The sequence below is a fragment of the Gopherus flavomarginatus genome, chromosome 6 (genome assembly GCF_025201925.1).
Source record: "Gopherus flavomarginatus isolate rGopFla2 chromosome 6, rGopFla2.mat.asm, whole genome shotgun sequence".
NCBI lineage: Eukaryota > Metazoa > Chordata > Testudines > Testudinidae > Gopherus > Gopherus flavomarginatus.
Genome location: NC_066622.1, coordinates 45,547,210 through 45,691,388, shown reverse-complemented (window position 1 = coordinate 45,691,388; position 144,179 = coordinate 45,547,210). Strand labels below are relative to the sequence as shown.

Below are 144,179 nucleotides of genomic sequence, written 5' to 3'. Positions count from 1 at the left end.
GGCCAAACAGGAAATGAAATTCAAAAGTTCGCGAGGCTTTTCCTGTATACCTGACCAGTGCATCCGAGTTCAGACTGCTGTCCAGAGTGGTCACACTACGCATTTAAACTGATTTTAGCAGCGTTAAACTGATTTAATGCTGTACCCGTCCACACTACGAGGCCCTTTATATCGATATAAAGGGCTCTTTAAATCGGTTTCTGTACTCCTCCCCAACGAGAGGAGTAGTGCTAAAATCGGTATTACCATATCGGATTAGGGTTAGTGTGGCCGCAAATCGACGGTATTGGCCTCCGGGCGGTATCCCACAGTGCACCACTGTGACCGCTCTGGAAAGCAATCTGAACTCGGATGCACTGGCCAAGTATACAGGAAAAGCCCCCCGAACTTTTGAATTTCATTTCCTGTTTGCCCAGCATGGAGCTCTGATCAGCACGGGTGGCGATGCAGTCCCAAATCCAAGAAGAGCTCCAGCATGGACCGTACGGGAGATACTGGATCTGATCGCTGTATGGGGAGACAAATCTGTTCTATCAGAGCTCCGTTACAGAAGACGAAATGCCAAAGCATTTGAAAAAAAATCTCCAGGCTATGATACAGAGTCCACAGCCCAGTGCTGCGTGACAAGCGTAACGGAAAGCCAAAGAATCAAATGGATGCTCATGGAGGGAGGGAGGGGGTACTGAGGACTCCAGCTATCCCACAGTCCACAGCAGTCTCCGAAAAGCATTTGCATTCTTGGCTGAGCTCCCAATGCCTGTAGGGTCAAACACATTGTCCGGGGTGGTTCAGGGTATAGCTTGTCAATTTACCCCCTCCTCCCACCATGAAAGAAAAGGGAAAAAAATCGTTTCTTGACTTTTTTATGTCACCCTATATCTACTGAATGCTGCTGGTAGACGCGATGCTGCAGCAGTAAAGAGCAGTATCCGTTCCTCTTCCCTCCCCGGTGGCAGACGGTACAATATGCTTGCTATCTGCTGAGTGTCCTGGCTGGCCTCAGGTGAGGCCGGCCGGGGGCACCTGGGTGAAAATAGGAATGACTCCCGGTCATTCCCAGTAGATGGTACAGAATGGCTGGTAACCATCTTCATCATAACAACTGGAGGCTGAGCTCCATCAGCCCCCTCCCTTTCATGTGTAAAGAAAAGATTCTGTACTGCCTGGACTATCATAGCAGCGGGATGCTGGGCTCCTCTCTCCCACATCGCTTAATGTCCTGCCTGGACTAATAGCAGTTGGAGGCTGCCTCCTCCTCATTTTATCTCACTAATAAGTCAGTGTTTCTTATTCCTGCATTCTTTATTACATCATCACACAAATGTGGGGGACACTGCCACGGTAGCCCAGGAAGGTTGGGGGAGGAGGGAAGCAATGGGTGGGGTTATTGCAGGGGCATCCCCCATGAATGGCATGCAGCTCATCATTTCTGCGGGATCTGACACGGAGCAGCTGTGCTCTCTGGTTCTCTGATACACTGGTTCTCTAGTACACTTGCCCCATATTCTAGGCAGGACTGACTCTATTTTTAGATACCATAAAGGAAAGATTGACTCAGGGAGTCATTCCCATTTTTGTCTTTGCGCCCCCAGCTGACCTCAGCCAGTGGCACCCATAACAGCAGCAGACGGCACAGAACGACAGATAACTGTCATCTCAAATGGTGCAGCAGACAGTACAGAAAGACTGATAACCATCTCTGCTGTCATGCAAAGGCAAATGAATGCTGCTGTGTAGCACTGCAGTATCGCCTCTGTCAGCGGCATCCAGTACACATATGGTGACAGTAAAAAAAAGCTGAACGGGCTCCATGATTGCCGTGCTATGGCATCTGCCAAGGAAATCCAGGGAAAAAGGGCGTGAAATGATTGTCTGCCGTTGCTTTTTCGGAGAAAGAAATGACTGACAACATTTACCCAGAACCACCCGCGACAATGATTTTTGCCCCATCAGGCACTGGGATCTCAACCCAGAATTTCAAGGGGTGGGGGAGACTGCGGGAACTATGGGATAGCTACGGAATAGCTACCCACAGTGCAACGCTCCAGAAATCGACGCTAGCCTCGGACCATGGACGCACACCGCCGAATTAATGTGCTTAGTGTGGCCGCGTGCACTCGACTTTATACAATCTGTTTTACAAAATCGGTTTATGTAAAATCGGAATAATCCCGTAGTGTAGACATACCCTTAGTTTACTTCTGACACAATGCCATGCTGTTGTATCAGATACAGACTGGCTACAGAGCTTACTTCTGAGGGAGATATGCATCAGATGTGTTCATCTAAAGATTCTTTAGTGCTCTGCTAGGTGTGGCTGAGGATAGTTTAAATAAGTATTTTACACACAGCTCTACCCAGTGGCCAAATAGTACTATATATTTTAGCATTCCAATCTACTTGAAGAGTTGTAGAACTCCTAGTCATGAGCCTGATTGGCCCATGCTTTTAAAATACATACACTTCATAAACTTACCTTAAATTCATTCCTGACACTGGCACCAGAACCCTTTCCCTTGGGGCAAGAGGAGAAGGTGCCACTAAACAAAGAAGGTGCCACTCTGATCCCACCAGAGTGAATGTGGAGCGACTCCACTGAAGACAATGGTGTAAATCCAATGCAAGTGAGAGCAGAAACAAGTCAAATATTTTTAAGGGAGGCATTTGGCTCTAAAGGGACTATAGCTCCCCAAATATGCAACCTGTTCCTTATGGCCCATACGGGCATAGGGAGCACTGTGGCTCATGTTCCACTAAAACTATTAAAAGACAGAACCTATTTTCAGCATTTCTCATTGTGCATGTGAAGGCGGCAGTAGAGAACTACTATGATCCTTTAAGGTTAGGGAAGTTAGATAAATGCTAGTGAAAAAACATTTAATTACAGAAGTATTAGCAGTGCTGCTACCATGCACAGTGCAGTGTTTGTAGATCTCTATCTAGAGATGGTGTCTGCTGCTGAGAGCAAGGTCTTGTGGATTATGACTCCTGCAATGTATTTATAGATTCTAAGGCCAGAAGCAACCAGTGTGATTATCTATTCTAGTCTGCCCCCTGCATAATATGGGCCATAAAAATTCTCTGAATTACCTTCTGTTTGAACTAGAGCAGATCTTTTAGAAGACCATCCAATTCTGATTTAAAAATTGCCAGTGATGGAGAATCCACCACAACCCTTGGTAAATTGTACCAGTGGTTAATCTGTTAAAAATAAGCACTTTATTTCTGGTCCAAATTTATCTAGCTTCAACTTCCAGTCATTGGATCTTATTATATCTTTGTCTACTAAATTAAATAGCCCAATAGCAAATATTTGTTCCCCAAGTAGGCACTTCTAGATTGAGATCAAGTCACTGCAATGTTTATTTTACATCTTTTTAGCTTTTTAATCAAGATGTCATGCACTATGAAGTCTAATGCTTTACAGAAGTCTAAGGCCTGGTCTACACTAGTCTGTTATTTCAGAATGAGCCAAGTTAATTCGAAAAAAAAAAGGTTCCATCCACATGACCAAACTGTTTTTTTTTATTTAAAGGACTCTTTAATCCGATTTCTGTACTCCACCTCAGCAAGTGGAGTAGCGCTTAAATGGAGATCACAATCCTGGGTTAAAGGTATTGTGGATGCAATTCGATGTTATTGGTATCCAGGAGCTATCCCAGAATGCTCCCTTGTGACCGCTCTAGACAACACTCTGAACTCCAATGCACTAGCCAGGTGGACAGAAAAAGCCGCAGAACTTTTGAATATCATTTCCTGTTTGGTCATCATCAGCACAGTCCTCCATCACAGGTGACCATGCAGAGTCCACCATCGCAGGAGATCACGCAGTCCTGAATTCGCAGATGAGCTCCAGTATGGTCCGAACGGGAGGTACTGAATCTCACTGCATGTTGGGGAGACGAGTCTGTTATGGTAGAACTACGTTCCAAAAAAATGAATGCAAATATGTATGCTAAAGTCTCCAGGGCCATGACGGAAAGAGGCTACTCCAGGGACACAGAGCAGTGTTGTACAAAAATCAAGGAGCTCAGGCAAGTGTACCAAAAAGTCAGGGAGGCGAATGGGTGCTCTGGGTCACAGCTCCATACATTCTGCTTCTACCATGAGCTGCATGCAATTACGGGGGGTGACACCACCACTACCCCACCATTGTCCGTGGACACCTACAAGGGGGGAGCTGCATGGAGCGAGGAAGAAGAGTCATTGGAGGATGAAGAGGAGGAGGAGGAGGACACAGTGCACAGGTGGCAAGTGGGGAATCCTTTCCACCCCCCTAGCCAGGAACTGTTCTTAACGCTGGAGCCAATAGCTTCCCCCTACTCCCAAGGCGGGCTTCTGGATCATGACCCTGGAGAAGGTACTTCTGGTGAGTGAGAGCCTGATCGGAACCACACGGTGGGGGGCGGGGGGAAACCCAGCCGCGCTGGACTGTTTGTGTTTAGTTTAAAGGGCTCATCTCTGCTCAGAGCCTCACTGGAGCCACGCGGGGGTGGAGGAGTGTTGTGTGAAGCGATCATCCCAGAAAGCCTGCAGGCCCTCCTTTTATATGGCAAACTCACCAGGCATTGCTTGCTATGGGAAAGGGGGCCCAGCAGTTTGAAAGCATTGAAATGAATGTAGAAGAAGCAGAACCCAGCGTGCCCCTAGGCTGCCTGCAAGCTGAATTCTGTTGACCGGCCATGTGTGATGGCTTACTTACATCAAAGTGTCCTCTTTGTTCTCTGAAATGTATCTTTTAAAATATTACCCTCCCTTTTTCTCCTCCCGCAGGCACAAATGTTCCAACACAGCCCCTATCTACTCCGTCCCAGAGGCTGGTCCTGATTAGAAGATGGAAAAAATGAACTTGGGATGACATGTTCTCTGAGCTCATGCAGTCCTCCTGCACTTATATGGCCCAGCTGAATGCATGGAAGCAAACAATTGCAGAGTCCCGTAAAGCATTACAAGAACATGAAGAGAAGAGGGACGCACACGATGAGAGCAGGCAGGATGCTATGGTCAAGCTCATGGGGGAGCAAACTGACATGCTCCGCTGTATGGTGGATCTAATGCGGAAAAGGCAGCAAGACCACGTGCATCTGACGAAGTGGGTATTCACCCACGAAAGCTCATGCTCCAAAACTTCTGTTAGTCTATAAGGTGCCACAGGACTCTTTGCTGCTTTAGCAAGACCATAGACTGCCTCTGCAGCCCCTGTATAACCACCCTCCCTCCTCCCCAAGTTCCATAGCTTCTTCACCCAGACACCCAAGAACACGAGGGGGGAGGCAACGGAGACCCACACACTCAACCCCAGAGGATTTCCCAAGCAGCAGAAAGCTAGCATATGCGAACTTTTGATTTGGTTTCTGGACTTGTCCTTCCTTTCTCCTCCATCCCCCTAGCCCAACCACACCCTTCCCCCCTTCTACCTTTGGATTTCTGTCAATGTGTTGAGCAACAAATAATAAAGAACAGTTTTTAAACAATTTTGACTTTATTTCCTTTCATATATATAGGGGGCAGGTAACTTCAAGAGAAACAAACACAGCTGTCACATCGTACCCTGGCCAGTCATGAAACTGGCTTTCAGTGCTTCTCTGATGCTCAGCATGCCCTGCTGTGCTCTTCTAATAACCCTGTTGTCTGGCTGTGCGAAACTGGCTGCAAGGCCAGTTGCCTCAACCTCCCACCCCGCCACAAATGTCTCCCCGTTGCTCTCACAGATATTGTGGAGCACACAACAAGCAGCAATTACAATTGGAATATTGGTTGTGCTGAGATCTAACCGAGTCAGTAACTGCACCAGCATGCTTTCAAATGTTCAAAAGCACATTCTACCACCATTCTGCACTTGCTCAGCCTATAGTTGAACTGCTCCTTACTACTGTCCAGGGTGCCTATGTGCTGCTTCATGAGCCATGGCATTAACGGGTAGGCTTGGTCCCCAAGGATAACTATAGGCATTTCAACATCCCCAAAAGTAATTTTCTGGTCTGAGAAGTAAGTCCCTTCCTGCAGCTGTTCAAACAGATCAGAGTTCCTGAAGATGTAAGCATCATGCACCTTTCCCGGCCATCCCACATTGATGTCGGTGAAATGTCCCTTGTGGTCCACCAGTGCTTGCAGCACCATGGAGAAGTACCCCTTGTGGTTTATATACTGGCTGCCCCGGTGTGCCGGGGCCAAGATAGGGATATGTGTTCTGTCTATTGCCCCACTGCAGTTAGGGAATCCCAGGGCATTAAAGCCATTCACAATAGTCTGCACATTTCCCAAAGTCACTATCCTTGATAGCAGCTGGTCAATGATTGCGTTGGCTACTTGCAGCACAGCAGCCCTTACAGTAGATTCGCCCATTCCGAACTGATTCCTGACTGACCAGTAGCTGTTGGGCGTTGCAAGCTTCCACAGTGCAATGGCCACTCGCTTCTCAACTGTGAAGGCTGCTCTCATTTTGGTGTCTTTGCGCTTCAGGGCAGGGAACAGCAAGTCACAAAGTTCCATGAAAGTGGCCCTACGCATACGCAAGTTTCACAGCCAGTGGGAATCATCCCAGACCTGCAACACTATGCTTTCCCACCAGTCTGTTCTTGTTTCCTGGGCCCAGAATCGGCGTTCCACGGCATGAACCTGGCCCAACGCCATCATGATCTCCCAATTGCCACATGCCATACTTCTATGAACGTCTGTGTCCATGTCCTCATCAGTATAGTAATCACACTGTTGTTGTTTCCTCGCCCAGGTTTGCAGGTATTGCACATACTGCTGGATAATGTGTGCGGTTTTACAATGGTCAAAACTGCAGCGGAGATCTGAGCGGGCTCCATGCTTGCTGTGCTATGGTGCCTGCAAGTGTAATCCTGGAAAAAGAGTGCAAAACGTAGGAGACCTGTTCGGTTCAAGATGACCGATAAAAGGCAGTAAATGGTTGTCTTCTGTAGCTTTAACGGAGTTGGGAAGCTCGGTAGAGCTGCAAGAGAGGGAGAGCAGAGTTTGTGGTGGAAGCGTGAGCAGAGTTTGTGGCAGAAGCTGTGTGGCTCAGGTCACGATGGCCAAAAAACGGCATGGAATTGTTGCTGTCTGTAGCTTCCACGGGAGCCCAGGACTGACAACATGGAAAAAGCGATGGAAGCTGTGTGGCTCAGTTCACAATGGCCGAAAAATGGTGGGGAATTGTTGCCTTCTGTAGCTTGCATGCGAGCCCAGGACAGACAGCATGGAAAAATTAGCTAGCGATGCAAAAGCAGGAGAGCAGAGTTTGCGGAGCAAGCTGTGCTGCTCGGTTCACGGTAGCCGAAAAAAGGTGGGAAATGGTTAGATAAAAGAGTAGATAGAAAGATGAGAGGACATGCGAAGTGGATTGATAGTACCAGGAGACAAGTGGGGCACGCACTGCACCGTCTGCTGGCAGTATGGCGTCTGCCGTAGCTTTCACAGATGGAGGAGCGAGTGACAGCACACATCCAGAAACACTCATGAGAATGTTTTTGCCCCATCATGCACTGGGAGCTTAACCCACAATTCCAGTGGGCAGCAGGGACTGCGGGAAAGCTTCCCACAGTGCACCACTCTGACATTCGATGCTAGCCTTGGTACTGTGGATGCACTCCGCCGAATTCACGCGCTTTAGTGGGTACACACAACACCTAATGTGTAAAATCGCTTCCGAAAATTCAAATAGAATCAGTTCGAATTAATTTCATACTGTAGACGTACCCTGAGTGTATTACATCGACACTATTTTCTTTTATCAACCAAATTTGTAATTTCATTAAAAAAAGGTATTTTGAAAATATTTTCCCTTATAATGTGTTATAGCAGTTAAGAATGGCTGGGAGACCTACCCTTAATTCACAGAGTAAGCCTTTCCAGAGTCAGTCACAATGTTCTCACAGATGAAGGTTCCCCCACCTCTTTGGTCCTATATGGACTAAAATAGTAATCTCACATTACTAATCCAAAAAGCAGTAACAGTCAAACAGGATGGAACTGGTGAGTTCTCATGGCAAGGGAAACTCAAGATCAGACTACAAAATAGATTACATGACAGGACAGTATATTCATCACCATTCCAAGAATACTAGGGAGAGTGGGCCAAACAAATACCTACTTCTACTAATTTCAATACACAAATTCAGCCAATGGCAGTGCTCGGCCCAGAACATTTACCTTATCAAATATATCATCAGCATCAATCCAGTATGTATGTTTCATTAAAAATGGTGCAGCCATTTCCTGTGGCCCGCCAAGTGGCCTGTGCCCCTCCCCCCGGCCTACCTCCAGGCCAGGGGTGGGCAAACTACACCGGCAGGATTGCCCCCTCGAGCCCCACACTGCTCCATGAAGCGGTTGGCATCATGTCCCCGCGGCCGGTGGATGGTGGGGGAGAAGCAGAGGGCTCTGTATGTTACCCTGGCTTCTAGGCACCGCCCCCTATCCTGCAGCTCTCATTGGCCAGGAATGGGGAACCACGGCCAATGGGAGCTTCGGGGGAGGTACCACTGGAAGTCTGGAAATACAAAGCAGTGGTTCTCAACCTTTTTGGGTTTAGGACCCTTTTTTCAATGTTTAGGGCCTGTCACAACCAGTAAATAGTCTGGAGGTGGAGGCCCTGGGGTGGTTTCAGTCAGGTCCTGTCCCCCCGAGGGAGTTGGGCCGTGCCCAGAACTTCCCCCACAGTGGCAGCTCCTGTGCCGTGGGGCCGGCTGGGCTTGGCTCTTCACTCTGAGCATTACAACCTCCAGGGTTGCAGCATTGCTCAGGTTTGGTCTCTCCCTCAGACTGGACCAGATTTGTGAGAGTGGAGTTGTGACCTGGCTCATGGGGTTGCAGTGCCATTCCCTCAAATTTGGCCTGCCTGGACTCTTGTCGTCCTGACGGCTGGGCTAAACCTCAGTGGCACTGGGCCCCCAGAGGTTGCAGTGCCTGGAGCAGGGAGGTGAGCCCAGCCAGCCCTGTGGGACAGGAGTCACAGGAGCTGCCACACCACCCTTTGAAACATTCTGGAAACCCAATTTTGGGTCCCGACCTACAGGTTGAGAAACCCGAGGTTACAGCTTGCCAGAACTACTGACTTTATTGTGAGGGCTGGTGAATTGAAACCTGACCCACATAACTTGAGCCAGGGAGAGTAATGCAGAAATAATCTATTATTCCTAGAAACTAGGGGCAATCACTGTCCTTCTGCCAAACTACACTCCAGTCCAGAGCCTATTAACTGCAGATTCCTTCCCCTGCTCCACCTTCCATTGTCAGGGCAACACTCCCCTGCGTTGACGTCAAAGCTGCCTTTTGTTTGCTTGAACAGTTTTTCCCTTCTGCTGGATTGTTGGGCTGAGGCACACAGACAGCTGTGCAGCAAACTCTAATTTGGACTGTATTTCCAAACACATCCCAGTGCTTGGGAGAAGTCTCCTTCCCACCCCAAGAATTTCAAGATTTCCTATTGAAAATTTGACATGTCTCTCCACTTGTATAAATGATCTCCCACTCGCTCTTTGCAACTTTAATCAACCCTTTACCACCCCCTCCTGGATTCTTGCCCTGTATCTTACCTAGTGTTCATTTGTCTTGAATTATTAAGATGGCAAGATCTGCAGGGCAGGAATGATCTCTCTTTCCTGGCATGTGACATACAGCACAAACCTATTGCTATGTCAGGGATACTAAGAGAGAAAAAACCCTGCCCATTTGGGGATGGATCTCCACATGTGCCAGTGTAACACTCAGTGATGCTGGAGAAGTGCAGGAGGGAGAAGATTAGGTGGTATTATGACACTTTTCCAACTCCTTCAACCTGATGCAGCCAGGGGCCAAAATGGTTTAGGAGACTAAACTTGGTAGGACTCCTGTGCCACACAGGATCTCAACTGAGCACATTGTGCTTCACTCTTTCCTGTCTTGCTGCTCCCATACTCACCTCCCCTGGAATGTTTCTTACATTAGGGGAGATAGGGGAATGGGCTGGGCTGGCTATATCAACTTAGGATAACCTCAGTTTCTGCCTTAACTAGGGCACTTGGGATCTGGCCCTTTAAGTTTAGGTTAGTGCAGGCAGAATAAGGCTGTAGACACACATTGCAAGCTGGAATCAAACCATCCATTGCAACTTCTAACTTTTGTCTTTAAATGCCCAAGGCTCACAAAGGAATCAGAATGAAGTGCAATGACAGCATCATATACGCATGTAGGGATTGACAGGATAACTAGCTGTTGAGAGCTCTCTCAGTTTGAGACGCCTACAGTCACTGGCTGTTGGAATTAGAATCTGCCTACATTTGGAATATTCCACTCTCAGGTGTACCACAATGACTCTTCTACTCTTGCAGTGGGATACAAGGCTCTGGGTTCCATTCTCCAGATATAGGAGTATATAAGACAGAAGCTGGGGGTGACTTTACCCTTCTTAGGAATCTGAAATTAATATATGGCTTCATAGAGAATGATTCCCAAGGGCAGGGCTACTTTTGTTTGAACACTTCCGTGAAGGCCCTGCTTACTTTGTAAAACTGTAACTGGATGGAATGCAGAACAATTATCTCCATACTGAGACATGGGGTCATCACTACTAGTGGAGTTTTTGCGCTATTAGCAGTTACCAAGTCAGAGAAGAATACACTCCTTCTGGCTGGCAAATAGCCCTTTCCTCTATCTTCTCTGCTGCCAGAGTGGCAGAACACCATAACCTCACTCTAGGCCAAAGTCTACTCCAATTCCCAGTAACATGTAATCTGCAAGTGAGAGTAGGACTGCCAGTACTTAAACTCACAGCTTGGTCACCACACTTAAATAGAGAAAGCTGAACTTCCTGGAAAACTAAACCAGGTCACTACTTATACTTGGGCAGTGTGAGGAAATCTTTACTCAAGAACATGCTCTTCTGAGGCTGGAAAACAAAAAGTACTCAATGAAGATTCTGAATATAATGCTACTGCCTGCTCATGTTCTTCAGTCAAAATACAAGCAAACTCACAAAAGAAGCAGCAGGGCATGTTGTTCATTTTCCAGCTCTTACCTTAAGATCCTTCCAGTGTTCTCAGATAAGTATTCAGTGTACTCCCTCCTGCTCTGTTAAGTTAGACTTCAACACATCAGAAAGGACAGTCCATTTTGCCAACTCTCTTATAATGAATTCTGACATAGGAAGAACTGAACTACCCTGAGCCCTGGCTTCAGGATGCAAAATTTACAAGAACACCTGGGCTGTGTCTATAGTGACAATTGTTGGGAAATCTCCAGCTATAGCCTATGCTCTGATAGCAATAGTGGGCATGTTATGCAGACAGGGTTTAGGAGATTTTATCATGTTTCATTTATTCCAAGGCAAGGAAGGATGATTGTGCTCATCTAGTCTGATGTCCTGTATCGCACAGGCTGTAGAATTTCCTCATAATAACTCCTAGAGTAGATCTTTTAGAAAAACATCCAGTCTTGTTTTAAAAATTGTTAGTGATAAAGAATCCACCATAAGCCTTGTAAATTGTTCCAATGGTTAATTAATCTAATTGTTAAAAATGTGTGCCTTATTTACAGCCTGAATTTGCCAGGCTTCTCAAAGAAGGTCTGGATAACATGATGGCAAAAACACCAGGGGCTTGCCTGTACTAGTGTTTCCACTGTTGGGAGATTCCACAAAACTGTCAGTGTAAACAACACGTGTAGGCCCCACCCAGGTTCTTTCTGCAATACAAAGCCATCAGACAGCCATGCCTACATGCTTTTCTCTGCAATCATAAGAGGCTGAAATATCTTTATATATATAATACAATATATATAGTAAAAATGAAAGCTGAGATTCTCACTTAATCACATGAGTCCAGGAGTTGGGGCTTTAAGAAAAATACCAAAAAGCAACAGCAACTCCAACAGGCACCTCATCACTCACTGCTACAGAATGATGCTCTGTGTCAATGCTAGGTACTTGCACATGCTGTGTCAACAGAGATAGTGGTGTAGGAAGGCGTTCTTTGCTGACCATACATAGAAGCCATTATTACCTGCTGAGAGGTGTGTGTGTGTGTCTGGCAACAGCCTGGCTCAGTTTGCATGCCTGCACTCCTGGTATCTTACCAAATACAGTCCCTTGTGGAACCTGACCCTCTTTCTCCAGTTCCACTCATCATGGTATATCCAGATTATGCAGGATGATGACTCTGTTAATAAACTTCCTGTCCTAAAGTGTGTGCCTTTGTGTGCATTATCATTTTGGGGTGTGTAAACGGCTATTTCCTATTAAAAAGTATAGCAGAAAATTTTCAGCTAACTCCTGTTAGTTCCCATAGGGTGACCAACAATCTTTATTGCCTTCCACAACATGAGATCAATGAACGAGTCTGTTGTGTACTGGCTCCCGGGGGGCTGGTTCTCGACTTAAAATCAATGGGGACAAATAGGAGCCTTTACTTCTGTGTCTCTGTTGTGCTTGCACTGGGGCATCTGGCTACAGAAATGTAAGAAAGCAGCGCTCCTGTGAGAGGATGTGAGTCAAGGAACCTGCACTGTTTCAGGGGGAAGTATGACTCAGTGTATGTAGTGCTAGCCTTGTTCTCCAAGGCCTTGCAGGAGGTGATAAGATTGTGTAATCCCCAAGACAGCTCACTGAACATCTTAATTCTGCTGATCCTCTTAGGGGAGGGGTGCCTCTACTGCGTACTGAATGATAGCTGATTTCTTAGAACAAACTACCACAGCTCCTGGTGAGCTCATCAAGTGGGAGGCAGGATGCTGGGCTGCCTGCCATGCTGCCAGATGAACAAGGAGCAGCAGAAGCACTGAATTTATCAAGAGCTCTGCAATGATTTGGCAGAAGCCTCTTGTTTAGTCTACTTGCTCCTTCGTTGCACAGGGGACACAAGTGCAAAGGCCATAGTGAAAAGCAGACGGAAGCGGGGCTAAGGGGAAAGAGCAGAGAGACTGCTGAGGGAGTGGGGGAGAAAGGGAAAAGTGAGGGAACAAGAGACTATTCAAGGGGGCAAAGCATGAAAGGGATGAAAAGGAAAAACAGGGAGCAAGGGACATCCAGAGTGGCTGGGAGCGCAGGGAGAAGAGGGGAACTGGGTAGCGGGGAAAGAGATGGGAAGCACTGAAGGGGGTTTGTGGAAGAAGAAAATATTAGAGGGAGCAAGAGAAACTCTGGATGGAAGCAAGGAGGGGATGAGGAGAGGCCGAAAGAGTGGGGGTGAGGGGGAAATGAAGGAAATATCTGAGGGTTTTGGAGGGTGGAGGGAAAATAGAAACAGAAATTGTCTGCTGAGGACAGGCAGAGAAAGAGCAGGAAGGGAACAAGCAGCTGCCTGAGGGAGAGCCCCTCTTCATTCTCAGCACAGCCCTAAAGCCAGGGAGGGAGCTTGGGTTTCTAGGTACTTCATGCCTGTTCACCACAAAGGTGGGCACTGGGGGAATCTCCCATGGTATTATTAGCATCAGGAAGATTCCCTATCTAGTGCCAGAGACAGTTCTCTGGGCTTGTGCTGCATTTGTGCAGTGCCTACCACAGCAGGATCCTGGCCCATGATTGGGGCTCCTGGATGCTACAGTATCACTAATCTTACTACTACTAACTGGTGCAAGAAGCTCTCAGATATCTTCAGAAGCTCAAAACTGGCAGACCATGTTTCCATCATTAAAAACAAAACAAGCACCAACCAACTATCTCCCTCCACAAACTATTCTCCTCTGAGCCAAGACCAGGTCAGGAAAGTTCCTGACCCAAAGGAATCTGAACAATGTCTGAGCAATTGAAAAGAGAGATTGGTTGTGAAACTTGTCCAGTGCTCCCTGCCCCTGAACACGGTAATATTCCTGTGCTGGTGAGAATGCAAGTATGTTTCTGCTATAACTGGGTGCTTTCCCAGCAGCTGCCCCGAACCTGTCACTAGCACTTTTATAGAGGCACCTTTTATTCTCTTTCCTAGCTCATCTGTCTTAAAACCCACAGGAAAACCCATGATACAGTGGCAGGTGGGAAAATTCAGACCTTGCTGTATGGAAAGTTAGCTTTTAATAGGTACATTTTCTAGAGAGGTCTTCCCGGAGAGCATGGCTTTGCTACAGATTTTCAAAGAGTGGTGTGCACAAGTAGTCTTTAGCTCAAGCTGTAGAAAGCTTGTGCTTTTTGGAACTGGAGGGCTGAGTTCTTAGCCCCACTTGCCGTGGAGTTCTGAGAGCTTGTGATATGCCACTGAGCAGCTGTCGCGAAGACCGATGTCTGCAGATTTGCTACACTGTTTATGCCTTGAGATGGGAGATGAATCTTCAGTTTCTGTGTTCTTTGGAAACACACTCTAACTCTATACTGAGGGCTGGTTTTAATGCTAAACTGGCTGGCTCTCTAGAGACCTGGGTTCTAGTCCTGTTTCTGCCACTAGTCTGCTGTATGACCTCAGGCAAATAGCTTCACTTCTTAGGGCTATGGGGAGCAAACCTCCAAGCCTGGGGAGACAGGTTCAAACTATTATGTTACAAATAGCAGCAGTGGATAGTTAACTGGAGTGATGGCTCCAGCTAACCACTGGTGTTCAGACCCACCTGTCCCCCTGGGTCTGAGATCAGATAGCTAGTCTGTGCTGCAATGTCCACATTGCTATTTTTAGCACTAGTCTGTCTACTTGACTCCCAGCTGCAGAGTAGACATATCCCAACTGCCTTGTTTCCCCTCCTACCATTTCTTTGTCTTGCCTATTTAGAATGTAACAGCTTTGGGCACAGTATGTGTCTATGGAGCATGGAACCCCAGTCTCTGTAGGGTACTCTAGGTGCCCCTCTAATAGCAGTCATAATAAAAATTCTCTGCCTGGTATTTCTAAGATTCATTTCATGGCAGTATGAAAGAGGGTCTTCTGGACTAGCATTATGGGGTCATGCTTTCTATGAAAGAGAATACTGTAGCAGGGTTTTAGTCTCAGCAGGGAGCAACTGATTCCAGAATTTCTATTAACAAAAAAACGAAAAAAGTTGGTTTTAATCCACATACCCATCCACCTCTGAAAAATGAGAAATGATAACTCGTTCATAACTCTATAGGCATTTCAATTGGCTGGAATTCTTTGCTCGGCTTTGTGAACAGTGTCACTGGTTTAGTGGTATGGTGAGGGCGTGTATGCATGTCTAGCTCTAGCTAACTGGCAAAAGAGCAAGCAGAGGTCAGAGACTGTTACTCAGCAATAAGGAGCAGCAACATGTTATTATCATAGGCAACATGTTAGATCACAGACCTGCAGGGAAATCTTACCTGGTATGCTATTTTGGACAGGCACTGTCATGCTGCCCCCTACCTCCCCCTCCCCTTCCCATGATGATGGCATATGGACGAAGCTGCCTCTGGAGCGGTGTGTAGGGATGGGTGGGTTTTTCTGAGTTAGCTGTGTTCTGTGCATTTGACTAAGCTGCCAGCACCTCTTCACCACACAGGATGTCTCAGCTCTTCTGCACTGCTCTGGTTTTCCCTTTGCAGAAGTGTTTATAGGAACACATCAAATGGAAGGGTGTTTATTTTTCTGGTTACTGTTTTTTCAAGCTGCTGCTTGGCCAGAGCCGATTCCAGGAATCGAGGCAGCCGAAGACAGAAACTTGAAAGGCTCCTCAACACCACAGTCAGTGCTGTGTCAGGGTCCCAACGAAGTGCATCAAGAGCAAGAATTCACGCAGACCCAGAGGAGGCTGCACGTAATAGGCGGGCTGAGCCATACAGTCAAAGAACAACCAGAGCCTGAAACCAAGCCCAGTCTGACGTGGCACCTTCTCAGCTGCTCAGCGGAACCCAAGTACAGCAGCAACAGCAGATGTTTGTGGCGGTCAACGTCGTAATGCAAATGCCACTGGCTGGGCCATACACACATCCCCAGAACACAGGGAAGCGCAGAGTTTGCTATTGCCCCAGCCCATATAACCTGCTCTCTGGTAATGGGCCATACAGAAGGAGAAAGGGGTATCCATGCAGCTGGTTCTCTGTGTTCTGGGGAAGGGTTTCCAGGGCACAGAGAACATTTGTATGGTGCAGCTTTACACCATCAGGTTTGGGGACTGCTGAAAGTAGAGCCTTAATCTGAATGTCTGCAAGTTCCCATGTTGACATTGTATGTGTGTGTGTGTGTGCGCGCGTGGAAGGGGCAGGGAGCGAGGTATTAAGCATATGAAATTAAACCAGAGTGGGTTTTCTCCCTCCTGAACATGGACTTTCCCATCAACTAATCCCAGAGTGAATGATATGGCAATACCTCCTGAGCTCTTCTTCTGCAGACCAGTTACACCAAGGAAGGCAGCAATGAGAGTATCCACAGATGGTCCTTGTCCTAGCAATCTTTCCTAAATCTGAACCTTAGAGTCCAGAAAATTAGATACTAGCATGAATTTCCCTAAGCTTAATTACCAGCTTAGATTTGATAGGCTGCCACCACCCAAAAATATAGTGTTTTGGGGCACTCTGACCTCCCCACCTTCCCTGGGGACCCCAAGAACCCAGATCCCTTGGGTTCTTAAAATAAGGAGAAATAAACCGTTCCCCCACCTCTCCCTCTCCCAGAATTTCCCTCCCTGGGCTATTCTGAGATACTGATCTACCCTCTTAAATCACCTTACAGAGAAGCATCTCCCTTCCCTTCCTCAAAGAGGCAAACAGATTCAAGGAAAACAGAGAGAGATTTTATCACTCCCTAGCTCCCCCACCCGTCCTGGTGAGTTATCCCAATCCCCTGGGATAAAACAAGGGAAACAGAGAAAAACCAATCAATCAGGTTCTCTAAAAAGAAATCTTTTAATAAAAGAAAGGAAAAAGTAAAGAATTATCTCTGTAACTTTAAGATGTAAATATTACAGGGTCTTATAGCTTACAGACACCAGAAAGAGACTTTCCCACCAGTACCAATACAAATCAAAATATTCCCAGCAACTACACATATAAAAGTTAACCAGCCAGATCCACAATTGCAAATTAAAAAGCCTAAACCGCCTGTTTTACTTACTCTATGAAAAGAAACTTAGAGAGCCTGTAGTAATGTCTGGTCTCTCTCAGACCCTCCGAGAGAAGAACAAAGAACAAAGAACTCACACCCAAACTTCCCTCCACCCAGTTTTGAAAGTATTTTGTCTCTTGATTGGTCCGCTGGTCAGGTGTTTCAGGTCACTGTTTGTTAACCCTTTTATAGGTGAAAGAGACATTAACCCTTAGCTATTTGTTTATGACACGCCCCTCAAATTGCAGACAGTGGGGAACCTCACTGGCGGCGATTTCTTCCTAGAACTTTAAAATAAACAGATTAATACACCTGCACCTTTACATATACCACTAAGTATATAACTAACAGACTTTTACACTTTAAGAACACTTTTTAACTACTGATTTTGAGAAACTTTCATGAGAGAGTGCATCAGCTACTTTGCTAGAAGCTTCTGAAATGTGTTGAATTTTAAAATCAAAATTTTGGAGAGCTAAACTCCATCGAAGAAGTTTTTTGTTGTTTCCCTTGGCAGTATGAAGCCACTTTAGCGCAGCATGGTCGGTCTGTAGCTGGAACCGCCATCCCCAAACGTATGGGCATAGCTTTTCCAGGGCGTACACAATGGCGTAGCATTCCTTTTCACTGACTGACCAGTGGCTTTTTCTCTCAGACAGTTTCTTGCTGAGAAACACGACAGGATGGAAGTTGTGACCCAGTACCCCTTGGTTAAGTCTATTGTAGATATGAATTGGGCACGTTCCAACTTTTTCACTAGTTCATCGGTGCGTGGCATTGGATAGTTGTCTGGACGAGTTACCGCATTTAGCTTATGGTGGTCAACGCAAAAGCGTATTTCCCCATCTGGTTTGGGTACCAGAACCACTGGAGATGCCCATGCACTGGTAGATGGGCGGATTATACCCATCTGTAGCATGTTCTGGATCTCCCGTTCTATAGCAGCTTGGGCATGAGGAGACACTCGGTAGGGTGGGGTTCTGATTGGGTGAGCATTACCTGTGTCAATGGAGTGGTATGCCTGTTCAGTCCATCCTGGGGTGGCTGAGAACAATGGAGCGAAGCTAGTGCACGGTTTCCTGATTTGTTGCCGCTCCAGATGTTTTAGGGTGGTTGAGAGGTTCATCTCTTCCACGCCACCGTCTTTTTTTCCTTTGTAGTAAACACCGTTAGGCCACTTAGCGTCATCTTCTCCATCAAAATATTCCCAGCAACTACACATATAAAAGTTAACCAGCCAGATCCACAATTGAAAATAGAGTTAAAACAATTAAAAAGCCTAAACTGCCTGTTTTACTTACTCTATGAAAAGAAACTGAGAGAGCCTGTAGTAATGTCTGGTCTCTCTCAGACCCTCCGAGAGAAGAACAAAGAACAAAGAACTCACACCCAAACTTCCCTCCACCCAGTTTTGAAAGTATTTTGTCTCCTGATTGGTCCTCTGGTCAGGTGTTTCAGGTCACTGTTTGTTAACCCTTTTATAGTGAAAGAGACATTAACCCTTAGCTATTTGTTTATGACAGTCCCTCATTCCACACCACAGCTAACCAAGACAGGGCATCTGCCATAGTTTGCCCCAGAGCAATTTCCAGCCCATCAGTCCCCCAGCTGGCCTGAATGCCCTAGGCTTAGATGTCTGGAAAGCCACACACTTCAGCAGGGCTATCTCAGGCTTTCCTGTCCTTGGCTCTTCTTGACCTTCCATTAGAGACTAGCCTTCCCAGCAGAAGACACAATTTTTTGTACTGCCATCCACCACCACAGTATCTGAGTGCCAGATTCTTCTGTCCATCAGGATTTGTTGTAGACTCTCTACCATAGGAAAAATGTCCTCATACCCCAGCTACTAGACCTGTTCCTGCCAGACTCTGTTCCAGGAACTAAGGAATCTATTGCTCTAGCTTTAACTTCCTCAATGATCACTCACTTTAAAGCTTTCTCTGCTACTGCTCTGTATTGAAGCTAAAAGGAGCAGCAAATCCTTTTTTTGTATGAAACCATCCCATACAATTTTTTCTGTGTTTCCACTTTTCTGCTATGTCAGTGGCTTTCAACCTTTTTTCATTTTCGGACCCCTAAAAATGTTGAATGTGGTGCAGACCCCTTTGGAAATCTTACACATAGTCTGCAGAACCCCAAGGGTCCAGGGACCACAGGTTGAAAACCATTATGCTATGTCATTTTCTCCTTGCTTACAGTTTTCCTTGGCTGCTTCTCTGGTTTTTGCAGATGCTATATTAATGGCCACCTGGGGCACTCTTTTTCCTAGACCCAGTTGGATTCTTTGCAGCCATTAAACTCATAGCACATCAGGGACAGTGTGGGGGTCTGGACTGCAGATCCCTCACGTGGCTTCTCAATTAGAACACTGGGCCAGCCTGAAGAGACAGCTCTTCTATCCCTCACTCTGAACTGAGCAGCCGTTCAGAGAGCACCTCCCAAATGGCATAGTAATTATTTGCATTTCTATAGTGCTTTCCCCCTGAGGACCTTCTAGACATTAATAAAGCCTCACAGTCTCCCTTGTAAGGTAGTTCTGTATCATTATGCCCATTTTACAAATGGGAAAACTGAAGCAATGGGTGGTGCTGTGATTTGCCCAAGGTCACACAGGAAGTCTGTGGAACAGCCAGGAAACAAACCCAGGCCACATGACTCCCCAAACCATCCACCTATCTATGGGCCAATTTCAGACCTGATAGAAGTGACTACAACTTCATTTGATTCAATGGAGTTTGCAGTGAGTCACTCACTCACACACCTAGGGTGACCAGACGTCCCGATTTTATCGGAACTGTCCTGGTATTTGCTTATTTGTCCCGCGTCCCGACATACCTTCGGTGGGGACACAAATTGTCCCAATATTTTGCCCCCTCTGCCCTGACTCCGCCCCCTCTTTCCCCCATTGGATCCCTCCCCAAATTCCCGCCCTGGCCTTGCACTCTCAGCCCCGTCCCTTCACTGCCCCATTGGATCCCTCCCCAAATCCCTGCCCGAGCCCCTCTTCCCCACGCACACCGCATTCCTCCTCCTCCTCCCCTCTAGGCTTGCGCTGATCAGCTGTATGGCAGTGCAAGCGCTGGAGGGAGGGAGGAGGTGGAGACGGAGCAGAAGCATGCTGGTGCCGGGCGGGCCGGATGTGGAGCTCCGGCGGCCATTTTTTTCCTCTTTTTTTTTTTGCTCTGCTCCCGCGTCTCAATATTTCACCTGTGTGATCTGGTCACCCTACTCACACCAGGTCTGGATTTGGCCCTAATAGCCTGGTATGAAGTAGGATTAATATCTTTTGTGTCCTCAAGTAGCATTAATGTTTGAATACTCCCCTCTCCAGTATCCCCAGGGTGTGGTCACAACGGAACTGTCTGTTATAGGAATCCACCTCTTGAAGTAGTCACATTTCAATGGCCCCTTGCTCCACCTGTTCTGCGTTGCAAGGCACCATCTCTCTTCAAACACAGACTTTGTGGAATAGTTGGCTAGTAGATCATGTGGATTGGCTGAACAGCTGATGGTACTTCAATTTGCTGAACAAAGAAAAAAGAATCGGACCTGGTGGAACTCTACTGAACTCCCTGGAGTTACACCAGAGATGAATTGAGTCCATGATGTTACATTATAGTCTGAAAATGCTAATTGCTCCCAAATTCCAGGCTCATGGGAGAGAGCCCTGTGCATTTTTTGAGGACCCTGAGAGCAGCTACGTCATCCCTTTTGATGCAGAGTTTTATACGTGCATTAGTGAGGGAGAAGGATTCAGAGTTGCTTGTTTTTTCTGTGCAAGCAGTTCCTGACGGCAGAGAACGCTCAGAAGCTCAGTTACTTCCAGGAACAATGAGCTAAACTCAGCTGCTCTTCCCAGCACCAGCTGAGGGGGCGGCAGGCAATGGAACAAAGTGTTGTTCTTGGAAGGCAAAGGAAAATAAGGCGTTGGCAGGGCTGTATGAGCACTCCTTCCCTGCCAGCTCTGCAACTCCGTGCTGTAAAGCTGGGCTTGTTCTTTTTATCAAATAACTTCCTGGACCATTGTAAGCAGCTCACAAGCAGAAAGAGGCTGAATTCATCAAACCACCAAAGATTAGATAATTGGGTAAGTGATCATTCCCCCCGTCCCATTCCCCACTCCATCGCATGACCTGTTCAGTTACAGTGTGACCTACTATATTTTTTAAACTTGTCCCAGAAATAAACACAGAACCCTCCAACATCACCCAGCCTCTGGAAGCTATTTGGGGCTATTTTATCAACATGCAATATGAAGATTCCAAAAGCTGACTGGATATTGGGATCATTCCCAGCAGAGCTGTCCGTGGAGGGAGTTTACAATAACCCAGTGGAAATATCTATAGGAAGGACATCTTCATTTTTAAAGGCAATAATCTGGTTCATAGGTGAAGTATGCTGAGAGTGACACAAAGCAAGTGACTGCCCACGGAACAATTCAGAGCAGAGACAAATAGCAGAGCTCAGCATAAGAGTGGGAGAGACACAAAGGGAAAATAAAAATCAGATTGAGTCTACTTTACTCTTCCGGGAGCTGGCTCTGAAACTCAGGGGGGTGGTAATGAGCCGAGAAAAAAGGGAGCTTTGTTGGAGAGGCTAGTGTCTGGGCAGCTTGCCAGGATGATGCATTACATAGCCTTTCACCTTAAAGCCCTGGTTCAACCCCAGCCTTGGCTAGCAGTGACTGCAAGTCATTATTGTCTGAAAGTTATTAGCCAATGTGAACCGAGTTAGTAGATCTCAACGGGGTTCCTAGTGGACCAGTGTCCTTCTTGGGAGTTTCAGCAGAGAGGCTAATGACTGAATGGTCCGTAATATATGGTCAGGGCCAAGACAATTTGCTACCGAGGGAGGTGTAGGAGAAGCTTACATTACTGTTTGCTATGATGTAAAGTAGCTGGTCAGTCGGCAAATTAGAAGACTTCAGGTTCCAGGGCTATTGGTCCACCACAAGTCACATAAAACATTTCCTTAGCTCCAAGGGAGCAGGATATAAATGAGTCTGGTCATGAGGCTTCTGCAAAGTTCTCTGCACCACCAGGTCCTAGTCTCTCAGTTTCACAGCTTGAGAGGAATTTATTGTTATTACCTTTAACTGGCTTCAGCATTGCTTTGTTGCAAAAAGGAGGACAGCACTTAGGGTGACCAGACAGCAAATGTGAAAAATCAGGAAGGGGAGGGGGGTAATAGGATCCTATATAAGGAAAAGACCCAAAAATCAGGACTGTCAATATAAAATTGGGACATCTGGTCACCCTAACAGCACCAGAGATAGCAACATTTCCAGCAGAGTGAGCAATGCCAAGTCAACAGCAAACCACTGGGTTAGTTTGCATGTAAATGAACATTTTCAACTTACCCAAGTTACAATTTCAGAGTTCTCAAACGCCACCCAAAGTTTTAATTTTCTGCTGCTCCTTAGAGAGTTCTATTCCCCATTGACCTGAGGCCTTATTCAGTATTGCCATCTTAAAACTGGAATCAGGAACCGTAGAAGCCAGAAGAGACTTTTTGCAGTTGCTCAGATTGCCATTGGACAAATCTTCACCTAGTGTAAATGCTGAGGTATGTCAGGTGAGGATCTGGGCCATTAGCTTTAATTAGAGATGGACCCAAGCAACAAAATTTAAATTTGGATAAGGATCTCAAGCACCTCCATAACCTGGGATCTAGGGTTTTGATTTGGGGTCATGTCTATATTTAGTATACTGTACTGCAACCGAAGCACCAAAAATAGATTCGTTTCTGAGCATTTAATCAAGGATCTATTCCTAGAATCACAGAGAGCTGAAATTAAGGCAGCAGAATTCATGGTAATCAGCCTGATGAGTGAAGAAGGAAACTCACATCAGTTTAAACTGCAAACATGGTCAGCTAAACATATTTCAGTTTCAGCCAGATGTAGCTGCACCATGGCCCAAAGATCTAGAATTGCATGAAACACTTGTGAGCTATCAGAACAGTAAACTCAGGAGGCTGCAGTTAACGCACAAGGAATTACTGAGCGTGGTCTAATTCCAAGAGGACTAACTGTACTTGGCAAATTTTCAGTCAGTTTGAAGAACACTGATCCCCCCAGGCTCAGAGGCTATGTGGTCACTTTGTCCCATAACTCCTTCCAGGTTTACTGGAACACTCCACGTACGGATTGTACTGTAAACTGGCAGGCACAGCATGTCCTTTTAATGTTATGTCATGGTAGTCAGTCACATTTTGAGTATTTATAGCTAATGCTCAGGCTTTCCCATCTGTGTGGGTCTCCTGAGATCCCAGGCCCTCTACGTCATGATGCAGTTTCGATGGACAGATCTTCATTTCCTCTCCTAAACCTCTAGGTAACTATGGTGCCGACAGACCAGCCACCAGTTCATGCCACGGCCCCCAAGCCTCACTGAACTAGGGTGACCAGATGTCCTGATTTTAAAGGGACAGTCCTGATTTTTGGGTCTTTTTTTTATATAGACTCTTATTACCCCCCAAGCCCCATTCCGATTTTTCACACTTGCTGTCTGGTTACCCTACACGGAACACTGAGAAAAGCATAGCTAGAAACCAGTCTGGCTCACCTGTGTGCTAGCATTGCTCGCATAGATGTTAATTTGTTAAGAATGTGTTGAGTGTTTAGCTTTGATGAAATGCTTGTAGGATGCTGCATGTATTGATCTGCATGGTATGAAGTTATATGGAGTGTTTGCTTTGTAAAGCTCTGTAATTGTGTAACTCACCAAACAGGAAAGAAGTGTTAACTAATGTAAAGTGCTGGTCCTGCACGCAAGAAGGCCAACTGAAACCCAAGGAGCCATAGTGAAACATCAAAGGACAACAGGAGTGAAGATTGCCCTATGTGAAGAACTGGGACTGTTCTTAATGTGGTCTTTGAATGCTGGGTGGGAAGTGTTGGCCTGGGAGGATGATCTGCATTGGGGGATGGGAGACTGGCCTTGAGGAAAGAGACCTGAGCACGTAACATGAGAACCCAGGAAGGAGTTAGAGGCCAGGTGACACTTCTGCCCGGGAAGCTGAAAAAAAGCTGGGAGAGGAGACGCTGCGGGGGAGAAGGAGTTTTCAGAAGGTGGCTGGGGAATGGAGGGAAGCGCAGATGGATCTCTGATTCCCCAGTGGGGCTGTGGTGCCCCAGGGACCCCAAGATGGACCTAATTGGGGAGGATCCTGTTGTCCGTGCCTGCAAGACCTGTCTTGGACTGTGTTCCTGTCATCTAAATAGACCTTCTGCTTTACTGGCTGGATGAGAGTCACGATGAATAGCAGGAAGCCAGGGGTGTAGGGCCTTGTGTCCCCCCACACTCTGAGACACCCTCCCACCCCGCACACCCATGAAGAGGAGGCAGGCACCAATACTTGCTGCATCTGTGAGAGCCCTGGGGGAAGGGAATAAAAGTCCCTGACCAGACGGAACCGTATCACTGTGGAATTTGGAGAAGGCAATATTTCTAAGCATAAGCAAGGGATCCCCAAGCCACTCAGCTTGGGTTAGCCATAAGGGACATATAAAGTTTGCATATTACAGCAGCTTCTATTGCCTTTTGAAACCTAAGACTGTAACCCATTTGTATGTGTATATATATTTACCTGCTTTAACCTTGTAATTAACTCTCATTTCTTTTTCCTAGTTAACAAATCTTTAGTTGGTTTATTAGAGGATTGGCTACAGGTGCTGTCTCTGCGGAGAGAGATAAGGTACAACTGACCTGGGGTAAGTGACTGGGAGTAACCTGAATATTGTTGTGATTTTTGGTGTAAGGGACCATCTATCACAAAGGCAAGTTTGCGTAGGTGACTAGATAGACCTGAGTGCTGAAAGGGACTGTCTGTGACTCCATGTTAATAGCTGTTGTAGTGTTTGAGGAGTTCACATTTGATACTTCATTGGTGAAACCTAAATGTAGAATGCACAACCAATTTGGTGTTTGTGTCCTGTTTCTTAACAGTCTGTGCTGAGCTTGGCACTCATGGTCATAAGTCACTCTAGTTAGCTTGACAGTAGCATTATTGTAATGCTTTTTCTAGCCCAATGTGTTCAGTGTTGGATGAAGTGATCTCTGCGAACATGTACAGAGCAAAAATTCTCTCCTGAGACTTGACATTGTGCTATAGCATTAAATATAGCTGTACGGATGCTGTGGATCTGACTGGAGCTCAGGCTCTGAAGCCCAGGGTAGGGGTGGCATCCCTCACCATAGGCTTCAGAACCCAAGCTCTGCCTGAGCCGCAATTTTAAAGCGTTGTCTACACAGCTATTTTTAGTGCAAGCCTCAGTCTGTTGATCTAGACTTGGAGGCTCATGACAACTGGCTGTGTAGACACACCCAATGGGTACTCAGCACTTCTGAGTAAGAATTTCCAACACACCTAACTGACTCAGGAGCCTATGTCCCACTGAAAGGCTCCTAAGTAAGTTGGGCTCTTGGTGAATTTTACTCTAGGAGCCTAAATTTAAGCCTCTCTTTTTGAAAAGTAAGGCCAACTGGCCCATGTGATTCTCTGCAGCCTTCTGTCCTTCAATTTGTTACTCAACCTCTTTAGAATAAGATGAAAGTTTCTCTACACTGACACTGGGGTAGTGAGAAAAGCATAAAAACCTAGATTTACCGACTGGTATCAGCTGGGGGACTATGCCAGCCTCGTCTCTCTTTGCTTTGCACGGGGTTCTTTGTTCTACCCCATAACACAGGCTGCCCTCGAATGCTCTCCTCCAGTGGGAACGTGACCCGTTCTTAGCACTGCTCACAATCAAGGTGCTGAGCCTCTTTTCTAAACCTCCCACCTATGGAGGCCTCAGATGGGACAGAAACACAGAGCAGATACTACTGTTTAAACAGCGGCTGAGTGGGTGCTCCACCAGCAGGAATTTTGTTAGAGCGAGATAATGCAGTCACCCCTGGTATACATACTAGGAGGCTCCTGGGAGCTCTCTTGGTACGCTTGGTATGAATCCTGTTGACTCAGCTCACCATAAAAGACACTCAGCAAGAATGAGCACCAGGAGAAGTGTCTGTCTTAGCTGCTGCCAACCTCCTCAGGTGTTTCTTTGTTTGCTTTATGCAACAGTCATAAAAAGCCTCAGTCTGTGAATATATAATTAGATATTTTACATCTTTTCTGCCTCTTTTAATTTAGGATGAAACACAGCAAGACTTTCATGTAACAGAAGAGAGAAGGAGAGGACTGTGCTTACAGACCACGTTCAGTGTAAACACAGTGCATGTGCTTCAGAGGGCTCCATGAAAAAAGCAAGAGTTCTGAAACAGCACATGCTTAACCCATTGGTCTGGAGCTATAAGCACTTGCTTCTCTCCTCTCAGGAGCTACACTCAGCATTGTTTCCAGGAGCACCCTGACCAGGTACTTTTCCTCCCAGAAGCTGCACCCAGAACCCATTCCGTTCCTGTTCTTCTCCAAACAGGATGGATCATTCCAGAATGAATGACTTAATGGAAACACGTTTGAAAAAAAAACTATTAAGCAGAAGAGAAATAGAGAGAAACACTTAAAAGCCTTAGTAATAAATTTAGCTCTGTCTTTCTTAACTGGCTTCAATTTAAACGTAAGCCCTTGGAGATTTATACAGTATGTGGTGCTGTAATGTGCAGTCAGAGACGTATTAGCACAAGTTTAGAATGGCTGCATTACTCACAAACATCAAAGCCACAAGAGAATGAGTTATGCAAATCATCCCAAACGAATGCTGAGACAACCTTTATCCCACTCTACCACATTGTGTGCATATACCACATTTTACAAATGAGTTAGTTTAGAAATATTTGAGAGAGGTATTTTTGTTAGACTGTTTTTTAACCTCCTCTGCAAGTAAAGCTAAGGGGCTTTAATACCCCACAGGCAATTGTAGAGGGCTTGGAGGTAGAGGAAAAGGACCATTTTAGAACCCTGTAAAAATGCTGTTGGTGTATGTATGTTGGTGGTGGTCTGCCTGTATTTGTACTTGTACAGCTCCCTGGCATGAACAATAGCTGGAGAACATTGAAGGATTCTCTGGATGGCATGTGGTGGCAGACAGTGGTCAACTGACCATTATGAATGTCCTGGAAAATTAGGGTAAAATGCCCAATCCCTCTTACTTCACTCATCAGGTTTACCGTCTGCTGCCTATCAGGGAGGCTAGTTGAGTTTGGTTGATTGATAATGAGTCACAGAGCACCACTCACTTGTAGGGCACCAGAACAAATCTGGCCTTAGTTTATGGTGACATTTAATGCCACCTAATTTGCCATCTAATGGCTATCCAGTGACCTCTCTGAAAGAAGCTGGTCTCAGCCCTAGAGGATAGTCCAGTTTAAAAAGCTTCCTTTTTCCAAGTGCCCAAACAGGTTCTGAACAAGCTAAATGGGCCTGTTTGTCTCCCACTGAATTGTTCAATGGAAGCCAAATGAACAATTCAAAAAGAACCTAAGTGAATTTCCAGTAGGGTATCCATTTTCTTGTGGACAGAAGCCAGCATTGCAAAAGTGGACCAGTCGAATCACTGTTGGCAAACTCAATAGGAAGGCAGAGGACGGAATGGACTTGGAAAGTGAATAATACTCTGTCTCCTAAAGCAGTGGTTCATAACCAGGGGTACACATACCCCTGGAGGTATGCAGAGGTCTTCCAGGGGATGCATCAGCTTATCTAGATATTTGCCTGGTTTTACAACAAGCTACATAAAAAGCACCAGCGAAGTCAGTATAAACTAAAATTTCATACAGACAATGACTTGTTAATACTGCTCTACATACTATACACTAAATTGTAAGTACAATATTTATATTCCAATTGATTTATTTTATAATTATATGGTAAACATGAGGAAGTCAGCAAGTTTTCAGTAGTAGTGTGCTGTGACACTTTTGTATTTTTATGTCTGATTTTGTAAGCAAGTAATTTTTAAGGAAGATGAAACTTGGCGTATGCAAGACAAATCAGACTCCTGAAAGGGGTACAATAGTCTGGAAAGATTGAGAACCACTGCCCTAGAGAAGATTCCTGAAGGTTCAGGGCACCTCAGCAATGTGGTGCAGACAAGCCTGGACTGTTGTTGCTCATGCTATACTTACTTTGCGGGGATAGACAGAGGGCTGCATTCGCAAGAGCTGTTCATCCGGAACCTTTCACTTCATCTACAAGAAGAAAAAAAAAGAGCTCAGAAATCTACATTCTAGCACAGATACACATGGTATTATTTGCAACCTGTGTGGGATCCCGCTTCTGACCAGAATATGCTCAACTTGCAAATCCAGGGCTATAATTCAAGAAAGAGAATATCAGTTTTTATTTGGACTCCATAGCACACAGTGAATACGCTAGGGGTGAATTTGGCACATTGCCTTGAAACCCTAACCCATATTTACTTTTACAGAGACTTTGCTTTTCCCAGTACTCTCAGAACTCCTGAGTTTTTACATCTCTGTTGTAATTTGATCCTGTTCATGCCTGTCATGTGACTGGCTCAATGTTTAAAGAACAAAAGACTAGTATTTTCCACTCTCTTGTACCTCTTATTAGATACAAAAAATAGAGTGGAGATTTTATCTTAACTAGCCATTGCCACTCTGAAATGGGTAGTAAAGCACAAAGACTATATAACTCTTAGTGCTTCTCTGAAGGATCTATTCCAGGGGTTCCCAAACTTCATTGCACCGCAGCCCCCTTCTGACAACAAAAATTACTACACAACCCCAGGAGGGGAGAAGGAAGCCTGACCCTGTCCAAGCCCCGCCACCCCTGGTGTGGGAGGCCAAAGCCCAAACCCAAGAGCTTCAGCCCTAGGCAAGAGGCCTGTAACTTGAGCCCCGCCACTCCAGCAAATTTAAACCAGCCCTGGTGACCCCATTAAAACAGGGTCACGACCCATTTTGGGGTCTCAACCCACAGTTTGAGACCTGCTGATCTATTATTCTACAGTAATTAACTCACACATATTAGGCACTCATAGCACCTAATATGCTGCTAGAGCAACACACAATTAATAATGAGGAGCAGAGCTAAAATGACTAAAATAAAAAATTTAAAATTTTAAGGGGGGTTGATTTGTTTTCAGGTTTTTTGCAAAGGAAAAAATGCAATTTTTAACTTGTTCTAATAAGGACCTTCTCTTCTTATATCTATCAAAATGTATATTTTTATATTACTTTGGAGTCAGATTTTTCAAAAGCAGTCCGTGTTGGTCTAACTTTGCTCCCATGGAAATGAAGGGGAGTTTTATCACTGATTTCACTGGGATTAGAGTTAAGCCAATGCTAAGTGCATTCAAAATGCCATTTTTAGCACACATCAGCCACAAGACTATTTTTATTAAACACATGATCTAAAGACAGACAAAGCAAAAAGTCTCCCATGCTGACGCTGCCATCCTGTCAAGCTCACAATTTATTCATACATATTGACATAATAAAGCAGCAAGAAAAGCTGGATGCAGGGGGAAGTTATTTCTGCACTGGTAGTGTTTCAGAATGTTGTGCAATGAACCACAACTTAAAAAAAAAGGAAGTTATGTACAATTCTACGCTTTTCACTCCTTGACTCTTTATACATGATGGGAATGCCATAGGAAGAGTTAAGAATACAATTCAACAAACTTAATATAGCCCCTATTATCACCTGGCTCAGTTTGTCTCTCTTTGTGTGGACACCAATCTGTGATGGCAACTGCTGAATCTGAAGAGCTGTTAAGTGACTGGTCATTATCCCTAGCTCTGGGATCTCGCAGGCAAACACCAAGATACACAGCCCAGTGTCTGAGACCCTTCTTGGACACTGGGACCCCACAGCCCAGCTGCCAAGATCCTGCAACCAGTATCTCAGCCCTCCTCAGCCCCCAGTTGCTTAGGCACGTTCCTTCCAGTGTTCACCTGGCTATACGAGCTATATTTTGCTCAACTAATCCTTTCAGTAAAGCCAGGAAACACAGGCTTAGCAAAGGAATTTCCTAAACACACACACTTTAGTCTTATATCGCTTAGAAGAGTTGCAGATCTGTAGAAAACAACACATTATTGAATTTGATACCCTCGGTCAGATCTTTTGTGAGTCTTTGGGTTTGGTCTAGATCCTTTAATGGGGGGAGGGGCAAGACCTTCCTGCCTTCACTTTCTCCGGCTAGGACTTCCGTTTCTAGTGGTAAGATGGTTCGTTTCACTGAGGAAGTATGCCTCTTCTAAAACAGCCTCTGACACCTTTTCTGTCCTCACTCTTGTCTGGCCTTGCAGGGGATTTTCCATTCACCAACTCCACAATCCCACAACCAAACTTCTGGGAAGAGTCATTCAAAGCCAGCAGTCCTGCCAGTTGAAACCCCACTGCTCCAGTAGGGAAGAGCTGTTGACGTTGATGACCCTGGATTGCTCTGTCACCACTTTCCAGGCAGTCTCTGCCCTAGGAGTCAAGTTCCGACTACAGCATGAATGCTCAAAGTCCACTAAATATAACAGTCAAAATAGAGGTTGAAATACAACAGACATTCACAAAATAAAAATGGAATTCATAAGTTGACACAGACATAGCCCCTGGGCTGTCACAGCTCCATCTTATTAGCACATTAATGTCCCAGTTCAACCACCATGATGTTCAGAATTAATGAGCCTGATTCCTGTTTACATTAAGGCCCTTTTACGCTGCTCTGGCAATGCAAAGGTTGCACCGTAAAGTGGGTACAAATTTAATTTGTGACCTGACAGAGGGGTGTGATGCAGCCTTAATGCAAATGAGAATCAGGCCTAGGTTACTTTATGTGCTCTTAATGGAGACATACATCTGATTTCTCTTTCTAACATACCATTAGATTCTGAATGACTCAAGCAGCAGGTGTAATATGGGCATTTGGCATCCCACATCAGACAAACAGGGCCATTTGCCATGTGACTCATAGACTCCAGCCTCAGCCATTTAAAATGCGCTACAGACCACACTCGCTAGCTCCTGGTCCACTACAATGTCCCAGCATGCACCATGTTAAATAACCATGGAGCCTTGCTGGTGACAGCCTACAGGGACTCAGGAAATGGGTTATTCTCATGTGATTGGTTGTTTTTAAGATTGCTTGATACTATTAGAGATACAACACAGGAAACATAAGAGACCATTAAATAAAACAAGCAAAACACCGCTAAGTACAGCTCCTATGGGTTGTTCGCTGCTCTTGTGGTAGCTGTGATGTCACAGTGTGGAGCAGGATCTGATATGTTCCAGCCAGACCTTTCAACAAGATGTCAGTAATCACTAGCAGATACAAGTGTAAAAAGAAAGAGCATCCACATTTTGAGGAATTATGCAGATACCAAAGCAGCAGCCCTCCAAATTCTTCCTTACAGAGAATCTATCAGAACTGGTCCAGCAAACAAGGAGGTCACTAATCACTTATGATTCTCTTTCCAACAGCCAACCTCCTTTAAACCCATTCTAGAAGCAACACATTCAACCCAGAATTGTGAGAAATTGTGAGCAAGGGTTGACAGGCAACAGATCAGTCTGTGACAGTAAACATTTCAGTTTGGCAATGTTACAGTTTGGCAATGTTATAAGCAGTTAGAAAAAGTGGTCATAGCGGGAAGTGTTTGGCAACCTCAGTAATGGGCATTGCTACATGTGCACGTTATAATAAATATCATAAAAAATATTGCTGATATACATACTTAGATAAAAAAATGGTTTTATTTTATTGTGTTTTTCTCCCCCATATCTCTTGTGCACAAAGAGATCAGGGCCTCTAGGCTCTCCTCTAATGTAAATATTAAATAACAACAGACCATTGTCTCACATGGAAATCCAGAATTAATAAATGGGTAAGAAAGATAACCTAGTGCAGACTGGAGAAGTGGTAGTAGCAATAGCCCAGCTTCTGCTATGACTCAAGAAGTAGAGGCAGAATGGGGACTCGAAAGGCAGTGTAAAAGAGAAGGGCATGTGAGGGAAATGGTGGGTGTTGGGTGCAGAACAGAGAATTGGAAACTTGATCGCATTTGGCTGTGAAGAAATGTGTCCAGTGAGGTCCGCATCTGGCAGTGAGCTACAAAAGGCTGCACTGTGTTGTCTACACAGCAAAGATCTGAGTGGGGGATGATACTTGCCATGGTTGAAATTCTGGCCTCTTGAAATAAATGGAAAAACTCCCACTGATTTCAGTGGTGGTTGGATTTCACTCCATGTACATTGGCAGCACAGGAAGGGTTAAAGACAGAGTGGCAGCCCTGACTCTGTTTCCTGACTTGTGGGGTTTTTCTCAGAATCTTACATTGTTTCTGTTGACTTCTACTGTGCCTGATCTCCTCTCCTTGCCAGGCACCACCCTCCGCTCCAAACCCAGACCCTTCCTGGTCTCCACTGCACGTCCCCTCCTTACACTGTGCATCTATTTGTCAGTATAATTTTAGTGCAGTGAGAAGCCTGTGATCCTAGCTTCACTTGCCCTGAGATGTTAAAAGGAAATCTGATCATTTTTGGGACATGCCTGTTGACAGCAGGGGCATCCATCCTTGTTATAGGTCTCTTGATGCCAATCGGCAATGTGCCTCTGTGGTAAGACAGCTTCTCCGGTCAGTCCTTTGGCGAGTCAGACACAGGATAAGAGGACACTCAGGGTCAAATCCAGTGCAAGTATCTTGTCTGGGCACTGGGACTCTCTGTTGGGGACGGTGGTTGTCAGAAGGTTTCCTCTGATCCATGAGGGAGAAGAGCAGGGTAACCTTAGTGGGCCTAGCATTCCTTACTCAGTTCATTTTGTCAGCTCACCCTCCCACTCCCTTGGTCTATTCTGTCCACCTCTTGAGTCCAATCGGACACCCTATGCTAGTGGTCCCCAACCTTTTTGTGACCAGTAGCACATTCATGTTTTTAGAAGAGCGTGGCAGGTGCCAACAATTTTTCAAGGCTTATTTTGTATTTCTGCATTAAATAATACAAAAAAACATATTTAATATTACATAATATATGAATCCAGAGAGAAGAGAGAAGCTGGAGAAAAGCCGGGAGGACAGAGAACACCAGTGCCCGCAGCCCTGGAGTACTCTGTCCCCAGCAGGCACGGGGCCCCAGATTCTCTTCTCTGCTGGGCACGAGGTGGGCCCCGCACCTGCCGGGGACCGAGAACACCAGCGCCTGCAGCCCCCGAGTTCTTTGTCCCTGGCAGGCGTGGGGCCGTAGCTTCTCTCCCCTACTGGGAACTAGGCAGGCCCTGCACCTGCTGGGAACAGAGAACACCACGCCTGCAGCCTGAGTTCTCTGTCCCCAGCAGGTCCCCTGCTGGGCACTAGGCGGGCGCACATAAATGCCCTGGCAGACACCATGGCGCCTGCGGGCACCACGTTGGGGACCACTGCCCTATGCTGTGAGTGCTTTGGGGGTCCTGACTGAACTGATTCTGCTACCAACCGTCTCTCCACATCCAGCAAGCTATGGGCAGAATCTGCCCCTCCAGACCAGACTCTGCTCCTAGCCATGGTGGAATCTGACCCTCTGTTGCAAGCAAAAGGTGAAATGACTAAAGGATAGCATCATGTCATTTGATGCTGAGCCAAGCTAAAGGGATTGGGTTTGGGTGTTGCTGTGTTCCCTCCCCTGAAAGAGCAATAAAACGGGTATTTATAACCTATTGTGGCTGGCTCATCTTTCAGGAAAGGCTGCAAGATCCAGTCTGCTAGTCCTTTGAGTTCTGCAAGGGAGGAGAGAAAGGAGGAGAGGCACAAAGCTCCTCGTGCCTTCCTGATGATGGCAAAGCTCCTTTTCAGCCATAACCTTTTCTCCAGGACGGCAGGGTGCCTGTCTTTCTGCAAACAATCACACTGTAGTGATCTCCCTCTGAAAGTGGCCTCAGCTGCTAGGGCTGACAGAGGTGACATTCAGCAAATGCGAAGGGTGTTAGAATGATAGAATGGAAAGAGAGGTTCTCTTAAATCAATGTGCATTCAAATCTGGCTTCTCATGTCCTGTCTATCAGTGGTTGCCCAGCACCACCTGGGGGACACAGCCTCTCCTGGGTGAAGAGAGGAATTCACTCTTTGGGGTTACTCAACACAGAGCTTCCTCTTGACTGTTCTACAAGTAAATCTCCAACTGAGACTAGGAGAGGGATATACTCTCTCAAGGTGTGGGAAGGAGAGGAATTTAGTCTTGCCTTCTTGGGCCAGGGTTTTGTTTCATGCCACATCCTGAGGGGCTAGATCTGCACTTGTGTGTGGAAAAACTCATCTGTTGATTTAAAAAACCTCATTTCTTTCAACATGAGCGCCTTGGCTAGTTACCAAATAGCTTCCAGTTTCCTTTTATTGGAGAAAACTGACTGGGTAGCTCCAGGAACATCTATTCTTCCAACATCTTGGGGGTGAGGGCTGGCACCATGCCATCATGTCACTGGGACAGCTCCGGTGAACGTGGTCATGTAATTGATTGTGTTGCCACTTGCCTGCATTAGCCTGCTCTGCACTGAGCATCTGAGGAACCCTGGGCACCACAAAGGAGAGGTTACCCATTTTTGTTACTATTTCATCAACCTAAAGTGGGAAAACAAAGCCACACAAGAATGTGTTAATAGGAGATCTAGCTGAGCCAATTACTCTGTCTCAGATGAAGTCTGGTCCTGCAGCTAAAGCACACGGTCAGCAGCTAGAAGATGTGAGTTTTATTCCTGGCTCTGACATTGACTTTGGACAAGACACTTCAGATATTTTGCAAGTAGCTAATGATTTAGGGGAATTGTTGTGTTTGGTGCCCAATCTGAGCTCTACTGAGCATGAGTTACAGGATTGCTGAGCATGAGCAACTTCCACTGACTTCAAGTAGTAGCAGAGTTGTAATTGTGGAAGCTCAGCATGCGTGAAAAGCAGCTGCATGGTGCTCAGGCTCTCTGCAGGAACTCAGGCTGCAAAAGTGGACACAGGGCTTAGGAAAAATAAAAAGGGAATGATACTTTTTCCGAAAGTTCACTTAAAGTTTCCTCTCAAAATACTGCCTATTGGCTGGATTCTGTGCACCACCTAAATGGACAGTGTTGCCGATTACTTAAATGGAAGCAGGGTCAGGTTTTCAGAGCCCCAAACATATATTCTGAGCTTTGTGGATTACTCTGAAGCAGTTTCTAAACCTTTATAAGGAGTCAGTACAGAAGTGGAAACATCAGCTAAGTGCAAACTAAAAAACAACAACACTCAATACACTGTAAGGGCAAAGAGTGGCATACACATAGCCAAAGACAACCAACACTAACACAACAGACAAGTGGAGCATGTGCCATGCTAATGACTCTATGCCTGCTTCTCCATTGCACAGATGTAAAGAACTGCCCAAGAGGCAGGGCAAAGGGGATGTGAAAAACCACCATTCTGATTGAGTGTAAATAGCTACACAAAGTGTAGGACAACTGAGAATTGGGCCTTCTGTCTTCGCCATTGCTATTTGCTGGGCTACTGAAGCAGGTGCCAGGAGGATACGTAAGGGTTTGTCTACATACAGAAGTTCAACAATTTAACTAACAGAGTTTACAAACCAATTTGGTTGAATCAGTACTTCAATATAAGGCACTCGAACGGATTTGACTTAAGCTGTCAGAGAGAGTGGCGTAGCAAAGGAAGAGAGAGAAACAGAAAGCTTAAGTGGATAGAGAGCTATAGAAGTGTGATTTTGCTACTCCTTGGTAGATGCTGTACAGACTACATTGTGAAAGTTTGTAAAAGCTCTTAGGAGAGAGATAATTCCTTCAGGTTACTTTTTCTTACCTATGAGGAATATGTTCTCTATTCGAAGTATTGAGTAGATCAGGGGTTGGCAGCCTTTCAGAAGTGGTGTGCCAAGTCTTCATTTATTCACTCTAATTTAAGGTTTATATTATTAAATTTAAATAATATATTTTAATGTTTTTAGAAGGTCTCTTTCTATAAGTCTATAATATATAACTAAACTATTGTTGTATGTAAAGTAAATAAAGTTTTTAAAATGTTTAAGAAGCTTCATTTAAAATTAAATTAAAATGCAGATCTCCCCGGACAGGTGGCCAGGACCCGGGCACTGTGAGTGCCACTGAAAATCAGCTTACGTGCCGCCTTCAGCACCCATGCCATAGATTGCCGACCCCTGGAGTAGATCCTCTGCTCCCATTCACTTAAAGAGAGAATCTTGATCTTTCCTATATCATGTAAACTCACTGCTGCTCAGGCAGGCTTTCTAAACTACACTGGAATGGGGTAATAGGCACCATTTGGCCAAGTGGATGAGGGGGCAGCATCTTCTGATACAGAGGCAAACAAAATTAAATAATTCTGAGAGAGAACAAATTGTTAACATCTTTCAAATGAAGCTAAAATGAAATCCCTGCTACCCAATGATTACAGATCCAGGCCGACCACACATGAATCTCATCTGTGAACATCTTGCAAGCAGACAGAAATGCACCCAGACTCCATACCTTGGCATCTTGGTATCTAGAATGCTTAGAACCCCAAACTACAAAGGTGACATAATGTTGTGGGAATTATTCTCTCTTGACAAATTCAGAGCTGCTAGAGTTGACAGTCTCCAGCTGGTGAGGAACACTCCTTGTCTTTCAGTAACTGTTGATACTGCTGGCCTTCAAGTGCTGGTGACAGGGCTGTGAGATACAAGGCTGTGAAAACTGCTCTCAATAGACTGAGCTCATTGGCTCCTTGCTCATCTTTGTGTGTGTAAAATGAGACTTAGGCTTCAGTTCTGTCTCTTTGCCTTTACCGTATGCAGAAGAGGGCACTGGGGAGATCACAGAGCAACATGGGAGAACGCTTCTAAAAGCCTGCCTGGCAGCTGGAGTGGGTACTGCAAAGAGGCAGCCAGCAGGGGCAAGCAATGCTCTGGAAGGTACCGGAGCTCCTCACCAATGTCTAGCTTCCCCAGGTCACTCATGCACAACCACAGTAATATGATGGAGGGGAAAGAATTGTACAGAAACCAAAGGATCAAATCAATATCTGCCTTGAGAGTGAACTTCGCTCCAAAGGGAGAAGTGCTCCAAAGTTTCTGGACCCTTGTAATAACCTTAGTCCCAGATTTGGACCTTAGCGTCCAAAATATGGGGGTTAGCATGAAAACCTCCAAGCTTAGTTACCAGCTTGGACCTGGTACCTGCTGCCACCACCCAAAAAATTAGAGTGTTTTGGGGCACTCTGGTCCCCCTGAAAAACCTTTCCTGGGGACCCCAAGACCCAAATCCCTTGAGTCTCACAACAAAGGGAAATAATCCTTTTTCCCTTCCCCCCTCCAGGTGCTCCTGGAGAGATACACAGACACAAGCTCTGTGAATCCAAACAGAGTGAATCTCCCTCTCTGTTCCCAATCCTGGAAACAAAAAGTACTTTCCTCTTCACCCAGAGGGAATGCAAAATCAGGCTAGCCACTTCAACACACACAGATCTCCCCTGATTTCTTCCTCCCACCAATTCCCTGGTGAGTACAGACTCAATTTCCCTGAAGTAAAGAAAAACTCCAACAGGTCTTAAAAGAAAGCTTTATATAAAAAGAAAGAAAAATAAGTACAAATGTTCTCTCTGTATTAAGATGATACAACACAGGGCCAATTGCTTAAAAGAATATTGAATAAACAGCCTTATTCCAAAAGAATACAAATTAAAGCACTCCAGCACTTATATTCATGCAAATACCAAAGAAAAGAAACCATAGAACTTACTATCTGATCTCTTTGTCCTTACACTTAGAAACAGAAGACTAGAAAGTAGAACTACTTCTCCAAAGCTCAGAGCAAGCAGGCAGGCAGACAAAGACTGAGACACTCAATTCCCTCCACCCAAAGTTGAAAAAATCCGGTTTCCTGATTGGTCCTCTGGTCAGGTGCTTCAGGTGAAAGAGACATTAACCCTTAGCTATCTGTTTATGACACGCCCCCCAAATTGCAGACAGTGGGGAAGCTCACTGGCGGCGATTTCCTTCTAGAACTTGAAAATAAACAGATTAATACAACACATACACCTTTACATATACTCCTAAGTATATAACTAACAGACTTCTACATTTTAAGAACACTTTTTAACTACTGAATTCTGGGAAACTCTCACGGGAGAGTGCATCAGCTACTTTGTTAGAAGCTCCTGTGATGTGTTGAATTTCAAAATCAAAATCTTGGAGAGCTAAACTCCAACGAAGAAGTTTCTTGTTGTTCCCCTTGGCAGTATGAAGCCACTTTAGTGCAGCATGGTCAGTTTGTAGTTGGAACCGCCGTCCCCAAACATATGGGCGTAGCTTTTCCAGGGCGTACACAATGGCATAGCATTCCTTTTCACTGACTGACCAGTGACTTTCCCTCTCAGACAGTTTCTTGCTGAGAAACACGACAGGATGGAAGTTGTGATCTGTTGCTTCCTGCATGAGCACTGCTCCTATACCACGCTCAGATGCATCCGTGGTTACTAGGAATGGCTTGTCAAAATCCGGGGCCCTGAGCACAGGGTCAGACATGAGCGTTGCCTTAAGTTGGGTAAAGGCCTTTTGACACTCATCAGTCCACTTAACTGCATTTGGCTGGGTCTTTTTGGTCAGGTCGGTCAGTGGGGCAGCGATTTGGCTGTAGTGTGGTACAAATCGCCTGTAGTATCCGGCCAAGCCTAAGAAGGATTGGACCTGCTTCTTGGACCGTGGGACAGGCCACTTTTGGATAGCATCCACCTTGGCCTGTAGGGGGTTTATGGTTCCTCGACCCACCTGGTGCCCCAGGTAAGTCACTCTGTTTTGGCCTATTTGACACTTTTTGGCCTTAACAGTTAGTCCTGCCTGCCTGATGCGCTTAAAGACCTTTTCCAGGTGTAGTAGGTGTTCGGGCCAGGAGTCTGAAAAAATGGCCACATCATCGAGGTAGGCAACTGCAAATTCTCCCAGTCCAGCTAGTAGACCATCTACCAGCCTCTGGAAGGTGGCGGGTGCATTTCGAAGGCCGAAAGGAAGGACATTGAATTCATACACCCCCGCATGGGTGACGAATGCTGACCTCTCCTTGGCAGGTTCATCTAGTGGTACTTGCCAGTACCCCTTGGTTAAGTCTATTGTAGAGATGAACTGGGCACGTCCCAACTTTTCCAATAGCTCATCGGTATGTGGCATTGGATAGTTGTCCGGACGAGTTACAGCATTTAGCTTACGGTAGTCCACGCAAAAGCGTATTTCCCCATCTGGTTTGGGTACCAGAACCACTGGAGATGCCCATGCACTGGTAGATGAGCGGATTATACCCATCTGTAGCATGTTCTGGATCTCCCGTTCTATAGCGGCTTGGGCATGAGGAGACACTCGGTAGGGTGGGGTTCTGATTGGGTGAGCATTACCTGTATCAATGGAGTGGTATGCCCGTTCAGTCCGTCCTGGGGTGGCTGAGAACAATGGGGCGAAGCTAGTGCACAGCTCCTTGATTTGTTGCCGCTGCAGACGTTCCAGGGTGGTTGAGAGGTTCACCTCTTCCACGCCACCGTCTTTTTTCCCGTCGTAGTAGACACCGTCAGGCCACTCAGCATCATCTCCCTGGACTGTAAACTGACAAACCTGTAAATCTCTGGAATAGAAAGGCTTGAGAGAATTAACATGGTACACTTTAGGCTTTAGTGAGGAATTGGGAAAGGCTATGAGGTAGTTTACAGCTCCCAGGCGCTCTTGGACCGTGAATGGCCCTTCCCATGATGCTTCCATCTTATGGGCCTGTTGCGCCTTCAAGACCATAACCTGGTCTCCTACCTTGAAGGACCGATCTCTGGCATGTCTGTCATACCAGGCCTTTTGCTCTTCCTGAGCATCCTTTAGATTCTCTCTAGCAAGGGCTAAAGAGTGTCGGAGCGTGCTTTGTAGGTTGCTTACAAAGTCCAGAATGTTAGTTCCTGGAGAAGGCGTAAACCCCTCCCATTGCTGCTTTACCAACTGTAATGGCCCCTTAACCTCGTGACCATACACAAGTTCAAATGGTGAAAACCCTAAACTGGGATGTGGTACAGCCCTGTAGGCAAACAGCAACTGCTGCAACACTAGGTCCCAATTATTGGAGAATTCGTTGATGAATTTTCGTATCATGGCCCCCAAAGTTCCATTGAACCTTTCCACCAGGCCATTGGTTTGATGGTGATATGGGGTGGCAACCAAGTGATTCACCCCATGAGTTTCCCACAGGTTTTCCATGGTCCCTGCCAGGAAATTAGACCCTGAATCTGTAAGGATGTCAGAGGGCCAACCTACCCTGGCAAAGATGTCTGTTAGGGCCAGGCACACAGTGTTAGCCCTGGTGTTGCCTAGAGCGACTGCTTCTGGCCATCGGGTAGCAAAGTCCACTAAAGTCAGTACGTACTGCTTTCCTCTGGGCGTATTTTTTGGGAAAGGGCCCAGAATATCCACAGCTACTTGCTGAAATGGGACCTCAATTATGGGGAGTGGCTGGAGAGGGGCCTTGACCTGGTCTTGAGGCTTTCCCACTCTTTGGCATACCTCACAAGACCGGACATACTTGGCAACGTCCTTGCCCATCCCCTCCCAGTGGAAGGACTTCCCCAACCGGTCCTTGGTTCTGTTCACCCCAGCATGGCCACTGGGATGATCATGGGCTAAGCTTAAGAGCTTCCCCCGGTACTTAGTTGGAACCACCAACTGTTTTTGCGGCTGCCATTCTTCCCGGTGTCCACCAGAAAGAATTTTCTTGTATAAAAGTCCTTGGTCTATAACAAACCGGGATCGATTAGAAGAGCTGAGAGGCGGTGGGGTGCTCCGTGCCGCCGCCCAAGCTTTCTGAAGGCTGTCATCCGCTTCCTGCTCAGTCTGGAACTGTTCCCTTGAGGCTGGGGTTACCAGTTCTTCCTCAGACTGTGGACTTGGGCTTGGTCCCTCTGGAAGCGATGTAGGTGATGGGGTTGTTTCCGTTGCTGGTGTACCGCTCTCCGCTGGTGCACCTGAGGGTATTTCAGGCTCTGGCTGAGCCTTTTGGGTATGGCTGTCTTTTGCTTCTGCCAGTTCTGGCTCGCTGGCGCCCTCTGGCGTTGAGTTTGAAGATGGGGTTGCACTTGCTGGTGCTGGTTGCTGTTCCAGTTCCGGGCCTGGGACTGGAGGTGCTGTGGCTGTTTCAGTGGTTGGCATGGAATCCGGGTCCACTACCTCTGTCTGGGTCTCTGGTAACACAGACGGGGCCTCTGTGGACGGCTCAGAAACAGGAATGGGTCTGGAAGCTTGCCTGGTTTGGCTACGTGTAACCATTCCCACTCTCTTGGCCCGCCTCACCTGGTTGGCCAAGTCTTCCCCCAGTAGCATGGGGATAGGATAATTGTCATAGACTGCAAAAGTCCACATTCCTGACCAGCCTTTGTACTGGACAGGCAGTTGAGCTGTAGGCAAGTCTACAGCTTGTGACATGAAGGGGTAGATTGTAACTTTGGCCTTTGGGTTGATGAATTTGGGGTCAACGAAGGATTGGTGGATAGCTGACACTTGTGCCCCCGTGTCTCTCCACGCAGTAACCTTCTTTCCGCCCACTCTCAAATTTTCCCTTCGCTCCAAGGGTATTTGAGAGGCATCCGGGCCTGGGGATCTTTGGTGTGATGGTGGTGTAATGAATTGCACTCGCATGGTGTTCTTGGGACACTTGGCCTTGATATGTCCCAGTTCATTACACTTAAAGCATCTTCCATCTGATGGGTCACTGGGCCGAGGTGAGTTACTGGAGACTGGTGAGGTTGAAGGGTAGGGTATCTGTGGCTTTACTTGGGTGGTATGTGGGGTCTTTGGCTGTCCTCGGTTGTAGGGTTTATGGTCTGTGTGCCCCCTGGGGTAATCGTTCCCCTTGACAGTAGCTTTCTTGCTTTCTGCCAGTTCCATCCATTTGGCTCCAATCTCCCCCGCCTCAGCGATATTCTTGGGGTGTCCATCTTGTATGTACCGTGTGATGTCTTCAGGAACACCATCCAAGAACTGCTCCATTTGTATGAGGAGGTTCAGTTCTTCCAAGGTTTGAATGTTGTTTCCTGTTAGCCAGGCCTCATAGTTTTTTGCAATGTAGTAGGCGTGTTTGGGAAATGACTCCTCTGGTTTCCACTTTTGGTTTCTGAAACGCCGACGGGCATGATCTGGGGTTATCCCCATCCTGTATCTGGCCTTGGTTAGAAAAAGTTTATAGTCATTCATTTGGTGCTTAGGCATTTCAGCTGCCACCTCTGCTAAAGGTCCACTGAGCTGTGACCTCAATTCTACCATGTACTGGTCTTCGGGAATGCTGTACCCAAGACAGGCTCTTTCAAAATTTTCCAAGAAGGCCTCGGTGTCATCACCTGCCTTGTAGGTGGGAAATTTCCTGTGCTGTGGAGCAATATTTGGCGCCGGGTTGTTAGGGTTGGCTGGCACATGCAGCCCAGCTTTTGCCAACTCCAGTTTATGTTTTCTTTGTTTTTCCTTCTCTTCATTCTCTTTTTGTTGTTTTTCCATTTCTTTTTGTTGTTTTTCCATTTCTTTTTGGTGCTTTTCCATTTCTCGGCGGTGGGCCACCTCTTCTTCTTCTAGTTTTCTTTTGTGTGCTGCCTCTTGGGCTGCTTGTTTTCTTTGGTAGGCTGCCTGTTCTCTTTGGTAGGTTGCCTCTTTGATCTGTTCTTCTCTTTCTTTCATCTCCATCTCTTTTTGTTTTATTTCCAGTTGCTGTTTGTGTTTTTCCATCTCTCGCCTGTGTTCAGCTTCTTTGATTTGTTCTTTGGCCTCAATTTTTGCCTTAGAAGTCATGGTTCCTGTTTTCTTGTGTTGGGGTGCCCTCTGGTGTTTATCTTCTGAACTGCAGGTTCTCTGTTGCCTCCTGAAGTCTGCCTAGCAACAGTGCTTTTTTCCTTTTCTCTCTCTAGCTAATCTTCAATGTCAAGTAAACCTGAAAAACCACTTTATTTGCATTCATATAGTGCTGGTATGACTCTCAATGGGAGTGCTATTGTGTGACAAAAGACTGTTAATAGTCCTTAACGACTTCTGCTTAACATGCAAGCCACAAACTGCCAGAGAGAGCAGAAAAAAAAAAAATTTCTCTCTGGTTCCCTTTTAAAACCAACTGCTTCTCTCTGCTAAAAAGCCCTTAGCAGAGAAAAGAAAAATACAATATTTCTACTGGCTTCTGGATTCTGTCTATCTCCCACCGCTGCTACTCATGTAATAACCTTAGTCCCAGATTTGGACCTACCTGGTACCTGCTGCCACCACCCAAAAAATTAGAGTGTTTTGGGGCACTCTGGTCCCCCTGAAAAACCTTTCCTGGGGACCCCAAGACCCAAATCCCTTGAGTCTCACAACAAAGGGAAATAATCCTTTTTTCCTTCCCCCCTCCAGGTGCTCCTGGAGAGATACACAGACACAAGCTCTGTGAATCCAAACAGAGTGAATCTCCCTCTCTGTTCCCAATCCTGGAAACAAAAAGTACTTTCCTCTTCACCCAGAGGGAATGCAAAATCAGGCTAGCCACTTCAACACACACAGATCTCCCCTGATTTCTTCCTCCCACCAATTCCCTGGTGAGTACAGACTCAATTTCCCTGAAGTAAAGAAAAACTCCAACAGGTCTTAAAAGAAAGCTTTATATAAAAAGAAAGAAAAATAAGTACAAATGTTCTCTCTGTATTAAGATGATACAACACAGGGCCAATTGCTTAAAAGAATATTGAATAAACAGCCTTATTCCAAAAGAATACAAATTAAAGCACTCCAGCACTTATATTCATGCAAATACCAAAGAAAAGAAACCATAGAACTTACTATCTGATCTCTTTGTCCTTACACTTAGAAACAGAAGACTAGAAAGTAGAACTACTTGTCCAAAGCTCAGAGCAAGCAGGCAGGCAGACAAAGACTGAGACACTCAATTCCCTCCACCCAAAGTTGAAAAAATCCGGTTTCCTGATTGGTCCTCTGGTCAGGTGCTTCAGGTGAAAGAGACATTAACCCTTAGCTATCTGTTTATGACAACCCTAAAGTGTGTGCTTCCTGGGAGTGAGGGTAAGGGAGATGGACCTTTGGTTGGGTTGAAGAAGAGAGCAGTTTGTTAACTGGTGGAGCTTCTATCAGATCATGCTGGGCTCAGCCCCTAGGATTCTCTCCCAATGAAATCTCTGCTTCTAACAGAAAGAGCTTTTGAAAATGTGGGGACAGTATGACTCAGGGAGGTGTCAAAAAGCAAGACTGACAAGGCCAGATTACCCTTCCCCCTGATAAGTTATTACCAGAATTCTTTGATTCCGCCCAAGCCTCCTGGGAGGTGTGGAATTTTTCCTAGTCACTTTCTCCCTTAGCATCTCTCTCTCTGGCCTGTATCAGCCATTAATAGCAACATTTAAACTGCTTTACTTATGCAATTTGTCTGACACCCAAGCCAGCATCAGGCATGAGACCAAATACCTTGTGTCTGCTCATGAGTCACAGAGAAAGCATGCAAGGAAGTGAAAATTAAGCAGAGCTGCATGATGGACATTTTAGCAGGAACCAAGAGAAAAGTAGATTGTTGCCAGATGAGAAACTTTTTCTCCAGCCTCCCTTGAGATGCTCCTGACACCTGCTGGGTCAACTCTTGGTTGCACATCCCTTTACAATCCTCAGGGCCAGAATCCCCCACACCCACCAAGAAAGAGGCAACTCCTGTGAGGTGCTGAGCACCCTCAACTCCAGTTGACTTCAAAGGGAGAGGAGAGGCACTCAGCACTCTGTAGTACTTTGTACTCGGTACTTGGAGGGAATGGGAAGCAAAGTATTTGCCCTGGACATTAAAATTTGTCAAGGGGAACTGAGGCAGCCACCTGCTTCATATATTGTTCCTTCCTCCACCCCCCATGTTCTTCTCCCAGTCACATACAGGGACAGTGCTTCCTTCTTGCAACCCTTCTATTTCTGGGCTAATTCTGTCTCCTAACAAATTTGTTTGCATTCTCAGAAACACCTCTTTACCTTTTTGTACTGGGAGCTAGTTTTCTGGCATGGCTGTTCACATTACCCTTCTATTTTCTGTCATCCAAAGGTTCAGATTATCCTACAGGAGAATGTTTGTGGCACTCAAAGCTACACCCAGGAACCCCCATATTCAACACTGTCATATAATTATGATATATTTTGTACACAGTATGCCTTGTGAGGTATCATTGTAAAAGTCTTGATCTGTTGAACATTAATATCCTGTTGGATTGTATGTGCTATCACTGTATGTGAGGTTAAAATATTGCTGCATATGTTACTGAAATATGTTGTGAGGTTGGGAACACCCACATCCAGTCTTTCAGGTACAACAATAGAGTAGCCAGATGTGCTGATAGCCCATTAAAGAGAATCCACTATCCAAGGAACTGTCTACAATGGAAACTTCTCAGGGAGAGCACATAGACAATAGAGACTGCTTGACCTCATAGCAAAACATCTTTCCAAAAAACTGGAAGAAATTATAAAGAGGGGAAATGACATCATGATTTGGCCTCACTCCCCCCACAACTCAACAGCTGGAAACACATCTGGAGGACAAAGACTGAACTGGAGAGGGTGGTCCCAGGCTGGAAGGCAGTTCCAGCCTGTGTACTGAAGATCAGTGACCTGTTTGTACCATCTATCAGGGCAACACACTGCTTGATTCAAATCCTGTTTAGTTTATAGAACTCAGACTGTGAATTTACTTTTATTTTTTGGTAACCAACTTGGATTTCTATGCTTACTAAAATCTAACTTTCCGTAGTTAGTAAATCTGTTTTATATTTTACGTAAAACAGTGTTTTGGTTGAAGTGCAAAGGCTAGTATATGTCCACTCTACATCAAAGGAGAGGCGGACTGGGTAATGAACTTACACTGGTCAGGCTTCTGACCAGTGCAAGACAGTACAGTTCTGGGGTGCAAGACTGTGGAGAAGTGGCTGGAGCCTCTCTATTGTTGGTTCATGAGTGGCTGGGAGAAGCATGCATGTAACTCAGTTGAGTGTGTCCCTGCCTGTGGCTGTCTGTGAAAGTGCAGCACCTGTAAGAGATTTGTAGCTTGGCAATAGCATCAAAGTGTGAGAGGCAGCCCAGATTGGTGGGACAGAGAGGGTTCAATGGTGCCACAGTCCAGGCTGCATGCCTGGAACTCCGTCACACTGTTCCTAAGCCCAAGTTGAGGTAGAACATTGTGCAGAAAGAAAACTTCAAGGAACAATTTTTTCAATTGCCCACAAACCCCAAAACCTCCCCAGATGATTCTTTCAGCCAGGCTTCTGCTTTCAGCCAACATGTGGGTTTTTGCAAGGGGCTTAGCCTCTCTTCTCAGGAATCTCTAACATATGCTCTTTGACACCCTCACTTTCCCCTTTTGTCATCATACTGTTTCACTGCAGGAGGTTGCCACTGAAGAATGGTGAAAATAGGGAAAATTGCAAACAGTTTAAAGATTCCACTGGGCAGAACCCCAAGTGCGGGTGTTTAGCTGAACCACATCTTAGCATCTTAGGTCTGCAATCGCATGCCAACAGGCTCTCGTGACATTCTCAGCCCCTCTAATTTTGCTCTCAGCATTTATAGTACACCACCTTTCATCCACAGATTTCAAAACGCTTCACAAAGGTGGGTAAGTATCAGTCTCATAAACCATTATAGGCGGGGAAATGGGGGCACAGAGAGGTAAAGTGACATTCCCAATGTCACGCTGCAGATCAGCACCAGGACAGAACAGAAACCAGGGGTGGATCCTGGCCCCATTGAAGTCAGCGATGTAAGACCATGTACGGGGGTGGAGGGTGTCAATCTATCACAGTGACAAAACTCCCATTGACTACATTGGAGCCAGAGATTTACCACAGGTTTCCTGAATTTCAGTCCCATGTCCTCTGCACTTAACCTCCTCTGAGAATTGGTTTTCTACTGGTGTTTGAAACTTCTGCTCTTAGCCAAAACCGAAAGAAAAATGGTGCAATAAATAAATATATACATACAGTGGATGCTGCTTAACAGCAGTCCCAATATTAGCAACTTTTACCAGGAACTGATCCCATCCCACTGAATCTAATGTTAATGGGATTCACAATGATTTTGTGGAAGAAAGGTCCCAGCTGGAGGCAGGTTTGTGAGGCTGCCACCAGGACAAGAAATGCTAGGATGTGCAGACCAAACAAGTCCCAGGACTTTCTTCCCTGGCTGCAGCCCCACAAATGTAACTTTCACTTATTGGCAACTCTTCGATAATCGCAACTTTCTTCTGGGAACTGAAAGGTTGCTACTAAGTGCAATCCACTGTAGTTTAAAGACAAGTGAAAATATTTTCCTGTTTGGCTGTGGTTAAATTCTGAACAAAGGTCTGGGGAGAAAAAAATTCTTATATTATCCAAACCCCAATTTGCTGTCATGAAAAGGGGAACAAAGAACATATGCTGTTTTATGGAAAGTGAATCTGGTTGAGCACACTCCTGGAAACAGGTCCTCGGCTATTTTATTAGCATAGGTTCAGCAGCTGCTCCTATAGGCTAGCTCCCACCATGCCTGTCTCCCTGGTGGCAGTGGAACCAGGTTTTTATGTTATAAGAATACACTAGCCTTGACTCAAATGCTGCTATCTTTTTCCTCCTTCTATGTGCCAGGTCCTGCTGTTACCAGGTCTTTAACTGGGGCTCATTCCTGTCTAGCTGTTGGCATTTCCATTCCTCCTTGTTGCAGGTCTTTGCCTGATGAATCAGCCCTCTCTCTAGCACAATAGAGTCCCCTATGCTGGTACCATTGAAAAGGCTTTTCAAATATTTATAGCATTGCAAAACTAGCAACCCTCACTGTATAAGGCCAGGCCAACACAAGCAGGCACAATGCAAGCTTACCCAAGATTCTTTATACCTTTAAAATACTGGTGTGCTGTGATGTATTGTGCAAAAGGAGACGAGAAATGGAATTTTTTTTCACTGCAAAATCCTGTCTGCCCAACCCTGCTGCCATCCCAGTCCTGGTGTCAATGCACCTCAGTCCAGCTATTTGAATCCTAGGCCTTTCTTGAATAAAAGTGATAATCACAGAAAGGTAACTTCATAAACAGCTCCCACCATATCAGCAGCAAACCAGTGACCAAACAGTCAAGCATCAAATTACAACACATTCACCCCAAGGCATGATGGGAAAGGAAAATCTTTGATCTATCAATTACTGCAGCCTCCAAACTGTGTGCAGCATCCCCAGCTTTCTGGCTGCCCTTGTATTTCATTTTTTGGAATGCATTTGTCTTGCTTGTTTGGGCAGTACCTGTAAGTGGCCTGGAAAGAGAGGGACAGAGTCTTCTAAGTTTTCTACTTTCGTGAGTTCTGAGATACCATGATTATGAAACATACCTGGGGGTGAGAGCATGCGGGTCCCCTCTCCAAGTTAGGGCACAAAGAATCTGAACAGCATGCTTCTGCCCCAGGATATGAAGAGTTTATCTCACAGGAACCAATGCCAGGGCAGACACGAGACATTACAAGCAGCACTAAAATACATTATGGAGGGCAGAGGAAAGATATGACTGATGCAGTGGGTGAGTGCACTAGCCCTTCACTAGAATCCAGGCTTAAATCCTGACTCAGACCTGAAATGAAAATCTGATTGGTTGTCTACGTCCAGTATGTTCCTATCACAAACCCTCTGTGGCATCATTCTCAATGCCTTTGCTGGAGGGGTCCAGGAGCTAGAATGACACTGGTTAGCAGTGAGGAGCACTGGCCAAACGTTTCTAACGACACATGACAGGAACTAGTAAGTGATGCTGAGGATCAGGACTGAGGTATTTACGTAGGGATTCAAAACTTGAATACCAAGGGTTGTTACAGCGCAGGTAGAAGTGAATTAGCAGAGCAGATGGAGGAGGGTGAGAGGATAAGGACTGGACTAGCAGGGGGCCTACAGGTCAGGAATGAAGTGCATTAGCAGAGCTTTATGGTCGGGGTGGGGGGAAGATCCCAGGACTAGAACAGCAGTTGGAGATGCTAGTCAAGATGGAGCTGCAGTGGCAAAGCTGTGTGGCACTAAGTCTGTCTCAAACCAGCACTGAGAATGTCACTCTTTCACAAGCGCTAAAATTACCCCCACATTAGCAGCAGCTGGAGTAATTTGTAGCCATTGATGAAGGTAGGTTTTTGTGATAGTGGGGAGGTCACCCTGTGTATCCCCTTTCAGTCAGGCATGACCTTGCAGGTGACACCTGCCAACATTTCTCCTCACAGGAAGACAATAACTCCACTTTGGACCCTCTTGAGTCACTATTACCCTCCTTGGGGCTGGTTTATTACAAAACCCCATACAAAACAGTCCTGGAAAGTCCCAAATAACCTGTGGCTTTCAGGGCTCCTCAGAAGCCTGTCCTCTGAGCTCTGTTCCCAGCCCTCTGTCTCTCCTTCAGGCAGGAGTCCCAGCCCTCCTGGAACTGGGCAATTATTATCCCTCTCCTTAAACCACAAATCTCCAGCTCTCCTGGAGCTGGACTATAATTTCACCCACTGTAGGGCTTTAGCCAGCTTCTCCCTAGCTAGCCCTTTCTTCCCTCATTAGTCCTCAGGAGTGCACAGCAGGCCCATCTTCTCCTGCTAGTGTCTGACTCCCCACAAAGGAGGCAGCATTTATGCTGGTCCCTGTCTCCCAGCTCATCCTCAGTTGGCTGGGGGAGAAGAGAACCTTGCCCTACACTCTCTGCAAGGCTACTGGCCCCAGCTCCTTAAAGAAGCAGGAAAAGAATTTTCCTTCCGAACACTTCTTACTCCCGGGACCACTTCCTCTCTCCCAATATTTCCCAGGTCTTTATATATGTAGTCGGATCATCCAGCCCCTTAAAGGGCCATACCACATGATGGGGTGGGCTGACCATTAGGCTCCATCACCCTTAAGGGGCAGATTACCGAATCACAGTTTTATTCTCCCTTTCTCCCCTGCAGGCAAACCAGCAGCCTTCTCTGTTCTCCCAACCACTACCAAAGTAGTAGCAACTCTGAGCTCCCTTTACACAGGAAAGGTCACACCCTTTGTGTGGGAGACTGCACATTTCACCTATGTAATGTACCTGAAACTAAAATGTTAAATGCCCACACATGCCTCTGCAGAAAAGACCTATCCTCTTCAGGGGTGGGCAGGAATCCCTCGTCATCAGCAGCACACAGACCTCTCTCCCTGATGATTTCCACCTGTCCTGCTCCTGTCTGGGACATTAGGTATAGGCTATGAGCAATAGTAAATACTTGGGCAAAAGCCAGAATCTACCAGTGCAAAGCCTGGAGACCAGAAGCTCACACTGTAGGATCAGAGAAGGCCTCGAGTTCCAGTCTTGTATGAGGAACTAGAGGATGTTGTGCCGCTAAAGGTACTTGCCCTTTTAACTCACCCCTTATCCCTGGCTCTCTCCTTGTAAAAGAGGGAAGAACTTACTACTGCCACAGGCCTTGGCTGGGAAGAAGGCAACCCTTTCCAAAGAGAGGGAGTCTACTCTCTCCCTTTCTCCCACATTGACTTCTACCTCTTATCACAGTCAGTCCAAATGGAGGGACATGCCCTGGGACAGTCACCTCTGTTCTCCTGGCATTGTCATTACTGACCAACACATACTGCACACTCAAGCAGTGCCTTAAATTGCACAAGTTCCAGAATCACACATCTTAAGCCACTACAGGAATGAAAACTGTGGACTTTGCTGGTACAAATAGACAAACACACAAACACAAAATCACTGACCTTGCAGCTGAAGCACAACACCTGTTCGCAGCCTGAGTAACCCTGCCCATGTGGATGGATGGAAGAGATCTCATTCAAGCAAAGTCTGATCTTAATCTGCTATGTCTGAGCATGAAGAGCATGAGTGCTGGTAAACTGTTAGCAGCACAGCTCCAATCCCAAGAAGCCCCATCCCTACATAATCACATCAAGAGCAATGCAACACTTTCTTTGGTAGAGCTTTTCGTACAAAACATATCCTCAAATTATCTAGGATTAAGTGATACACTTATCCAGTCCAATCATAAACAGTGAGAGCAGGGGAGATACAAGAGGAGATACTGGCAAGGGAGAAATGACAAGTCTCCTTTGGAAACTTGAAGAAAGATGGAAGGGGGACAAAGAGGAGAGAGCTAGGAAGGCAATTCCAGATGTCAGGAGCCACAGAGAAGAGTCTTACAATAGCAGCAGGAAACAGGCTGTCCAAAGGGAGAGAGAAGAAGCCACTTCTAGATAAGCAGAGAGAGTGTGGAAAGGAGAAAGAATGTCTGTGAGATCAGCTGTGGCAAGTCCCCAGACATGTTCAAAAACAATAGCAGGGTGGTTACTTCATCCTCCTGGGGGCCAAATTCAAATGTGGAGTAGGAGGCTGCAGCTCCACTGAAGGCAATGGAGTTGTACTCACTTATACCTGTTCTGAATTTGGTCCTGGAACATCAAAGGCACCTTGCAAACATTACTAATTAACCATAACCCAAATGAAAGCTGGGAATGTTGCAATTTCTGCAAACGTCTCTATACACCAGAGTGAGGCAACAACGCCAACAGCCTTGTTGATGGCACTCAGACAAACCTCTGTAACAGACACTGAGAAGCTACAGCGGAGAAGCCGGTCTTCTGTTGGTTATCATTATTTACTATTTCTATGATGGTTAAGTTGGAGGATCCCAGCACAGGCATGAGGCCCGATTGTACTAGGCATGATGCAAACAAACCACTGCACAGAGAGTTTGTGCCCCAGAGAGCTCACAATATAGTTTTTATACAAGACACAAGTGATGCAGAAACTGACAAAGGGAGTGTAGAGGGAGGAACCAAAGTAACCTAAGGACAGGTGTGTTTGCATAAGACTTAGTAATCATAGCAGTCTGCCAGGAAGAGATTGCTCAAGACACCACATCACTAAGTACAAGATGGTCCCTAGTGAGGAAAGGTTACCTACTGAGTCCCATACAGCCTGCCAAGAACTAACGCCGACAATGCAATTGCTGCTTACAGAAATGAAACACATACTTTAAACAGTGTTCCCATGCCTTCGCCAATTCCAGGGGAGTAGCAGATACCAACCCCCATGACGTTGTGCTGTGTCTGTCATGGGGCTCTCTCCCTATTTAAAACCTAGGCCAAGCTGCCAGTCTAACAGGACAAGGGGACTGGTTCCGTCCTTTGCACACCCTTCCCCAGGAGGGGTTAATGGGGTGGGGCACTCATCTCCAATATGTGGTCTGCAGTTTGTGAGACCCAGAGCCCTCCCACTGTCATCTCTGGGAAGCAGAGAACGAATATATTCTAAGGTTGCCAATTTTGATTGGACATATTCCTGGGAGTTTCATCACATGACAGTCCTGGAGGGTTGGCAACCCTAAATACGTTAGAAGGGGATACCTCTTCCAAACCCCTAACATATCACATCAGCCAGCATTTCCTAAAGCGGTTTGGCCTTCTCCATACTGACCATGTGCCTTGTTCTTACCACCAGTTCCTTTCCCATTCTATCATGTGACAAAATGATGACGCCTGCTCTTCCCATTTTTGTCTGTTTAGATCTGGGGTATTTGGCAGTGGCTCTCATAGCAATCCATGCTGCGAAAGTCATTCTTATGACAAATACTGAGAGCAAGGGATGCAGTGATACTCAACATGTCTTTGAGTGATAAATTCTCCCATTTTCCCTATATAAAGAGGAGTAAGAATAAGATTCTCCTGCTCCCACAGCACTAGCATCCTCCCAGAATAGCAGGTCCAGGGTGACAAATGGCAGGGAATACCCAAATGCACTGCTTTAACAAAGGACTTGAAAATAGCATATAAGACAATCCAGTAGGTAGGACATCAGATTGGCAGTGCTCTGTTCCAAGCCGCCAACCTCTTGGGTGACTTTGGGCAAGTCACTTCCCTTTGCAATGCCATCCCACTCTGTGTTTGTCTTATCTATTTAGATTGTACAACTCTTTATGTCAGGGATCACCTCTAATTACGTTTGTACAGTGCTTAGTGCAGCTGGGAACTGCTCTTGATTGGAACCTTCAGGCACTATTCTAGACCACACCATAATGAGGCATCAAACCTTCACAACAGTATTTACACGCTATGAAATGAACACAAACGCCTGTGTGTGGCTGTATATTTATTTGCTTATGCCAGATCTAATCTCCTGCATATAAGTCAGGTGACAGATATTCTAATTGACAGAGGGGCAGATCCAAACCTGGGATCTGACGATCCCCCGGGTTCTGTCTGTCTCTTATATCCTCACCAATAATGCTGATTGTGGAACTGGAATTCAGCTGATGCTTTTGTTGATTACAATGTATGAGGCAGAATAGAGACTAGCTCACTGTCCCATTACTGGGCTGCATGGGCAACAAAAGGCATCATTTTTGTAGGTAAGCAAGGAGACACTCAGAGTCAGAAGGTACCACTTTAACATTGTTACTTTTCTAACCACACACGAGTGCTAGACAGACCACATTATGTACCAGCATTTCTCTCAGCTGTTATTTATACCAATGAGATATTAGACAAACCGGCTTATGCACTGTAAAAACACCACTGTTTTTGTGAACAGGATGTAGGCTCAACTTTCTCAGCACTCAGCAGTAGGCTGGTTTATGTCTGCATGTCATGTTCTCATGCACTTACAGAAAGATAATTGTTTTAGAAAAGGAAGCAGTGACAAGACAACTTGCTCCCACATCCTTTGGTTTTGCACTGGCACGCACAAAATTTCTTGGAATTAGTACAGTGATAATAATGTACCATTCATGACCCCATCTCTGCAGTGGGCATGCACAGGGCACTAGGCAGCCCAGGAGACATATTTAATGAGGGTTAGATTATGCCCAGCCCCGTATGGATGTGCAGTAAGGGAGGGTGGTTAACAGGTATGGTCATGGCCCTTTTGGTCTGTCTATATAAGGTACTTATGTGCCCCTCGTTATCGTAGTAGCTGACCGCTTTCCAATCTTTAATGTATTTACCCTCACAACATCCCTGTATGGCAGGGCAGAGCTATTATCCCCATCGTACAGATGGGGAAATTGAGGCACAGAAGAGTTAAGTGACTTGCCCAAGGTCACACAGGAAGTCTCTGGAGTAGCAAGCAACTGAACCCAGGTTTGCTGAGTGCCAGGCTAGCACACTAACTATCATCCCTCTCACCTTGATCTCACCACCTGAGGTCTGTCAAGTCTAGGGGTACGTCTTCACTACCCGCCGTATCGGCGGGTTACAATCGATTGCTCGGGGATCGATATATCACGTCTCATCTAGATGTGATATATCGATCCCCGAACACGCTTATATCAATTCCGTAACTCCACCAACCCGAACGGAGTTGCGGAATCGACAGGGGGAGCCACAGACATTGATCCCGTGCCGTGAGGACGGTGAGTAATTCGATCTTAGATACATCGACTTCAGCTACGTTATTCACGTAGCTGAAGTTGTGTATCTAAGATCTATTTTCCCCCATAGTGTAGACCAGCCCTAGGGCAGATAGCAGAGTTAAATTTCACAACAGATACAAAGAAGGGCCAGTGGCCATGCCTCCTTTCTGCACCATCTGGCAGGGTCGGAGAGTGCAAGCTACACTCTGTTACTGGTTGTAGCAAGGCCCACTCAGGCACAAGTTGCTCATGTCAGGGAGCTGCTGCCAGTGGGTAATGGCTTAAAGCCACAATCTTTTCTCCAGCATATTACTTGTCTGAGCACTGAAACACAGCAATATGTGCTGAACTGAAAAACAAACTGCCACTCAGAAAAAGACTGGACTTTTAAAAAAAGGCTTAGAACTAGCAGTCATCGGGATGGAACTGCAAGCTAGGCATTTAAATAGGACAGGGTCTCTGTCTCATTACAAACACTGACACTTAGCATTTTTTAACCAGACCTTTTCTTATCTGACACTTACCTGATTGAGATAGCATGTGTTTTGGTCCCCATCTTTTCAGGTACACATTATTTTTGTAAGCCAATATTGTTGATATGTTGTCATTTACGTAGAAGAACAAGTCAAGGGCTAATAGAATGGCATGAAAGAAATGAATAAACAACTAATTAAAAATTCAGCAACTAGCTCGTGCTATTCTAGCCCCTTCTGAATGCAGCTCGGGTGATCACAGCTTGTCAATCACACACAGAAGCTACTAAAGATAGACATTTTTAAAAGAGAAGGTGGGTGATGTAAACATTTTTAAATTAGTAGGTCCAGATAACTTGCATCCAAGAATTTTAAAAGACCTGGCTGACGATCTCGCAGGATGATTAATGTTGATTTTCAATAAGAAAGCTTAAGTTGTGCCAATTTTTGAAAAAAGTAAATTGTGTGACTCAGGTAATTATAAGCCTGTCAGCCTGACAATGATCCCAGGCAAGATAATGGATTGGCTGACAGAGCACTCGATTAATAGAGCTAAGAAGAACTAAAGGAGGGTAAAGTAATTAATGCAAATCAACAAGGGTTAAAGGACATCCTGTCAAACTAACTTGTTATCTTTGTTTGATGAGATTACAGGCTTGCTTGATAAAGGTAATAGTATTGATACAACATACTTAGACTTCTGTAGGGTGTTTTACTTAGTACCACACAACATTTTGATTAAAAAAATTGAATGATATAAAGTTAACATGCCACACATTAAATGGATTAAAAAGTGGTTAACTGATAGATCTCAAAATATAACTGTAAATGGGGAATCGTCCATCTAGTGGGTGTATTTCCAGTGGGGTCCTAGAGGGATTGGTTCTTGGCCCTATGCTACTTAACATTTTTATTAATGATCTGGAAGAAAACAAACTCATAAATGATAAAGTTTGCAGATTACAAAAATTGGGGAAGTGGTAAATAATGAAGAGGGCAAGTTATTGATTCTGAGCCATCTGGATTGCTTGGTAAACTGGGCATAAGCAAACAATATGTGTTTTAATATGGCTAAATGTAAATGTATGTATCTAGAAACAAAGAATGCAGGGCATACTTAGAATATGGGGAACCCAATCCTGGGAAGCAGTGACTCTGAAAAAGATTTGGGGGTAAATAATCAGCTGAACAAGAGCTCCCAGTGTGACACTGCGGCAATCCTGAGATAGATAAACAGGGGAATCTCAAGCAGGTGTAGAGAGGTTATTTTATGTGTGTCTTTGGCACTGATGCAACCGCTGGCAGAATACTGTCTGGTTCTGGTGCTCACAATTCAAGAAGGATATTGATAAATTGGAGATGGTTCAGAAAAGAACCACGAGAAGGGTTAAAGGATTAGAAAATCTGTCTTATAGTGATAGACTCAAGGCATTCAATCTGTATGGCTTAACAAAGAGAAGATTAAGAGATGACTTGATTGTAGTCTTTAAGTACCTACATGCGGAACAAATATTTAATAATGGGCTTTTCAGTCTAGCAGAGAAATGTGTAACATGATTAATGACTAATAGTTGAAGCTAGACAAATTCAGACTGGAACTGAATCGGGCCCCGTGCCTGAAGGGACCCTGCGCTCGCTGTCTCCTGGAAGCAAAGTTCTGCGTCTCCGGGAAGCAGCAGCTCTTGCTGCTAGGCAACGAGAGATGCTGGCCGGCAGAGGGCTGAGGCAGAGGCAGAGGCAGAGGCAGCCGCGTGGGTGTTGCAGGTCAGGAGGGGAAAGGGGGAGGGGAGAGAAGGCACACGTGTTTTGCAGCCTTCCTTCCCCTCCCCTCCCCCCAGCACTCACCTGGGGGAGACGCAGAGGGAGCTTCTGGTCCGGTGGGAGACAGGAATCTCTGCAGTGGACCTCACCTACCTGAGCAGCTGCTGGGGCTTCCAACGGTGAGTGTCTGACCCTGTGATTCCCCGTAGGTTTGTAATATTGGGTTGGTTTTGTGGTTTTTGTGGTGTTGCTGTTTGAGGGTGAGTTTGTGCCTGCCTGTATCTGTTTCGAAACTAAAGTTGGGATCATTTAATGTAACCCAGGAAAAAAGCCCCCAGCTGGTACTTAGTGCTGTGAACTCCAGGTGAGAGAGAGAGGGAGGTTTGGAGGAGGAAATCAAATACAGCAAGAGAGGAGAATGCGAAAGGTCTGCAACATGGCACGGCAGGCTGAGACTTTTATCTCCCCTCCACCCCACCACAGAAGGGGAAACTGAGGCACGGCGTGATCTGATTCCCTCTCCAAATTATTTTGTAAAGGAAGGGGACTAGGGCTCCTACCCAAACCAGTTCCCTTCCCATCAACTCTGCTTTCCCTGCTGCAAGACCGCTGTAGGGGCTGAATATTTCCATTAAACTATGGCTCCTTCATTTGCCCTGCAACAATAAAAGACCAGCTTTTGGGGGGGGTGAATAGCCCCCCCTAAAAGCTGAGTGGATATTAAGGTTTTTTTGAGGAGGGGCATGATAATATTCTAGATCAAATGCCCAGCTCAGCTTTCTAGGGCAGGGAAGCAGCAGCTCTAGGGCAGGGAAGGAAGGTGCTCTTGGTGCAGAGTGGTCACAAAACAGGGGTGAATTTAGCGGGAGGTTGGGGAGGTCCGCTTGAAATCTCACCCGATGCAGCCACACAGAATCACTGGCAGCGCTGGGAAAGGCCAGAAGTGGAAGCAGGTGGCCTGGGAGTGAGGGGACATTGCCCTCAGTCCTGGGCTCTGGGATGGACTAGGCTGGGTGGTGGGTTCAGTCTAGTCTTCCAGCCTGTTGCTCTCACTGGAGTTTGTGATTTTCATCTGGCTCCACCGAAAAGATCGAACAAGCCCAGTAGAAAAGGAGAGTGAGAGAGGTGGGAAGGAGTTTGTAAGGGGTTTAAGTGACCCATCAGCGAAAGAGTAAAACCAGAGTTTGACTGGGTTTCCCCCCAGCCACCACTCCTGCAAACACTGGGGAAGGGGCAGCTCCATCCCCCACTGAGGCTATGGTGAGGGGCATCAGGGGAGGAAGGAAGCCACATGGCAGTCCCTTCCCCCCAGCACGCCCCTCCAGCCCCCAAACTCTGTCCCAAAGCCTGCACCAACCCCTCCACACTCCCTCCCAGAGCCTGCACCCCTCCAACCTTCCTGCGCCCCACCCCCTGCCTGCACCCAGCACCCAAATTCCATCCCACTCAGCCCTGGGCAAAGCTCCTTGGTCTGGCTCCCAGCCCCTCTCCAAGGGTTGCAGCTGTCTGGAGGTGCCTGCCTTCCACACCTTCCTTCACACCTCATTCATTCAATAGGGCAATTGATTAAAAAGTGGAGGAAAGATCTTATTCTACTTCTAGCAAAAAGACATTTTTCTTTTACCTTATATACTACCTTAGGGGCCCGCTATAACATATTACCAAGGTTCAATACAAAGTCATGTAAAAGTTATACAAAAATGCATAATGCAGAGATTTATCTACAACTGCATTGACTGCTGTGTGCAGTAATATAGTGACCCCTGGGTCTCTGAATAAGGCTATATACTCGGGGGGGGGGTGTGCAGCGGTGAGTCGGGGGAGAGCGGGTGGGCAAGCGGCAGGTGGGCAAAGAGGCAAGCAGTGAGCCAGCAGGAGTTCTAGGGGCAGGCACGGGGGTTTCTGGCAGGGGAGGGAGAAAGTGAAAGGAGGCAAGTGGTAGGTGGGGGACTGACTAGGAGGAACGCAGCAAGTCAGCGGGGGACTAGGGGGTGAAGAGGGGTGTGATGGTGGGGCTGAGCGGAGAGGGGGCGGGTCCTATTTTACTGCTGTGGTCTGGTCACCCTGTGTGTGCCAGGTTTCAGAGTAGCAGCCGTGTTAGTCTGTATCTGCAAAAAGAACAGGAGTAATTGTGGCACCTTAGAGCCTAACAAATTTATTTCAACATAAGCTTTCACGGGCTACAGCCCACTTCTTTGGATGAATAGAACGGAATACTTCTTTTTGTCTATGTGTGCTGTTTCTCCCCCCCCTCCCCCAACCTTCTTCTTTGGCCCACAGCTGTTTTGACAGGGTGGCGCTGAGGAAGGAGGGTTTGTTTCTGCGAGGCGGGTGGTGCTGGAGGGAAGGAGAGGGCATAAAATAAACATTATTGAAGAAAATCAGTTGTACAACTATTGAAACAAATTATTTTCCTAATATGAAAGTGAAAATCTATAATTAATATTCTTTTAGAATGTGGTGACTTCTATCAATATGGGCAAGAGATCAAGAGATATCAGTAGAAAGTACCCAAGTGGGAGTAAGAAAAGAGCCATATACAATATGATGTAATGTATGTAATATATAATTTTGTTATTATGTATACAGTCATGGAAAGTAAATAATACATGTAAATAATACATGGAAGAAATGAAAGGTGGGTTTTGTTTTGTTTTTTAGTCATCCCTGAAAGGGCCCCGTCGAAACTGTTCTAATTGGGCCCCGCACTTGCTAAAGTTGGCCCTGATTTGAACAATTTACCAAGAGTCATGGCAGATTCTCCACCACTGACGTTTAAAACAAGACGATGTTTTTCTAAAGGCTCTGCTCTAGAGATTATTTTGGAGTTCTCTGGCCTGTGCATATGTAGATCAGACTAGATTATCACAATGGTCCCTTCTGGCCTTGGAATATAGGAATTTGTGTGTTCTCAGGGCTGAGCAGCAGCCAGCACATCAAGAGCAGTAACCTGTAAACCACTCTCACCACCAGCAGGTGCAGATGAAAGAGACAAGCCACTGACAAAGGGCAACCGTCAAAGACGTTCTAGATCCAGATTCTCTGCTGTAGCCAAAAACTGCTTGGTATTTTTAGGGATTCAGGGCATGTGGCAGCTGGTTATTGTTCTTCATCTCAGTCACAGCACATGCTAGAGTGCCCTGGAGGTCACCGTAGCCACCTGGCAAGCCTCAGGAGGACAGCCTGCAAGCTGGGGACAGCATGTGCACAGCATGTTCTGGCCATGTTCCCAACACCTGGGCTGGAAGAAGTGGGTGTGGTGATTATGCCAGCCCTATGCCCTCTGGGGACTCCTCCAAGCTGGGGAGATGCAGACCATTTCAACTGTAAGGGACTGGAGCGGGACTGTACCTTTGGCCCTCCTCAGGTTGGAGAAGCATCTGAAAGTTGAGATGCCCATCCAGAGAGCATCCAAACCTCTCTGAAAGAGATATTGGGCTTGAAGTCTGGCCAGATCAGACTTGAGATTCCAGCACTCCCTGGTTTGGCCATGCAAGGGCAGCTTACCTCACTGTATTTCAATATTCCAGCCTCTGGATGCAGCCTGGAGCACAAGCAGGGCACAGAATTTATCTTTAAACAAAATTAAACACAACTTCTCAAACCTCAAAGAAAAAGCAGTGTGAGTTTGGGGTTGGCTCTTACTGTTCATGAAATGGCTCATCCCGAAGAATAAAATTTTATCATGGCTATTTTTAGTAAAAGTCACAGAAAGGTCACTGGCAATAAACAAAAATTCACAGAAGCCAGTGACCTGTCCGTGACTTTTTACTAAAAATAACTGTGCCAAAATAGGGAGGGAGGAAAGTCCAGCACCCACCACTGCTAGGGCTCTGGGGTCCCTGCTGCTGCCCATGGCGGTTGAGAGCCCCGGATTAATGACTATCAGGTGCTCAAATAGCCGTCATCACCATAGTATCTAGATTAGGATGTTATATACAATAGTGTCTGTATTTCAGAACAGACTTTTCAGAAAACATGGTGACTTTGAAACAAATAACAATCCTGTAGTGAGGGTTGCCAATGTTGGTTGGATGTATTTCTGTAGGTTTCATCACATGCCATAACCTTTAATTAAATAATCTTTAATTCCTGGAGACTCCAGGACAATCCTGAAAGGTTGGCAACCATACCTGTGGCCAGAACAGTTCTCTGTCTCTATATCTTCTTGCTTAAGAGCAGTTGCCAACACCAATGCAGCTGAGACTGGGTTCACAACGACACCTACTGGGCCATGTGGTTTGCAACCTCTTTTCCAGGAAATGGTCCTAGCAGGTACGTCAACAGCCCCTAAAAACACAACCTTCAACCCCACAGAAAAAAACAAACCTCTTCAAATGTTGTTTCAGAAGAATAAGCCACCTCCTTGATAAGACTCCATGGAATTAAAGCATGTGCCAAGTAATTGAGAATGAGCCCAATAAATTATTTGATTGTGTAAAATGTAAGCAGAAATGTTAGTCTTCTTGCAGCTTCACTAATCAATTGCAAACTTCTCAGAGAGCTAATCTCAAATCCTACAGTTTACGTGTTAGCATCGTCCCTCTCTGGGTGGATAACTGCCCAGTCCTCTGGGAAAGCAGGAATTCTGGAAGTGTCAGTGGCTCCTTCACAGCTTCTCACAGCCATTTTGAAAAGTTTCTGCACCAAAAAGAGTTTGGCCAAAAGGTATATCAGACACTATCGAACACACTAGACAAACACCTTCCCTGAGCTGGGAAATGCTGTCCAGCCACATGGGGGAGAGAACAGGATTTCTCCCCACTCCGGTCCTTCAGAGATCAGTACTGTTACATGATCTTGTGTACCACAGAATCACAGTACAACACAATGGCTGTGATGTAATCAGTTTTCTAAAAAAGAGAGATGAATGTACTGCCTAGTACAGTATCCTGCTCTTGGCTGAGGCCAATCATCAATGATTCAGAGGAAAATTATAATGCTCCTTGCCACCCATTCATCTTCCTGCACAGGGGCAGTTCATTCTGGACTGCTACAGGTGACCACTTATGCCTTGAAGAATGCAGTATGATGACATTGAAACCTCATCTAATCATTAAATTACCCAGTCATTAAATCATGCTTTTAAAAATCTTGCTGGAGTGAGTTACAGTTGTCTATATGCTCCGTAGGTAAGTACCATTTAGTAGCCGCACCCATTGCTGAGTCGGAGAACTTGGTTTAAACTCAGTTTAAAAAGACAGTTCTAGCTCTCAGTTTAGGTGGAAGTGGGTTTTTTTTTAAAGTTATCTGAACAGCTTGGTCACTCCCTCACTGGCCTGCAAAACTGCTAGGAATCATCTCCGCTGGAATGGGGGTAAAACTAAGACAAAACATGGTTCCTCAACTCACAAACCCAGGGTGAGCATCACTGCAGATGGAGCCTGAGTCCCACCCTCCCCGCTGCTCTTTCGTTAAATTTCTCTTTGCATGTTCACATGAAGGAGGGTCCTTTTTTTGTTATCAAGGCTTTTGGATACCAGAGGGGCCACTTCCAATGGTGGTGCAGGCCCACATGATGCACTTTTGGGGGGAGAAGGGGGCAGGGACATGATTGTGCAAAAGGCAACAGTGGGACCGAGGTAAAGGCTGGGCTGTGAGGGATGGTGGGGTGGGCTCTGGATGGGATCCAGGCTGGGGTCTGGGCATTGGCACATCAGTTAGGGTTGAGGTGACTTGCAAAGTTGCATGCAAGGCTCCAGAGGGAAAATGAGAATGAAGGAGTGGGTGTCATAAAAAGATGGTTAAGGGTTAATGTCTCTTTTACCTGTAAAGGGTTAAGAAGCTCAGTGAACCTGGCTGACACCTGACCAGAGAACCAATAGGGGGACAAGATACTTTCAAATCTTGGTGGAGGGAAGTCTTTGTTTGTGCTTTTTGTTTGGTTCGTTGTTCGCTCTTGGGGCTAAGAGGGACCAAACATATACCCAGCTGTTCCCAATCTTTTGAATCAGTCTTTCATGTTTCAAAATTGTAAGTATAGTCAGGCAAGGCAGATTAGTCTTATGTTTGTTTTCTTAACTTGTAAATGTGTCTTTTTGCTGGAAGGATTTTTACCTCTCTTTGTTGTAACTTTGAATCTCAGGCTGGTGGTGGTGGTGGGGGAGTCCCTCTAGTCTATATGAATCTGAGTACCCTGTAAAACATTTTCCATCCTGATTTTACAGAGAGAAATTTTACCTTTTCTTTCTTTAATTAAAAGCTTTCTTTTTAAAAACCTGATTGATTTTTCCCTGTTTTAGAATCCAAGGGATTGAGTCTAAACTCACCAGGGATTGGTGGGGGGAAAGGGATGATTAATTCCTCCTTGTTTTAAGATCCAAGGAGTTTGGATCGGTGTGAAGCTTCCCAAGGAAACCCAGGGAGGGGAGAGTCTGGGGGGAAAGAGAGGATGGTTAATTTCTCCTTGTTTCAAGACCCAAGGGGTTTGAGTCTTGCTTTCCCCAGGGAAGGTTTTGGGGGAACAGAAGTGTGCCAGATACAGACTTCTAGCTGGTGGCAGCGTACCAGATCTAAGCTAGGAATTAAGCTTAGAAGGGTCCATGCAGGTCCCCCACATTTTTACTCTAAAGTTCAAAGTGGGGGAAAAAACCCTGACAGTGGGCAAGAGTGAAAGAGTGATTATGAAAGCAGTGGAGAGAGAGAGGGAGTGTGAAAGTGTGCTGCTGTTTAATAAAGCCCTTAGAATCTGGTGGTGCTTTCTAAACAGCCCCAAGTGTATATGCCGAAGCTTGATGTGGGCAGCACTGACACAGGCCCCAAGTAACTGTCTGAGTAGGCACTCATAGCCCAGCCTTGGAGGATATCCCAGCAGCACATCCTGCTGTGCTCAGAGACCGTAGAGGTCACCAGATGGATATTTCCATCCCACTAGTGTGTGGTACATTCTGAAGACCTCTCGCAGCTTTCCTCTGAGATCAGCTCAGACTCGGCTTTGCTATTCCTTCCTGCTGGCCAAAACTGGCCAGAAATGGAGCTACCAACTGCAAAACAAAAAATCAACTTGGCTTTAAATCCTCCCATTACTTATAACAAACTGCTCTGGCTCTCCGCTCCAGTGAATTCTCACTCTGCTCTTTCAGACATCTCTGTTGCCTGAGTCACTTCCCCCCATAAAACAGAACAAAGAAATAAACCTTCGTTACTCCAGCTGCACTGTTGAGGAGCCAGGAGTCCTGGCTGCAATTCCAGGCTAAGCCACTGGCCTGCTGCATGATCTTGGGCAAATCACGTCTCCCTGTGACTCAGTTTCCCCACCTGTAAAATGGGGATAATGCTTGTGACCTCTTTGGTAAAGTGCTTTGAGATCTATGGGTAAAACATGCTACATTGGAGCTAGCTATTATTCTCTGATGGGGAGTTTGGATGAGCATTTTGATTCGGGCCCACTGCAATATGCAAAAGAATTATTTTATTCTTTACACAGCAATACTTGTGTGAGCTGGTTTGAACTGAGGCTCATTTCCATCTACAGAACATGGAGCAGTGGTTTTATTAGGTTTTTACATTTGTTACTTGTAACATTCACAATGTGCGAGGTGTTGTATAAAAAGAAAGCTCAAATGGAATATCAGAAGCATTTCTCCCAGTCCTCTAGAGCAGTGGTCACCAACCGGTCAATCCTAGAGATTCTCCCAGTCAGTCGTGATCTCCGGCAGCAGTGCAGTGTGGCTGCTGCTAAGGCAGACTCCCTGCCTACCCTGGCCCCACACCACTCCCAGAAGCAGCCACTGCAGTCCCATGGCCCTGGGGGCGGGTGCGCAGGGGTCTCCCACCGTGTGCTGCTCCTCCCTGCAAGCTTTGCCCCTGCAGCTCCCATTGGCCGGGAGAGCTGCAGGGCCGGTGCTTGCAGAGAGGGACAGCACGCAGAGCCACGTGCACCCTGCATCCTCCATCCCAGGGGCTGCAGGGGTGCGTTGGCCCTTTCTGGGAGTGGTGTGGAGCTGGGATAGGCAGGGAGCCTACCTTAGCCTTGCTGCACCCACTGCCAACCAAGAGCCACTAGAGGTTAAGTGCTGCCAGGTGGGAGGCTGCACCCCAATCCCCATCCCTGAGCCCCCTCCTGCACCCCAACCCCCTGCCCCAGCCCGGAGCCCCCTCCTGCACCCAAGCTCCCTCCCACAAAGCATTCCATTATGGATCCCATTATCTGAGCTGTAGAATACTGCCCATTTGGGAATAATGGCTGCAAATGTGCTGGTTTATTACTGAAAGGTCACTCAAGAGGCCAAAGACTGTGCACGCTGGCTTGTTCTTGGAGGGCTGCTCAGAAGCAACAGGCTGCACTTGGTGCTTTGTCATGGTAGGATCACTCAGGAATACTGGGGGCTGCGGGGACAGACTTGAATCTGAAGCATTAGTTCTGGAACCTCCGAGCAGACCCGCCAAAAGAATTCGTAGGCTTTGAAAGTGGAGGTTTACAGATTAATAGACTCTAGGACTGGAAGGGACCTCGAGAGGTCATCGAGTCCAGTCCCCTGCCCTCATGGCAAGACCAAATACTGTCTAGACCATCCCTGATAGACATTTATCTAACCTACTCTCAAGTATCTCCAGAGATGGACATTCCACAACCTCCCTAGGCAATTTATTCCAGTGTTTAACCACCCTGACAGTTAGGAACTTTTTCCTAATATCCAACCTAAACCTCCCTTGCTGCAGTTTAAGCCCATTGCTTCTTGTTCTATCATTAGAGCCTAAGGTGAACAAGTTTTCTCCCTCCTCCTGATGACACCCTTTTAGATACCTGAAAACTGCTATCATGTCCCCTCTCAGTCTTCTCTTTTCCAAACTAAATAAACCCAATTCCTTCAGCCTTCCTTCATAGGTCATGTTCTCAAGACCTTTAATCATTCTTGTTGCTCTTCTCTGGACCCTCTCCAATTTCTCCACATCTTTCTTGAAATGTGGTGCCCAGAACTGGACACAATACTCCAGTTGAGGCATAACCAGCGCAGAGTAGAGCGGAAGAATGACTTCTCGTGTCTTGTTTACAACACACCTGTTAATGCATCCCAGAATCACGTTTGCTTTTTTTGCAACAGTATCACACTGTAGACTCATATTTAGCTTGTGGTCCACTATGACCCCTAGATCTCTTTCTGCCATACTCCTTCCTAGACAGTCTCTTCCCATTCTGTATGTGTGAAACTGATTGTTCCTTCCTAAGTGGAGCACTTTGCACTTGTCTTTTTGAACTTCATCTGGTTTACCTCAGACCATTTCTCCAATTTGTTCAGATCATTTTGAATTTTGACCCTGTCCTCCAAAGCAGTTGCAATCCCTCCCAGTTTGGTATTGTCTGCAAACTTAATAAGCGTACTTTCTATACCAACATCTAAGTCGTTGATGAAGATATTGAACAGAGCCGGTTCCAAAACAGACCCCTGCCGAACCCCACTTGTTATACCTTGCCAGCAGGATTGGGAGCCATAAATAACTACTCTCTGAGTATGGTTATCCAGCCAGTTATGCACCCACCTTATGGTAGCCCCATCTAAATTGTATTTGCCTAGTTTATCGATAAGTATATCATGCGAGACTGTATCAAATGCCTTACTAAAGTCTAGATATACCACATCCACCGCTTCTCCCTTATCCACAAGGCTCGTTATCCTATCAAAGAAAGCTATCAGATTGGTTTGACACGATTTGTTCTTTACAATTCCATGCTGGCTATTCTCTATCACCTTACCACCTTCCAAGTGTTTGCAGATGATTTCTTTAATTACTTGCTCCATTATCTTCCCTGACACAGAAGTTAAACTAACTGGTCTGTAGTTTCCTGGGTTGTTTTATTTCCCTTTTTATAGATGGGCACTAAATTTGCCCTTTTCCAGTCTTCTGGAATCCCTCCTGTCTCCTATGACTTTCCAAAGATAATAGCTAGAGGCTCAGATACCTCCTCTATTAACTCCTTGAGTATTCTAGGATGCATTTCATCAGGCCCTGGTGACTTGCAGGCATCTAACTTTTCTAAGTGATTTTTAACTTGCTCTTTTTTAATTTATCTTCTAAACCTACCTCCTTCCCATAAGCATTCACTATGTTAGACATTCCTTCAGACTTCTCAGTGAAGACCGAAACAAAGAAGTCATTAAGCATCTCTGCCATTTCCAAGTTTCCTGTTACTGTTTCTCCCTCCTCACTGAGCAGTGGGCCTACCCTGTCCTTGGTCTTCCTCTTGCTTCTAATGTATTGATAAAAAAAGTCTTCTTGTTTCCCTTTATTCCCATAGCTAGTTTGAGCTCATTTTGTGCCTTTGCCTTTCTAATCTTGCCCCTGCATTCCTGTGTTATTTGCCTATATTCATCCTTTGTAATCTGACCTGGTTTCCATTTTTTATATGACTCCTTTTTATTTTGTAGGTCATGCAAGATCTTGTGGTTAAGCCAAGGTGGTCTTTTGCCACATTTTCTATCTTTCCTACCCATCGGAATAGCTTGCTTTTGGGCCCTTAATAGTGTCCCTTTGAAAAACTGCCAACTCTCCTCAGTTGTTTTTCCCCTCAGTCTTGATTCCCATGGGAACTTACCTATCAGCTGTCTGAGCTTACCAAAATCCGCCTTCCTGAAATCCATTGTCTCTATTTTGCTGTACCCCCTTCTACCCTTCCTTAGAATTGCAAACTCTATGATTTCATGATCACTTTCACCCAAGCTTCCTTCTACTTTCAAATTAGCTTCCTTCTACTTTCAAATTGTTTAAAAAATAATAATTAAAAAAGAAACAGACCTACCAACAATCTTAAGTTCTTTTTCCAGGGCAAGACCTATGTTGTTCATTACAAACTAATAGCACCATTTGATACATGGAGAAGTTGTATTTTTATCATATGTACTTGCAGCTTCAACAAAATGAGATGCTTGGAACTGAGATTCCCTCTATGCTAGGTTCTCATACCTATTTCTTGCTTTAGCTGACTGAGCTAATAATCTGTGTCCGACCATCTGCGGGAGCTGAAACACCTCTGCAGACTCAGACCCCTGCCCCACCTCCTTTCTAGTGATTCTTCAAGTGAAATCCTCTGTCAGCAATGGATGCACCAGTGACCAACTGAAGAGATCAGAATGCTGGAAAATGCAGTGGAGGGCCAGGTTCCTGTTGCTGTGCAGGGATCCAATAGATGACTCAGCAAGAAACTCCAGGGAGATGAACGCTCGGACAAGCAAAGCTGTTCTTGTTGATGCGGTCACCTGCTTTATGCTTTTGGATGTTTAGGAACCTTGGCCTGTTGGGGACAAGAATGAACACGGCATTACATTTTGCCAGAGAGAATACGAATCCACACCCATCATGTAAAGCCACAATTTTCCATGAAGGATAATCCCATCAGATAATGTCAACACTAAGATGAGTCAGGAATGCTTGGCACTGCCTCCACTTCAAGATAAACTAGAAGTTTGAGGAGTTCAAAGGATGCAGGTGTTTAGGAAGGGGGTGCACTAACTTAGCGACTGAGTCCCTCTGAGTTTAACCTCAAGACACGAGGGTGCAGAGGGAGACTGCACCCAGGACTGGATGCAATTGCATATAGTTGAAGGGAACAGTCAGAGGAAGAGAAAACACTTACTTTCCAAAGAAGTCCTTGTGAGTGGCAGATACGGAGAGGGACAGGTCAGGGTGATTCTGCAGCCAGTTCTCCACCATCTTTGGGTGTCTGGGATCAACTTCTAGAAACACACTCCTGAAAACATGTGTGGGGATGTGGAGAGGAAACAATCACATTTTATTTGACCAGCTTGGAAATATCAGACTCTCTTTCCTAGGATGGTCCAGATAATTCCGTGGAAGGATCCAGTTGACCAGCTTGTTTGGCCTGTGAAACTCTGGGACCCAGTGACCCAACAACCAACCACACTGGACTGTCCAAGCAAAGTGGTAATGGAGCTAATAAATATAAGATACTAAAGGCTGAGTTCAATAGGACTCGTCATAGAGTAAGGTTCTATTCAACCTGCGCAATTAAAGCATGGCCACTGAGATGCAGGCTTGGGATTATGGCCTGTGAATCAATAAACCTATAATAGAGACAGCACTAGCTATGGACGCCAAAGATTTAAGGTCAAGGTAGGCTGCCGGCGAAGGGCAAGTTCTAGGCTACAAACTGTAACTGAATGATGGGAGTAACAATTCTCCTCTTGCATCAGTTGGGTGGCACCAAATCCCCATGGGGGATAATTATAAAAAATAATTGTATCTGCAAAGCATCCCCACTAAGCAGCTTGGGGCCTTGCACAGGAAATTTCTTCATAACTCAGCCTGATAGAATCACCCTCATAAAACGACCAATCATAAGAACTGCCATACTGGGTCATACCAACTATCCATCTAGCCCAGTATCCTCTCTTACGACAGTGGCCAATGCCAGGTGCTTCTGAGGGAATGAACAGAAGTGGTAATTATCAAGTGAGCCATCCCCTGTCGCCCATTCCCAGCTTCTGGCAAACCAAGGCTAGGGACACCATACCTGCCCACCCTGGCTAATAGCCATTGATGGATCTATCCTCCAGGAATTTATCTAGTTCTTTTTCTAACCCTGTTATAGTCTTGGCCTTCACAACATCCTCTGGCAAAGAGTTCCACAGGTTGAACACATAGCAGTGGATCGTACAAAAGAGAGAGGAGGACAGGGAAAGGATCTAGATAGGAGGAAGGATGGTCTAGGGGTTAGGCTGCTAGCCTGGGACTTGGGAGACTGTGGAAAATTCCCTTCTTTGCCACAGACTCTGTGTGACATTGGGCAAGTCTCTCTGGGACTCACAGTCCCTTCTCTAAAAAGGGGATGGGAGCCCTGCCCTGCCTCACTAGACCCCCATTACTATAGTATCTGAGTGCATCTAAGTACCTAATATAGACAGAGATGAGGCTAACAGGGAGTGGATGATGACAGAGGCCATTGCAGTATGAACAACTGTGAGCCTGAGGCACTAGGCTGAGGGAGAGGGCTGACCAGACCTGAGGTACATGAGTCCCCTCTCACAGCACCTTCACATCAGGGTAGCCGCACTGAAGGTACTTAGCTCCTAAGGTACACCACCAGTGTGACAGGAGCTTTTACCTCCAGGGTGCTTGTCTGAATCTGGTCACCTGACAAGAGGTGCTGGTCTCAGTCCAGTTCCTACTGGACAGGGACCCAACTCAAAAGAGCCACCACCTTGCCAGATGGCCTCCTTGCCAGATGTCTCAACAGAGAGGCCAAAGACTAGCTGGGCCTTGGCTCTATACTCTGTCTTGCATCCATTGATGTAGGTGCTGCAGGTTGCGCATGACTCACATCAGCAGGGAATGTGGTTGGAGGTTTGTGCTGCTGCTGCTCTTACTGTTCCAGCTTGGTGAATATTTAGGGCACATCAGCTTTCAGCGGCTGTAAATTCACTCCAGTATCAAACTAGGAACCTTGGAATATAAAGCTCTCCGTGTACACAGGTAGCGTGTTTACGGCTATCACTGAACTATCTGAATTTAACCTTAGTCTTCTGGAACTGACTGCAGCCCCTGACAGTTTCGTAGGCTACACCAAACCACAAAAAAAAAAGAGCCAAACCCCAACAACATGCTCCTCTGAAAATCCTCAAACCTTCCCACACTTTCTTTACCTCAGCCAAATTAATTACATGCCTGGATTTGGATCTCATTCCTGACCTTAAAAACTCCTTCCCATCAACATCAGCTCCACCTTAAAATACAAAATAAGCATTCTACAGAGCTTAATCCTGGGAAACTCTGAAGAGGATTTTCTGCTTCAGTGGTCAATCAAAGCTCTAAGAACGATTACGACTCTATGTCTGCACCCCTGTAGAACAATGACACTGAATATTCCTGTTCCAACATTGCACAACAGGAGATTTTCAATTATTTCTCTTGAGCTGGTAAAAAGTCAAGACTGTCACACTAGACACTTAGAATGTTCTGACTAAGTTGAGGGCTACAGTGCTGATCTCTAGTATCCCATGAGGGACATCACAAGGTAGTGAATGGAAGCAAGGTATCTCCCGGTCATTTATCATAGAGAAGATTAATCCCTCAAGAAACAACCCCTGGGATGTTTGTTTTTTTCCCCCCTCCTGGAATGTTTTATAAGGTATCTTAACACAGTCCATAAATATCACTGACCCAGGGGTGTCTACAGTGCTTCTCTCTCTAGATATCTCTCCGCTTAACTGTTTTCTTCTTTTCTGCTCTCCCTTTTCATCTCTTCCCCTGCTATTCTCTTCTCTCTGATTTTCCTCATTTCTTTAAGCTTTAGGTACCCACTTAAATAATGACCAAACAACAATACCAAGCAGCTGGGGTCACCAGTATGATGCATAATTCTCTGGCTGAGTGTATTAATATCAGTAATTCTTTACTAATGCATGTGACATTCTTATGTTAAGAGGAAATGGCTTTTTTCCCCTCTTTTCTTATGTGCCTTTGACTCCCCCTCGTATTTGCTTATATTTCTGATCATAAAAAATATGAGATGGGAATAGGCAGAAGATATGAAAAGTCAAATGTAGATAGGCATTAGGATTTTAGTACAGCATCAGCGCTTACCCATGATCCTTCAGTATACAAGGAGCCAGAGCCAGAATTTTTTTGATCACTCTCATCCCATCATTTCCCCCATCCAGGGCACCAAGGTCCTCATAGCTGGAGGTTGAAGACAAGGGATGAAATCTCTCCATTACCCACCATTACACACAACAGTAAAATGTGTTGTTAGTAGCATCTCACACTGCGAACAAGTACTAGAGGGGTCTCTTGGCACATGAAAGTGATGGCTTGTGGGGCTGTGTCCCATGGAAAAGTCACAGTAACTTTGGAATCTGTAAAGAGGGAAGTTTGTGAGATCCCTCTGGCAATCCAGATGGGTGGTATGTGTAATAGAGGAAGTTATTTGGAGATTGCCACTGAGACTAGGCTGACAGAGTCTTGGGGCAAACATCAGTAGGCATTCCTGATCTCCTGTTGACAGCTATAGCACTGCTCCTGCCGGTCACATTTAATAACAACAGTACAGTAACCTAACGTTGTAGTTATGTTCCTGAAAAATGCAACTTTAAGTGAAACAATGTTAAACAAATCCAATTTTCCCATAAGATTTAATGTAAATGTGGAGGGTTAGGTTCCAAGGAAATTTTTTTGGGGCAGACAAAAGGCATTATATACTGTACAGTACTGTACTGTACTGTGGTGGGGAGATGACCCTGGCTTACCCCTGGGGGTGCAGGGTCTGGGAGGGAGTTAGGGTGCAGGAGGGCGCTCAGGGTGGGGGTGCGGGAGGAGGCTCAGGACTGGGGCAGGCAGGAAGTGCAGAGCACTTACCTGGGGCAGCTCCTGTTTGGTGCAAGGGGTGTGCAGGTGGCTCAGTGCAGCGCAGCACCGCCCCCATGGCTGCGATTCTGGGAGCCACGATTCTGGGAGCTGCCCACACCCCCACCTCCAGCAGGCAGGGTCACCCGGAATGCAGAGAGCGGCAGGGTGCTGAACTAAGGGAGCCCCGGGGCCCCGGCCTACAGCTCTAAAGCCCCTTTCGGAATGCAGCCCGGCAAGCATGGGCCAGAGGACTCAGGAGGAGCTGGGGCAGCCGCACAGCCAGTGGCCGGAGAGAAGCGGCGTTTTCCCCTTCAAAGCGCCGCTTCTCTCTGGCTAGCTTTGAAGGGGAAAGTGCTGCTTCTCTCCGGCCGCTGGCTGCACGGCTGCCTCTACTCCTCCTGAGTCCTCCGGCCCATGCTCGCAGGGGCGCATTCCGAAAGGGGCTTTAGAGCTGCAGTCCAGGGCCATGGGGCCCCCTTAGACCAGGGCCCTGCAGCCCATAGAGCCCCTGCGTTCCAGGTGGCCCTGCCTCCTGGGGGGGGGAGGAGGAGGGGGCAGCTTCCAGCTCATTCGCTCCCTGCCTCCCCCCTAGAAAGTCCTAAGCACTGCCAAACAGCTATTTGGTGGCGGGCGAAGCGCTGGGAGGGAAGGAGGGGGAGGAGGCGGAGAAGAGGAACTTGTGCAATGCTCCCTTGTAAAGTCAACCAAAAGACGTTATAAGGGAGCATTGCACAACTTTAAACAAGTTTGTTCCCTAATGGAGCAGTGACGTAACTTTGAAACAACGTTAAGTGGGAGGACATTAAGTGAGGAGTTACTGTAATAGTAGTTCTTAGCTCTGGCACAGGCCTTTTCCTCTCAGAGTGCTTCACAAAGGTGGATAAATGTTTTACCCGCATTTTACTATGAGTAAACTGGGTGGGGAGAGGTTAAATGATTTGTTTCAGGTGCCACAGAATATTCAAGGCGGAACATGGACTAGAACCCAGGTCTCCGCACTTGCCATCTGGTACCCACCACGCTGCCTTCTCAGCCTAAGGGCGCTCACCAGAACCACAGCTCACTTGGCCAGTCGGTGGCATTATTATTATTCAGTGCTTCAACTGGGCAGCTAGGTGAATTATATCACTGGTGCAAAAGTGAGTAGGCAGCAGGACAACATATCACTTTTTCTCCTGGCTCAAGCACTGCCAACAACCAAGTTGAGCTGCCATCTAACCTAACACACTGTGGGGTACAATACAGAAGGATCTACCTAGTTCAGAAAAGTTTGAATTTGCACATCATTACCACAGGAAGTTTCCACCTTTCAGGGACGGGGGTGTTTTGTTCTGTTTTTGTTTTTCGTTTTTTTTTTGGGGGGGGGAAGGGGGCAGACTGGCATTATGCCAGATGGACGCAGGAACCAGTTCTAACCTCCAGTTCAATCAACTTTGTGGGAAACTAACAGGCAAAGGCAAAGAGAAAGGTGATGCATCACATCACTGGTCCAGCTACTGTCCCCAAATGGCCTTACTCAGAGTTTTTTCATTAGACAAAAGCCTTGTAACAGATGGTGGCTCTTGTTATAGCTATCAATGGAAAGCAAGTCAGTTCTAAGCTCTTGCCCCTCTGAGCTGCAGCTTGATTACTACAGCTGCTCCATTCAACCCTGTGGGTATCATTAGCCAGGAGACATTCAGGAGCGTACTGTGGTGAGTTAGCATGGGAACGTGCCAGGCATTCGACACCACTCCTGCTCTCCCAGAAATAAGAGAAAGCGTTTCCAGCTCACAGACCCTTTCTCTAAGTCATGAAGCATTTTCACATGTCTTCTGCCCAATTCCTCATGGTATCACAAGTAGGCAAGCTCACCAGGGAACAAATGGGCCAAGAGGGAATCTCTGAACTAGGTCTCAAGGAGAGAAAATACCAAGATCCTCAGTTTGTGCAGGAATGAAAGGGACGGGCTTCCAAATAAGTGTATTGTCAGGTGGTTGCCCTTCTTGGACTGCATTCCACCACTCCCCATCCCCAACGGATATCTCCTAACTTGTTGGTACTAGACCCCTGAAACCTCTCTACAGAGAACAGAGAAGGGTGAAATAATGCATGGGAAAGAGAAAGATAGAAAGGTCTTATCTGACCACCTGAGGATCTCTTCAGCCAGGTGACTCATGTCTCCATGGAAGACATAAGGTGGGTTACTGACTATAGTGTCCACAGGACCCCAGGGGAGGAGCTGCTCCCAGGAACCTACAGCAGAAAAAGAATGAAAACCAAGTATCAGCCATAACTATATACCTTCAAAGCTCATTACCCAAGTAAGATCTTGATAATAGCAACTCTATAGGTACAGGTTTGTCACTCTCTCTGTGGACAGGATTTAATTTCACATTTTGTTAGGCTAAGCTGAATTGGTCCACCTTTCCACCTTAATTTAAAGAGCATGTCTACATTGCAATCCCAGGTGATGGCATCTTGGGTAGACAAGTCTGTGTTTGCTTCATCTATGTTAGCACTGCTAAAAATGGAAACGTAGACATGGCAGCATGGACTTAAGTGCAGGCTAGCAATGAGAGTACGTACCCAAGGTCCTGGCTGGGCTTGGACAACCCATGCTGAAGCCCATGCCATCATGTCTAGCCTGCTATTTTTAGCAATGCTAGAGCAGGTCTGTCCACCCAAGCTGTAAATGCACCTCAAGCTGCTTTGTAGACATACCCACAGAATAGGATACCAGAGAGCTAAGCACATGGAAAGAACCAGTCATTCACACAAACAATGTCCTGCAACAATGCTTTGATGCAGTGGAGGATACCGAACCCATCTGGATCCAGAGTGAAAATACTGTATCCATCTGGATCCACAAACAGAATTTTAGGCTGCACAGAATTACTACAGTTTGAATTTGGGCAGAACACTGGGGAGAGCACCCCTACTCTTCCTTAAAGAGCTATGAGAGCACAAACGGTCAGCACCTCAATTACATGCGTATGTGTGAGACACCCCCCCCCACAGCACAATGCTCCCCATCACCCAAGTGGGGCCAGTTTCAGGGAGAAGAGTGTCACATACTGACTCATGAACACCATTTCCTGCAGCATCCTGATTTTCTTTATAAATCTCCAGAGGTGGATTTACCATTGAACAAACAGCGCAGTGGCATGGGGCCCCCAATGACAGGGGGCCCCTCAAAATGCAGGACAAATCTCATCTGACAAACTGCCCCCAAGTCCCTGCCGGGGGCGCAGCAAGGCTCAGGCAGGCGGGCTGCCTGCATTCCGCGGTCGGTGACCCCACGCCGCTCTTGGAAGCTGATGGACTGCTCGCATCACTCTGCATGCCCTTGGTGGGGGGGAGGTGGCTCTGCACGCTGCCCCTGCCCCAGGCAGCGCACAGAGACCCGCTGCCCGCTTCCCCCAAAGGGGCGTGCAGAGATGTGCCAGCAGCAGTGCAGCAAGGCTAAGGCATCTCCCTGCCTGCGCTGCCTCCCTCCCTCCACACTGCTCCCAGAAGTGGCTAGCATGTCCTCGTGGCCCATGGGGAGGGGAGATGTTTCTGTACGTTGCCTCTGCCCTGAGTGCCGACTCCACAGCTCCCATTGGCCAGGAACTGCAGCCAATGGAAGCTGCAGGGGCGGCACCTGCGGGCAGTGGTGTGCACAGACCCCTTGGTCTCCCCGCATAGGAGCTGCTGCCAGAGGGGTGTGCTGATCACTCTGGGAGCTGAGCCACCGAAGGTAAGCCTCGCCCCCCAATCCTTCTTGCACCCCAACCCCCAGCCCAGAGCCCACACCCAAACTTCCTCCCAGAGCCCACACCCCTCATCCCCTCCTACCTCCCAACCCCTGCCCCAGCCCAGAGCCCACACCCAGCCTACACCCCAACCCCAGTCAAGGTACCTCACTTTATTTTCATTTACTTCCTATTACTTATAACAGGGGTAGGCGACCTGCGGCACGCAAGATGATTTTCAGTGGTACTCACACTGCCCGGGTCCTAGCCACCAGTCCGGGGGACTCTGCATTTTAATTTTAAATGAAGCTTCTAACGCACTTCAAAAACCTTATTTATTTTACATACAACAATAGTTTAGTTATATATTATAGACTTATAGAAAGAGATCTTCTAAAAATGTTAAAATGTATTACTGGCACACAAAACCTTAAATTAAAGTGAATAAATGAAGACTCGGCACAGCACTTCTGAAAGGTTGCTGACCCCTGACTTATAAAATAGGAGGAGGATGAAGAAAAAACAGAATGAAAAACGGGGGGGGGGGAGGGAAGGAGATGAGAGAATGTTCTTTTTCTTGGCTGGGTCCCAAGGGGGAGGCCCCGAAAATGAAGCTGCATACAGGGCCCCAATAACTCTAAATCCACCACTGCACATCTCCCAGCGAGGCAGTGACCAGGCTCAACCCAGCTTATTTTAACAAATCTGACAAAGCTGCAGACAGTATGGACATGAAGGAGTGGAAGAAAAGGGAAGGAGTTGGGAGCTAGGGAAGATGTTTGTGGGATTGGGGAGAGCCGAAGGAGGGACAGAGGATGGGCACTGAGCTGGAAAGAAGATGCACATGGACAGATTTTCCCTTGGGGAAAAATATCAGATTTGTTTTTTAAAGCTGAAGCAAATTCCTGGAACCCCTCCTTGCATATCCCAGCACAGAGACTGTGTATCTGACACTAAGGGCCACATTTTGAGAAAAGGAGGCTCGAAGTCCAAATACAGCTATGTGCACGTACCCCTACATATGCAATCACAACTGCATGCACAATTAACGCTACTGCACACACAAAAAGGCATCCATTTATCCACTGGGTTACCCATCTCCAGCAACTACATCTGCAAATGTTAAGCGCATAGTTGTGCACACATTCTCCTCTGTGCACTGGTGCCTCTGCAAAGTCCGGCCAGGATAGCTTTGAAGAGACAAGCTTGCACTGAAGAGGCTGACTCTCAGTTCTCACAGTATGTTTCCTGCTACTCCAATACTGTACTAACACCTGATATTCTACAGCAGCGTAGGGACCTGTGCCCTTCTCATGTGCACAATGTGTTACCAGCTTGCAGTCAGCCACATGCACATAATGTGAGGTGAAATCTAAGCACAGCAACAATCAGAAACATGCACATGCCAGAGCTGTCTCCTGAGCTACCCATCAGCCAGGATTAGGTCATTCCTGCCCCAAGTACCTATTGTTTTCATGCCCACCTTCCGTCAGTAAAGTAAAATGGAGAAAACATCAGGGGAGGTAGAAATATGAAAGGAAATTACCAGAGAAGACATTGTAGTGAAGAATTCTTATCCTGTCTTGTAGCTGCAACCTGCAGGCCCAAGAACAGAGAAAGGTGAGTGTAAGAAATACACACAATACCACACTCAGGTCATTCAATGGCACATAATTAAGGCTAAGATTTTGTCACGGAAATGTCTCGTAAAAGTCAGGGATAAGTATTCAGGCTTTCATGAATTTTTCTTTATTGCCCGTGACCTGTCCCTGACTTTTACTAAAAATATCCCTGACACAATAGGGAGCCCGGCTGTGGGCTCCCCACACTGCCTACAGAGGTTGGGCAGCTGCAGGGGTCCCTCTAAGTTCTGGGGCTTTGAAAGACCCCCAGCGGCTCAGAGCTCCAGGGTACCCTCGCCATCTGTGGCAGCTGGGACCATTGGGGTATGCCTGCAGCATCTTGGAGCTGGGAGCTCCGAGGGGTTCCCAGGGCCCATGTTCACTGGGAGCTGCGGGGGGCCCACTATGCCCGCTGAGTCCCCACGGCAGCTGGGCACTCCGCGGGGCCACAGAGGAGTGCCCTGCAGCTCCTGGCCAACAGGGCTGAATTCACGGAGGTCACTGGAAGTCATGGAGTCCATGACTTCTGCGACCTCCATGAAAAAATCATGGCCTTACACATAATTAATTACAGGATATCACACCTACCCATGCAAACCCCAGCCACAATATGCAGCAGGAATACCACTCAGCACAAAATCTGAGGGAAGTCATGAGTCTGTTCTTTGCTTGCAAAGCAATTAGGTGCAAGTATTCAAAGCAGAGCACAACCTGTGCACCCACAAACACCTGTGTATACGCCCACTGTGCACCTCAAAATTTCCTTTCAAACCCCTGTGCATACCTTTTTGTGATAAAATGGGAATCTTTTGTAATATTTGTGTGACCCCTATGTGTGCCTCAGTTTCCCCTACATGTTGTACTTTTACACAATGGCGGGGGAAAGAGTGTTTGCTCTCAGAGAGACAGGGCAGGTTTGGAGACACAAGTGTGTGTGCTGCCTAGCTCTCTGAGCCTGAATGGGTCATTACAAAGGGCTTACCAAGGCTGAGCCCAGTCGTCAGACATTGACACCTAGCAAGAAACAACCCAGAGGGAGATGGATTTCCCTACTTCTCAGTAGGGAAGCTAAGCAGGTACCCCAGCTCGAGAACAAAGGACTGGGAAGGTATGAGGTGGGGGATAAGAGTCAGCTCTGGAGGAGTCAGGGCTCTCACCTGGGAACTGACCCAGGAGGTCAGACAGAGAGAGGCAGACAGAGCCTGAAATGGGGTTCACTTTCACTCCAGCTTGGCAGGGCTTTGGCTAACCAGACTAGACTATATTTTAACCTTCAATTCTCTGTGCTAAACTAAGGACTTCCTGTGCTGTGTTCCAGCTGACTAATAAACCCTATTGTTCTGATAACGCTGCCTGAGTGGTGCTGTAAATACTTGGCAATGTGCGTTAATCCCCAACAAGTGTACATCTCTACCAGGAGTCTACTTCAGCTGGACTCTCCAAACAGAGCTCATAATGTGAAGCAGGAGCACTGAAGCCCCAGAGGTTCAGTTCAGGAGGTGGTGAAGCTGCCCGGCCTGCTCTGGAGGAAGGGTGAGACCCCTTGGGGGTCTGGCACATTGAAGGGGTTCCTCCTAGAGACTGTTGCAAAGTTGGGGGTGTAGCACCGATTCTATGGATCCGTGAGGCCTTTTTAGCCTCATCCTCTCCTTGTGCATGCATACACATACATATTCACCTACTGCACTTGCCACCCCACCTCATCTGTACATTAATTATGCCTGCAAAACCGCCTACCTGCAAACCCACCACACCTGCAAACCCTCCCCCCCACAATTGCTGGCTTCAGACATGCAAAAATGGGGTTCTGTGGGTGCAAGGGGCATGCACACATTTTTCTGCACGCCTCTTCTACCCTGCTTTGAAAACCTGGCCCTTGCAAGAGTTGTGAAATGTGAATGTATTTGGCTCTAAGGCCACAGTGACGTTTGGGTGTTTGCATCTGACATGCAGTGTCACAGTGACATGATAGTATCATGTATCCATGTGAGGCAGGGTGTGAAAATGAAAGCATCACAATGCAGCTGATTCACCAGGCAGGACACATACTAAGAGGGTGGGACCTATTCAGGATTAGGTCCACTATGGTGCAATGCTACAGAAAGAGGCTCTAGGGTTAGGGCCGTCCAGAGGGGAGGTAAGTGGGGCAATTTGCCCCAGGTCCCGGGCCCCGCAGGGGCCCCCACAAGAGTTTTTTGAGGCCCCTGGAGCGGGGTCCTTCACTCGCTCCGGGAGCCCCAGACCACCTTCCGCTCCAGGTCTTCGGCAGCAATTTGGCGGCGGGAGGTCATTCCACTCTGGGACCCGCCGCCAAAGTGCCCTGAAGGTTTGGAGACCCGAAGACCCATGGCAGGAGCTCCTTCTGCCCTGGGACCTGCTGCCGAAGTGCCAGGTCTTCGGGGGCAATTCGGTGGCGGGGGCCCGCCACCACGGGTCTTCAGGGCACTTCGGCGGCAGGTCCCAGAGTGGAAGGACCCCCTGCCACCGAATTACTGCTGAAACGGGGGCCCCCCACCGCCGAATTTCCCAGGCCCCCCTGAAACCTCTGGACAGCCCTGTTTAGGGCTTCTGAGTTACAATATCCTTATCATAGGATATCAGGGTTGGAAGGGACCTCAGGAGGTCATCTAATCCAACCCCCTGCTCAAAGCAAGACAATCCCCAGACAGATTTTTGCCCCAGCTCCCTAAATGGCCCCCTCAAGGATTGAACTCACAATCCTGAGTTGAGCAGGCCAATACTCAAACTACTGAGCTATCCCTCCCTGCCTTATGTGGGCTCTTCCTCCACCACTGGCACCTCTAAGAGAACACACAACTGTACCAGTGCCTCTCAGCTTGAACCGAACCTCACTGGACTCTGCACTACTTAGTTTCCCTAGGGAACCAGGAGATGTGGGCACTTCTCTCTTGCTGGTGAAGAACAAGAGAGTAAGCACATGGCACGGGGGAAGAGAGAGGCCCAGGTGACTTTCTGACACATTTCTAAGCCCTCTGATCCTGGAGGCTGCCAGAGGCCAGACCATCCCCTTAGCTGCTGCAAGTCAGAGCAGACTTGGGCTGCCAGGGGATGTACAAGGCACTATGCTCCAGTCCCACCCTGTCACAATCCTGCCATGCGCACTCCAAACCTGCTCCATAATGTCCCCCATGCTAGGGGCCAGGGGCCAGATGAGGATTCCTCTTACCTAGGGGAACCCTTAGCTGTGACCTTCACAACCACTGTAAATCCCCTTTGTGCTGCTGGGGTGGAGCATGGGGGGCCCAGAAGTGGGAAAGCTATGATTAAATTAGCCTGCTATCTTGGCAGTAACCCCATTTCACAGAAGGGGCCATTGAGGCACAGTGCAATGAAGTGACAAGCTCCAAGTCGCAGAGTGAGGCCAGGTCTACCCTACAGATTTCTGCCGGCATAGCGAAGATGTGATCCCTGACTGACAGAGCTGGGCCAGCAAAAGAGCTAGTGTTGATGCAGTTATACCAGCAAAACTGTGATTTTACCAGTCTATCTTATTTTGTTTAGGGGGGTTGAATGGTGGTGCTGGAAAATAAGCTACACCAGCAAAAGCACAGCTTTGCCAGGTTAAGTTGCAGACACACTAGGAGTGCTTTGTGGGTATAGTATAGTGGTATGGCTATCCCTGGCAAAGTGCTCCTATAGTGTAAACGTGGCCTGAGATAGTGGCCCTAAGGAATTGAACCCAACAGTCCTGGTGCCCTCCAGCTGTCTACCTTAATCACAAAATCACCTCTCTCTTCTGAACACCAGACGATCACTTCTTTGCAAAGCCATAGGATTTCTCAAGGTTAGCTGGAGGAATGAAACCCAGGCAAGTGGTGACATCCAGGTCAGCATGTTCCTGAGAGCATTCTGTGATGATTCCAAAGACACTCCCCATTCCCCTACACTCTATTATACACTGAATTAGAAGAAGCTTTTCAAAAAACATCCGCTCCTCCCAATACACACACTCCCTCCATGAAGAATAACTCAGATAGCAGACTAAAACCCAGACAAAGATGTACAGCAGCCAGGATTTTCCTCCCCAACTTTTTTATCCAATGCACTAATGAATTTGGGACACATAGGGGGCTTCATGCTCCACATGGTGAGAAAGAGTCCTGTTCCATTCCTAGACCCCAGCTTGTGGTCTGAAAGACCAGCACACATTGGCAGTGGGGAACAAAGGGAGTGTAACATGTCTATCTGCAGTGCACCCCTCTGGGTGACCTGGGAGCGACATGATTAGCTGACAAAGATTCTCATCCAAGCCCCCTTCCCTTTTAGGCATGTTAGCTGTGACATGGGGCTTTAAAAGGACGGTGAGCACAACAGCGGCTTTGATCAGACAACAGGATGGATTCTTTCAAAATAGTGGCAGGTTTGTGCATGTGAGATTGTTTGGCTCCATGTTTACTACTCCTGATCGAATTAGCACAGTAAAGGAGCGAGGGGATGAGTTCTCTGACTGTTAGAGCTACAAACTCAGCCAGGGAGATGAAAATCCAGCTGCCGTTCTTCCTATTACAACATCAACTCATTGTAAGAGTGTCTGACATTTGGGCAGAGGTCGATTCTACTCTACCTCATTTGCCCCCTCCCCTCCCCATCCCCCCCCCCCCAGAACAGCACCGGGATATGCTGGTTGTGCGAGTGAAGAAACAGTTGGGGGGGTGCGGTGGATATGGTGGGACAGACTCAGTTCTGTGCTCTAGCCCCTATACTCACTCCATCGGCATGTAAGGGCCAAAACTGTATTGCAAGGAGCTGGGGCAGAATTCCACATTGCATAGGGCCACTTAAGCAGCCCTATGTTGCACTCCCCCCACCCCCCAGCCCCGTGCTTTGTAAGTCTCTGTGCGAAGAGGCAGGGGAGGCACATAGAGGGTAGAAAGGGGAATCGCCACAGTGCACACCACTACGAAGATTTGGGACTGCTCCAGACTGTGGAACAGCCCTCTGGGAATTCTCAGGAAGCTGCTGTAAATTGGTGTAGATTAGAGCAGTCTCAAAGGTACTCTAATCTACACCAGGGGCCATTTCAGCACCTAGAGCAGCCCAGAATCCTGGGGATGCAAGGGAATGATCAAACCACCTGTCCTCCTCTCCCCCTGCACTGTACTTCCTGCAGGTGCTACACAGGATAGGTCCCATGATGCAAAGAAACATAAGGAAGCCAGATTCTGGTGTCAGTTACAACCTGTATTAACTGACGTGGAGTCACGCTGGATTTCCACTGGTGTACAGAGAGCAGAGTTGGCACAGGAAGTTGAGGGGTAAATGAGACAGTGTCATTCTGACACCAGCACTGTCCTGACCATGATTTCATTGTCAAGTGACAGTTATGGGAGACTGCATTGTGGTATTAGACAGCTGCAGAGCAGAGCTGATTCTGAAGCCCTTAAAACCAAGCCACAGCACAGGTGGCTGCTGTGGATTATAGTTCATTTGGTTACAAGTCAGTGCTAGCGACAGCCCAGAGAGGAAGAAGGATGCTGTGGGACACCACACTGACACACCCAGAAGTCTAGGTGCTGCCTGAGGAACAATATAAAAATCTAGAAGTAAGAAGAGAAGCAAGGCCCTGTCTGGAAAGGGAGTCAATATGGTGTAGTGAGTCAGAGGGAGCCAGGCATTCTGGATTCTGTTACTGGCTCTGTCACTGACTCGCTTTGTGACATGATGTGACCATGTAGCAATTTTCTGTAATATTTTTATTATGCCTTTGTGTTCTTCAGTTTCCCCATGTACTTTGAATTGCTACCCAATGATTGCAAAAAGGGTTAAAATGTGGCTTTTGGGGCAGAGCGGAGGCCATGAGATTCTGTGTCACTTCGCTGTCTAGGATGAAATGAATGGATCATTGGAGGACTGGCTGTAAGTGACCCATATCAATGGAGGATCCAGAAAGACAAAGGAAGCCGCACCTACTGACACTATCTCAGAAACATGTGAACTCAGCATGGGTCAGCAGGACGGTGATAAGTTTGGGTTCTTGGAGGGACTCAGCAGCTCTCTCCGAGGACTGACAGAGAGCCTGGAATGGAATCTATGACAGCTTGGCTGGCTGACTGGCTTGGCCAGTTTGGACCATTTCTTAACCTGAGATTCTCTACATTCACCTCAGGATAGCCAATGCTGTGTTCCAGTCAACTAATAAACCCTACACTGTTTTAGAAAAGGCTGCCTAGTGTCACCGCAAATCCTCACAGAGAGCCCTGAATGATTACAGTACAAGCCTCCTGCAGGAGTCCTGCTTGGCTAGACTTGCTGCAGGGAGCCATGGAAAGAGACAGGGTTCTCTGGTGCCCAAAGACCCAGTTTCTGAGTTTCTGAGGCTGCAGCCCTGCCCTGTAGAATTGTGTGGGTCCTTGGGGCCCAGCACACTACAGGGGTCACTCTCAAGGCACTGGTAATAGCCTGTGGCATGGACCAGACTCTGTGAATCTGAGACATTCACTAGGTCTCAGTTTTCCCATTCACAAAACAGGGACAAGTCTACTGACCCAAATTTGGTCTCCTTGCAAGAAAAGTGAGACATAAGTACAAACATGGCTATTATTCCATTGCCTTCCCAGCTGGTGGTCTGGCAAAGGGGATTCACAGGTCAGAAAAAGGGTTTTCTTGTACCAAAGTAAAAATTCAGGGAAAATTTGTTCCAAAAATTCCTAATTTTCTCTGGTCTTTCCAGAGGTTCAAAGCATTTAACGCACGCTGGTGCCTGATGGTGATGAACATGATATCCAGCCTGGGGCTGAGACACTGGGCATATTTGACAATCATAAGCCAGGACTTCGGTGGCTATTCACTTGTCTCAAGGATCAGTGTGAGGGGTTCTAGGAAGCAATGGACATTCAAAGAGAGAAAAAATGAGCAATGCATGTGTTCCTACCTCTGAGCATTCTCTCTGGTGAGATTCACAGCAGATTCCTCTTTATCCACAGCGATTACCCGGCTCTGGCACAGAAGGAAACAAAACACACATTTTGTCACCAACATTACTGCTGTTGGCTGATGACTGGACATACAGGCTGTGGCAAAAGGGGCAAACGAGACAGACGATGCCAATATAAAGTATTAGAAAGGGTTCCTCTGTCGTTCTAACACCAAAATCAGAAATAGCCCCTGAATAATCCATCTTAGGACTTCCGTGGTAGAAGGACACTTTGGGGTTGTATAGTCACTTGTAGCTAGGCCATCAGGATAACTGAATATTTTCATTACCATTGCCAGCATTTTACCTTACTAAAAGTCTTAGGGACAGACCTTCTGCTGGCTTGAATCAGCTGGAGTCAGAAGAGCTACACTGGTTTGCATCAGCTAACGACCTAGTCCTAAATGTATCTGTGATGCTGGCAGACCAGGTGCTAACTCATGCCAAGACCCCTAGGCCACACTGAACATTGACAAATGCATAGCTGGAAACCAATCTGGCTCACCTGTGTGTTAGCATTGTTACAACAGATGTTAAGTTTTTAGAAATGCATTGAGAGTTTGGACTTAATGAAATGCTTATGAGTTGCTGCCTGCATTAATCTCAATTATAATAGCTATTATTTGGGAGATGGTAATAGTTAAATGTTTGCTATGAAACTGGAAACCCACACTGTCAGGAGAGAAGCATTACCAAGTGTAAGATACCAGTTTATCACAAGAGGTGTGATCTCCTGCCCGACAAAAGGCGGCTTATAGACACCAGATGAACCACTGTGTAACATCAGCAGACAAATTGCTCCCCCCACACCCAGGAAGAGGGGACATATACAAACCCTCACCTCATAACAATTTGAACTCTGGGGAAGGGAATAAAAATCTCTGACCAGAAGGGTCTGTGTCCCTATGCTGTTTGGACTTCAGGGAGGAGGCAATACTTCCAAGCATAAGCAAGGGATCCCCAGCTGTTTAGCTTCGGTAAGTCCTAACGGACATCTAGAGCTTGCAAATTATAGCAGCTTCTATTGCCTTTTGAAACCTAAGACTGTAACTCATGTGTGTGTGCACACGTGTGTGTTTTCCTGCTTTAATCTTGTAAAATAACTCATTTGTTTTTTCCTAGTTAATAAATCTTTAGTTAGTTTATCACAGAATTGGCTACAAGCACTGTCTTTATGGAGACAGATAAGGTACAATTATCCTGGGGTGAGTGTCTGGGACCAGAAGTAACCTGAATATTGTTGTGATTTTTGGTGTAAGAGACCATCTATCACAATGGTAGGCTTGTCTGGGAGGCAAGAGTGCCCAAGGGGGACAGTCTGTGACTCCAGAATAAGGCTGTTATAGTGCTTTAGGAGTTCACAGTTGATACTCTGTTGGCAAAATCTAATTATACAACATATAATCAGTTTGGGGTTTGTGCCCCGATTTGTAAGGCTGCCTTGAGGCTGCACCCATGTTTGTGAGCCACTCCAGACAGCTTGACAGTATCAGCTGGTAACTTGGGACAGAGCAGCCCAGCAGAACAGAGAGAGTGAAGGGTAGAGAGGGAAGAGCTTCAAGGGTTCCTCATCTCTAATGAAGAGAGAATCCATGCCCTAAGAAATCCACTCCAGCTTTAAAAGGACACACACTGTATGCTGGGACAGGTGACCTGGGTTCGCAGTCTGTTCTGCAGAGAGCTCTATCCTCGCTGTAACCATGCATGACAAGTTGCTAGTTCTTTATCTTAATACAGCACTTTAGGGTCAAATCCTGTCTTGATATACATGTCATAGACACTAGTATGGTTGTGGGGTGTGAAAGCCAGCACAGATTTAAGCTGGTCTGTTCACTCAAGGCTCATGCATGTTGGCCATTTGGGGGAAGGGCTGATGTGACAGACTGACACAGTCATTTAAGTCTGAAAGGCAAGGAGAGCAGCGTGATGCTTGAGTAGGGAAACCAGAGCAATTTATAATTTGGCCTAGTGAAAACTAAACATCAGCCCAACAGGTCACTGGGCGAAGGGACATGAGCTACAGGCATGACCCTCCATAGACCTTACACACCAACACTCGATGCTTCTTCTCAGTAGCTTGCCAGGACAGTTTTATTACAGCATGCAACAACTCACTGACATGCCTTAAGCATCCAAAATAGTGTCCTCCATGCAGCGTGACCTCGCATGTACCAATGGGCCAAGATGATGCTTTGTGGAAGACACCATTTTGTTCTACCACATGGTGTCCTCCATCATGGGAGCTGGACGCAGTTATTCTGCGGGCCGGATGCAGCCCACGAGCTACCAGTTGGACAACACACAATGGGTCAGCATGTAAAGCATGCCTAGCATACATAGATGGCACACCACTGATTCTTCTCCCAGGTGATAATCAGCCTGGATGAGTCTGAGGGATGAACTGATCTCCGGATCTGGAGCAAAGGAAGGTCTTTTTCTCCTCATGGCATGTGGGCAGGGACCTTGGGTCATTCTCCCTCTCCTGGAGCACTCAGCAGGGATTATCCACTGTGGTCTGAGTTGGGGGTGGGATAGATCCAACGTGATTGATAACCTGAAACTGAATGGGGCTTTAGTCACTTATAGATCCCAGTGCTATCTGTGACTGTGTTTCCTCCTTTACCAGTGACATATTATGTTACTGGGGAAGGGACAGGCACCAAAATGGGCTCTTGGCAGAAATCAGGTAGCTGGTGAATTGTGAATACTGCTCATTGCATTGCTCACAAATGCCTCATTCTTTCCTTGTGCTCTTTTGTCTGTCTGTATCCACCTGTTGTCTCTTGCCTTATACCTAGACTGTCAGCTCTTTGGGGGTAGGGACCATCTTTTTGCTATGGGTCAGTACAACACCTGTCGCAATGGGACTCAGTTCTACCATAATACAAAGGAGCAAAAGCTCACTCACCTTGGGCAGTTTGCTCAGTAAACTCAGTGCAATAGCCCCTGAGCCACAGCCGATCTCCAGGATCACAGGGTGAGGGACAATAGTGGGGCACTGGTGATCCGCAGTAACTGCAGGGCTCCCACTCCTCTGTAATTCTTCTTCCAACACCAAGGAGACAAGATCCTAGCAGAAAAGGGATAGTGAGCTATTTCGGGGGGGGGGGGGTCTGATGATGACTCAAACTAACACCAGAGAGCTTGGGAAGGGAAGGTGAAAGAGCCCTATTTCTCACCTTTGTAAACAAATCAAATACATCTCTGTATTTTTAAAAAAGGAACACATGGCAGCAGCAGGATTAAGATCCCAAAAACAACTTCAGCTCCACATAGTGCTTTGACTATAACCAAATCTGCGAGTGCCCTACAGATCCTTTGATATCTTTTAGGACATTTGAAAAGAATAGGCAGCTGGAACACACACACACACACACATTCTCCTCCCCACCTTCTTTTGCCACACTCATTAACTTTTATCTCTGAAAGCCTCACTACTTACCAGCCTTAGCCTTGCCATGTCTGAAACTCTACTCATGCTTTGAAATAGTTTGGTGGTGAGCATGTAACCCCCTAAGATCAACCCCTAAAGCACTAGGCCAACCAGCAGATGGACAAGAAATACAGTAAATGGCCCAGTCAAGTGGGCTTCCTGTGTTGGCTTGCAATGCACAACTACACATGCTGGTTTGTTATTGTAGGGTGACACTCAGGAATGGCTGGCTGCTAGCATGGATTTTTATTTTAGTTTGACAAGTCAGCACTGGGATCTTTATTGTGAATCACATATAAAAACACAACAAAGAACTGCATGGATTTTGCCAACAGGTATATGAGCAGAAAGATGCTCCAGGGTAAATTACAGGCCTCCCATTCTTACTAGCAGCATTCTATGTCAATCCATAAAGTAACAATGCGTGACTGGTAGGAAGGTCAAAGTCCTTTATGTAAAATGCTAGATTTTTCTCAGGAGCCAGCATTAAGCTGCCTGCAGAATGAACTCTATTTGCATGGACATCCCAGCATTTTCCCACACCCTGTTTTGGAAATCAGGCCTGAAGTGGATTAGAGAGCACAGGAGGCCTCAGGCAAAAATGCTTGGTTCATCCGTCTCTGCTGGTTATTCCATACTACAGACCAGTTTGTGGCATCACAGCAAGCTAGTGTGGAAACAGTTAAGATGTTGCAAACAGGTGAAGAAATAAGGAACTGTGGCAGTCGAGCCCTTAAGAAACAAAGATAATATTTCCAAGTAGGGAGCTAGCCCTAGCAATAAAGGAAGACGAGCAGGTGAAATACCTGGGAGAGGTCAGTTGACTTCCTAAGAAACCTCCAGAAACATTTTGTACAAGGCATGAGCTGCTCTTCAACCCATTAATGAAAAAAAATCCACATATACTCTGTCCCGAGCAAGAATTGGAGCTTGCAGTTGATGAGCAGCCTGGCTTGTTTCAATGTTCCCCTGACCTGGACCTGACTGTAGGAAAGGCAGTTTGACTGGCCCATTTTTAAAGGGAGCTCCTTGTCTGCGGATTCCTCCTGCAGCAGGGTCAGAGCACATGCAGGTGAACTCAGGACATAGTGTATGGTGTTCTAGCATGCTGCCTCTGGCCAGGTCTACACTGCAAAGTGCTGTTGGCATAGCTACATTCGTCAGCGGTGTGAAAAAACTGCCCCCCAGCCAACAGGAAAACCCACTCAGTGTAGACGCAACTTGGCTGACATCTTGGCTCCCGTCAACCTAGCTAATGTCACTCAGGGAGGTGGCGTAAACATGCTGCCAGAAAAACTTCTGTCGGCATAAGCTGCGCCTTCATTAGGGGACTCTGACTTAGTCCAGCAAAGCATGTGTTGTGAAGACAAGGCCCCTCTCTTGGAGCAGAATCAGCTGGTTTTAGGGAGGCTGGCTGCAAACATGAAGCAGCACTCTTCCTCACATCCTCAGAAGGGGTTAGTACCCAGAAAGCTTGGTCAGCAAGGGTGCCCTTGCATGCTGGCCGTCTCTGATCACTTACAAAAGGGCAATGCTTACAGGAACACTCCAGCGTGACGCAGAGGAGACAATCACAGGGAGTGAGTACAGAGCAATAGTTCCTTCTTAATCTATGCCTCAATGATCTCGTATTGCCAGAGTATTTCCTCATGAAGCTCTTCCAGGTCTCTCTCCAACAACAAATGCTGCTGCTCACTGTTTTCTTCTTTTGCCCTCAGGCTGGCATATTCCTGGTCCAGTTTTATGGATCGAGCCAAAACATTGTCCCTGGAGAAACGTCTCTCTTCCAACTTGGCCTGCAAATCTGTCTAGACTTGGCTGACCTGAAGACTTATTTCCTTGAGCTGGCTGTTCACTATCTCATTGTGTCTCAGCTTCTTCACCGGCACTGCTTCTTCTCTAGGTCCAGTGCTCCTTGATCCAAGGAACAAGCAGTCCCCACTATCAGACCATCTATGTCGTGCAGTGCCTGGCATTTGCCATATTTATGAGCTGCAAGTTTCTCTAGTTAGGTCAATTTCCTAGAGCCTGAGCAGAAACAACCCCACCACCCTCCTGAAGCCTGTATGGCTTCCGCTCCTCTCTCTCTTGCTCTGCTTCCTCTTCCTGTTTATGTAGCCCAGCTCTAGGGTGGGGAAAAGCCCTCTGGATTACCCCAGGCTGCCCCAGCTGTAGGTTCCAGCCTGTCCCTCAAAGGCATAGTATTCTCCTTCACAGACCGCCATCCCAGGGCAAGCACCCTGGTATTTCACATAGGAAATATGCTCATCTAGGAGAAATCAGCTCTCATGTGATTACACAGCCAGGAGACGAAGGTCTTGTCTACACAGGGAAATTGATCAGCATTGCAAAACCAGAATAAGGGTATGCCTCCATGACAATTAAACATGCGTGGCTGATCCATGTCAGCTGACTCAGGCTCATGGGGCTCAGGCTACACAGCTGTACAATTGCAATAGAGATGTTTGGGCTCGGGCTGGAAGGAACCCGAGCTTTAGGACCCTGCAAGGGGGGAGGGTCCAGAGCCCAGACTCCAGCCCAAGTCTGAATATCTACACTGCAATTTTAAAGCTCCACAGCCTGAGCCCTGTGAGTCTGTGTCAGCTGACACGGGCCAGCGGCGGCTGTTCAACTGCAGTGTAGCCATACCCTAATTGTGTCACTATAACACCCCGCTGTGGACACTATTCCAGAATAAAAGTGACTTTATTCCAGAATAGTGTGTCCACAAATGGCAGTTATACTGGGATAGCTATAGCAAGATATTCCACTACAGCTCTGCCAGTCAATTTCCCCACACAGATAAACCCTTGGCAAACAGGCTTGTATTCAGATGGGAACTTCATTCCCCAGATCCTACTCTGCATCAGACTGGAGCTTCCAGCTGGGGAGTAGCAATAAAATGGAAGTATTAGAGATGCCAGCACTTGACATTTCCATAGAGAAACTGAGCACAAACCTCACCACCTTGCACTCCAAGTACAAGCCACATTTCTTTGACCTTGCATTCCCTAACATAAACATACAGCCATATGTATACTAACACCTGCCCTCCTAAACCCTATCAAAAACCCCTCTCCACTGCACATGCTGCTCCCCTGGGGAGAGGCTGAGAGAACAAACAACAAGTGACAGGTTTCAGGTTGCTTAATGAAATACTGGAAAGTGCTCAAATACTATGGTGAGAGCATGGTATAAGAAATATAGGCTAGAAATAGAGGTTTCTAAATTGGCTTTACATATTAATTATACAATACACCTCTACCTCGATATAACGCGGTCCTCGGGAGCCAAAAATCCCTACCGCGTTATAAGTGAAACCCCGTTATATTGGGGTAGCGGTGGCAGGGATCCAGCCATCATTTAAAGGGCCTGGGGCTCCCCACAGCAGCCAGAGCCCTGGGCCTTTTAAATCACCAGCCGAGCCCTGCTGCCACAGCTCCAGGGTAGCGGTGGCAGGGCTCCAGTGGTGATTTAAAGGGCCCACGGCTCCAGCCACTGTGGGAAGCCTGGGCCCTTTAAAGCACCGCCCAAGCCCCATTGCCAGAGCCCCGGGGTTACTGTGCTATACGCGAACCCGTGTTATATCAGGTCGCGTTATATCGGGGTAGAGGTGTATATAGTATTATTCTCATATTGAGAGTATTCACTGAGCTAATAAATACTGCTATAGAATGCAGATTTCCTTTCAGTAATTTCAATCCACTAATCTAGTAGACAAAGGCATAACAAGATCCAAGGGCTGGAAGATGAAGTTATGAAAATTCTAATTGGAAATCACAGGAAACATTTTAACAGTCAAAGTAATTAACCTTTGGAACAGATTATCAAGGGATGTGGTGCATTCTCCATCACTTGCTGTCTTTAAATTGATTGAATTGGACGCCTTTCTAAAAAATATGCTCTAGTTCAGACACTTTATTTGGCTCAGTAGTGCCAATTACATAAAAAGGAAGAGCAATTCCTTCTACTGCAGGAACTACATGCAGTACATCAGACCAAATAATCACAGTGCTCTTAAAATCTACAGAAATTGGATATCTAGTCATCCTATTTAGCTTAGGTGTTTATATGTCCCCATTAACTACAATATGGTGAGCACGTATCACTATTTAATGTACTTATCCTCACAACATCCCTGTGAAGTAGAGAAGTGCTATTATCCCATTGTAAAGATAACAAACTGAGGCAAAAAGAGACTGAGGCCATGTCTACACTATGGGAGGTAGAGTGGCACAGCTGTAGCTATGCTCTGGTAGCACCATAGCATAGATGCTTGCTATGTTGCTGGATAGGGCTTTTCCATCGACGTAGGTAATCCACCTCCCTAAGTGGTGGTAGCTAGATCAATGGAAGAATGCTTCTATTCGGGGGGCTAGGTCAGCTTAACTAAGCAACTGAGCAACACCACTTGGTTGATCTAAATTTAAGTGTAGACCAGGCCTGAGTGACTTGTCTGAGGTCACACAAGAAGTATGTGACAAAACAGGGAAGTGAACTTGGGTCTCCCATGCCCCAGGCTATGCCATTTTCCCCCTTTTAGCATGGCTCTGAAAACTTGTGCTGAGTGTCTCTATCTCAGGCGGCTGGGAAAAGTGAAGATCAGAAAGGTAAGAATCAGATGGTGCACATCACATCATGTCAACACAGTGCTTGGTTACCACCAAACTATTTTTTTGTTTTGCTTTTACTGCTGCATATTAAAAACCTCAGACACACATTAACAATTCACCTTAGATATTCAGCCTAGTTAGATATTTATCACTGGGCACTGGAGAGATGTGTTATCCACTTGATGAAGAAATGCTCAATTATGGGGCTATTAAAATGCAAATTATTGCTTACAATAAATGTCAGAGCCAGTGTGCGAGCAGCCCACATGCTCAAAATCCTGCTGATCTGAATCACTGCTACAGATAGCGGCAGAGCTGCTGGATTTATGTTCCTTTCTATGCAACCGAGTGTGCACGAGGGAAGGTTGTTTAAAAGAAAATTCTGCATCTAATCCCAAGAATAACCCCTACCAGCACCTTTTCTCTGGCATGCAGTAGTCTTTAGGGAGTGAGGGGGCAGGGAGAGGGGGGACAGACTGTGAGATACTCCTCTTTCATCAGTGGAAATGGGATTGGGACACACAAAGCCATTAACAGCCTTCAAAGAGAGATGTACATTTCTCCCAGAGGCTGGATATCTAAAGGTGATCCACAGCAGAAGGGAAGGCTGCAGAAAGGAGGGAGAGAAGAGGATGGTGACCCTAGAGTGTAGCAGATGGAGTAAGGCAAGGGCAGGATACTGACCCCAGGAGGGAAAGAGTGACAAGGGGATAGAGTAGAGATGATGGGCTGGACCAGTGGTGCATTTAGTGTGGGAATTTCCCTCCCAGATGAGGAGGCCAGTTTCCTCCAGTCCCACCCAGGGGGGCAGGGGCAGAGGTTATTGCCCCAAATCTGCAGTGCTCCTATCCTTGCCCACATAAGGAGTGCCCATCTGCTTCATTCTAAGTCCAGCAAGCAGGGGCACGGCCCACCTTCATGCTGTCTATCGTCCAGCACAGCTCTGCTCTATGCCTTTGCTTAGCCTGTGCAGGATGGATGGCGCTGCGGCAGGGTTCCTGGCTGAGACTCAGGAAACCATGGTTCAATTCCTATCTCTGCCACAGAATGAGAAAGTGATGTTCTTTCTTTGTACCTCAGGCTCCCACCTGTACAGTGCTGATAATGATAATTCCTCATCTCACAGGGGCAGTGTGGGGATAAATCCACAAATATTTGAGAGGCTCTGAGAGCCTGTGATGATCCATACATAGTAGCCCCATCCATGGTGATCCATACATAATACCTGTTATCCATATACTATGTAATCGTCTATATTTATAGGATGAGGGGCTGGGGATGTAGGAAAAGGGCAAGGGTTGCTGTGTGTGGGGATCTGAATTTGGCACCCCCATTGAACCAGGCTGGGAGAACTTCAGGGGCCCTGGGCTCAGTGAGTACATTGCTTTAGTAATCCCCTTTGGCAGAGAAATGGGGTTCTGTTCACAGCCTCTGGAGGCAGCGATTTCCAGCCCCTCTTCATCTTTGACACGAGGAGGGAATTTAAGAAGAGACTGGAAAAGGAATAGAACAGGGCATCCTTGGAGTTTAGGGGGAGGGAAAGAGCTTTCCAAACAATCTCCTTTACCAAGCAGGAAAAAAAAAAAGTGTATTCACTTGCTTGATTCCCATCATTCTGAAAAAAGAACAGGAATACTTGCGGCACCTTAGAGACTAACAAATTTATTTGAGCATAAGCTTTCGTGGGCTAGAGCCCACTTCATCACATGTATGTAGCAGAAAATACATTAGGAAGATGTATATATACACACACAGAGAACATGAAGCAATGGGTGTTACCATACACACTATAAGGAGAGTGATCAGTTAAGGTGAGCTATTATCAGCAGGAGAGAAAAAGAACTGTTTGAGTGGTAATGAAAATGGCCCATTTCCAGCAATTGACAAGGAGATGTGCTCAAATAAATTTGTTAGTCTCTAAGGTGCCACAAGTACTCCTGTTCTTTTTGCAGATACAGACTAACACGGCTGCTATGCTGAAACCCATCATTCTGAGGTTCTCGAACTTTCACCTGCCTTAACAAAGCAACCCACCGAGCCCTCAGCTGCTTTTCCACAGTGACTTGTTTGACTTTACTGTCTGAATCCAGCTAACTTCATGCTATGGTTTATTTTTTCCACTTTCTGAGCTAATTGTGAAATAAATGTGCACATTTGCAAACACCCACAGTTCCCCATGGACCCTGACTCCACCCCTCCAGCACACACATTCTCATAGGTTCTCGGTATTAGCTCCCCCTCCCTGTGGCCGAGTCTCTTGTTCACTGTGTTTCTTGGAACTGCAGCTGCATAAAGAGAAAGTCAGGGCACTGCTCGCCAGAACCCAAACCACAAGCTCTCCACCTGTGCAGCTCCATCCGGCAGGCAGCATATGGCCAGGCAGCTTGTAATGCAAAGATGGGGAAGTGGAAATATACTTGAGAGTCTCATGACTAGAGCTGAGCAAATACCTACAAAAATCACCTTACCCTGTTTGTTACTATTAGCTAGAAACAAAATGCTGAATCTGAACTGGCCAGGTTCACACCCCTTTCCACTATCTTCTAGAGATGCTTACGTATGCCCCGGGATATCTGACTTCCTTGCAGTCATTAATGGGTTTATTCTCACCACACTCCCATAAGAAATTTGACCCCTATGTGACAGAGAGGGAACGGAGGGATAGGAAATCTGTCACTGGTCACCGAACGTCCTCTCTCTACTCATTTTCCAACAGCAAAAACATTCACATCAGCAGCAAATCTAAGATTCAAAGTACAAGCATCCACCTCGGAAACTTGATTCCTAGGCCTGGACTACACTTAAAATGTTGATCAACCCAGCTACAACGCTCAGGAGCATGAAAAATTCACACCCGAGTGTTGTAGCTATGCTGACCTAACCCCCCCAGTATACAGGCTGGCAGGTCAATGGAAGAATGCTTCTGTCAACCTAGTTTCAGCCACTCAGGGAGGTGGATTTCTTACTGTCACGGAGTCCCTGGGCGATGATCTGGAGCTGCTCCCTATGAAGCCAGTCAGGACTCTGGTGAAGTCTCCTCTCTGTGAGCAGACTGTCTTTTGGGCCAGCAGCTCACAGGGCTTCCACCTTCCTGGGTCTGACCTTGGAGCATTCAGCATCCTCTGTCCCTCTGTGCACTTCCCACAGCGAGTCTGCCCAGGCAGGGTCCTGGGGAAGCCAGAGGATCCTGCACCTCCACTTCGCAGTCAGACGTGACTCTTAGCCAGCCAGTAAAACAGAGGTTTATTAGATGATAGGAACAGGGTCTAAAACAGAGCTTGTAGACACAGAGAACAGACCCCTCAGCCAGGTCCCTTTTGGGGGGCAGTGAACCAGATACCCACATCTGCACTTCACTCCTCCTCCCCAGCCAGCTCCAAACTGAAACTCTCCAGCCCCTCCTCTCTGGCCTTTGTCTCTTTCCTGGGCCAGGAGGTCATCTGATCTCTTTGTTCTCCAACACCTTTAGCTATCCCCTTGCAGGGGGGAAGGGCCCCAGCCATTAGTTGCCAGGAGACAGTGTCGGCCATTTATGCACACTGGCCTTTATCCTACCACCTAGAGACTTAAGAAACGCACAGGGGGAAGTGAGGCACCCCTACAGTATTCAGAGGAAACAAAGAACAGTCCCACTTCGTCACACTTACACTGGTGGGAAAAAACCTTCTGTTGCTGTAGGAAGCACCTAAACTATGATGCTAAACAGCTGTAGCTGTGCCACTGTAGCACCCACAGTGAGTCAAGCTCTAAGAGTTAATGGTCATCCACTTTGGGAACAGAAACCATAGGGTGTGATGTGTGTTTCCAATCAAAATGATCACATATATGGAAGATCACAATGAACTGTTAGTGAATGTTTCGAGGGCCATGACTGTTCAGGAAAATTATTTGACAGGTTAATAGGATTTTGAAAGCCATTCACAGGAAATTTGTGAATTAAATTAAAAAAAAACCTGAATTTCATGGAATAAGTTATTCATCACAAACTATTCACTGAGTCCAGGCTCATTACAAGAACAAAATTATTTGAAAAACATCTTCAAGAAACTAGTTAAATGTGAAAAGCTCCTGTGTAACTAACCTCTTCACCCCAAGCACTTCTCTGCCTCCCAGGATGGAACACAGTGTGAACTTTGGACAAGCACTGCTTTGCTGATGTCATCCTACCTCCCATTTGCATTAGGAGACTGCTGTGTGAAAGCTGTCTGCAGAGGTATAGAGAGCGATTCATCTTAGGCTTTGGTGGGGGGCTCATGCAATCTTATGGGTACAAGAGAAAAGAGCCTGCTGATATCCAGTCGTCCTCCAGTGGCTGTATAACAGTACCACATAAACCCTGCACAATTAGGTGCTGCTGGCAGCCTCTGTGCTCAATAGACGTAGGACAGGGATGCTGCAGTTCAATATTGTCCATACTGGAGGGCAGGGCAGGTACCACAGGGTGGGTTGTAGGCTAGGGCTGAGGTGTAGTGGCAGAGCTATGTGTGGGCCCAGCAGTGGGATGACAGAGTATTAGAGGTTGGAAGCTCACTGGAACAGGGACTGCCTTTCCCAATGTTCTGTGTTTGTACAGCGTCTAGCACAATCAGTTCTTGGTCTATGACTGGGGCTCCTATACACTATGATAGCACAGATAATAAATATTAATAATAATCAGTACTGTCAGAGAAACTGGAGAGTAACCCCATGTTTTTCTTTCACATAACACAAAATATAAAATTAACAGCTGCAGGGGCAGGGACATAGCTTGTTAACCCTCTTAGCACCCCAAATGCTTCCTTCAGGCTTTGATGCTTCTCAGCACCCCCTGGGAGCATCCCTTTGCGTCATACCATTCCTGGCTCAAGTGTCCTGAAGGAGAAGGGAAGATGAAGTTTGAGGGTCTGTGAATCTCTCAGGTTAGAGTTGGGAAGCAGGGGGGAGACAGTAAAGGATACAGAAGGCTGGGTGTACACCCCTGTCCAAACACCCAGAGACACACACTGTCGCTTCCTGGGAATGTTTTTACATGTGATTGTTTTTTTTTTCCAGAAACTGCACTTCCAAGAATCCAGGACTCTCTGCAGAGCCTAATCTGATCACCCCCTTCCTGTCTGTTTGTCCACTGGCTCCCAATCGATCTGCAGCAGGGCACATGGAGGCCAAGCAGGAAACGTGAGCATATGGAAGCCATGGAAAATTCCCCCCTGCCCTTTTAAACACTAGGCCTCTAGGCCAGCTCCATGTTCAGATGGCAGCACAGCTCACAGCAATCCCAGTTCACCCACTGGCTGGCAGCGTGGGGAAAGGGACACATCTCACATACCCCCAAGCCTTCCACACAGACCCTAGACAATCCCATGCCAATGAGGCACTGAGGCAGCCATACTAGTGCTTTCGGGGAAGCAGCCCAACACAAGGCCACTGAGGGGGACCTTTGATCCCAAACAGACCAGGAGGCAGCTACATGGATGCCTCCAACATTAATCTTCATCCCCTCATAGCTGCCCCATAACATCCGCAAAATGCTGGCTTCCTCTGAAGCTGCAAGTACTGGCCATTGTCAAAGACAGGATCCCAGACGACATGAAACACTGATCCAATCCTGTCTGGCAATTCCTGTGTTCCTAAAACCCCGTTTAGGCTAATGTTGGTGAGGGACAAAGGAAATGGGTCATGGATTCTGTACAAATTAATCAGCAGACTTTATTCAAATGACTCTCCCCAATTACTTTTCTGCAGTAGTTTCACCCAGCTCTAGTCCTGACTTCCCACCCTGTGCTTTAACTGCTAAATGACACTGCTTCTCAGCTAAGGACCTGAAGAACATGGACCTGAGATCCCAGTCTCAAACAGAACAGGATTCCAAAGGAGCAGAGGATTAGAAAGCAGGAAAGTAAGAGCCCATGTCGGGTATGAGAGCTGAGAGATACAAGGAACAACTAGTATGGTGGAGAGGTGATAACCAGAGCATACATTAAGTCAAATCATTCCAAGCATGTCCAGGTCCATGTGTGCCCTTAAAGGAAAGTTGCCTCCTCTCTGCCCAGCACCAAGGGGAGCAAATAGTGTTTGCAAAGACAGGTTGGGGATTTTTAATTAAAAATTGACATTTCCAAGTCTCTTTTGGTACTCCCCAGCTGCCTTAGCATAGCTCCTTTTATCAAAGGATCCCAAAGCCCTTTCCAAAGTTGGGCAAGCATTGGCATCTCCACCTCACACACAGGAAAGTCAGAGGCACAGAGGCAGGAAGTGATTTGTCATGGGCCACACAGCAGCTCACTAGCTTGATGGCTGTAGTCACAGTAACATGGGCAGCAGTGAGCAGCGGCACAGGCTAGTTACTATGAGTACAAACCCACCTGGACCCTGTGGGTATGTAATCAGGGCAACTGGATCATGATACCATTCCCTAGGCTACTGTGGCTACACTACTCTTTTGAGCTAATGTGAGTATATCTCTGCAATCTAGGAATCACACTGCTAGCTGAAGGGGGCAAATAGACAGCAGTGGTTTTAGTGCTTACTCCCATTCAAGAACATCAGAGTTATAAATAAAACAGAATACCCCTGCTCTTGCCAAAACACAAAAAAGTCAGAAACCTAAGAAATGCACAACTAAGGATGCACATTCTCCCAAAAAACCTTAACTCTGCCCCACAACAATGCTAGCCAGCCAGCCAGCCCTTTTTCTGTCTTTGCACGTAGAGTATTGGAAATGTGCACCACAGAAGATGAGGTTTACAATTTTTCATACACATACATCTCTCATGCTGAATGTGCCTCTTAGGGTGTGGCTACACTTGCAGATGTAGAGCGCTTTGAGTTAAACCGGCCTTCATAGAGCACAGTAGGGGAAGTGTTGCAGTCTGTCAGCTTCAAGCACACTAGGGTGGCCACATTAGCAGCTCTTGCAACAGCCACAGAGAGCAGTGCATTGTGGTAGCTATCCCAGCATGCAAGTGGCTGCAACGTGCATTTCAAATGTGGGGGGTGTGGTCAAGTGTGATAGGGAGTATGTTGTGTGTATTGGGGGGAGTGGGTTGGGGGGAGCTGAGAGCATGTCAGCATGCTGTCTTGTAAGTTCAGACAGTAGCAGACTCCCCCTTTCCCCCGCCTCTCTCTCTCACACACAGCATTCCACAGTAATGGTTGCTTTGTATTGGAGCAGATAAGCAGCCGTCTGTCAAACAGAGCTTTCAAAGGGCATATCCAAAACAATGACAGGAGTGGCCACTTGACTTAAGGGGATTATGGAACATTTCCAGATGCTGATGAGAGCGCAGTAATGCAACACCTTGTTCACACTGATGCTGGGGCGCTTCAAAAGTTATTCTACTTGCCGAGGTGGAGTCAGAGTGCTCTACATTGCCTTGCCAGTGTGGACAGGGAGTGAGCTAGTGTGCCCGGGGCTCCTTTAACGTGCTGTAACTTGGAAGTGTAGCCAAGCCCTTAGTCCTGACTCCATCCTTTCCTCTTTACAGGTCAGTGATTTATTTCTAAGATCTAGCCCCCACAACCAATCTAAGACATGCTTGTCTGGGATTAAAAAGCCTCCTACAGCTCTGAAATGGTGCTGAAATCCCAGCGAGCCACGGGGCTGTGGAGGTGTCAAAGATTGTCCCCATGAATCCCCTAAGGCTCAAGTGGGGCGGTAAGCCCTGACAAGGTCTAAGGGGAGGGTCAGCGGTAGTGCTAGTTAACCAGCTTCTGTCTTCTGGCTGAAGACAGAAGCTGTCGCTGAATTGCTGTCACAGTGGAAACGCGCGTGCCGCCCTTCGCAATTCGGCGCGCTGCTTGGGGTGGCGAAAACAGTAGAGCTTCCTAAGGATAACTGAAAGTTGTCCCTTCCTGTGACTCTCCATTCAGCAAGTCCACAGGAAGGCATTTCAGAAGGTTCTGAATGGAGCGGACTGTTCTTCTCTGGCAGTAAAGCCACATCCAGGGGAGAGGGATTTGGAGGGAGATAATATTTACTTTTAAAAGCGAGCCTTCCTTTGCCTAAAAATACAGCCTCACGCAGGGAGGAAAATAGACACCGGAAACCCTGTTAATCATCAGCAACCGGAAAATAATTCCTGGAAGTCAAAGGAACCTATGTAGCGGGGAGTGAATCTGAGCCTAGAGTGCCCTCTAGGGGTGAGATATACGTTAAGAAAATAATCTAGGAGGTAAACAATAGGACCAGATTAAAAACTCCTTTATGTGAAATTATGATGAGGCTTAATTTAGCCTGTGGTTACACATGTAAGATAATATCTGGTTTGCCTCTGGCTTGAGACATCCCTCACATGATTTTGTTTTTCTCTATTCCATAAGAGGCTAAAACACCTGTACACTATGCAGAAGAACAGCGCACAATCTAGCCTGGGAATTTGTGGAAGGTGTTTCCCCAAAAGACTAAGGCCCCATTGTGGAATTATACTCTATCTAGACTGTAAGTTGTTTGGGGGAGGGACTGTATTTTTGTGTTTCTACAGCACTTAAGACAATGGGTCCTGGTCCATGATGGAGACTACTAGGCACCACTTCAATCCAAAAAACAAGATACATAACAATAACAATACATGAAAAGTAGAGAAGAGCCAACCTTTGGCAAGAAAATCTCCACCCATTCAAACTGCTAATACAGGTAAATCTGGGGTGTAAATACAGAAATAAAGCCAACCACCTTGCTTCCAAATGTTTTTTGGTGTCTTGAGTCTTTCACTTTGAAACTCAGAAATCTTGTGCAGCCCTTGGATAGGAAGAAATTTTCTGAGACAGTTTAGTATCGGTATCTTAAAGAAATCTGGCAAGGATCTGAACTGAACGAGCACTCATGGACCCAAAATCAATGATTAGATTAAAAGAACTCTGATTAACATGAAATTTCAGCTTCACCCTGATGGGTTTCAAAGAAATCCAAATGCTAAGGTAAAATACAAGAAAGGATGTGAAACTGTATGAGTTGATATGAATGCAAAAAATTGTGGGTTGAGAGTTTACACACCATGGAGATGAGTACAGCATAAGAACTTGAATAGACTAGAAAGTGATGAATTTCACACAGGTGAAAAACAAAACCAGAAAAAGGAAGTTTATTTTTCATTTATATATTCGCTCATACAATCAAATATGATTTTGCTAGTTTTACACTCCTTACGTGTCTGTTTCCTTATTCTTTTTTGTATTAATGTAGCACCTTGGGGCCCCAATCAAGAACCAGGACCCCACTGTACTAGGTATGGTACAAATGTGTAATAAAGACAGCTCCTTCTCCTAGCTTGTGCCTACGTTTACAGGCAGGAACATTTGTGGAAGGAGCAAAGTTTCACCAAATAGCAATAGGAAGCACATTTTATACTTGTAAATACATCTGCATCAGAGTCTCAATAATAAGAGTTACACTCAGCCAGTCAGGGAACAGAAACATGTCAGATGACTTGCGTACACTCAGAATGTACCAGTTCAAATATGGGATAACAATTACTGGCAGCGAGCTGCCTGTGGATGATCTACAGACCAAGAATTATTCAGACGTTATCTGGTGAATGATTTCTAACCACCAATTGCTATGAGAACATTGCAAATTGCTTCCAGACAAATCACAAGCAGGAAGACAGTTCAAATGTACTGACTACATTATTTGCTCAAAAAATAAATTAGAGATTTTTCTGTTGTATTTTTAAAGTAAAATAGAATCCCTGAAAAGTTACATTGGCGACATATGCAAAGCATCACCCACCCCTGAAATACACCACACAGAGCTCAATGTCTGAAGCAGCAGTGTGAAAAGAGCTGGTCACCTACTCAGTTTATGCAACAGATTATACACAGTATGTGGTGTTGGAAAGAGTACATGCACAAAGCATCATCCAGCTGGATGGTGCTCAATATCTGGACCTGTCCCCACCCACTTCCTATCCAACTAAACTCCCCCAAAGCTGGCCCATGAGTGCTCCCACATAGTGTCAACAGCCTGATAACTGGGCCACGTGTTTGGTGTGATTGTGATGTCAATGGTCTTGCCCACACACCTTCTCAAGACAAACAACTGAGTTCCCAATGTTTTTGTCAGCTTGATATTAAATTAGAGGGCACGGCTGGGAATGGTGACAGGGTAGGATGGGATTAAGGCCAGGCAGAAAGAACACACAGATCTTCAGCCATCTCTGCATCAGATACCAGAAGTGACTGCCTCAAAATACAGCAGCTTTGTCAGAGCCAGCAGCAGGTGCTCCCATTATCAACAGACTCAGACCTGAGCAATACACAGACTTACACAGCAGCAAGAGTGAATCTCAGCATACCTCACCATCTCTCACCATGCCACTGCTGACCAGCACATGACGTTACAGAAATGATGATGAGACAACAGAAAGTCAAGAAACAGCAGCAGCTACATGAGAAGCAGCGGCAGCCTGGGGGATATGCTGCTGCTGGTCTGCTTTCTGAGTAAGACAGATACTTACTCTGCAACAGGGTAGGTTCCCCTCTAACCCCTACTCATCAGCACCCTCCCACTACTGCTCCCTATCATCCTCACTCATCAGATCCTTTGTTATTTCCTCTTATATTTCCAGATGAAATGATACATAGGACAACTCCTCTGTCCTCCCAAACTCAGCAGCAGCACAGACCACCTGCTTGCCAGCCTCTCACAAGTGTCTGCTTGATTGCTTCCTCCTTCCAGTTAGGCTTGGCAAATTAGATCTAAATTAGTGGGTGGCAAGACATGCCATGTTTCTCTACAAAGGAATTCGCTGACATAAGAAACATTCCCAGGAACCTCAACAAAGGGGAAATTTAAAGCCTTTTGAATTTCTAGGAGTGTGCCAACAAAGGGTTCGGTGCCCACATGCAGGAGAGGGGTGACCCTGAGGAGAATTCAGCTGGGATTCACTCAGATGGAATGAAAGAATGTGGCTGCATTTTGTTGGTTAAAAAGGCACTGTGGCTGGGATGTCTATGGCCTTGTCTGCACGGGAAAGATTTTTTGTTATAACCTAAGGTGTGAACCACTGTAGTTATACCAGGATCAACGCTTATGTGGGCAGTCTTATTCCAGTTTACAGTGACCTTCTTTAGGTTTAATTTATGTCACTTGTGACGGGATTCAAGCTATACCAAAAAAAAAATAAAATAAAATAAATAAATAAAAAAAGCCACTCTTATACTGGAATAGGAGTCTCCACACAGTGGGTTATAGTGGTCTAAATGGTAAAAATTTCCCTTGTAGACAAGGTTCCTGCCTGTGCTGAACACCTTTAATAAATGTAGGATGTTTCAGCACACTGCATTGTAATTTGGGCCAGTGGAGATGCATTTACCAAATCATGCAAGCACATGGGCACAACCACCAATGCTCTCTTGCATTGGCAATCATGGCCTGCTCTGTATGCAATAGGCCTTTGTTTAAGAACTGGCGGGCAGGGCCGGCTCCAGACACCAGCATTCCAAGCAGGTGCTTGGGGCAGCAGTCTGCAAGCGGCAGCAGTCCGTGCATTTTTGGCCCCAACCAGTGCGCCGAGTTGCCACTGTGGATGGTAGGGGCAGTCCGTGTGCCGTTAGGGTGGCACGCGCGTTTCCGCGGTGGCGGCAACTCAGTGGCAGCTTCTTTGTTCAGCTGTCCGTGGCGGCGCCGCTTCTGTCTTCTGGATGAAGATAGAAGCTGCTGCTGAATTACCGCTGCCGTGGAAACGCGCGTGCCGCCCTTCGCAATTCGGCACGCTGCTTGGAGCGGCGAAAAAAGTAGAGTCGGCCCTGCTGGCAGAGTACTCTACTTTTTGGCTGTTGATTTTGGATGTAGCTGTTGAGGGGCAGCTCTCTAAGAAAACAATCATCATTCAGGGCACCTGCTCCAAACTGGATCATCATAACCAGCATAATAAAAGCAAGGCATTAGACACAACTTGGGCAGTTTCCACTCTTGGATGCTAGCACTACATTTTGAGAAAGCAATCTTGGTGCAATTTTGCCTAGTAGGTAGAACTCTGCATGGATAAAAAAAATGTGTATCTGCAATCCACAATCTGCAAACATGGTCCACGGATGCAGATATCCACCGATTTCCAGGGCTCTATTAGTAGGAAACTAATGAGGTTGTGCTGATGTCACAGTACTGACTGGGACTCCAGCGCTGAACATTCATGGGATTTTTCACCTAGGGCCTGCTCATCCTTCCATTAAAATCAATGGGAGCTTTGCCACTGACTTCAGGAAGAGCTGGATCGGACCCTTACACTCTTGCCTGACCAAATAATAGAAATATTTTTTTCTCAAATATTTTATTTTTGGTTAATGAAAGAAGCAGGATGGACAACTCTGGGGACTGGAGGTCCTCTCTTTACCTACAGATCAGGTACAGTACATCTAGGTGCTTTCCACACAGTCTTCCTCACCCCCCACTCCCCATCCCCAATACAGCTCACCCGTGAGCTAGCAGATCTGTCCTATATGGGTTATGTATTTGAGTCTCCGTGACTTATTCTGCCTTTGGCATCTCTGAGACTACCAGCAAGGATGCTAATTGTATAGGTCACTTTTGTGACATGGGCACCTACCTAGGAGGAACTGAGCAGTGACCCACCAATTTAGTTCATAATGGCCACCAAGCTGTAGTCAATTGGTAAAAGCACTTAGTTACTAACAGTTGGGAGCAGATTTGAGCCAGAGAGCTAGAGATGAAAAGCTCCATGGCCAATCCTCTTAGCCACCCAATTTCCTTACTCTGTCACCAGTCCAGGTGGATAAGGAACACAGGGTGACTCAAGGGATCGGTATGACCCCACCATCTCTAGGACACTGGTTCAAATGCAGTCCATGCTAGAAATGATCTGTTTGGTGGCCTAGGAAATGAGTCAATGATCTGAGTCCAGTTTCTTCAGTGCTTGTCTGGCAGAAGCTGCCCAAAGGGAACAGCTTCCATCCTCTACCAACTCAGACTCAGTCTGAAGCAGCAAAGACACAATCCAGGTATCCCACTACCAATATCCTGAGATTTCAAGACGAGCGATTGCTACCTTCAATCACAGGCTGATTTTGTTAACATAAGCTCTGAATAGCTGCAGGCTTCTTATTCTGGTATCAAAATAGCAAGCCAGTGGGCTCTATTAATGTCCTTAGGCTATAGAGAAAGCCATTACCATTGCAGAAAAAAAAGGAAAATGCTCCAACTGCTTCCACTTGGGGTTTCCTTGTGACTGGCCAAGGTGAAATAGATTTGCTATCAAAGCCTGCCCTAGTGTGGGGCTGGGAGAAACACAGTCTCTGCCCCAAGAGCATGGGCCAGGAAACAAAGTTCACCTACAACAGTCTCAGATATCTCCTTTCTTCCCACCCCACCCCAAAGCAAGTGTGAGGTGGTCGGTCTGGGCATCTCATCACCTATAGACAGACTGTCATGCAGTACAGGGCACATTTGTAGCAATGCAGTGAATGGAAGAGCAGTTTAAACGTCTCCTTTCCAAGGTCTTACCTCTGTCTCGGGCCGAGGAATGAAGACTGGGGGTCTCATCTTGAGGGTCAGTTCCCGGAAATCCCACTCACCAAGGACGTACTGCACAGGCATCCTGCAACAGGAGGGGGTTTGTTATGCATCACATTAGGACTAGGCTCCCCTGTTACAGACAAGCCTTCAACCACCTTCTTATCAACCTCCAAGCCATAGGCATTGTCACTGCCAGCACCTTTGCTTCAGGGGATGGAGGGCAATGCCTGGCACTGCTAAAGATCCTTGGATGTGGGACTGAAGGGGTCTAACAAGATGATCCATGAACATGTGTGCAGTGAGGACATAATACATGAAGCCCACCATCCACTGCTGACACACAGTGCCTCTTCTAGAATCCCCTTCATACTCCCTGTCATGCATTGCATGTATCTTGGAACACTGCAAGATACAAGCATGTTCCATAACCACCAGTCACATGGATAATTTGGAGGATGTATGTCTGCAGTATCCAAAGGGTTAAGTTTTTTTCCATATCTGCTCTAGGCTCACTCCAGATGCCTTCCTGGAGGTCTCAGTTTTCTCAATGATCCAAGTCCCTAAGTATTTCCTCTCCTCACAGACTGACCCACCATCTCCAATTCCAGGTGACTTGCAGACACCAGGCCCAATTCACTCCTGTACTGATAGATCCTGTGGGGGGGAGGGAGGGGAATACTGGATTTTGCCAACTCTACAACAGCCAAGGAGACTCCCAACATCAGAAAAATTCCCCAGAGGCTGGATCTGCCATCTCTGGGGTGGAATGTGACAACTATTTAACACTGCACAGCAATACTGCACAAGAGTTGAGGTCAGGGAGCTGAGAAGAGGACCATAGCTAGCGGAAACTGACAGGGGAGTGGCGGCACAAGTCACTACTTATACTCAGAGCCAACAGCCAGCTGGGCCTGGCCTCTTTTGTAAGTTCCACCCCATGCATCCTCCTTGTTCCAATGGCAAACTCCTATTACCGCCACTCCCTGGTCATTCAACAACGAACGGTGCTAGCATCTGCTCTAGCACTTGAGTGTGAACACAACCCCCCTTGCTCTGTTTGTTTCCCCCATTGCTACATCCTTCCCACTAGAAGGAGATGATGCTGGATTATTTTAAAAGGGGACACTCCTACCTTTGTAGCCGCTTCATACTCAGCTGCTGGATCTGCTGCCGCTGCACCAATGTGAGTGGGGTGGAGAGGCTGCCAGCACCCAAGCTGTGAAACTGAAGAGGAAATCACTTTAATACTTGCCCAACTGTGCAGCTTGCTCATCTCTTTCTCCTGTCCCTGAACAGCACCTTTAAAAGGGTATTGGAACATTCACTAATAAATAACACTCCAGACTCTGAGATCCCAAATCGTTAGCAGAATCTACATAGAAACTTAGAAGTGACTGATTCAAACAGTTCCCCTGCTAAGTTCTGGGGTTCAGGAGAGTGGGCCAAATTCAAGGCCACACAGCCACAGATCCGGGCACAATCTGGGTGCATGTTTCCCATGCTACAACCAGTGCTAACCCTGGCAGATCCCTGTATAGAAATCATTAGAGGAGGGCAAAATACTTTAAAAAAATTAATGAATTTAGACTCCCCCCCATCCCTGTATGAGACAGGAAAGTGTCAACCTCCCCATTTCAAAGCTAGGGAAACAGAGGCACAGAGAGATTAAACAATCTAGTCAAGATCGCCAAGTTTGTTGACAAATCAGGAGTGCTGTGACCAGACAATCATAATCCCTTCCGCACTACTTAACTGTCTTTGCTCCCAGGATGTAGGAAACGATATACTCGCTGGATTCCTGTGCTTCAGGGATCCCATTTGCCTCAAACACACCTTGCCAGTAGCTGACCAGCTCAGTGGCTGTTACTTTAGCACTGAAATTCTGCCTCCGAAGCAGGCGGTGGGTGTTTAGGACACAGCCTTTGGGAGGACTCCCTCCCTCTCCTTCACAGAGATTCTGGAGGCCCAACACCATCCGGCGCAATGGGCTGGTGAGGAGCCTCATCTCATCAGAGGCCACTTATGGTTTCCAAGCTGCCATGTGTGTCCTTCCTTCCCAGGCCACCTTCACCAGACCTAGTCAATCTCAAGCCTCAGCGGGCCGGCAGCATGGTCTCACCACCAGACACTTCCACATCACGGCTGCTAAATGCCCACCAGACGCTCTGCTGCTGCAGGAGTCTTCTCATGCCCATGGGCGTTGTGAAAGGCGTCCTGCAGGAATCTACTCACAACACCAGCTCAGGGCACCATTCCTCTGCTGAGAGAGAGACGGAGAGAGTGAGAGCACTTGTGGCTTATGGGCTAGTGAGTCAAAGGGAATCCACCCACCAGAGTGAAGGGTGCTTTCCCCACTCCTAGCCAGAAAGCCACTCATGGTGCACAGGAAAATACAAACGATCATTCATGCTATCACAAAATGAATCTATGGTTAAAGGACTGAGATTAAACAGCAGGGAACTAGTAGGGGCAGGACACTGGGAATGGGGAGTGGGAAATGGGCCTTTTCGCCTCTTAAGTCACCAGCTCCATTTCGCCTTGGACAGTAGCAACTGAGAGTTACAGTCCAAAGGGTGACTCCTGTGTGAAATGAGTCCATAGTCTCAGTCCCCTGCCCTGTGAACAAACATCCACACACCAAACCACTGCCACCATCCCTGGATCAAAGTGCTCCCCACCCTCTTGCTGGTGTTACAGAAGAGGCAGCGAATAGATGGAGAGTCCAGACTCCCCTGTAGGTAGTCGCTGCAGGGTTGAGGCGTGTTGCTGGTGGTCTGTGGGGACCATGGCATGCTGTTGATTGTGCTGTGGATAAACAGATTCCAGGCTCTGGCTTTGGTTGGGGAGAAGCCAGTACACAGCTATGGTTAAATAGCCATCACTTCTTGGTCTTGGACCTTTTGTCCCACAAAGCACATGAGGTGGCTGCACTGGACAGTGCGTCCTGCTGCCTCGGTTCTATTCTCCCGAACGTACCATCTCTGTATCCTGTCACCCTTGCTCTATTTCCAATCTGTCCCAAATTCTCCATCTTAATGTGAGCTCATGACACTTGGAGTGAAAGAGTGAGAGCCTCGCAAATTCACTGCCAGTCACCCTCCAAAACACTCTCATGAGCTGCATTGGAGAGTGAGCAGGAGTTGGGCTCCAGTCTCCATGTGAAGAGGTTTGGCATGGGAAAGGAATGAGGACAGACAGTTGAAGGAGAGGGGATGGAAGATAGCTTGGCTCATGAAGGGTAGGAATGGGGAGGCGGGGGGAAGAAACACGCTAATGTGGAGAAAGGCCAGTCAGGACAGGAAAATCTGCCAGAGGGAAGTCCTGGACATCTTGGGGAGAGAAGAACAGCTGCATCCATGCACGGAATGAAGAGAAAGAAACAGGAAGACCAGAAGGAAAAAGGAGGAAAAAGAGAAAGGGAGCCAGAACTCTATAAAACAGTTGTTCAATACCACACTTTGGAGCTGTGATTTAATGGAGGACACAGGCCAAAACTTTCCCCCATTTTTCTCTGAAAGGGGATGCTCTCCCTTCTCAGTCCTTGCTCTCTGCAGCTGCTATGGCTTCCCCTTAACCTTCCAAAAAGAAAATGTGGGGGTAACAGGGGTGCTGCTTAACAACCCTAAGAGATGCCTGTCCCCCGTGCATAGAGGGTCATTGTGAAAAGCAAAATAACCTTTCCCAGCTGCAATATGGCCTGGAATACAACGACAAAGGTTTTCCTATGAGGAATAACACAGGAGGGAACCAATCAGATGAGAATTAAATGGACAGATTCAACCCATCTCTGTCCAAAATGCTGGATTGTGTAACCTCTGCCCACGCCCGGAAGTTTTACTAACCTCACTAAGGGAAATGTTCGTGCCCTGGTTTGTTTTTAAACTAGACTAGTGGGAACAGTGGCTTTTAACGACACACACTGTCGCATCCCCCCTGTGCAGTATTTGCATCCCCATTCAGCCGGCAACAGACCGGCGGGGGGAGTGGGGGTGGAGGAAGACTGACTAGAAGCAGAGAGAACCAGGCGGACTCCATGGATTTTAGCCCGCTGTGCTGAGGGAAACGCAAAACAAACGAACAGCCAGCCAGAGGGGGGAGGGGAGTCGGGGGTTTCCCGCCTGTTCCGGAGCCCAGGTGCTGGGACAGCAAAGCCACCAGGTTATTTACAACGTACCAGCGCCCCAGACTCCTGGCAGCGCCCGCTGCTTTTTCCCTGGTGCGGGACCCGAGCCCGCCCAGCGGGTTTGAGTCAGGGATTCCCCGGGAAAGGCCGCAGCCTTTAGCGCGCGCGGCAGCGACACGTTCCCTCGACTTGCACTCAGGGCACTTCCTGCTGGGGCTGCAGGCAGCGCGACCCAGAGTGCAACCGCGGCCTCCGTGCACGGTTCCCCTCGCTGCACGGTTCCCCAGCCGGCAGGGCTCCAGGCAGAGCGGCTGCTGGGGGGCAGAAAAGGGCGAACTCAGGGCAAAGCGGCGGCGCAGTAGCAGCTCGAACAGTCCCGCCCCGCAGCGCGGGGGAGCCAGGGGAGGGGGCCACTTCTACACCAACCCCGGCGGCCCTTGTGCGCCGGAAAATAGGTCCCAGTGCAGAGGTGGGTGAGAAGGGAGCGTCCCCGAACAGTGGTGCTTGCGCTATAGTGAGTGCCACGTTCCGGCTGGGGTATTTTCAGGAGGTCAGAACAGATATTCCTCAGTTTCATTAAACCCCATAATGCAATTAACAGTGCCCTTCCTTGGAAGACTGAGGCAGCCACCTTTGAAGACTAGACCCCGTGCCTCAAGATCCAGAGCAGATCCCATCAGATCCCATGTCTGGTCCAGACATGGGATCTGATGGGATCTGTTCTACTTAGATTGGAGACCTTTGGGGGCAGGGATTGTCCTTTGGTGGTTACACGTGCACAATTCCAATCCTCAGCCGTCCATGAAATCTCTAGTGGCAGCCACAATGCAAACAATAAACATAATTCAGGGGACTGGTTTCAGCCACTAACAAGAGTCTCTTCTCTGTGGAACCTGAAAAGTTTCTCTCACAACAGAAGTTAATCCACTGAAAGATTTAATTTTTTTTAATTAAAGCTAATGTTAAAATTATCAAATACACAGGTTAAGGAAAGAGTGATTATATATTTGAGTGTAATGCTTGAATTGTCCAAAAGTACAGAGTTTAGTTTAAAAGTCATAATATATATGTAAAAGCAGCAAAGAGTCCTGTGGCACCTTATAGACTAACAGACGTATTGGAGCATAGACTACCCACAAAAGCTCATAAGGTGCCACAGGACTCTTTGCTGCTTTACAGATCCAAACTAACATTAGGTACTAATATATATATATATATATATATATATATATATATATATATATATATATATATATATATAGTACCTAATCTGCAATATCCCAAATTAAGGTTAATAAATTTAACAAAACAGTTTAGATATTAACATCCAGATATTCAGGTACATCACTCATAAAAAGGTTATACCAAGAGTAGCTTGTGGAAAGCAAATATAGCATTGAGTGTAGATTGTCCCTCAGTAATTGAGACTTTAGGATGGATTGTATTTATGAGGGACAACCAATCCGATGAGTATTTTAGTTACTTTCCTGTCGCTTCTCAAAGGCGCTCCAGCTCCTCTCTCCTGGTATTGCCAATGTCCAGTGATGTTTTCTAAATAGACAGGTGAGCAACATGCATGCATCTGATGCCGATGCTGCTTCCACTTAGAGCAGGTTGATTTCATTCTGGTGAAATGTCATAAAGCCGCTCCTGACACCCCAGCGTAAAGGAGCTCGATTTCCAGTGCCGCTATCTTCCAAATTCCTTTCCACAGACAGAGGCTGAAACTACAAGATTGGATACGAGGCACCAGTTCAAGTTGTGTGTGTGTGTCTTGGTTTGAGATCCTCAGATGAAAGATGCAAGACACAGGGGTGCTGGAACTAGGGATAGCACCCCCTCGCTTGAAGGAGTAATAACAAAATACATGGTTTCTGATTTCAACACACCCACTGTAAAAATTGTTCCAGCACCCCTGGCAAGACAATAAGGCAAAGTACCAATTGTCATGACCATCACTGGCAGGGACATGAGGCAATTGCACTGAGTAAAAGGCACAGTGGTTATGGGTGGGGACAAATGACCTCTTGGTGGATTTCCCCTGAGGAGACTTGGGCAAGGCTGGAATTCCATATAACCAAGAGCACTGCAAAGCAAAACACAATCCTAAAGGTTATACAGGAGCTAAAATCTCCCCACGCCACCCCTGCCAATTCTGTGAGGCAATGGCATGTGTGGCATCTTCCAGACTGAGAGTGCATAGTGCTACAAATCCCAGCTTCCCACTGTTTAACCTCAATCTCCCTGCAGCAGCAAAAGCTCATGAGTGACAAACAGGCTGGCCAACCCTGAGCCAGAGCCCCATCCTCTCCCCGCCAATCCCCAGCAAAAAAGAGATCAAAGCAGGAGATCAGAGAAAGGGGAGGAGGAGTGGGCAGCTCCTGGCATCTTGGAAAATACAATGGCAAGTAGAGCAATAACAGCAGCCGAGGGTCCTCTATCTCCGGCACAAGCAATCTGAGTTCCAGTGCCAAAGGCGGCTCGTCAGCCCTGTCTCCACTAAACCAAAAATTATCCATCTGCTAAAGTCGCTCTCTGCTGTCCATTGGAAGCGGCTTTCTGTATGAGAGGGCAATTTGCTTCTGTCCCCCAGCGTGCACGCATTCACACACACATCACCCAACCTTTTGCACTTGTGCTTGTCCTAGTTGTGTAGGTGACGACGAGGTTAGACAAACAGACAGCAGCTCTCCGGGGACAAGGCCAGCGGCTACTGTGTCTGTGTGGGCTGTGGCTACTCCCCCTGCATGCCGGCTTGGGAGGCTTGGCCTGGGCTACTCTTCCAATCTGAGACGGACACTGGAACCAGAAGGGGACTCGATTCCTCATCTGGCAGGAATTAAGTAAGTGCTGATGTCACGGTTTTGTTCAGGTGATTGGAGGGGCATGTACCAGCTTATTACACTGAAAGTAGGTGGGAGGGGGATGAATCCAGAGCAGGCCACTGGAATTGAAAGATGGTGTGAGAAGCAGTAGCATCAGCCTGGAGGGAAAGAGTGAAAGCATATTGCTGTGTGAATATGGATCATACAGCAAGGAAATGCAGCTACTTCTGGGGTGGAATTTGACAGCCATCCTGTACCAGCAATACTGTAAAAAGATATTTTTAGAAGAGGGAGTGAAGAATAACTTTAATTGAAAATGCAGGGGGTGCAGGCTATTTTATGTAGGGGAAATAGAAGTGATGGAGCTGGAATTTGGCCAGGACATTGGAGTTAATATAGGCAGGCAATGAATTTCCCCCACCCATCCCCCTTATTCTATTATGTCAAATCCCACCCAAGACTGAATGAAACCAAGAGTGAAAGGAGAGCTCTGCAGATGTTCCTTGCCTCAATTTCCTCCTCTGAGGTGGATCCCTTCAGCCTTCCTCACACAGGGTGAAGTTAGTCTTCCATCCAAGTCACTAACCAAAACTTAACCTGGGTAACAAGAGTCCATGCAAACAAAAAGTTCTTCTGCCCCCCTTGGACTCCTCTTCAGCCTGCCCTCCGGGCTCAGTTCCCAGTCTCTTCTGGGCTCTTTTCAAATCTCTCTGCAATGAAGCCCTGACTCCCTTGCTCCTTCCAGCCCCTACTTCAGGCCCTTCCATGGACACCCAACTTTTTCCCTGTGGTTCCTCCTCTAAACTGCATTCTCTGCCCTTTGAGGACTTTGTATTCATCAGATTTTCACTTGACCACAATTAATTAATTAATCCTCTCTCCTTCGCCTGCAAGGTAGCTAATTATGGCACAGGCAGGGCTGGTCCCATTGCCCTTGTGACACCCTCTCATACAACAGGCAGACTTGCCTTCAGGGACATTTAGAGGAGTCAGGTTTGAAATTCAGCAGTCATGGATAATCTTGATAGAACTGCAATATTGATTAACAGTCTCTCCTCCAGGAGAGACATGTCTCAGCCTCTGCACAAGAGAATCTCTTAAGGCCCCAAAATGGTTCAGGCTGGGAAGGCTTGGCTCATTGGAAAAGTCTGAAGGGACATTTCCCAGTGCTTGGGGAAGTGACTGTCCATGAAGCTAAGTCCCTGAAACCCACTCTGCTCAGACCCCATCACCTTGCTGTAGCAGCCAGCTCTGCAAAATTCAGTTGTCTCCTCTAGTCCTTGAAATGGACTTGGCAAGCTCAACAGCATCTCCCAGACCAATCAATTATCCAACTTTTGTGAGCCTTTGCAGGGTAGGGTTTGGGCAGATGCCATTCAACCACCTTCTAAGGGAGATCCTGTTATACCTCAGGACAGAGAGTGAGCAAATAGTACCCCCAGGGCAGTCCCTCTCCTGCCTGCTGCCCCACATACAATGCGGAGAGATGTCAAGGTGAATTTTCTTAACAAGGTGCAATGAATGTTCCTGAGAGCAGTGGATGAAAGAGCAGACAATATGGCAGTCCTGGAGTAGGAGGAGGAGGGGTAGGATAGAAGTCTGTTCAAGGGATGGTATCTCTCTCTCTCTGTGTGGAAGGATGGTAACCAGAGCAGCTAGGGGCCTGTGGGAGTCAGGCTGTGCCACAGAGGACTACATAGGAGGCTGAGGGGCCAGCCACCTATAGGGTAGTTTAGGAGGAAACCGCAAGGTTTCACTCTGAAAACCCACATCCCATGAGGCTGCAATGACCAAATACCACTTGTTAGAGATGGTGGTTGATATTGAATATACTTCTCTTGGGTGATAGTTCCAGCCAGAGTAATAATGAACATCCTAATAAATCCTTGTCCTTTTTATCCAGACATCCCAAATCCTTTTGGTAAATATCAGTCCCTGCCATCCAGCTGGGGAACTAAGCACAGAGATATTAAAACTAAAATTGTCAAACCTGCATAGGCACTAACTCTGTGGGTGCTCTGGGACTGAGGCACCCATGGAAAAAAATAGTGGGTGCTCAGCACCCACGAGTCAAATCTTGAGTGTGGAATGTGATATAAATTACTCAGAAACAATGAGGAGTCCTTGTGGCACCTGTGGCAAATTGCCAGCACTATTATGATGGGTCTCACACTCGCTCTTCTTTGGGGGGGGGGGGTGTTCAGGGCACCTTTTCTTGCCCCTGAATTGGAATATTAATTTCCCCACTAGTGTCCTTGAGGAGGGGAGTGGAGAGGGAGGGACCTGGGTCCAGCCTCTTCTCCAGGTCCCAGCCCAGGGGCCCTGAGGATAGTGCTGAACCACTTGAACTGGTGGTTCCTTCCCCTGGGCTACTTCCCTCTCCTGCCCTTCAGCTTGAGGCGGGGGGCTTCCTGCCCTCCCTCTACACAAGCCAGGTGCCCCTTACCTAGGGTCTTGGACTTCTTAGCCCACCACATCACTCCTCCAAACTTTCCTCTACTTCCCTTCAAACTCTTCTCTGCTCCAACACCAATCCTTTCTGCTCCAACTCCCATGCTGTCTGATTGAAGCAGAGGTTTTTTATCATGTGACTGACTGCAGGTGCTCTAATTGGCTTCAGCTGCTCTAGTTAATCTATAGCAAACTTTCTTCCTCTTAGAGGGAATAAGTCTCCCTTCTAACCCTCTCCTGCTGCCCTCTGGCCATGCTGTATCACACACCTTAGAGACTAACACATTTATTTGGGCATAAGCTTTCCTGGGCTAGAACCCACTTCCTCAGATGCATGGAGGGGAAAATACAGGAGCAGATATAAATACATGAAATGATGGGAGTTGCCTTACCAAATGTGAAGTCAGTCTAATGAGACAATTGAATTAACAACAGGTTACCAAGGGAGGAAAAATAACTTTTGAAGTGGTAATGAGAGTGGCCCATTTCAGACAGTTGACAAGAAGGTGTGTGTAACAGCAGGGGGAAATTAGTATTGGGGAAATTAGGTTTAGGTTTTGTAATGACCCAACCACTCCCAGTCTTTATTCGGGCCTAATCTGATGGTATCCAGTTTGCAAATTAATTCCAGTTCTGCAGTTTCATGTTGAAGTCTGTTTTTGAAGTTTTTTTGTTGAAGAATTGCCACTTTTAGGTCTGTTATTGAATGACCAGAGAGACTGAAGTGTTCGCCTACTGGTTTTTTAATATTATGATTCCTGATGTCAGATTAGTATCCATTTATTCTTTTGCGTTGAGACTGTCCAATTTGGGCAATGTACATGGCGGAGGGATATTGCTGGCATATATCACATTGGTAGATTTGCAGGTAAACAAGCCCCTGATGGTGTGGCTGATGTGGTTAGGTCCTATGATGGTGTCCCTTAAATAGAAATGTGGACAGAGTTGGCACTGGGGTTTGTAGCAGGGTTTGGTTCCTGGGTTGGTGTTTTTGTTGTGTGGTGTGTAGTTGCTGGTGAGTATTTGCTTCAGGTTAGGGGGCTGTCTCCAATCGAGGATTGGCCTGTCTCCCTACTGTTACTCACACCTTCTTGTCAACTGTCTGAAATGGGCCACTCTCATTACCACTTCAAAAGTGGTAAATACTCAAGATTGCAGCCTGCTTTGGACTTAATTAAGAGTTACAAAGGGTTCTCACAAAACTGGATGATTTGGCAACAAAATGGCAGATGAAATTAAATGGTAAATACAAAGTAATGCACATGGCAAAATATAATCCCAACTATATATACAAAATGATGGTTCCTAAATTAACTGTTGCCCATCAAGAAAGAGAGCTTGGAGTCATCTACAGATTTATAAGAATCCTTCTAACTGTGCAGGTATCACCCTGAACTCATTCTCCAGCTTGAGAAGATCTAAAAATCATCTCCAGTCATCAATGGAACTGACACAACTGAATAATGTAGCTGTCCTTAATGTGCATCAAAACAATACCAGGGACAGGGCCGGCTCCAGGCACCAGCCAAGCAAGCTTGTGCTTGGGGCGGCAGATTCTACAGGGCAGCATTCCACCCAAACCTAGGGCGGCGCGGCCGCTTTTTTTTTTGTTCACTGCTCTGGCAGCCCTGTAGGGGGCGGCAGCGCACAGGAGGGGAGTGCCCTGCAGCAAACTTGGCGGGGCAGCCGGTGTCCTTCCCTCCCCGCCGATCGGAGCGGCTCAGAGTCCTCCCGGGAGGTGGCGCAGGGGTTGGGGCCGCGTGGCGAGCGCCCCGCTGAAGCGCTGGCCACCCTCCTTCTCTCTCTCCCCCCCTACTCCCTTCCCCTCCCTCCACTAGACCGGGCACGCACTCTGCAACACAAGGAGTCCCTCTGAACTCTGGCTCCAGCTGCCCTGAAGCATTTTTTGTTTTGTTTTTTTCCCCTGCTTTGCTGGCTGCGCTGTTGCCCCCTGCCACGCTTTGCCAGCCACGCCGTTTTTGTTTTATTCCCCCCCCAGCTTTGCTGCTCCAGCCGCGCCGTATTCCCCCCCGTGCTTTGCCACTCCAGCTGCACCGTGTTTCCCCCCCCGCGCTTTGCCGCTCCAGCTCCACCGTGTTTTCCCCCCCACCCCCCTACTTTGCCTCTCCAGCCACGCCATGTTTCCCCCCCCACTTTGCTGCGCTGTGTTTGCCCCCTACCCCCCGTTTTGCTGCTCCAGCTGTGCCATGTTTTTGTTTTTGTTTTTTTCCCCCTGCTTTGGTGCTCCGGCTCTCTCACTTTTTTTTTTTTTTTTTTTTTTGCTGGGGCAGCAAAATAGCCAGAGCCGGCCCTGACCAGGGAACTAGATGTAAATAAGATTGCTGACAGTTTAATCCAGAAAGCTACAGTGAGACACGATATCTTTAAACTGGAAGGTTAGGAGTGGTACAAATAGAAATAATTTCTTGCTGGTACTGCACTCATGGGAGGACACAAGGGGGGGCATGTGACCTCCCCGTGTGACCTCTCCCCACGCCCAGCCCGGGGCCCACAGGCTCTCCCCATCCCCTCCGACACCTGTCTTTGTATATACAAACATCAACATGCTTAACTACTCACTTTCCCCCAAAATATATAGTATTTCAGTCTTTTTATATGGAATATGGGAGTTGGGTGCGGAGCCATTTCAGCATATGTATGACTTATTAAAAGACAAATTTTAAGTAGAATTGTATCCTAAACTGCTTTATGGTATTGTACTTAAACATTTCATTTCAATGGGGGATTCAACTTCCATTATAGGAACAAAGAGTCCTGTGACACGTTATAGACTAACAGATGTATTGAAGCATAAGCTTTTGTGGGTGAATACCCACTTCATCAGACGCATGTAATGGAAATTTACATGCATTTGATGAAGTCACTATTCACCCACGAAAGCTTATGCTCCAATACAGCTGTTAGTCTATAAGGTGCCATAGGACTCTGAAGGAAGGCTGAAAGAATTGGGTTTGTTTAGTTTGGAAAAAAGAAGACAGAGGGGACATGATAGCAGTTTTCAGGTATCTAAAAGGGTGTCATGAGAAGGGAGAAAACTTGTTCATCTTAGCCTCTAAGGATAGAACAAGAAGCAATGGGCTTAAACTGCAGCAAGGGAGGTTTAGGTTGGACATTAGGAAAAAGTTCCTAACTGTCAGGGTGGTTAAACACTGGAATAAATTGCCTAGGGAGGTTGTGGAATCTCCATCTCTGGAGATATTTAAGAGTAGGTTAGATAAATGTCTATCAGGGATGGTCTATACAGTATTTGGTCCTGCCATGAGTGCAGGGGACTGGACTCAATGACCTCTCAAGGTCCCTTCCAGTCCTAGAGTCTATGAATCTATGACTCTTTATTGCTTCTTACAGATCCAGATAACATGGCTACCCCTCTGATACTTTATAGAAACAGACTTCTGAAACTCTTACCATTCCACTAGAGTGGTCCATAGTCATGCAAATACTCCCATTGTCTTCAATGGGATTGATCAAATGATTAAGAGTTTACAGGATTAGGTTCCAAGTCTGTAAATTGTTCTGGATGAAACTGACAATGCCTGAGCTGTCAGATCAGAAGGCACTTCATTCAAATAAAGGTGGGCAGATGTGTGATAAGTCTTAGCGCCTTTGCTAAGATGAGGAACATATTTTCAGCAAAGTTCTTGGCAGATTCCTGAGTCAGCTGGTTTAAGGCCATCAGTGTCCGTCATTATAATCTTCACTTACAGTTTGCTCACCTACAAAGCTGGAAAATGAGGCATTTGTTTTCTTTGTTTTGCTGCTCCAGTTCCAGTTAACAAAATGCATGTTAGACTATTTTGGCTGCAAAGAAGAATTCTGTGTACACTGGGGACAACACCTGATCCCCATAAGGCTGCAGAACTGGGCTGACATCAGAATCCAAACATACTCTGGTCAGTACAAGCAGAGACATTCCTCTAATGATTTGGACTTGATGTGATACAGTATGGATGTCATGGATAATTCTGACCAAATGTGGAGAAACAGAATCAAAAACACTGTTTAAACACCTTCCGTCCCTCCCACCCCTCCCCTCTTGAGGACTCCTGACATGTTAGCATATGTATTGTGCTGTTAAAACCATTTAAAGAATGAATGCCCTCCCTAGCCACATTCTGCTTCTTTTAGGAGCAGAGTGCAACTCCCCCCTTCCCCCCCACTGAAGCAGGGAGCTAGCTTCAAGTCTTTCCGGTACCCTGTACCCACTAAAAATTTCATGCCAGTACTGCGTACTTGAGGGTACCGCCCTACTTGCACTCCTGGAGGTTGGTAAAGACAGCTTGTAAGTGATTGCAATGATTTTAATATACTGTAATTCATGAGAATGTAATTATGTAGTTCATAGCAATTTAATCATTATTAAAATAGTAAAGATACCAATATAGGTGCGTTCAATAACTAGAATATGAAATAAGTATATAAATATGCTGAAAATAGCCTCCCCCCAAAAACTTGCCGACACACACACCTCCTCAAAAGTACCCACTGGCAAAAACAAGTCAGCACCTATGCAAATCTAGGTGTCTGAAATTAGGCACGTAAATCAATGGTCTGATTTTAAGAGGTGCTGATCACCCACAGCTCCTACTCAAGTCAAATTTGAAAGTGATAAGAGAAAAGAACCAGGCTCTCCTGACTCTCAGCCCACTAGACCCCAGCACAAACATGGCAATTGATTTTGGATGCCTTCGGTTTTGGAAGCTCAGCTTGAGAATCTCATGGCCTGATTTTGACATGCCCAGATCCCACTAACTTCAACTGGAGTTGGAGGCGCTCAGCATCTCTGAAAAGTCAGCCACTTTCCATCTCAGGTTGAGCACCCAAAAATACTCTCTAAGCCTCCCCTCTCCCCCAAAATTATATCTAATCTATCTCATACTCAGAAACAGTTGCCATTTCAGAAAGTGTTGGTCATGTATCTTTAGGACTGTCACCTTGTGCATCTGTGACTCATAAAGCTTCTGCTTATCTCTCTCAAAACACAGGGAGAAGCAACAGGATTCCCTCAAAGAAGAGCCAACAAGGAAGATGTTGCACAACAGTGCTCACAGGAGGGTCCTTGACAGAAGGGGAGACCCTATGACTTTGTAGCAGAAATCGAGGCATCCTGAGTGGGTGGAGACAGTTCTGTCAGAGAGGACGTGGGGCCCTTGTCCAGGATGAGTTACAGCATGCCCTCTGTACATGATTTGTACCGCAGCACCACTACCACCTCCGAACCAGACCCAGGGTCAACCATGGACAGGGCTCTACCAGAAACTGCTACTGTAAGCCCTGAAACCACCAACTTTAACAGCAGCAAAATTCCAGATGTGGTCAGCAGTGGGCCCGGCCTGAGCACAATGCTCCTCTCATTTGGAATCATTACTGTGATTGGGTTGGCTGTAGCAATGGTAAGAGAGACCCACTCCATCAGGCATTCTAAATACTTCTCTTTCTAAAGTAGGAAGGGTGGGTGTGATTTATCAACACCAGTTTTAATCCCAATAACTTGATTGAACCAAGAAAGAGCCACCACACTGGACAATCATACAAAAGTTATGGGCACTGAAAGTCTCTGAGATCCACAACTTTTAACTGTTTTTATCCAGTGCTTAGAACGAACCAAGTCTGGGAGGCGTGCATAGGCTCCCAGTAGAAACCCAAATTGCAGCACAATGATCAGTGCTGCTGGGATCTCCCAGGACTGGGTGCCTAGTAGTTTTGAGGATGCCAGGAACCAGTTCCCATATGTAGTATCAGCATTTTTAAAAATAACTGAGGAGTTTATTTAAAAGAAAATGGGGCAGATTCTGCTCTGAGTTGCTCTATTCTGTCCTATGTAGGTTTTTATACCATGCTTATCACTGTGGCATCTAAGCACCTTCCAGTAATGCATTAAGCCACATGACTATCCATCTGTGGTTTATGCTCTCATCCTCCCTCCAGAGGAACATGCATGTGCAGTGGAAAATCTTGGTCTGGTAGGGTGTCTGGTTTTTTTAATAAAAATATACCTGTTATTGAGTGTGTGTTAGAAGAGGCAAGGCCAGAGAAATGTGCCTTGCACTTGAAGCAGATAGTGAGGTTTCTGATGGCTCTTGGTTCCTGGGGAAGTTCATTCCACAGTCTGTGCCCCTGCAGAAAGTTCTGTCTCCCTTGACTGAGGGTAAGTTAGGGGGGCCTGTCTAGCTTCCTGTGATATGACTGGACACAGCATAAGTGGGTCAGCACTTCAGATAACATGTGGTGATGCATTATTAGGCAGTGAAGTGTTAAGGGGGGAATGATTTCCCCTCCTCTTCTTCCCCCCATTGTCATGTTTCCTTTCAAAGCCAGCTCCCGAGTAGATCCTTTGGCAATCTGAAAGTCAAAAGACTTCTGAATGTGTGGTGGGTTTCCTACATAACACCTCAGCCATCTCACATATGGAGAGTTAAAGAAAGGAGGAAGGTTCTGTGTTTGTACAAAGATGCTGTTATCCATAACAATGAGCATGTCCATTGACGTGTGGTGTGGAGTCTGTCACACTCTTCCCACAGGATATTGAACAAACCCTTAAAATTCCCCCAGCTGCTCCACAGAGCCAACCCTTCTATCTCTGCTATAGGTAGTGGCTTTCTAAACCTTTCTTCTCACCTATCCCTGAATGGGTGTGTCACTCACGAAGAGGGCAGCGCAAAGGGCTGTGGTCCTTCTCTAATAGAATAAACTAGTTTACCTTTCAGCAGAAGATGGGTGGTAACAACAAGAATCAGTTCTTAGGGTCAGCTTCCCTTACAAACTGCAACAAGTTAATTTGTGGAACTTGCCGCTGCAGAATTTTCTTGCAGACTTTGGGTAAAGTTTTCAAAAGTGCCTAAGTGCAAAGACAAAAAGCAAGTCAACCTAGACCAGTGGCTCTTAACCTTTCCAGACTACTGTACCCCTTCCCTTTCAGGAGTCTGATTTGTTTTTTGTACCGCTAATTTCATCTAAAAAACTACTTGCTTACAAAATCAGATGTAAAAATACAAAAGTGTCACAGCACCTTACTGCTAAAAAATTGCTACTTTCTCATTTTTACCATATAATTATAAAATAAATCAATTGGAATATAAATATTGTACTTACATTTCAGTGTATAGTATATAGAACAGTATAAACGAGTGGTATGCAATTTTTGCTTGTACTGATTTCACTAGTGCTTTTTATGTAGCCCTTTGTAAAACTAGGCAAATATCTAGGTGAGTTGATGTACCCCCAGAAGACCTCTGTATACCCCCAGGGGTACATGTACCCTGGTTGAGAACCCCTGATCTAGACCATCCCTGTTAGATGTTTGTCCAACCTTCTCTTAAAAACCTCCAGTGATAGGGATTCCACAACCTTCCTTGGAAGCCTATTACAGAACATAACAACCATTATGGTTGGATATTAGGGAAAACTTTCTAACTAATCTCGTTCTTGCTGCAGATTAAGCCCATTACTTCTTGTCCCACCTTCAATTAACATGGAGAACAGTTGATCACCATCCTCTTTATAACAATTCTTAACATATTTGAAGACTTATCAGGTCCTCCCTCCCACTCCCAGTTTTCTTTTCTCAAGACTAAACATGCCCAGTTTGTTGTTTTTGTTTTTTTTTTTAACTTTTCCTCATAGGTCAGGTTTTCTAAACCTTTCCTTATTTTTGTTGCTCTCCTTTGGACTCTCTTCAGTTTGTCCACATTGTGATGTGTTAGATCACAGAAACTCCCTTAGGAGTTGCCAAGTGATGTGCCACGATTACTTCTGCCCCTGCTTTCCCTGACAACTCGGGAATCCAGCACCCTGTCTTGCTGAGCCAGACACACCAGTCTGCTTCAACACAGACCCAGGGTCTGAATTACTTGCCCCAAAGCTGCAGGCTTGACTGAAAGCAGTTTACAGAAGTGCACTTGTCTTTAACACTCAGAGGTCCAACTCCCAATGGGGTCTAAACCCAAATAAATCCATTTTAACCTGTATAAAGCTTATGCAGGGTAAACTCATAAATTGGTTCACCCTCTATAACACTGAGAGATATGCACAGCTGTTTCCGCCCCCCCCCCCCAAGTATTAACACATACTCTGGGTTAATTAATAAGTAAAAAGTGATTTTATTAAATACAGAAAGTAGGGTTTAAGTGGTTCCAAGTAGTAACAGACAGAACAAAGTGAATTACCAAGCAAAATAAAATAAAACATGCAAATCTAAGCCTAATACAGTAATACAACTGAGTACAGATAATATCTCATCCTGAAAGATGTTTCAATACGTTTCTTTCACAGACTGGATGCTTCCTAGTCTGGGCACAATCCTTTCCCCTGGTACAGCCCTTGTTCCAGCTCAGGTGGTAGCTAGGAGATTCCTCATGAGAGCTGCCCCCTTTGCTCTGTTCCACCCATTTATATATCTTTTGCATAAGGTGGGAATCCTTTGTCCCTCTCTAGGTTCCCACCCCCTCCTCAATGAAAAGATGGATTCCAGTTCAGGTGACATGATCACATGTCACTGTAAGACTTCGGCCTTGGCTACACTGGCACTTTACAGCCCTGCAACTTTCGCGCTCAGGGGTGTGAAAAAACACTCCCCTGAGCGCTGCAAGATACAGTGCTGTAAAGCCTCAGTGTAATCAGTGTTGCAGCGCTGGGAGCGCGGCTCCCAGCGCTGCAAGCTACACCCGTAAGGGATGTGGTTTACGTGCAGCGCTGGGAGAGCTCTCTCCCAGTGCTGGCGCTCCAACCACACACACACTTCAAAGCGCTGCGCTGCCGTGGCAGCGCTTTGAAATTTCAAGTGTAGCCATACCCTTCATTACCCATTTGCCAGCACACAGGTATACAGGAAGACTTACAGGTAAAACAGAGCCATCTACAGTCAATTGTCCTGGTTAATGAGAGTCATCAAGATTCCAAACCACCATTAATGGCCCACACTTTGCATAAGTACAATAGGCCCTAAGAGTTATAGTTCATATTTCTAGTTTCAGATACAAGAGTGGTACATTTATACAAATAGGATGATCACACTCAGCAGATTATAAACTTTATAATGATACCTTACAAGAAGCCTTTTGCATGAAGCATATTCCCATAAAATCATATAGAGTGCAAAGTCACACATATCTTTTCTTAAAGTGTGGCACCCAGAACTCGACACAATACTCCAGCAGAGGCCTCACCAATTCTTAGTAGAGCGAGACAGTTATCTCCCATGTTTTACATACAACACTCCTGTTAATACACCCCAGGATGTTATTAGCTTTTTTGCAACTACTTCTCATTGTTGACTCATTCCATTTGTGATCCACTATAGCCCCAGATCCTTTTAAGCAGTGCTAACACCTAGCCAGTTATTCCCCATTTTGTAGCTGTGAATTTGATTTTTTTCTTCCTAAGTGAAGTACTTTGCACTTGTTTTTACTGAAGTTCATCCTGTTCAATTCAGACCAAGCTTCTAATTTGTCAAGGTTGTTTTGAATTCTAATTCTGTCCTCTGAGCTTGTTGTCACCTGAAGATTGTATAAGCACACTCTCTACTCCATTATCCAAGTCATTAATGAAAATATTGATTAGTACCAGCCCCAGGGCAGACCCCTGCAGGCCCCTCTAGATACACCCTCCCAGGTTGACAGCAAACCATAACTACTCCAAGTATAGTTTTTCAAGCTGTTAAGTAATTTATAGTAATTTTATCTGGACCCCATTACCCTACTCTGCTTATGAGAATGTTACCTGGGACTGTGTCAAAAGTCTTACTAAAATTGAGATATACCATATCTACTATTTCACCCATCCGCTAGGCCAGTAACCCTGTTAAAAGAAGGAAATTAGTTTGGCTTGGCATAGTTTGTTCTTGACAAATCCATGCTGGCTATTCCTTATAACCCTATTATCCTCTAAGTGCTTACAAACTGATTATTTCATAATTTGTTCCAGTTTTTTTTCAGGTATCAAAGTTAGGGTGACTGGTCTACAATTCCTCAGGTCCTCCTTGTTCCCCTTTTTAAAGATAGGCACTATCTCTTGCTCCTCTCCTCACTGGGACTGTTTTAATAGTGTTTCTCTTTCTCTTCTAGGTTCTCTATATCAGGAAGAGGAAGAGGTAAGTGCAGTCTGTTTTGGGGAGTCTCAATGCTCCAAAACTAAGGCAAAGGCCAGGGAATCTCTAGCAGACAGGGAGGCCAGGGGAATGGAGTCAGATGGAAATGCAGAGTTCCCTATCTTTCTTCCCCACATTGTAGATTTCCTTTTCAAAGCCAGTTCCTTGCCATTTTGGAAGCCAAAAGTCCTCTGAATGCATGGTAGGTTTCCTACACAACACCTAATCTATCTAATATACGGAGGGTCAAAGAGAGAGAGTTTGTACAAAGAAGCTGTTATCCATATAACAGGCATATCCTATGACCTGTGGAGTCTGTCACATTTTAGCCAATCCCAAAAGCTACGCTTACAGGCAGGGCTCCTCTGCTCCAGCAGCCTTACATAATGAGGTTTGCCTGGCAAGGCTATGTCTGCCAGACCCCAGTTCTCAAAAGCTTGGGCTTACCTTGACAATGGCAGTGGGCCTACCTTTCCCCCTGCTTTCCTCTGTTTATGGCAGTGCTGCTAGGTGAAATGCTGGACTCCACGCCTTCCAGGGCAATTTCCCCTGGATCCTGTTTTGCAAGATACTAAGTTTCCAGCTCAAGACTTAGTGGTCTCCCACTCATCCACCCACCCATTAAGCTTGCTGCTGAAAATCAGGAGAAGAATGGCAAACAGGGAAAGACATCTCTCCTTGATTTGCCTGCTATTTTGAAATGGACACAGACATAGGTGGATTTCTGTGCCATGGACTGTGCCTCACTTACTGATTGCTGTGGGCAATGCTGGGCTACACACTAGGCAGAAAACCTACAAGCTGGTTCTCAAAGCAGAGACTTGAGAGAAACAGAAGAGGCTAAAATCAGTGCTGAAACATTTAGCCTGTAAATACACTGATGGTTTAGTAGACAGAACCCAGCCAGAGGCAGGCAAGGGTCATGCAGAGAACATGTCATCTGAGCCTTGGCCAAAAGGGACCCTGACCCTGCCTGGAACAGCTCAGGAATGTCTTCCTCCCCACAAAACGACACCCACACGATATGCTGGGGCTTCAACAGCTACACACAAGTATGCCTGTTTTGTGGAGTCAGCAGTCCCTCTCATCACTGCTTTGTCTAGGCCAGAATGAAGAGAGACCCTTTGCGGGGTCAGGCTGCATTGTTAGGGTTAGAGCAGGTAAGCCACACAGAACTACAAAGTGTTTGTGTGTCCATCAGCTCCCTCCAGAGCTCCTTTTGGATTTTATGTACCAATCCCACATTCCTCCTTCCCAAGTTATTGGCAGAGATTGAACTCAGAACCAGACACAGGCCTCTACCACTTGAACTGAAGATGTAATTCTGCCAGCAGTAGGAGGTTTTTATCCAACATGTGGACTAGCCACTGCGGGATGTGTGGGGCTTGTACATCACACCGAGCCAGTGTGTTACATGCTCCCCCTGCCACATAAAGCTCATCCTGAGATTCTAGCTCTGTTTAAATCCCCACATGGGCCTCTGCTGTGCAGCCACAGGTTACCGGGGGTAACTGAACCTTGCACATTCAGTACCGGCCTCTTCCACTTTGTCTAACCTAGTTAGCTGGTAGCAGCAGTTGGATCTTATCCTTGCCCCTGGACAGGGACATATCACTTAGTGAGTTAGAGCCAAATACTCTCTTAACAGCAAGAAGCACCCTAGAATAGAAAATACACCCCTCCACACAGGCCTCCACTCACATCCATACACACGCTTCAGCAGCTGCCAAGCAATGGAGTGGGAAGGGAAGACTAACTGTTTGTTTTTCATTCTCCCTCTTTCCTCGGCCACAGGTTTTGATGATGCACTTATGCTCTTCTTTCTGTTGGCAGGTTAGAGAAGCTGCGGCACCAGCTCATGCCCATGTACAATTTCGACCCCACAGAAGAACAAGACGAGCTGGAACAAGAGCTGCTGGAGCATGGAAGAGATGCTGCATCTTCCCAGGCCACCCAGAACAAGGTAGTAGTTGCTGTCATAACATTTTTTCCCAGATCTGGACCTTAGCGTCCAAAATATGGGTGTTAGCATGAAAACCTCCAAGCTTAGTTACCAGCTTGGACCTGGTAAAGCTGCCACCAGCCAGGAATTATACAGTGCCTAGCTCACTGTGGTCTCCCCAACACCTTCCCTGGGGGACCCCCAGACTCAGATGCCTTGAGTCTTACAACAAAGGGAAATAACCCCCTCCCCTTGTTTCCTTGGTACTTCCTCCCAGGCTCCCCTCCCTGGACGACCCTAGGAGATTCCCTGCTTCCAGTCCTGGAAACACAAGTACCGAGAGATCTAATCTCTCCCCATCACCCAGAGGGTATGCAAAGTCAGGCTTAGTAAATCTAACACAAAGAGATTTTCCCCTTGACTTCTTCCTCCCACCAATTCCCTGGTGAGCTGCAGACTCAATTCCCTGGAGTCCCCACTGAAGAAAACTCCAACAGGTCTTAAAAGAAAGCTTTATAAAAAGAAAGAAAAATACATTAAAAATAATCTCTGTATAAGGTGGAAATATACAGGGTCAATTGCTTCAGAAAAAAAAGTGAATAAACAGCCTTATTCCAAAAGAATACAATTTAACACATTCCAGCAACTACACACATGTAAATACAAAAAATATATATATATAAACCTATTGTCTTACTATCTTTGTACTTACAATTTGGAAACAGAAGATTAGAAAGCCAGGAGATAGAAAAATCACTCTCAGAGCTGAGAGGGTCAGACCCAAGACAAAGAACAAAGAACTCACACCCAAAACTTCCCTCCACTCAGATTTGAAAAAGTCTTGTTTCCTGATTGGTCCTCTGGTCAGGTGTTTGGTTCCCTGTGTTAACCCTTTACAGGTAAAAGAACATTAACCCTTAGCTATCTGTTTATGACACGCCCCCCAAATTGCAGACAGTGGGGAACCTCACTGGCGGCGATTTCCTCCTAGAACTTTAAAATAAACAGATTAATACAACACATGCACCTTTACATATACCACTAAGTATATAACTAACAGACTGTTACATTTTAAGAACACTTTTTAACTACTGGATTCTGGGAAACTCTCACAGGAGAGAGCATCAGCTACTTTGTTAGAAGCTCCTGAAATGTGCTGAATATCAAAATCAAAATCTTGGAGAGCTAAACTCCAACGAAGAAGTTTCTTGTTGTTCCCCTTGGCAGTATGAAGCCACTTTAGCGCAGCATGGTCAGTTTGTAGCTGGAACCGCCGTCCCCAAACATATGGGCGTAGCTTTTCCAGGGTGTACACAATGGCGTAGCATTCCTTTTCACTGACTGACCAGTGACTTTCCCTCTCAGACAGTTTCTTGCTGAGAAACACGACAGGATGGAAGTTGTGATCCGTTGCTTCCTGCATGAGAACTGCTCCTATACCACGCTCAGATGCATCTGTGGTTACTAGGAATGGCATGTCAAAGTCCGGGGCTATTAGCACAGGGTCAGATATGAGCGTCGCCTTAAGTTGGGTAAAGGCCTTTTGACACTCATCAGTCCACTTAACTGCATTTGGCTGGGTCTTTTTGGTCAGGTCAGACAGTGGGGCAGCGATTTGGCTGTAGTGTGGTACAAATCGCCTGTTGTACCCGGCCAAGCCTAAGAAGGATTGAACCTGTTTCTTTGACTTTGGGACAGGCCATTTTTGGATAGCATCCACCTTGGCCTGTAGGGGGTTTATGGTTCCTCAACCCACCTGGTGTCCCAGGTAAGTGACTCTGTTTTGGCCTATTTGACACTTTTTGGCCTTAACAGTTAGTCCGGCCTGCCTGATGCGCTCAAAGACCTTTTCCAGGTGTTCTAGGTGTTCGGGCCAGGAGTCAGAAAAAATGGCCACATCATCGAGGTAGGCAACTGCATATTCGCCCAGTCCTGCTAGTAGACCATTTACCAGCCTCTGGAAGGTGGCAGGTGCATTTCGAAGCCCGAAAGGAAGGACATTAAATTCATACACCCCTGCATGGGTGATGAATGCTGACCTTTCCTTGGCAGGTTCGTCTAGCGGTACTTGCCAGTACCCCTTGGTTAAGTCTATTGTAGAGATGAACTGGGCACGTCCCAACTTCTCCAATAGCTCATCGGTGCATGGCATTGGATAGTTGTCCGGACGAGTTACCGCATTTAGCTTACGGTAGTCCACGCAAAAGTGTATTTCCCCATCTGGTTTGGGTACCAGAACCACTGGAGATGCCCATGCACTGGTAGATGAGCAGATTATACCCATCTGTAGCATGTTCTGGATCTCCTGTTCTATAGCAGCTTGGGCATGAGGAGACACCCGGTAGGGTGGGGTTCTAATTGGGTGAGCATTACCTGTGTCAATGGAGTGGTATGCCCGTTCAGTCCGTCCTGGGGTGGCTGAGAACAATGGGGCGAAGCTAGTGCACAGCTCCTTGATTTGTCGCCGCTGCAGACGTTTCAGGGCTGTGGAGAGGTTCACCTCTTCCACACCACCGTCTTTTTTCCTGTCGTAGTAGACACTTTCAGGCCACTCAGCATCATCTCCCTGGACTGTAAACTGACAAACCTGTAAGTCTCTGGAATAGAAAGGCTTGAGAGAATTAACATGGTACACTCTGGGCTTTACTGAGGAATTGGGAAATGCTATGAGGTAGTTAACAGCTCCCAGGTGCTCTTGGACCGTGAATGGCCCTTCCCATGATGCTTCCATCTTATGGGCCTGTTGCGCCTTCAAGACCATAACCTGGTCTCCTACCTTGAAGGAACGCTCTCTGGTATGTTTGTCATACCAGGCCTTTTGCTCTTCCTGAGCATCCTTTAGGTTTTCTTTAGCAAGGGCTAAAGAGTGTCGGAGGGTGTTTTGTAGGTTGCTTACAAAGTCCAGAATGTTAGTCCCTGGAGAAGGGGTAAACCCCTCCCATTGCTGCTTCACCAACTGTAATGGCCCCTTAACCTCGTGGCCATACACAAGTTCAAATGGTGAAAACCCTAAACTGGGATGTGGTACAGCCCTGTAGGCAAACAGCAACTGCTGCAACACTAGGTCCCAATTATTGGAGTGTTCGTTGACAAATTTACGTATCATGGCCCCCAAAGTTCCATTAAACCTTTCCACCAGGCCATTGGTTTGATGGTGGTACGGGGTGGCAACCAAGTGGTTCACCCCATGAGTTTCCCACAGTTTTTGCATGATCCCTGCCAGGAAATTAGATCCTGAATCTGTAAGGATGTCGGAGGGCCAACCTACCCTGGCAAAAATGTCTGTTAGGGCCTGACACACAGCGTTAGCCCTGGTGTTGCCTAGAGCTACTGCTTCCGGCCATCGGGTAGCAAAGTCCACGAAAGTCAGTATGTACTGCTTTCCTCTGGGCGTCTTTTTTGGGAAAGGACCCAGAATATCCACAGCTACTCGCTGAAATGGGACTTCAATTATGGGTAGTGGCTGGAGAGGGGCCTTGACCTGGTCTTGGGGCTTTCCCACTCTTTGGCATACCTCACAAGACCGGACATACTTGGCAATGTCCTTGCCCATCCCCTCCCAGTGGAAGGACTTCCCCAACCGGTCCTTGGTTCTGTTCACCCCAGCATGGCCACTGGGATGATCATGGGCTAAGCTTAAGAGCTTCCCCCAGTACTTAGTTGGAACCACCAACTGTTTTTGTGGCTGCCATTCTTCCCGGTGTCCACCAGAAAGAATCTCCTTGTATAAAAGTCCTTGGTCTATAACAAACCGGGATCGATTAGAAGAGCTGAGAGGCGGTGGGGTGCTCCGTGCCGCCGCCCAAGCTTTCTGAAGGCTGTCATCTGCTTCCTGCTCAGTCTGGAACTGTTCCCTTGAGGCTGGGGTCACCAGTTCTTCCTCAGACTGTGGACTTGGGCTTGGTCCCTCTGGAAGCGATGTAGGTGATGGGGTTGTTTCTGTTGCTGGTGAACCGCTCTCCGCTGGTGCACCTGAGGGTATTTCAGGCTCTGGCTGAGCCTTTTGGGTATGGCTGTCTGTTGCTTCTGCCAGTTCTGGCTCGCTGGCGCCCTCTGGCGTTGAGTTTGAAGATGTGGTTGCAATTGCTGGTGCTGGCTGCTGTTCCAGTTCTGAGCCTGGGACTGGAGGTGCTGTGGCTGTTTCAGTGGTTGGCATGGAATCCTCTGTCTGGGTCTCCGGTAACACAGACGGGGCGTCTGTGGACGGATCAGGAACAGGAATGGGTCTGGAAGCTTGCCTGGTTTGGCTGCGTGTAACCATTCCCACTCTCTTGGCCCGCTTCACCTGGTTGGCCAAGTCTTCCCCCAGTAGCATGGGGATGGAATAATTGGCATAGACTGCAAAAGTCCACATTCCTGACCAGCCTTTGTACTGGACAGGCAGTTCAGCTGTAGGCAAGTCTACAGCTTGAGACATGAAGGGGTAAATTGTCACTTGGGCCTTTGGGTTGATGAATTTGGGGTCTACGAAGGATTGGTGGATAGCTGACACTTGTGCCCCCATGTCTCTCCACGCAGTAACCTTCTTTCCGCCCACTCTCAAAGTTTCCCTTCGCTCCAAGGGTATTTGAGAGGCATCTGGGCCTGGGGATCTTTGGTGTGATGGTGGTGTAATGAACTGCACTCGGTTGGTGTTCTTTGGGCAGTTGGCCTTGATATGTCCCAGTTCATTACACTTAAAGAATCTTCCAGCTGACTGGTCACTGGGTTGAGGTGGGTTAGTGGAGACTGGGGAGGTGGAAGAATAGGGTGTCTGTGGCTTTCCTTGGGTTGTAGGTGGGGTCTTTGGCTGCCCTCGGTTGTAGGTGTGCCCCCTGGGGTATTCATTGTCGGTGTGCCCCCTGGAGTATTCATTCCCCTTGACAGTAGCTTTCTTGCTTTCTGCCACTTCTATCCATCTGGCTCCAATCTCCCCTGCCTTGGTGAGATTTTTGGGTTTTCCATCTTGTATGTACCGTGTTATGTCCTCAGGAACACCATCCAAAAACTGTTCTATTTGTATGAGGAGGTGCAGTTCGTCTATGGATTTAACATTGTTTCCTGATATCCAGGCCTCATAATTTTTCCCAACCTAGTAGGTGTGTTTGGGAAATGACACATCTGGTTTCCTCTTTTGGGTTCTGAAATGCCGACGGGCATGATCCGGGGTTATCCCCATTCTGTATCTGGCCTTGGTTTGAAAAAGTTTATAGTCGTTCATTTTCTCCTTAGGCATTTCAGCTGCCACCTCTGCTAAAGGTCCACTGAGGTGTGGCCTCAATTCTACCATGTACTGGTCTTCAGAGATGCTGTACCCAAGACAGGCTCTTTCAAAATTTTCTAAGAAGGCCTCAGTGTCATCACCTGCCTTGTAGGTGGGAAATTTCTTGGGATGTGGAACCATAATTGGCGAAGGATTGTTAGGATTGGCTGGAGCATGCTGCCCAGCCTGCGCTAACTCCAGTTCATGTTTTCTCTGTTTTTCCCTCTCTTCACTTTCCTTTTGTTGTTTTTCCATTTCTCGGCAGTAGGCTGCCTCCTCTTCTGCTTGTTTTATTTTGTGGGCCAGCTCTTCTTCTTGTAGTTTCCTTCTGTGGGCTGCCTCTTCTTCTTCTTCTTGTTTTCGTTCTTTTCTTTCAGCTCCACCTCTTTTTCTCTTTTTTCCAGTTGTCGCCTGTGTTCTGCTTCTTTGATTTGTTCTTCTGCCTCCCTTTTTTCCTTGGAAGTCATGGTTCCTGTTTTCTTGTGTTGGGGTGCCCTCCGGTGTTTATTGTCTGAACTGCTGGCTCTGTTGCCTCCTGGGGTCTGCCTAGCAACAGTGCCTTTTTTTTCCCGCTAGCTAATCTTTTAAATGTAAAGTAAACCAGAAAAACCACTTTATTTGCATGTGTATTGTGCTGGGTACTTGACTCACAATGGGAGTGCTATAGTATAACAAAAGACCCTTAATAGTTCTTTAATGGTTCCTTGCTTAATATGCAAGCTACTGCCAGGAGAGAACAGAAAATAAAATTTCTCTCTGGTTCCTTTTAAAACCAAACCCTCTCTGCTTAAAAGCCCTTAGCAGAGAAAAGAAAAATATAATATTCCTACTGGCTTCTGGATTCTATCTATCCCACAACACTGCACACCATGTCATAACATTTTTTTCCCAGATCTGGACCTTAGCGTCCAAAATATGGGTGTTAGCATGAAAACCTCCAAGCTTAGTTACCAGCTTGGACCTGGTAAAGCTGCCACCAGCCAGAAATTATACAGTGCCTAGCTCACTGTGGTCTCCCCAACACCTTCCCTGGGGGACCCCCAGACTCAGATGCCTTGAGTCTTACAACAAAGGGAAATAACTCCCTCCCCTTGTTTCCTTGGTACTTCCTCCCAGGCTCCCCTCCCTGGACGACCCTAGGAGATTCCCTGCTTCCAGTCCTGGAAACACAAGTACCGAGAGATCTAATCTCTCCCCCTCACCCAGAGGGTATGAAAAGTCAGGCTTAGTAAATCTAACACAAAGAGATTTTCCCCTTGACTTCTTCCTCCCACCAATTCCCTGGTGAGCTGCAGACTCAATTCCCTGGAGTCCCCACTAAAGAAAACTCCAACAGGTCTTAAAAGAAAGCTTTATAAAAAGAAAGAAAAATACATTAAAAATAGTCTCTGTATAAGGTGGAAATATACAGGGTCAATTGCTTAAGAAAAAAAGTGAATAAACAGCCTTATTCCAAAAAAATACAATTTAACACATTCCAGCAACTACACACATGTAAATACAAAAAAAAACAATATAAACCTATTGTCTTACTATCCTTGTACTTACAACTTGGAAACAGAAGATTAGAAAGCCAGGAGATAGAAAAATCACTCTCAGAGCCGAGAGGGTCAGACCCAAGACAAAGAACAAAGAACTCACACCCAAAACTTCCCTCCACCCAGATTTGAAAAAGTCTTGTTTCCTGATTGGTCCTCTGGTCAGGTGTTTGGTTCCCTGTGTTAACCCTTTACAGGTAAAAGAACATTAACCCTTAGCTATCTGTTTATGACAGTTGCCTTCCACAGTCACATCACCCTTCTTTCTGCCCAACCCACTCAGAGATGTGCAGGCCTGTTATTACTGCACTTGGCAAATGCATTGGAGGTAGTCTTGTAATGAACACTGCATGTGGAGTAAGCCACACAGAGCCTTCGGGGACTTCACTAGCCGCATGGCACAGGTTGGGGTGGAAGGCCAGAGCAGCTTGAAGGGTAACAGGGAAAGGAGGAGGTCACAGGGTTGTCATTACAGAGAGACGGTGGGAGGGAAAATGCAGAATTTGGCAAGCTAGAAGAGGGGGAAGGGAGGGTTTCAGCAATTAGGAAATAGGTTTCCTATAGCTAATCTCTCAACATGCTGCAAGAGCCGAGCAGAGCATCAAGTGGAGTTGGAGCTGGTATGTGCTGGGAGTGGGAGCTGACAAAGAGCCCAGCACGTGCATGGCCAAGTGTGCAGCCCTACACAGGCCATGAAGTAGGGCATCCTCACCTCATGAGCACCCCGTCCTCTCTAGTGACAGCATTGCAGAGGGTCCTGGTCTCTAGCATTCCCCCTTCTGGGCTCTCCCTGAGGCTGCAATGGCCAGTCTCAGGCCACACCTTCTCCTGACTCCCTCTCTGGGGTTCTGCAGGTTGATCATCCAGCCAAACCAGATAGAGTCTAAACCCCCTCCACAGGAGCACAAACAAAATATCAATAGAAGTCCAAACAAATCTTCACGCTAATAATCCTTCTGCCCCCTCAGGCTTCAGTGTAGTTCCCTTATTTTCCTTTACCTCACAGGTTCCCTTGTAGGAACCTAACCTGCTCCTATAGCCTACGGTTCTTCTACCATTGTTTTCTGCCTATTAAACCCTATCCCAGAGTACCTCTCCACCAGCATCTGCCACCTCAGCAGTCTCTCCCGAACTGAACACCGTCTCTTGCTTTGCAGCTGATGGGCAGGAGTAGCGTCAGGGTTTCTGGTGCCCTAGGCAGAATTCGGGGGGCAGCATTTTGTGCACTCCTCATGGAGCGCTTGGGAGCTTCCGGTTCCGCTCCCATCAAGCCACCGAAGAAGGACCCTCCGCCGAAATGCCGCAGGCGACAGCGGCAGTCATAGAGCTGCTCAATTGCCTGCTGCTGTTTTCCACAGCATGTTGGCAGAAGGTCCTTCTTCGGCGGCGCAACGGGAGTGGAACCGTAAGCTCCCGTGCGCCCCATGGGGAGCACACAAAATGCCGCCCCCCAAATCCTGGTGCCCTAGGCGACCGCCTGGGGTCACCTAATGGAAGCGCCGGCCCTGCTGATGGGGGTTAAACCCCATCAAAGGGAGCGACCAATTTCTCTTCTGCATGAAGGAATCTAACTCTCAGGCTGGCCCACAAGGCAGCTGTGGAGAAGTGTGTCTCAGCAGGAGGCTTGCTGTGGGGGGCAGTGGTGCAGTTTCCTGTGAGTTTCCAACCATAGCAGTTAGCGCACATGGCATCTCTGACTAGACAAGTGATGGTGAAGTAAGCGTGGACTTGGCTAAACAGGTTACCTGAGTGCTACTGCATACAGGGCTTTAGAAGAAAGACTGGGAGGCGATTTTCTCCTTTAGCTCAAGTGGGACGGGCTTGTGCTTTTTCAGCAGAAGCGCCCAGGTTCTACATTTGACAGCTGCGGCAGACCTCTGAATGGTCGCGGCATGCACCACAATGACAACTGCAAAGTCCCACAATGCTGCCGATTTGCTACACTGGAGTGCTTTGACAAGAGGGTCTCCACTAGTGGTTTTCAATTGCTATTGGTATAGTCTTTGCAGTATCTCAGCCAAGATGTTAGCTCTGTGCCAATTTGCCCAGGGCACCAGGTTGTGGGAGGAGCAGGGAAAGGGGCTACTTACCACTGTCAGCCAGTTTCTCAATGTTCTTTGTTTTCTTTGTGGGGGGCAAAAGTTCTTATGAAATACAGAGGCATCAGGGACGGCTGGAACAGGTATGTCTCGGAGTGAATGATGTGAGGGTGAAGCCCCTCTGTAAAGTAGACAGCTCCCCTTCCTTAGATTCCTCTTCAGCTGTACCAACCAGCCCACATATTCCTTCCCATTTCCTGTGGAGCTTTTCCTTAGGGGCAGGAAGTGCTCTTGTTTTCACACACATACTTCACTTTATATACTTAACTAACTGGCAGCAGATTAATGGGGATGGGGAGGGAGAGAGGAAAAATAAGTAGAAGCTGTAACTGTAAAGCCTTTTCCCCAAAGGAAAATCCATACAGTGGCGTAGCCAGGTTTTAAGTATAGGAGGAGCAAACATAAAAAAGGTGCCCTCCCTTGGCTCCTCCTCTGACCACGCCCCCTTGGCTCCTCCTCTGGCCACGCCCCCAACTCCTCCCGTTTCCCCCCCAGATTAACCCCAGGGTCGGCTCATGACTCTTGTGGGCTTCCCCAGGGGTGCGGATACTCCCCCCGTCCCCGGGAGAGTCTTTCCTGCTCAGGGCACTCTGCAGGTGTCCCCCACTGGGCTGTGCCGCCTGGCCCCACCTCTGGGGTCCCAACCCCCCACTCCAGGCTCCTGCACTGCACCAGGGCCCCCTGTCCAGACAGCGTGGCCTGCGCCCCTGCATTGCGGGCTCAGCCCCAGGGAGCCCCTTGCCCGGACCCCTCAGTGCAAGGCACCGGACCCCCGCTGCTCACCTTCTGTCCTGCGCTGCCGCCGCCTGTCCCCGGCGCTCGGTGCGCTCCACGCAGGGCTCGCCAGCTAGGCGGCCTTAAAGGCTCAGGGGCCCTTTCGCCTCTCCTCGCCACATTAGCAAGAGTCGGGGAGCGCTTGGCTGCCAAGCACTGAGCCGCCACCGCAGAAGGTGGCTGCGGCGATGTTGGGGCCGCGCTGAGCATGGGGCGCGATGGCTGAGGAGCCAGCCCCCTCGCTCCTCTGCCCGTGCCTACCAGCCCTTCCCAGTTGGCTCCTCCGGCTGTGCTGCCGCCAGCGCCAGCCTGGCAGGCACCGCTTTTTGAAAATGTGCTGAGGGGAAGCAGCTGCTTCTCCTGAACTCCGCTAGCTATGCTACTGCCCCCATTGCCTAAGCACACATGTAAAAATGTAGCGTCAAACTGTAATGTGACCAGGTAGAGACATGTGAGGTAACAAATAAACAATGCCAGCGTTTGCTTCTGTATCTTCTCCTTCACAGAGTCACCATCTTAAAATTCTGCTTCCAGAACTAACAAAGGGTCCACGAGAATACACATGGGCACAAACTACAAAACTTTGGTCTTCAGGCTGACTGCCCTGAAATTCATAGGGCTTTTGGATAAGGGGTTTTGATAGCTCCATTGTCGGAATAAAGGCCAGTGGCAAAATTTGGACCCAAGTCTGGATTTAGATTCCAGTTGTCTGCCCCAAAATGTGGGATGTTTCTTCAAACCCAACTCTACTTGACAGGATGGAGCAGGGAGTTGGGTTACCGCATTTGAGGTGACCGGTTCTTCTGAGATCACTTACACACAAGCAGTGATACAAGGGGTATGTTTTGGAGGGATTGTCGGTGGCAGAGGGTTGTGTGTTTAACATGTTTATTTTTGAAAAGAAGAGGAATAATATATAAAGTAGGGATTCTGACTGAAATGCTACTAAGAAGAAATACAGGATGCATGAAGAGATGCATAAGAAAGAGCTCATTGAAATGATAAAGTGTGGGAGGGAGGGAAACAATGTCACAGTAGCAATGCCAAAGGCAACTGCCTAGGACAGACTGTGCTGCTGGACTCCTCAGATCACCATGGGGCCTGCTACCTCACAGCTGCCTCTGATGATAAATGGCAATTTTAAAGGTTTAAAAGAGTAAGAGAGAACATCCAAAACGGAGCCGCTGTTCAGCATGTGGCAGGTTTCATAGGTTCCATGGTGCAAGAGCCATAGGGCTGCAACAGTTTGGAAGGGACTGCCTTGTACATACAAATATTGATAAAGAGATAAGCCATTCAAAGGTGCAGGGAGAGAGAAAGTGTTACATGTTGCTAACCCATGCAGCTGGATAAACTACATCTAAGGTTCCAGATTGTCTGATGGTGTAAATTGGCTTGTCTCCATTGACTTCAATATCTGGCCCAATATATATTTGGGTCACAGACTTGTTAAGCCCACTGTTTTCTAATCACACTAACACTAGTGATGAATGTAGGTAAGATACAGTGTGTAAGTTTATGGACAGACATGTGGGTTTGCATATATCCCTGCAGATCCTTGCCTTGTCTCATCTCTCACTGCTTCATTTTTGCAGATCCTCCTGACAAGCCAGGGAACCGTCCAGAGACCCAGCCGTCTTGTGTTCACAGATGTCGCTAACACTATCAATGCATGAACGACACCTGCCCCTGCTCTGGATCACTCTGAGATCAGGGAGAACGGAGCCAACCAGTTACATACCACAAGCATGGATGAGGATACTAAGCCTACTGAGCACCTCATCAGTTTGTGCTGCGACTGGGGAGCAGTTCTGGGCATTTACACCCTTCAGGCAGCAAATGCTTGGTGGTGATTGGCTGCAGCAACTTTTGGTACGTCCATCGCTACCAAAGGGTTCTGAGCTACCATGCCCAGATTTCAGGAGCGATCCTGGTTAGTGCCATCTTACCAAGCTGTGCAGGGATGAAGATAAACTGTCTTGAAGCTAAATCGGTCAGAACGCAGGACCCTACCGAGTCATGGGATCGTGGTGGAGGTGGGAGCACTTGTTTTGAAGGGCTTTCCCAATGATTTTTTACCATAACATCTCACGATTGGAGTCCTGCAGTGTAATCTAATGGTTTCCACAGAGCTTAGGCAGGTGCCTGGAGGTGACTTAAACCCCCTTGAGCTGGGAGGCCGGGCAGCTGTGCCTGCCTCCTTAGCAGTGCCCATGAGCACATGATGTTAGATGAGCTTGCCCCGGGGATGTCTTGCCTCTTGTGCTGCCTAGATTGTTCAGAAACACACTCACAGGGTAGCACTCAGGGTTTCTGCAGCATGGGTGTTTCACTAGTTTTAAAGGTGAACCAAAGAGCTTTGGAGAAACAAATTGATTAAATAAATTTAAAGCGAGGAAATGGTTTAATGTCCCAGATCAGTGATGTAATAGGAATGTAGGGACAAGCCACTCAGCTCCTAGAAGCTGGACCCTCTCATCTCCCTCTGGCTTAGCTAGGAGTGGCAGTGATTGGTGACCAGATACCACAGAATTAATATAATAAAAATAAATGGGCTCGGATATACTCCCATCCACTCCTGTGCTTCGGCCAAGGAAGATGGTTTTTACAGAGTAAAGTTTTATGAGGGAAGAACACTTAGAGTGAGTGAAAATATATCAGAGGGGTAACTGTGTTAGTCTGGATCTGTAAAAGCAGCAAAGAGTCCTGTGGCACCTTATAGACTAACAGATGTATTGAAGCATGAGCTTTCATGGCTGAATACCCACTTCGTTGGATGCATGAGGATGCATCTGACTAAGTGGGTATTCACCCACGAAAGCTCATGCTCCAATACGTCTGTTAGGCTATAAGGTGCCACAACGAAAATACAGGATAAATAAATTTGAGTCAAAAGTCTGATCCTTACTTATTTACCTGCCAGAACCTGCATTCAGGTCTTTGCTTCTTCTACAGAAATAGGTGACCCCATCTAAAGCAGCATACAGAGTATAAGAAAATGCTCTGCTTTATGTCCCAGTCACATCAGCCAACAATGCAGATGAAATGCCAAATCTTGAACTCAGGTCTTGGTAGGTAAAAACAAATCCTTTCAGTTCGCCTTTATCACTAATGCACTTCTCTCTCAGCTGTATTGTTAACTGATACAGTGAGTGATGAGTGCTGAAGAGGAAGCCCCTGGGCAAGAGTCGTCTTATGGGGCCTGTTAGGCCCCCACTGCCACTGGCCACCTTGATACGCTACAGTATGGAGCTGGCACTGTAATGAGCAGAGCTTTCTGGCAGTCACCAAGAACAAGTGCAATATGGCCAGGCACTGCAGGGAGAACATCAAAAGCAAGTAGCAGGCCCTAAGCAATGATAGTAGAAAAGTATAAAAACAGGCTGTCTGTAAGTTTCCCTTCACCCATGTTCCCCAACACAGCCAGATCACAAGACAACTACCTTATCTTTCCTGCTCCATTCTCCAATCCTGAAACTGAAACAGGAAACAGGCGGAACCTAGCAAATCAGAGAGCCCCTGCCTGTCCATGATAGTCTAATCTCAGTGACTCCCTCCACTCCCTGGGCAAAAGTCCTGATTGATATATTCATGCCAAAGGTAGATTGTAATACTAGACGATGGGTCTGTACCTATGAATTGATATAGATATATTCAAGAGATCCAGCTATTCCACCAATAAGTTTGAGACCTGATGTGTACAGCACATGCATTTGTCCATCACAGTTGATGCACTGATTTATCTATTGGTTTTCCTTTAGCACATGCATTTGTCAAGCAGAACTGTCTTCTGCCCAGGAGCTCCAGTGCAGAGAGGGCCCAACTACATAACTCTCAAAGTAAAGAGTTCTCTTTAAATTGACAGCCAAAATCTGAATGCATACCTATATTTAGAAAGTGGGCATTATTCAAAGAGGCAGGTGACTGGCTGGCATAATGTCCAGCAGTTTCAGCATTCAGTAGAACTGCACAAGTCAGGACTGGCTGGCCAGTGTACTCTCCCTCAAATCATTTTCCTACAAATTTCCCCCTTTCGTATGTACAAATACCTTTCCTGTTTATGGGCCCGATCCTGCAACCCCTTCTCATACAACTTGTCCTTACCCACCACAGTATTCACTGACACTACTCACTTGCATAAGATTTTGCAGGACTGAGCCTTTTGGGGATTTTATTTTTTTTTAACTTCCCCTACCAGGTAAAGCTTGAGAATTCTTGGAACCTGTTTGATTCTGGCGTCTGTAGCTGCCCTGGGGAAAATGGCCCTTAGTGCATAGCCGGAAGACAACTGGAAACTACAAAAAGGCATCCCAGCACCTCAGCTACAGGCTGTCATTAGTGTTCCCACTCCAAAAGGATTGCTCACAACAGGGTGAGGTGTATGGAAATAAGCTTGATCCTCAGCTGGTGTAATACAGCCTAGCTCTACTTTGAAGTTTTGAGTTTGAGCCCTGGAGGCTTCAATGCAGCTACACTGATTTTACCCCAGGTGAGAATCTGAACCAAAACACATCACACACTTTACTCTGCCTTGGGAGAACCAGCATCTCTTTCCACTTGCCCAGAGATGGCTACCAGCAACTGAGTTGTCAAATTTCTCCCCTGTAGATTTCAGCTGTTGCTGTAAGGCCCACTGGGGCTTGGCAGGCCTTAGAGCTTCTGAACGATTTTAAAACTAAACATCTTTTTTTTCTTTTTAGGGAACATTTTTCAACACTCCTTATCACTGAAGTGAAATTTTTTTAAATTCTTTGATTCAATACACAAAACTGTAACAAGGAGTATTTCCTAAAAGCAACAATATGCTTTGCAAAACACTGTGAACCCCTTCCTTGCACATCTCAGGCAGTCGCTGAGTGATACACTTGCTGTGTATCTGGAACCAAACCCATACCTTGTCATGTAGTGGGGTAAGACCTATATTATATAATGAATGGACAGAATTCCTCTCTGATTCAAACAGTTCTCTTATATAAGGGGGCTGTGTCCTGTGTTGGGGGCCCTTAAATCAATGTAATACAGATAACAAGATTAAAAGAATATTACCACTATTGGCTGGGCTTTAGCATTCTTTTAGTGTAATAGCACCTCCTTGGGTACTGGACGTATATGTATAATTTAGTACATGTGTGAAGGTGTAATTTAATTCAAGTTTTAAGCATTCAGATGTAATTAAAGTATTTACATGAAACCTGACATGATTTTTAGTCTTTTTTTCTTTCCTTTTCATTTTTCAAGAAAAATGGCTGTGCACATACACACAATGCATGCTGAATCAGCATGTTCCAAGCACTGTACTAGACACTGAATACTTGACCAGAAACACTCCCCCACCTGGGGAGAAAAAATATTAACAGGTTGGTATGGACAAAATTGAAAAGATTGAACTTGCAGAGTTTCTGCTGTATGCTTTTCTCTGGGGGAGAGCAAACAGTGGGGTGAGGTATCCCACATTGCAGATCACAAGGATGCATGATAAAGAAGTGTAGAAGCCAGGGCTTCTGTGGTTGGAGCTGTGTGTTCTGGCAGCCCAGCTTCTCGACAAGTCACATTCTCACTGACATCCCCACTCATCCCAATAATAAATCCCCCTGAGATTGCAAAAAAAAGTGAGGATGAATACGGTTTCAAGAAGCACTGAGAATCCCTTGCTGATATACACTAGTGTATCTATCAGGGTTGCAGAGACCATAGGAATTGTAGAAAATTGATAAGGGAAGCAAAAGGACACAATGCGAACTCGACAGCCAGTAGAGTTAAGGACAACAAGGAGGGTTTTTAAACTATATTAGTAACAAAATGAATCTTAATATATTTGTCTATTACTAGACGGAAATGATAGAATTATCAATAACAACATAGACAAGGCAGAAGTGTTTAATAAATATTTCTGTTCTGTATTTGGGGAAAAAACAGATTGTCACGTCATCTGATTATGACATACTTTCCATTCCTGTAGTATCTCATGGGGATATTAAACAGCAGCTACTAAAGTAAAATATTTTTAAAATCAGCAAGTCCAGCTAACTTTCATCCAAGAGTTTTAAAGAACAGTGGCTGAGGAGCTTGTTGGACTGCTAATGTTGATTTTCAATAAGTCTTCAAACACTGGCAAAGTTTCAGAAGACTGGAAGAAAGCAAATGTTTTGCTAATATTTGAAAAGGGTAAATAGGGTTGTCAAGGTTCCCTCTCCACTCTGAACTTCAGGGTACAGATGTGGGGACCTCCATGAAAGACTCCCTAAACTTATTTACCAGCTTAGGTTAACAGTAAGCTGCCACCACCAAGCATGTTTCAAATCTTAGGGGAGAGCCACTTGGAACTCTGCCTTTCCCCAAATATTTCCCAAGTCCCCAATGTCCCCTTTCCTGGGCAGATTTGAGACTATTTCCCCCCCCTCCTCCCCCCAAGTCCTTACATCCTTTTTTCTGGGTAGGCTTGAGAGTATACCAATTAGTCCTGGTGAACACAAATCCAAAACCTTTGGATCTTAAAACAATGAAAAATCAATCAGATTTTTAAAAGGAGAATTTTAATTAAAGAAAAAGGTAAAAATCCTCTCTCTAAAATCAGGATGGAAAATAATTTTACAGAGTAATCAGATTCAAAGAGCCCAGAGGAACCCCCTCTAGCCTTAGGTTCAAAGTTACAGCAAAACAGGGATAAACCTCCCTCTAGCAAAGGAACATTTACAAGTTGAGAAAACAAAGATAAAACTAACATGCCTTGCCTGGCTATTACTTACAAGTTTGAAATATGAGAGACTGGTTCAGAAAGATTTAGAGAACATGGACTGATGTCCAGTCCCTCTTAGTCCCAAGAGTGAACATCACCAAAACAAAGAGCACAAACAAAAGGTCCCCTTTCCCCTCTGTCCAAGATTTGAAAGTATCTTGTCCCCTTATTGGTCCTTTAGGTCAGGTGTTAGCCAAGTTACCTGATCTTCTTAACCCTTTACAAGTAAAAGGATTTTGGTGCCTCTGGTCAGGAGGGATTTTATTGAATTGTATACAGGAGGGTTGTTACCCTTCTCTTTATAGTTATGACAAGGGTAACCTGGGTAATTATAGACCTATCAATCTGACATCAGTCCCAGGCAAGACAATGGAGTAGCTGTCAGAGGACTCAATTAACTAAGAAATGAAGGTACTATAATTAATGCCAATAAACATGGGTTTACAGAAAGTAGAGCCTGTTTAAAACTGACATATTTTTGACAAGATTACAAGTTTGGTTGATAAAGGTAATAGTATTGATGTAATAAACTTCTGTAACATTTGGCTTGGGACAGCATGACGTTTTGATAACAAAAATCAAAATGATATAAAATTGACATGGTACACATTAAATAGATTAAAAGCTGGTTAACTGAGAGGTCTCAAAATGTAAATGTAAATTGGAATTATCCTTGAGTGGGTGTGTTTTGAAGGGGGTCCTGCAGGGATTGGTTGTTGGCACTACACTATTTAACATTTTTACTTAACACGTTATGACTTGGAAGAAAACATAAACTAACTGGTAATGTTTGCAGATAACACAAACCTGGTTACA

General features: G+C 46.5%; 2 protein-coding genes across 6 annotated transcripts; one reads left to right on the top strand and one right to left on the bottom strand.

Moving 5' to 3' along the window:
- Positions 1-67,195: 67,195 nt before the first annotated feature.
- Positions 67,196-109,960, bottom strand: HEMK1 (HemK methyltransferase family member 1). Of its 5 annotated transcripts, none has more exons than XM_050957873.1 (11): positions 109,703-109,935; positions 107,686-107,788; positions 106,661-106,752; positions 105,517-105,610; positions 86,941-87,102; positions 83,991-84,055; positions 77,023-77,072; positions 73,890-73,995; positions 70,999-71,094; positions 68,033-68,146; positions 67,196-67,690 (listed from the first exon to the last, which is right to left on the bottom strand). In XM_050957873.1, the coding sequence occupies exons 3-11, from the start codon at positions 106,675-106,677 to the stop codon at positions 67,591-67,593; spliced, it is 804 nt and encodes a 267-aa protein (XP_050813830.1). In that variant the 5' UTR covers positions 106,678-106,752; positions 107,686-107,788; positions 109,703-109,935; the 3' UTR covers positions 67,196-67,590. The 5 variants fall into 5 exon arrangements, with proteins under 5 accessions (XP_050813830.1, XP_050813826.1, XP_050813827.1 ...); XM_050957869.1 differs by having other exon boundaries at positions 107,282-107,788; positions 109,703-109,934; XM_050957870.1 differs by having other exon boundaries at positions 107,282-107,785; positions 109,703-109,934.
- Positions 109,961-112,019: 2,059 nt separating this feature from the next.
- Positions 112,020-138,851, top strand: C6H3orf18 (chromosome 6 C3orf18 homolog). The gene is made up of 5 exons (XM_050957944.1): positions 112,020-112,494; positions 119,934-120,341; positions 125,010-125,035; positions 126,866-126,995; positions 138,223-138,851. Exons 2-5 carry the CDS (start codon positions 120,108-120,110, stop codon positions 138,301-138,303), a joined length of 471 nt encoding a protein of 156 aa, XP_050813901.1. The 5' UTR covers positions 112,020-112,494; positions 119,934-120,107; the 3' UTR covers positions 138,304-138,851.
- Positions 138,852-144,179: the final 5,328 nt, after the last annotated feature.

Coding starts and splice junctions, on each gene's coding strand:
- HEMK1 (XM_050957869.1), bottom strand. CDS start 107,533: ATGAGGCTCCTCACCAGCCCATTGCGCCGGATGGTGTTGGGCCTCCAG. Junction 73,996..77,022: donor TCACTACAATGTCTTCTCTG/GTAATTTCCTTT, acceptor TTTCTGCTGTAG/GTTCCTGGGAGCAGCTCCTC. Junction 71,095..73,889: donor CTGGCTGAAGAGATCCTCAG/GTGGTCAGATAA, acceptor TTCAACCTCCAG/CTATGAGGACCTTGGTGCCC.
- C6H3orf18 (XM_050957944.1), top strand. CDS start 120,108: ATGAGTTACAGCATGCCCTCTGTACATGATTTGTACCGCAGCACCACT. Junction 120,342..125,009: donor TTGGGTTGGCTGTAGCAATG/GTAAGAGAGACC, acceptor TTTCTCTTCTAG/GTTCTCTATATCAGGAAGAG. Junction 126,996..138,222: donor CCCAGGCCACCCAGAACAAG/GTAGTAGTTGCT, acceptor TCATTTTTGCAG/ATCCTCCTGACAAGCCAGGG.